Source organism: Gobius niger (genome assembly GCF_951799975.1).
Source record: "Gobius niger genome assembly, chromosome: 5".
In the NCBI taxonomy this organism is placed as follows: Eukaryota; Metazoa; Chordata; class Actinopteri; order Gobiiformes; family Gobiidae; genus Gobius; species Gobius niger.
In genome coordinates, this window is record NC_136856.1 from 38,809,376 (window position 1) to 38,953,554 (window position 144,179).

General features: G+C 42.3%; 5 protein-coding genes across 6 annotated transcripts; 4 read left to right on the forward strand and 1 right to left on the reverse strand.

Moving 5' to 3' along the window:
* Window positions 1-1,811: 1,811 nt before the first annotated feature.
* LOC306963502 (taste receptor type 1 member 1-like) lies at window positions 1,812-11,837 on the reverse strand (the record flags this gene model as incomplete). The annotated part of the gene is made up of 6 exons (XM_079557076.1): window positions 1,812-2,740; window positions 6,195-6,246; window positions 8,319-8,525; window positions 8,901-9,611; window positions 10,689-10,986; window positions 11,662-11,837. 6 exons carry the CDS (start codon window positions 11,835-11,837, stop codon window positions 1,812-1,814), a joined length of 2,373 nt encoding a protein of 790 aa, XP_079413202.1.
* A 1,526-nt stretch (window positions 11,838-13,363) lies between these two features.
* rbbp5 (retinoblastoma binding protein 5) lies at window positions 13,364-30,952 on the forward strand. Of its 2 annotated transcripts, none has more exons than XM_079556014.1 (14): window positions 13,364-13,515; window positions 13,965-13,990; window positions 14,914-15,086; window positions 17,370-17,510; window positions 17,595-17,757; window positions 18,274-18,383; window positions 18,455-18,574; window positions 19,778-19,931; window positions 20,009-20,080; window positions 22,706-22,823; window positions 22,938-23,007; window positions 25,676-25,905; window positions 26,632-26,820; window positions 30,816-30,952. In XM_079556014.1, the coding sequence occupies exons 1-14, from the start codon at window positions 13,497-13,499 to the stop codon at window positions 30,860-30,862; spliced, it is 1,632 nt and encodes a 543-aa protein (XP_079412140.1). In that variant the 5' UTR covers window positions 13,364-13,496; the 3' UTR covers window positions 30,863-30,952. The 2 variants fall into 2 exon arrangements, with proteins under 2 accessions (XP_079412140.1, XP_079412141.1); XM_079556015.1 differs by having other exon boundaries at window positions 26,632-26,709; window positions 30,816-30,946.
* Window positions 30,953-36,281: 5,329 nt separating this feature from the next.
* Window positions 36,282-46,935, forward strand: LOC306962766 (transmembrane protein 263). Its single transcript, XM_079556042.1, has 3 exons — window positions 36,282-36,464; window positions 42,409-42,502; window positions 45,333-46,935. Exons 1-3 carry the CDS (start codon window positions 36,456-36,458, stop codon window positions 45,638-45,640), a joined length of 411 nt encoding a protein of 136 aa, XP_079412168.1. The 5' UTR covers window positions 36,282-36,455; the 3' UTR covers window positions 45,641-46,935.
* Window positions 46,936-47,860: 925 nt separating this feature from the next.
* On the forward strand, window positions 47,861-60,136 carry hgh1 (HGH1 homolog). The gene is made up of 9 exons (XM_079556988.1): window positions 47,861-47,989; window positions 49,138-49,247; window positions 51,731-51,869; window positions 53,008-53,145; window positions 53,319-53,470; window positions 54,165-54,265; window positions 55,478-55,576; window positions 56,067-56,281; window positions 59,947-60,136. The coding sequence occupies exons 2-9, from the start codon at window positions 49,138-49,140 to the stop codon at window positions 60,070-60,072; spliced, it is 1,080 nt and encodes a 359-aa protein (XP_079413114.1). The 5' UTR covers window positions 47,861-47,989; the 3' UTR covers window positions 60,073-60,136.
* A 28,246-nt stretch (window positions 60,137-88,382) lies between these two features.
* On the forward strand, window positions 88,383-108,179 carry LOC306963236 (monoacylglycerol lipase ABHD6-like). The gene is made up of 9 exons (XM_079556738.1): window positions 88,383-88,579; window positions 93,696-93,817; window positions 98,710-98,866; window positions 100,909-101,022; window positions 101,210-101,336; window positions 101,568-101,743; window positions 103,489-103,543; window positions 103,693-103,793; window positions 107,993-108,179. Exons 2-9 carry the CDS (start codon window positions 93,696-93,698, stop codon window positions 108,176-108,178), a joined length of 1,038 nt encoding a protein of 345 aa, XP_079412864.1. The 5' UTR covers window positions 88,383-88,579; the 3' UTR covers window position 108,179.
* Window positions 108,180-144,179: the final 36,000 nt, after the last annotated feature.

Genomic DNA, 144,179 nt, shown 5'->3' on the forward strand with positions numbered 1-144,179 from the left:
GCCGTGCTTTCCCTAACAAAATCCTCTTCATCATGACAACGCACCATGTCCTGCTGTAAAGAAAACCTCTGCATCACTGGCTGCTATGAGCATAAAAGGAGAGAAACTCATGATGTGGACCCCCTCCTTTCCTGACCTCAACCCTGTTGAGAACCTTTGGAGCCTCAACAAAAAAAACTTCTATGAGGGTGGGAGGCAGTTTTCATCCAAGCGGCAGCTCTGGGAGGTTATTCTGACGTCCTGCAAAGAAATCCAAGCAGAAACTGTCCAAAAACTCACAAGTTTAATGGATTTAAGAATTCTGAAGCTTCTTCACACAAAGGCTCCTATGGTAAAATATAACTTGACCTGTTAATATTTTTTAGATTGAAATAGCTTTTGATTTCAGTAAGTATGACCTCCTAATGCTGCAAATTCAACAAATGACCATTTTCAGTTAATTACAAGCTTTAAAATGTATTGAAACGATGAGTTGCATAATAATTTGGACCAGTGGATTTTGAGGTTTTTACTATATTTATTTTTGAAAAAAATACTGTTATCACTTGGAGATTTTTTCAACCACATTTAAATGATCCTCTACCAGTTAAAGACTTGAAAATTATGCTGACTCTCATTTGAGTTGACAATTTAGAAAATCTTAGAAAAATGTCATTTGCATAATAATTTGGAACTCAGTGTATATTGATTAAAAAAAAAAACTTTTATCACTGAGTCATTTGAGTTGACAGTTTAGAAAACAAGAGAAAAATGTCATTTGCCTAATAAGGGGAATACAGGTTAAAAAGCACTGGACCCAAAACTGAACCCTGAGGCACACCACATGTAATTCTATGGACTATAGAGGAGCAGATACCTTGCCTGGCTAACGTCAGACTGCTGTGTGCACTCGAATCATTTGGAACTGCACAGCAGCCTGGGGACCATGGCCGAAATTTTTGCATAGATTTGGGAACCAATCACAGAACGAGGAGGGTCAGCAAGACGATGACGAGCTATTCGATATACGGAAGCTTGTAGTTTATTTATGGATAAAAAAAAAAAAAGTTTATTTACGGATTAGTTTACAGTTTATCTGAAAGTTTACAGCGGGTACGTCATACGTCATCTGATACTATGATACGATTGGCTGTGGCCTCGTGCAGACGCATGACAGACATTCGTAGCGCCCAATAAACGGCTATGGACGATCGTAAACCACACCTCTCCTACGAGAAAATGAATTGGTGTCTCCAGACTAAATATCAATTGTGATTTTAGTCTGGCGTTTGCCAGGCTAGCAGATACCCACACTTACCATGAATGTCCTGTCTGTGAGGTAAGATGTAAACCAGTTGTGGACAGCACCAGAGGCTGAAGTGTTTTAAACGAGTTAAAAAAGAAGAGACTAAAATCATCCAAACAGTTTGAAAGAGCCTCATATCATTTAAACTCACTGTATAAGGAACAAGTCCGTCCTTTGTTCATATGGAAAACAAACATGAAGCAGAGGACCCTGACTAAATGTAGACGCAGTTTTACTCAACGAAAAATGAAATTACATTTTAGTCAAAAGATTAAGACTAAAACAAAATAAAACATGTTGTCAAAATTAACACAGCTTCGCACAAAACCCTGACCTTAAAACCCTGAAAAATAGATGTCATTTTCAGATTCTGCAAATATTTTCCACATCAGTAAAAAATGTTTTAGACAAGGCACAAAAAGTGTTCCTCTGTAACCCAAGGAAATAAACTGATTCAAAACCACACATAAAAACGATATTTTACATAGTTTAACCATCGAAAACACCTCCGTCACAAACTCCCCTTCTAGTTATTTGTATCGACATATATTTTAATGAGACGCAGGAAGTACTCCTGTGTGTTTCTCTCCGGTCTAAAAAGGATGATGAAACTTTTTGGGATGAAATACCACACGAGGAAAGAGTAGAGCGAGCAGAGGACGGCCGCCGCGTTCACCGTGTGGATGTGCATCCCCTTGTACATGTTGGAGACGGTGGAGAAGGCGATCCAGGTCAGACTCAGCAGGAACAGGCAAAACGTTATGGCTTTGGCTTCGTTGTAATTCTTGGGCAGCTCCTTCCCCATGTAGGAGAACACAAAGCAAAGAAGGCCCAGGAGACAGAGCAACGCGATAGAGGCAGCGTAGACTTTCAGGTCGAGTTCGCAGCTCAGAATGATTGTGTCTCCGTACCACATTGAGCTGCTGTAAGGCTGAGGGGGCCCGGATGTGAACATGATGAAAAGCAAAGTCCCCTGTAAGATAAACACTGACAATGCCACAAGCCACTGTCCGTGATATCTGACCCACAGGCTGTGCAGCGATGGGAAACGAGTGACTGTTTCGAAAACGCTGACGATCTGAAGGGAGCGCACCACAAAGCAGGCCAAGCACACGGTGAAGAACAGCGTGAATGGGAAAAACCTCAACGTGCAGGTGGCCACGTCGGGTTCGCCGAAGAAGAAGAAGAAGACGCTGACGCTGCTGAGACTGAGGCAGCCGAGGACCAGGAAGCACATGGCTCCCCCTGCAGACTTCACCACCGGAGTGTTGAAGTTCAGAGCGAAGAGCGCGGAGGTGAGGAGGCAGAGTATCACCAAAGCCACCGTCATGACCATGATCACCGCAGCACCCGCATCGTCATAAGGCACAAACTGCACCCGGCGCTCGGAGCACGAGACACTGGCTTCAGACGACCACTCCGTCTGATTGCAGGGTCGACACGTGTGCGGGTCCTCTGGAAAAAAAACAGATCAAAAGGTCATATAGATAAAACAGCAATTATTCACAATCAGTCATGATCAGGGCTGGGTACCGTTAAACGATATTCCATCTGGACAGCATTAAAGCAAATGACTTGGTTGTTTCATTTTGTTTTTCCCCAATTGTTTTTATTTGCCCAATGTTTGCCCCATTTTTCCCAATGTATTTTTTCACCCTCATTTGTGCATTTTATTTTTAGTACAAACAATTTCCCCCCAAAATATTCCCCATTTTACACATATTTCCTGGCATTGGTGATGAAGCGGATATTGTAAAATTGCAGACATTCCTCACATTTAGGGATGTACAGATACCTACAGTGCCTCTCGTTAGTATTCATACACCTTGAACTTTTGCACATTTTGTCATGTTTACAACCCTAAACATAAAGATTTTATTTTTATTTTTTTTACGTAACGTTCACACTCAAGAAACAGACAACTGTGAAGTGAAAGCAAAATGATACATGATTCTGTTATTTTTTTTAAAATAGAAAAGTGAAAAGTGGGGCTTGCATAAGTATTCATACAGCATGAATTAATACTTTGTGGGACCCCCTTTTGCTGCAATAACAGCAGCAAGTCTCTTGGGGTTTGACTGTACAAGATTTGCACATCTAGAAACTGAAATTTTAGCCCATTCCTCTATACAAAACAACTCCAGCTCTGTCAGATTTGAAGGAGAGCGTTTGTTGAACAGCAGTTTTCAATTCTTTCCACAGATTTTCAATAGGATTTTGGTCAGGACTTTGACTGGGCCATTCTAACACATTAATATGTTTGTCTTTAAACCATTCCATTGTAGATTTATCTTTGTGCTTCGGGTCATTGTCCTGCTGAAGGTGAATCTCCGCCCCAGCCTCAGTTCTCTTGCTGACTCCAGCAGGTTTTCCTCCAAAATGTCTCTATATTTGGCTCCATCCATGTTCCCAACTATTCTCACAATCTTCCCAGTCCCCGCTGAGGAAAAGCAGCCCCACAGCATGATGCCCCCCCACCATATTTGACACTGGGGATGGTGCACTCAGGACGATGAGCAGTGTTAGGTTTGCTCCATACATAACGTTTGGATTTGGGCCAAAAAGTTCAATTTTTGTCTCATCTGACCAAAGCACCTTCTTCCACATGGAGCTGTGTCCTCCATATGACTTCTAGCAAACTTCAAACGGGATTTTTTATGGCCTCCTTTCAATAATGGCTTTCTTCTTCCAATCGTCCATGAAGGCCAGATTTGTGTAGATACGACTTATAGTTGTCCCATGTACAGATTCCCCCAGCTCAGCGGCAGGACTTCACAGCTCCTCCAGAGTTATCTTGGGGCACTTGGTTACATTTCTGACCAGTGTCTCCTTGTTCGCTCTGATATTTTAGGTGGACGATCACGCCTTGGTAAGTTGGCAGTGGTGCTATACTCTTTCCATTTCTGAATGATGGATTGAACAGTTGCTCCGGGAGATGTTTAAATCTTGGGAAATCTTTGTATAACTTAATGCTGCTTTAAACTTCTCCACAGCTTTATCCCTGACCTCTCTGGTGAGCTCCTTGACCTTCATGATGTTGTTTAGTGACCAACACACTCCGACCACAGCTCTGAGGGCCTGAAAGAACAGCTGAAATTATACTGAGAGTAGATTACACACAGGTGGCCTCTATTTAACCGTTAGGCCAAGGTGTGAACATTCTGGAGTCATTATGAATGTTTTAAAGACAATTTAATGCACTCAGAAAATGCTGTATGAATACTTATGCACGCCCCACTTTTCTATTTTTTGAAAATTAACAGAATCATGTATCATTTTGCTTTCACTTCACAGTTGTCTGTTACTTGTGTGTGAACGTTCAGTAAAAAAATAAAAATAAAATCTTTATGTTTAGGGTTGTAAACATGACAAAATGTGCAAAAGTTCAAGGTGTATGAATACTAACGAGAGGCACTGTATACCAGTATATCGGGTCGATGCCACATGCTTGTTCTCATACTCATACTCATTAATGAGGTCCTGATACCAGATACCGGTTGTGGCCGGCGCAGGTCTGTGTCTGGATTAAACCAGAGCTAAGTTGTTGTTAGTGCTTAGTCTGCAGTGTTTACAAGATACAGGCTAATTTTGCTAAACTAGCCGCTAACTCACAGCTAACAGTTCTGGTGATTCTTTCGCCGTTTTATGCCCTGGGGCTTATACATCTAAAAACGAACCCAGCCCCCCCCCGCTCCAGCCACATCTGAACTTTTACTCACTGTCCTTTGCCAAATCTTGAGCTATCGCTTCATTTCTGTGGGGCCTGCTAATTTGTAATGGGAAGAGAGAGCGGACAGGAAGGACAGCGTCTGGTTTACTGTCCAGGAAATCACGTGGGGTCAGCCCATTGTTAAATAAAAATACACACATGAATAAAGCACAGGCATTGAGGAGCTTTTGGACATGAGCTGCTCGGTCTATGATGGAAATCCGCGCAGTAATATCTTCACTTTACTGTGCGGACGCCAAACTACCCCTGGTATTATTACGCCTTACCCTACGGGGTGGTGGGGGGGTGGGATGAAGACCACTCTATTTCACATTTTTTTATATTGTTTTTGTATCAGATAAGTCATTTATCTGATTTAAGACATTTTTTCCAGTGTAGCGCTGGTGCTTCACAGTTTGAAGGTCCCAGGTTGGATTTCCATCTCTCTTTGCTGCTGCTGTCGGGAATTATCGCATCAGGAATCTGCTCATGTATGTGGTTCCTATAATTATAATTAAGTACAAACATCAATACAAGCACACATCCCATTCCCGTTTGTTCCTTGCAAAGTTTTTTTCCAGGTCCTTTGTGGCGCTGCTTGGTCTCCAGCTCCAGGTTCATCGTATAGTGATGAGTTGCAAATAAGTTAGTACAAAGAGCCGGCTCTTTTAAGACTTGGACTGCTGTCGTCAGCTGTCGTGTTGATTTGTGTAGGGAGGAGGCAAAAGACTCATTTAACAAGCCATGATTAAATCTCTGCTAAATGAGAGTAAAACTGTGTATGTAGAAGAGCTGAAAATCCCATCACTATTCCGTGCCTTTTCTGCAGTGCCACTTCTTGTAAAAAAGTAAACCACCTTTTTCTCAACGCAAACCAAATTCTACTAAAGTGACTAACCAGCCTTTTGGTTACATAACTCATTATATTGTACCTGTTGAGTTGATGTATGTATTTTTTGGGCAGATGACACATTTGAAACAGCATTTGTGGATCCCCTCCAGACTCCTCCGAAATCCAGGCCGACACTCAGGGGAGCAGAGAGACGAGGGAGCCTGCTCACAGACACAGGAACAGCATGAGAGAGAACCGGTTCATCCTGAACTAGAGCTGGGCAATGATCACATAGACATTGCTCTTTGGAAGATGTTGTTCACAAATCTGTCTGAATCTATGCGCTGAACTCTGAGGCACACACTGACTGTCCTCCCCATAAGCCAAGCTGAGTTTCCTTTTATTGTAGGCAGCCTGTACCTGTGCATGAGGTAAAGGAGAAGTTTAGACAGATTTGAGAACAGTAATTGGGAGAAATGGGTCTGTTGCTTTTATGGAACAAGTTTCATGAATCAGCACATGATAAATGTGTTGAGGTCAGTGTCAGAAGAGTAGATGGCAATCTGCACCAACCAAAAGGAATGCGTCAGGTGTTTTCTGGAGGTAATTACATCGGTACATTTCTCCCATTTCCATTCCAGCGTCAAACCACAAAGACTCACCGCCCTGTTGGTATTTTAGATCAAACTTCCTGGTGCTATTATTATCTATTCATTCATTTTCTTCAACTTGTCTGTAGCCGGGTCGTGGGGGACGCCATGGGAGCTGCCCAAATCACATTGACCAGCCCCCTCCTGCGTCCACAGACGGCTGTTCAATATTAATATTCATATATTCATTGTCGCCTCCTAGAACCGGCACCTTAACGTGGTGGAGGGGTTTGAGCACCCGAATGATCCTGGAGCTCTGTTGTCGGGGGTGTTGTGCCCTTGGTAGGGTCTCCCATGGGAAACAGGTCGTAGGTGACGGGTCAGACAAAGAGCGGTTCAGAATAACCTTATGAGAGACCAACAGGCCCGGTTTGAACCATGAGGCCGTCCTTCTGTGGACCCACCACCTGCAGGAGGAGCCATAAGGGCTGGTGTAATGTGATTTAGGCAACTCCAACACGCTGCCTCCATGACCCGGAAACGGAAAAGTGGAAGAAAATGGATGGTTGGATGGATATATTCATTGTCTTACTTTCTTTTTATTGTCTTTTTCATCTGAATGTAAAGACTACTTGGAACACTGGGAATGTTCCTTTAGAGATGAAAAAAGTCTTACAGGCTGTTACAGGCCACAAGTCCATCAGTCTACAGTCAATAAAGACTTGAATACAACACTTTTTTCAAGGAATGAACTCAAAGACATAAACGTCTTTCTATAAAATCAATAGACTTATTTCTCTCAAATGTAATTGATTTAAACTGCTTAAAATGTGAAAAAAGAAATGTGTGATACAGTCTAAGAACATACTGTATCTCCGTATGGAAAAACGGTGGCCTGTTCCTTTAAGGCCAGCTTTAGTCACGGCACATGTTCCAAACACTGCATGTTCCAGAGCCACAAATGTCACACCCTCTGGTTTTTAATTCAACCAACAGCGAAACTTGTTCCTGAGCTGCGCGAGGACGTGTTTAAATGTTTCGGGGGCTGATTGTTTCCAAAATCATCTTGAAATGTTGATCTTTCTGTTAAACGCAAACTCGCCCTGAAAACCTATGGCTCAGAGCGACGTCCGGCATCTCACCGGAAATGACTCCCACTCTCGTTTCTACATGAGTGACCCCAGGAATAAGGCGGAAAGTTAAAAAAGTGAGGTGGAGGGCACGGCGGCAACTGTAACTGCAGACATTGTTTGTATTAGTTTTATCCCTGTTATCACTAAGACCATCAACGTGAAGCGAAAACTGTTTCAAAGTCCAATGTCTCCTCTATCACCACGTATAAACTAAGGTCCCATTATTTTCTCTTCTGTCAATATACAAAAACATTGGTTAGTGGAAAGGACTTTCAGCCATAAAAATAATACAGTGGGTTTTTGAATCCAATCAGGAGCAACCTATGCAACTTTTTAGGAAATAATAGGTTGCGGAAAAAAACTAGGTTGAACAGGATAGAAATGAGAAATGAGAAATTAAGAAGAATGAAATTAGAAATAAGAAATTAGGAAATAAATGTGAAAAAATGGGGGGAAACATGGCAAAAAATGAGAAAAAAAGGGGGGGGGGGGGGGCGGAAGGTAATATATGGGAAAAATATGGGGTAAAAATGGAGGGGGGGGGGGGGGGGGGGGTGAGTGGTGGAAGTAACTGGGAAAAATTGAGAAAAAAGGAAGAAAAAATAAAGGTAGGTGTTTTTGTCGTCTGTCCAAGACAGTTATTGTATTGAGTATTTCACTCTCCCCAGGCCTAACCTGAATATGCTGTAGAGCTGCGTTCTTCCATATGATCCCTGTCCCTGTGGTCTTCTTTGCACATACTGAACAAACGGAGGAAAGACAAACCCACCTGACCCTCTGTGTGCCATTGTATTTTAGATTCATTGATGGAGAAACGTGACGAGGGCTGAAACGTGTGGACTCCCACTATCTCTGCCTCTCCACTGCGGTTCCAAAACACGATGTTAAAGTGTCCAAAGCGCGGGTCGCCGTTTCTGTCGAACTCAATGGTGTGGTTCAGGAGAGAGAACTGTGATCTCTTCAGCTCGGACAGGACCTGAGGAGGGGCACATGAGAGTCAATACGGACGAGGTGTGTTGGAAATCCCTAGTAGCTCACCATCTACTTCTCTATACGCTCTTTGCCTGTTCTGGACAAGCTGAACACAATCTGTGAACAGGTGGGTCAATATTGTAAAGTATAAGGACTAAACTCAAGTATTTTTCCGTGAAATACCATCTTGGAAAACCAATTCTCCAGGTGAACTAGGCCGAAGTCGCCTGAGCATTAGTCTCCAACATTCTTGTGTAAAACTAGCTCGTCAGGTAAAAAGGTTCTAGAAAAACCCTATAGCAATTATTGAAAAAGAAGACATAATGAATGTAATAAAAGACTCATTTGTTTGATTTAACATTTTGCACTCCGTACTCACCATATGAGGATAGACGGTGATGTTTCTGTGGCACCTTTGGGCCTCACATTGCAGTGTTCGGTGCAGAGCGTGGGCGATGGCGTAAACTGCAGCGTAGACGGGGAAGTTGAAAGAGTTCTCTGCTTTCAAAATTTCATCCAGAGTCAAGTCACTGCAGTTGCAAAATTGGTTATGAAACTCCCCCGGCTGATTGTCTATTTCTAAAGCGCTGAGAAATGTATTAAAACCAGGTATGGTTAAAACCGGCTCTGCAATCCCAAGCACAGTCCCGATGTTTCTGATGCCACTCAGTTCGTGAAGTTTTTTGTTCAACGACCAGGCGTCCACGGCGATCCACGTCTTGTTGGTGACCTTCTTTGCCACGGCGGACTTGATGAGCTTTTCAGCTGTCCATTCAGGAGCAAACACTATGATGACCTGTATGCTTTGACTCTCTATCTGCTGGAAAACGGTGGTGTAATCTGTATTTTCATCCAGTTTTTTGGTGTAGGCCAGGCAGATATCTGTGCCTTGGATCATCTCCATGAACACATTGCGGCCGTCGTTGCCGTATTCGTTGTCGATGTTGAGGAAAGCCACCCATCTCCATTTGAAGAACCGCAACATGTGGACGATGGCATCAACCACGTCCTTATTGGGATGAACCGTACGGAGAAAAGAGGGATAATGATTTTTATTTGAGAATATTGAACTGGCTGCTCCATAGCTGATCTGGAAGTAGAAAGTTTATCTTTGGTTAGAAACGCAAGGCCTAATAAAACAGCCTGTCCCATGATGAGATGAACAGGTGCAAGAAAGAACATCCGTTAGTTCACAGCAAAAGAGTTTAGTAAGACCTATAAATATCATTCAGACCACCAGGGAAAAATATGATGTCCAATCATTTTTTTATATATATATATATATATATATATATATATATATATATATATATATATATATATATATATATCCTGCAATCTTTGTATGGTAGTTATACGACTGACATCATGCGTTCACTGTAGTGGACATCGGAACGCCGTACGTGAGAAACTGAAGCTTGATGACAAAGTTAGTCCCAAAGAAAATACCAAAAGGTCACAATAAGAACATCCAGAAAACTGTCCCTCATCACTTAGTTTTGTTTGAATGATACTTCAGACGAGGGGGAGTTTATCATCTTCATCCATCTTTGTAGTTATTTCCTCCATTTTAACTACAAACTACAAATGTCCACTACAGAGGACATTTTAAACACTTATATGCAATGCTAAAATTTGCTAATAAAAGGATTTATGCACTTTATTTTCTTCTTTCCATAAAAATGTGCTGTATTTGCAGCCATTTTCCTAGATGGAAATTTACCAAAGCCCCGCCCCTTCATGTTTGGTATCATCGAAAAGCTCTAATAGAGGCCAAAAGGAATTAGTTCAGAAGGATGTAGTGGGTGGAAGTTATTCAGGTTTAGAAATGTTGGGAGGATGTATAAGTATACATTTGGTTAACACAATGTGTAAAGTGGGGTAAGTTGAATCACCCATTATATAAAAAAAAAAAAATGTTTTCATGGTATGAACTTGGCAGACATAAAAACGACAAACCCTCCACATACATGTAGGTCAAATTAATTCTGATGATGGTCACTTTGTTCGGTATTAAAGCAGATTAAGTTTAGGCAGATCTCCTCTTAAATAGATAAAATGGTTCATATGAAAAGAAATATATATATTATATAGTACTTTGTGTTTATTTGCTAATTCTCTGGTAGTTCATACATTCATTTGTAATATTAAACGTGAGTGAATATACCATCGGGATGAGACGCGTCATAAACAGTGGAGCCACAGTTCTGCTCATGGGACTGGTGAAGGCACCGACCACCGCGGTCACTTTGGGGACATTGTGGCGTTTTGTGGCCCTCGGGTCGATGGGGTCTTTTCCGGACAGAATGTTGAAAATGTCCGGGAGATTCCGTGTGTCTGAGCAGTGGTCAAAGACGTTATAGCCCAGAGTGATGCCCGGCAGGAGGCGGCTGGAGTTATTGATCTCTTCAACAGAGAATCTAAACATTTGGAATCGCCGGTAACTCGACACGTAAAAGGGCTTCCTGAAAAAAGAGAGAGCGATTGTGAGAAAAATGCCCTTTCCTTTTTGGGTTGTAATGATTTGGATCTTGTGTGGAGAGTGCTGCTTTCAATGTGAGCAACCAAAATAAAATATTTCATTTCAACTAGAACCAAAAATTGGTCTAAGGGCCGCACCTTGGGCACCACTGCACTATGGTCATGGCATGCCTCTTCTCAGTACAGTCCTGATCAAACGTTGCTTGGTTGGATCTTAGCAAGATTCAAAGTACTTCAATAGGCAACAAGAAGAAATGGAAGAGAGACGTTTTGCAGCTGATCAAAAGTCTAGGGCCACATCTAAGCTCAACATCCTTTGCATCGGGACGTCATGGCAGTGTGAAAACCTGACAGAAAATGACACTGAATCCACATTTTTGCACAGATTTTTAAGACTTTTAAAGACATGTGGTCCTAAACTTTTGCTAAGCTGGAAAAACAAACGTTTTCACTTTAATTGTTTTCAATAAAAGATTTACTCAAAACATGCTTTGTCTCTTTCCCATTTCTTCTACAACATGGGCATTTTGACCATTTTTTAATGTCTTAAACTTTTGATGGGTACTGTATAAAACACACACATGATGATGACACAAAGACGTCCATCACATTTGCAGCCTATGACACAGATATCCTTCTGTTTTCCTGCTTTCACTCACCTTGAGCATTGCAAAGCTTCTGGCATGTGATCAATCCGAGGCTCGTCGTCTTGATGGATGTTAAACAGTCCGCCAATTTCAAAGTCTCCTTCAGAGCGGAATTCAGAGGCTCCAACACGGCAGTCTCCTCCAAGCAGGAGACATCCAAGGTCAAAGAGCAAGAGCAAACGCACCATTTTTACTCTGCCCATCGATATGTAATGCTGATGTTCAGAAGGACAGACAATGGTAATGTCTCATGCAGCTACAGCACTCATACGGCCCCAGGCAGATTTACATAACGGGATGCAAAAGTCCATCACAAACATTTGGACACAAGCAAGCTTCTGTTTGTAAATATAGTTAATTCAGTCAGAAACATTTGCATCAAGGTTTTTTGGAGCTGCTTTACATATAAAAAATGATATTCACATGCAAGGGTAAATGTTTGTTCATAACCTTTGCTCTCCATTTTTTAAATTTCACTTTTTGAAAATGTAATTTCTTCACTAACTCAACAGTTGCTGGCAAGAATATATACATTCTAGAAAATAACAGCATCCTTATTGATCTTAAATACATGTGAAGGTTGGTTTAGTGTCTAGTGCTATGCATTTATTTTTAAAAATCCTTTTCCTGATGATTTAGCTTATTATTATGTCTTTATAGTATGAAAACGTTTTGTTTTTCTCTTTTGCATCGTCAACGTTTTTTTTTTTTTTTCAATTCATTTTGAAATGATTTTTTTTTTGCATTTTAATTTTTTATTTGTTTTAATAGACATAGTCAAACATTAATAGAGTAAAATATGTGAAATTCTCCATGTAACTAGCATTACATATCACTATTAAAACTCATGTTATTAGTTTTAACAATATGTCTGGATGGGCAATAAATCCTCTTCAAGATAATATCGAAATTGAAGAAGATATGCAAATTTACAATATGGACTCCAATGTCAAGAAATGCTTTTGGAAGAAAAATAGGGAAAATATTGTGGAAGAAAATAGGAAAACAGTTTCAGCCCTTTTTGCATGTTCAGGACAACTCAGCAAAGTGAGGTAAATTAACCTCTTACCTTGCTCAGCTTTACCCAAACCAAAAAGCTTAGAGCTTACAGCCTGCACCAGTGTTTTGAAAGCTTACAAAGCTTGTAAACAAGTGTTCTTGTCGTGTCTTCGTAGTTTGTGGTTGTTGTTGTGTTTTGGTCACTTTTTTTTAGATTTTTTGTTTCTTTTTTGTTGTGTTATTGTTGCTTTTCCAGCACGCTCTTGTCTCTCTTTTGGCGGCTTTAAAAAAAAATCACACTTAGGAGGTGTACTTGTAGTGTTCTCGTGTTCTTGTAGTGTTCTCGTCTTTTTATCTTTTTTATGGTAGTTTTTTCATATAATTTTTAGAGAAAATGTGCTCGGTTCATGTGGGGGTTAAGAGGTTAAGATGTTTGCAACACATTTTCGCATATGTTGAAATATCTATTTTTGTCAATATAACCATGACCTAAATATAACATGACTTTCTTCATAAATCTGATTTGTATTTGTATCTGATTTGTTTTTGAATCTGATTTGTGTGTATATATATATATATATATATATATATATATATATATATATATATATATATATATATATATATATATATATATATATATATATATATATATTTATTTTATTTTATTTTTTGTGACGCGTCGCAGTTTTCAGTCAGGCATGTTGGTGGGCGCTCTGTTTGGGTCCTGACCTACAAAACTAGCGGCGCTCATCTGCGCTAAAACAAACCTCTAAACCTGAAAAACGCGGAGTTTAGATCAAACAAATCACAGTTTGGGATAAAGTTGAACCCGCCCCGGCTTCACCATGAATCTGGAGCTGCTCGGTGAGTCCTGTGTTCTGCTTTTGTTGCTTTTATCACCAAAACCAGGGCGTCGTTGTGCAGATGTTGTGGTTAGCATCGTTAGTTAGCCCCCGATGCTAAAAGCTAACAAAACAAATCGATCTGAAATGTGAATTAAGCTTGAAATACGCGTTGTTTCTCGAAGTCAAATATAATGTAATAGATAGATAATATATTTAAATATGATTTTATGATGATTGTTCATTTATTTTTGGCATTATGTGATCTAAAAGTGCTAAACGTGAGACTATCGTTAGCTTCTTATGTTATGGTTGTGTTCACTATGAATTATTATTATTTTGTCCTGAAGGCGCATTACGTTGTACAACTCAGCTTACAAGATCTAGATGTATCGTAAACATAATCTTGTAGAGGAAGGATATTGTTCACTTTCTACATTATAATGTGACGTGTGTGATTTGTTTTTACAGAGTCGTTCGGGCAGAACTATCCAGAGGTGAGTGAAAACCTAGTGTATCATTCTCAAGAAAAACATATCTTTTATCATCGTGTATTTGTTTTCTGTGGCAGTTACTGGATGGCTATATACAGTTGTATTAACTTCATGTATTATTTCTTTTCTTTTTTTTTTTTAAAGGTTTTTGTCCAACTAAAAGTAGACTAAACCTAAATTGAGTAGGTTAATATGACTGACAAAGTAGTTAAGAGACAGACGAGAGAGAAATCTGTAGATGGTTTGGAGTACTACTACTAAAACCAAAGTAAACAATGGGACGAGCAACATCTCATTTAGATTCACTACCAAAGGAACAGGTCAAATTGTTGTTGTCTTACTCTTACTCTTATTTTTTGTCTTTATTCTGTGTTATATGTTTTACGTTGCACGTTTGCTCCGAGAAAAAAATCCTACTTTGTGAACCTGTTGTCAAAGCATGGCAATAAAACCTATTCTGATTCTGTGCTTTGTTCATGTGGAGAATAAACATAACGCACAATTTGGTTAGCACCCGGGTTCCATTCCCACCTAAACGGGGCCTTTCTGTGTGGAGTTTGCATGTTCTCTCCATGTTTGCGTAGTTTCAGAAATATTGATTGTGGTATTAAAGAGTTTTTTGTAGTTTCTCGCACATCTGCCGGTCTCTGTGGACCCAGAAGTAGAGCTGTGACGTCATCACTTAACAAACCAACAGACAGACTTCGGGGAAATCCATAGTTACCATGGAGATCCGCTCTCTTTTTAGCTGTTAGCATACATTTCCCATAGACTTTTCCCATTAGCAAAAAACAGTATAAAAAGTGAAGAAAAAAGCCATGGAACAACTCTGTTAGCGGCTGAGTCACTGAGTTGTTTTGAGTGTTCATAGACAGGAAATGACACTCCTTCTGTTGTGTTGTGTTGTGTTGTGTCTGTGTTTGCAGGAGGCGGATGGCACCCTGGACTGCATCAGCATGGCCCTCACCTGCACCTTTAACCGCTGGGGCACCCTGCTGGCCGTGGGCTGTAACGACGGCCGCATCGTCATCTGGGACTTTCTGACCCGAGGCATCGCCAAAATCATCAGCGCTCACATCCACCCGGTCTGCTCCCTGTGGTGCGTACATGTCAGATGCCCTTCCTTTCTCCTGCACTGCTTTGTGTTTAACGAAAACGGAGAGATGTGTATCATTAAGACGGCTGTCCGTACTTTAAACTTTGACCTTTATTGTCATCTCAAAATGACCGCTTTAACTATGCATGACGTCATTGGAAACACATGTTGATGCAATATCTATATCCATCCTGCTGCTAACACTTGCCTGCACATTCTTTACTTTATTTGTTTATTTGGAGAGGACAGTACAGTTACTTTGTGTAAATGCAGCAGATTTAGCCATGTGCTACTTTCCATACGTAGTCCTCTTGCATTTAACAAACAAACATGGACATATAGTATTTACACTATTTACAACCACCCCTGCACTATCAAAAGTTCCTATAACAGTTAATCAGGTCTTACAAGCTGCGATTAATTTCAATGGAACCTCACAGTCCCCTCCAGTGGCCCTCTACTGTCTTTTCGTCCCTCCAAAGGGGGAGGGGCTCAAGACAAACATGTTTAAAAGTTCTTACGTTTTCAAAACTCAAAAGATTTCTCTAAAATTTGACAATGGTGAGATGAGCAGGGTTTTTTATACAGCAGTTCTCCAGGTTTTAGTGCAGTGATGCCAGCAAATGACCACACAGTAAACAGTACTCTATGTTCGAGAAAATCATACAGTGAAGATACGATTTAGCAGCAGTGGTGGAGACAAAAGGCCTGATTTGTTTATTTTGGAGGTTAAGTTGTTTATAACCTTTTTAATATGTTTCTTAAAGGTCTTAAACATCTGCAAAGACACTCACGCTGTTGTTCCATGTCAAATTGTTGTTGTCCTCATATCATGTATTATATCATATTTTTATTTATTTTAACCCACTGTAATGTACCTCAAATCTTCCTAATTTAGCTCAATTTTAGCCCTGCTTTGGTGCTGATTTAGTGTTTTATGAGTCTTGTTTTGCCGGAACTTGTTAAAAATCAAATGACTTGAAGATTTGTGTTTCAATAGTTGGCTTTACTTTACAGTTGACGCCACAAAGCTGAGCAAACAAACCGCGCGTTTCTGTGTGCTGACTGACACTCAGGTGTATCATACACCATATTGTTGTACCATAACAGTCTTTAAGTTGGATTTTCAGGGGACCTTTTAGTCGTTGGGTTAGTTTTTCAGATGAATAAACCCGTGGGCATAAAACGGCGCAAGAATTGCCAAAACTGTTAGCTGTGAGTTAGCGGCTAGTGAGTTAGTAACATTAGCCTGTATGTTGTAAACACTGCAGACTCCACGCTGCAGCACTAACAACATTTAGCTCTGGTTAAATCCAGCACAGACTCTGATTTAGGGAGTGTCGACTGTAATAAAGTCAGCTCTATGTGGAATATTGGATTTACACAGAAGAATTCTCCAGTTTGTTGCTATTTTCTCTCCTCAGCTGGGAGGTGCCCCGTAGCGGCCGCACGGCAAGTGGTATTGGTTTCTGGTATCGGGATTAATGAGTACGAGTATGAGTACAAGCATGTGGTGTGTTTTATCGATACTGGTATCGGTATTGGCAGAAGAATAGGGATGCCCCTATTCTTCTGCCAATTTAATGGCAGACTGCTGCCAAAGTCAGGCACACGCCTCCACCTACTGTATAGTGCTCAGTTCCTTAGCATTTGAACATGTTTGGCAGCAGAAAACTTACTGAGACTGACTATCGAAGTGAGTCAGGCCATAGACGCCTGGGAAAAATGAGTGCTTGTTTGATTGGCTCTACACCTTAGCTACTGTGAAAGACGCTATTGAATGGAACAGACAGAGTTGAAAGGGTTTCAGAAAATACTGCAATAATATTGTATGGCATTATTAAAACCCGTATCATATATCGCAAGTTTTTGAACTTCTTAACTCCCGCCTTTACCAAGCACATGTTCTCCAGTAAGGCATGACTCAAATCTAAAAGTTACAGACTACAGGCCAATGTAGCGCCTCATTTGAAAGCTAAGACCTACAAATTAGATCTAAACAAATCTTTTTCCTTGCATTGTCAAGACTTTTTTTCCTCACATTGTTGTCACTTTTCTGTTGCTTGGTTGCATTTCCGCCTAATTTTTGTTGCTATTTTGACAGTTTTTGCAAGAAGCTTTTAGATTTGGTTGAAGCCAAACTGGAGAAAATGTGCTGGGTTAAGGCGGGAGTTCAGAGGTTCAATATGGTGCAGCCCTACATGCGACCTGCTGCTCTGTGGGCTGACTGTAGTCTGTGGTTGGAGGACAATACCAGCTCTAGACTCTGGCTCTGTGTGGTTGCAGTTGGAGCAGAGACGGACACAAACTGGTGAGCGCGTCCACAGACAACATCGTGTCTCAGTGGGACGTCCTGACGGGAGACTGCGACCAGAGGTTCCGCTTCCCGTCGCCCATCCTCAAACTGCAGTGCCACCCGCGGGACATGTGAGTACAAATACTTTAATCATAGGGATCCCAGCCCAGAGAATCCCCCCTTTGTCATATCACTGTGAATGCTGTGAATTCCAGGGACAAAGTTCTGGTCTGTCCGATGAAGTCCGCTCCGGTGCTGCTGACTCTGTCCGACTCCAAACACGTGGTTCTTCCTGTGGACGACGACTCGGACCTGAACGTGGTGGCGGCGTTCGACCGCAGAGGGGAGTACATCTACACAGGCAACGCCAAAGGGAAGGTGAGGCAGAGCTCAGCTTATTCTCATTTAGTCTGAGTCTTATTCAGTCAATTCATTCTTTTCAGTTTTAGTCGACTAGATGTAAAGTGTCCTGTAACTTCCTTCCATGCCTCTGATCATATATGAACATATGTAATGATAAAAGTGCTTCATGTTTGTTCTCCACATGGACAAAGCGACGTTTATTTTCTGACGTTTTGTTGCTTGTGCCTATTGATGCTGATTCATTCACAAATACTGACATGTTTGGTATCCACGTGTAGCACGAAAGGCTGTGACCGAAATGACGCTGTAATCCAGTTGTGGTCATTTCCTTTGTGGGAGACAGCAGCGGCTAAAGACAGGGAAATATACACAGATAACTCTGGTCTAAAACTCATTCAGCTGCAGTTTTCGCTGAAATTCTACAAAAAAATCTTTGCCCAAAACAATTTGTTTTTGAATATTGACATGTCCCTCTTTCCTGTTTGGTGGAATGTGGAATGTGACCTGGGATTCTCTGTCTCTTTTGTTCAGATTCTGGTTTTGAAAACGAACACTCAGGAGCTGGTGGCCTCCTTCAGAGTCACCACAGGAACCAGCAACACCACAGCCATCAAGTCCATCGAGTTTGCACGCAAAGGAAGGTCAGTACTGCTGCTACTACTCCAAATACTCCAAATACTTCACGTACTAACCCTCCGGCCTCCGTCCACAGCTGCTTCCTGATCAACACGGCCGACAGAATCATCCGCGTGTACGACGGCCGGGAGATTCTCACCTGCGGGAAAGACGGGGAACCGGAGCCCATGCAGAAACTACAGGACCTGGTCAACAGGTGGCGCTATGACACACAGCACACAGGGGACCTATGCCAAATGAGTTCTAGTCCTGGCCCTGACGTGTTACAGAAAGGGTCTCCTCACTCTGTACCAGAATTTACTTCTTTAGCTGCACAGAAGCGTCCTAATAATATGTTATTTATGAATCCCAGGAACCCCCATGAGCCAACGTCAACCTCTGAACACCCACCTTTCTTCAGATTGGCTTAAACCAAATCTAAAAGCTTCTTGAAAACAGTTTCAAAAGAGTGACAAAAACGAGACGAAAATGAGGATGAAAGTACAACAAAAAGTGACAAAAAAGAGTAACCGAAAAGTGACAAAAATGTTATAAAAGAGCGACAAAAAAGTCCAAAACACGGCAACAATGCGAGGAAAAAGCTCTGTTTAGATTCGTTTTTTTTTTATTTGGGTAAAGCTGAACTGGAGAAAATGTGCTCGGTTCATGTGGGGGTTAAGAGGTTAAATAGCATGAAAAAGCATTATATCCACATATCCTTCAAGTTTATTTACCCCTTAAAGCGAGACGCTTCAGGTGAATGGGGAAAGAAAATAAAAAAATGCCAAAATTTCAGCTCTTTTCAGCGACAAAATCTGAATAATGGACGGAGCCAGATTTGAATGTGTAGTTTTATTTTGTGACATATTAGTACGTTTTTCCAAGGTAGGTACAATACAGTAATATCCGCTGGTTTAATTTGTCCTTTGAAAATAGGCCTGTCATGATAATATCATTTTAAGTTTGATGGACGAGAATATATTGGCAACTTCTTCTTGTGATCAACGTTATAGACCATTGTATGCCATTGAAACCAACAAAAACATGGAAATCCCAGGCTCTTGTTCTAAAAGTGCCTGTCTTCAATACCACACGAGCTGCAATCAACAAGAAACACAATGAAACACGACTTACTTCAATACAAATGTTCAAGTATTACAAAAATACATGATACATGAAACTAGTTAAAACGGTAGCTAGATGTACTTTCGATAAATATTTAGGCCACAAATATGTTGTTTGTCTGTAATTGTAACTATCAAAACTTTCCTCATTCTTGATGGAATCTTTGCAAATCTTGAGAAATGAAATATGCATTTATTTATTGTTTGTGGCATTAGAAATACTGTATTTGTGGATTGAAAAGCCTGAAGTGTGACGTGCTGCCGCCTGTGTAAATGCTGTGGTGTTGCGTGTGCAGAACTCCATGGAAGCGCTGCTGTTTCTCGGGTGACGGCGAGTACATCGTGGCGGGTTCGGCGAGGCAGCACGCCCTTTACATCTGGGAGAAGAGCATCGGGAACCTGGTGAAGATCCTCCATGGCACGAGAGGCGAGCTGCTGCTGGACGTGGCGGTGAGAAAACCACGCGTTTCAAAGTGACACGTCCATCCCCCAGAGCCGCAGTGTTGACCGTTGTGCTCTGTGTTCAGTGGCATCCTGTGCGTCCGATCATCGCCTCCATCTCCAGCGGCGTGGTGTCCATCTGGGCCCAGAACCAAGTGGTCAGTAAAACAAATAATGTCTCAACTCACTCTAACATGGCTGTGGCACTCCTGGTCTTTCCCACGCTTATTCATCACAAATGCGATTGAACATTTTATGGAACATTTTGGAAAATTGTTGAAAATTTTGTAGCATGTGTCAGTGTTGAACTTTAACAGCAGGGGGCGCTGAATGCATTGGGCTTCTTAGTTCCCCTGAGGCTGAGGAAGTTGCGCACTGACTGAGCTTTTTCTAGTGTAACAAACAGGAAGTCTCTGTCACTTTAGATTCCGGAGATATTATCAGCGTTAGATCAGCTGATAGCGGACATTGTAAAATACCCATATGTCGGCGTAATTTAAACCTGGCTTAGTCCATTATTTAGCTGTTGTCGCTGAAAATGTCAGCAATTTTGGTCATTTTTAAGCAGAAAACGCCCTATTTTTATACAAAAACGTAACATTTATGTCAGTCTCCACAGAAGAACTTTCACATTGGTATCTCTACATTTAAATCTTTTCCCTTTTGTCATTGGTAAATGCTACTTTTATCCTTTACTTGCAGGAAAATTGGAGCATTTGATCAGTGACGTGTCATAAACGTGTAATAAACTTTGTTATGTGGCGATTACAGCAGAACTGGAGCGTGTGCCGTGTTCTAAACGTGTTAATAATGTTAAGTGGTAATTGCAGGAGAACTGGAGCGTTTTTCTGTGTTCAAGACATGTTATTAACATTACGTGGAAATTACAGGAGAACTGGTGCGTTTGACGTGTTATAAACGTGTTCTAAACGTTATGTGGTAATTACTGGAGAACTGGCGCGTTTGACGTGTAATAAACGTTATGTGGTAATTACTGGAGAACTGGCGCGTTTGACGTGTAATAAATGTTATGTGGTAATTACTGGAGAACTGGTGCGTTCGACGTATTATAAACGTATAATAAACGTGATGTGGTGATTACAGGAGAACTGGAGCATTTGAAGTGTTATAAACGTGTAATAAACGTAATGTGGTAATCATAGGAGAACTGGAGCATGAGTTGTTATAAACGTATAATAAACGTAATGTGGTAATCATAGGAGAACTGGCGCATGAGTTGTTATAAACGTATAATAAACGTAATGTGGTAATTACAGGAGAACTGGTGCATGAGTTGTTATAAACGTATAATAAACGTGATGTGGTAATTACAAGAGAACTGGAGCATTTGAAGTGTTATAAACGTGTAATAAACGTAATGTGGTAATCATAGGAGAACTGGCGCATGAGTTGTTATAAACGTATAATAAACGTAATGTGGTAATTACAGGAGAACTGGTGCATGAGTTGTTATAAACGTATAATAAACGTGATGTGGTAATTACAAGAGAACTGGAGCATTTGAAGTGTTATAAACGTATAATAAACATGATGTGGTAATTACAGGAGAACTGGAGCATTTGAAGTGTTATAAACGTGTAATAAACGTAATGTGGTAATCATAGGAGAACTGGAGCATGAGTTGTTATAAACGTATAATAAACGTAATGTGGTAATCATAGGAGAACTGGCGCATGAGTTGTTATAAACGTATAATAAACGTAATGTGGTAATCATAGGAGAACTGGAGCATTTGAAGTGTTATAAACGTATAATAAACGTGATGTGGTGATTACAGGAGAACTGGAGCATTTGAAGTGTTATAAACGTGTAATAAACGTAATGTGGTAATCATAGGAGAACTGGCGCATGAGTTGTTATAAACGTATAATAAACGTGATGTGGTAATTACAGGAGAACTGGTGCGTTTGACATTTTATAAACGTAATGTGGTAATTACAAGAGAACTGGAGCATTTGAAGTGTTATAAACGTATAATAAACATGATGTGGTAATTACAGGAGAACTGGAGCATTTGAAGTGTTATAAACGTGTAATAAACGTAATGTGGTAATCATAGGAGAACTGGCGCATGAGTTGTTATAAACGTATAATAAACGTAATGTGGTAATCATAGGAGAACTGGCGCATGAGTTGTTATAAACGTATAATAAACGTAATGTGGTAATCATAGGAGAACTGGAGCATTTGAAGTGTTATAAACGTATAATAAACGTGATGTGGTGATTACAGGAGAACTGGAGCATTTGAAGTGTTATAAACGTGTAATAAACGTAATGTGGTAATCATAGGAGAACTGGCGCATGAGTTGTTATAAACGTATAATAAACGTGATGTGGTGATTACAAGAGAACTGGAGCATTTGAAGTGTTATAAACGTGTAATAAACGTAATGTGGTAATCATAGGAGAACTGGCGCATTTGAAGTGTTATAAACGTATAATAAACGTAATGTGGTAATCATAGGAGAACTCGAGCATTTGAAGTGTTATAAACGTATAATAAACGTAATGTGGTAATTACAAGAGAACTGGAGCATTTGAAGTGTTATAAACGTATAATAAACATGATGTGGTAATTACAGGAGAACTGGAGCATTTGAAGTGTTATAAACGTGTAATAAACGTAATGTGGTAATCATAGGAGAACTGGCGCATGAGTTGTTATAAACGTATAATAAACGTTATGTGGTAATTACAGGAGAACTGGCGCGTTAGACGCATTATAAATGTGTATTAAATCTTCTTATGTGGTAATTGCAGGAGAACTGGAGCGCCTTCGCCCCTGATTTCAAAGAGCTGGATGAGAACGTGGAATACGAGGAGAGAGAGTCTGAGTTCGACATCGAGGACGAGGACAAGAGCGAACCAGAACAAACTGGTGCGAACGTGGGCGGCTCTCAGTCGTCCAGCCCCTTTTACCTGATCTGTGTAAAGTGAAAGGTGTTTGGTTCAGTAAAGGCTCACAGGCGTCTCACTTGTCTGTCGTTTTCAGGGGGAGACCTGGCAGAGGACGAGGAGGTGGACGTGACCTCGGTGGACCCTATCGTCGCCTTCTGCAGCAGGTATTTTATCAAACGTCTCCAACAGGGAAATCCAATGTCTTGTCATGTCAAGGGCCGTTCGCTCCAATGAGGTTTTCATTCCACTCCTTAACAACATCTCCACTCTTTACAGGCTCCCTCTCTACATTTGGAAGATTTTGCACACAAGGATTTTTACAGATCTAATTCCTGACATATTTATTGGATGTTGACCAATTCAGGTCTGATATCTCCTGAACCGAACATGATAGTTTTTTGGCCTGGAAAGGGCCCAGTCGGAGCTTTAATATGAGCCCACCCACAACTTCCTAGGCCTTATGGGGACTGGGAAACGTCGCAATGAAAAGCAGTCAGATAAAAGTCTATTAAACACAAGTTTCACCAACTAAACCTCATTCAATATGAACGTGCTGTACCTCATTTTGAAGCAGGAAACCTGAAGAATTCAATCACTGAGTTAGTTTTAACTTCCATAGTTGTAGTTTTGATTGCTGTGGCTCACAACGATATGCTAAAGCTCGTGGCAGGATACACTAAAGGCCTATTCATACTCCACAAGACGCGAGAACTTTGTTCTCGCACCCAGAGCTGCGAGAACAAAATTACGTCATTTTATTCTCGCAGCTCCTGTTCGGCAGGTCTGGCTGACGCATCAGCTCAGCAGAACTATTTCGGCAGGGCTGCGAGAACTCTGGCTGTGATTGGTTGGATTTTTAGTGGGCGGGGTTATTTTAGCGGAAGCGGGAAGCGAGAATCCAATGTTTACGTCCTAGCGTGCGGAAAACGGAGACAACATGGATAGTTTTGCGGCACCGCTCGCAGCAGTAAAATACTTCGTTGAAGGATTACAAGGACATGCACATGGCAACAAAGTCCTGGAGAGAAACACGCGGACGTTTTGGGCGAGGACGAAGAGGAAACAGAAGAGCCTGACGCTGCCTGCGTGAAAGAGGCGAGTGATAAAGAAAAAAAAAAAGTGGTTCAGGCTCGTGGACGGAGGAAAACCAAGCTTGTACATCTGAGACCCTTTCATCAAACACCGGGAAACGTCACCAACATGTTCAGTGAAGGTTCTTGGATGGACAAAACCTGTACTGAGCTACACAGACGTGAAACTATTAGATATTATAAGACTTGTTCTTCTCCTCTGCTCCGTTTCATTCAGACCGTGTTGGCTTGGCGGTTTTATTGTGATTGCACAACATCACTTTTGAATGAAATAAATAAAATGAAATGAAACAACATGGTTTTACCGAGTGTCACGGAGGTAAGCTTTTAACGTGAACGTTTTCTAACATAATAAACCAGCGGGAGATGTGGCTAAACATGAAGTCAATCTTCAAAATGTTTGCAATATCGTGACTGATACATTTTATAATAGTTTGAAGTCAAATGGCTCGTTTTATTTCGGTCATTCCTTGTTTGTTTTGGCTGCGGAAAAAGGGGGCGTGGCAGTTCGGCAGCAACACGTCTTGTGGAGTATGAAATGTCAGAGCCCAGACGAACTTTGTTCTCGTTCTTTTTGCCTCAAGAACAAGAACAAAGTTCTCGCGTCTTGTGGAGTATGCAGAGGCCTTAATGCTAATGGCAACTAATCAAGGCTAATCATGGCTCATATCGGTCGACCTCTAATATTTATTGAGCTTTAAACCAAAAAAACAAGGAGGAATTTTAATTTTTACAGAGATAGAAGATCCCTGAGCAAATCTTTGAAAATAAGTTCTTTCACATAGGGATGTTAACCGATGACCGTTTGACCGGTGGTTGGCCTTGTCAACGTTAACCGATTAAAGCTGGTGGTTGTTGATGATAAAAAAGAAAGGGATCAGTAAATTACGCTATTATAGACAGTGGACTAAATGCTACTACAGTAAGATCTTTTTGTGTGAACAAATTATCCCTCAGACCCCCCCTCAATCAATCTTTCATAACTCACCTGGTTGTACTTAATCAACCAATAAAAACATTTGGCGCGAGGTCACAGTGTTCGGGTTCACGGGTGCAGTGTGTGCTCACGAGGTTTGCATACAGCTGCGTGTCGTGGTGTTCGTGACTCTGCGTTGCGCATTACAACCGTCTAATTCACGGCTCCGAGTTGTTTAATCCATACTGAACCGGCTAATGAGGCTCGGTGGTCAGTCAAGACATTTTTTTGTTTTTGCCAACCCTACTTTCACATCAACTTGATAATCTCCAGTCGGTCCTGATCTAGCAAATTTTAGACGGTCGGAATTGTGTGCTTTAGTCGCATTTTTGTCACGTGTGCTGCACCGTTTCATCATCCGCCAAAAAACATGCAGAAATAAAAAGGCGTCTCTCGCCACATGGTGGTCGTCACAACATATTGCTAGATGTACAATAGAAATATTTCACACAGAGCAATAGCATCATGCGTGGCTGTCTGCTCGGTTTGGGGTTTGGGCTGTTTCGGTAGAAGCAGCTCAGAGCAGGTGAGACGGAGCAGACGAATAGTCACCTTGTCCCCAACAAAGTTTGGTGTGAATACAGATTTCGTCGCTAAAAATATAGGGCATTTTTGCCATTTTTACATCTCCTTATTTTTATAGGGAAAAGTAAAATGACAGAAACCCTGCAATCCATTGTTCCTTGTTTAAGTCAGTGATCTACATCAGAAGTTTACCCTGTTTCACCATAAACTGATAAATAATGCTATTTATTTGTCCCTCAGTGACGAGGAGCTGGAGGACTCCCGAGCGCTGCTGTACCTGCCCATCGCTCCGGAGGTGGAGGACCCCGAGGAGAATCCTTACGGCCCGCCTCCGGATGCTCAGACACAAGGGGGCGCCAACGAGGAGGCAGCGCCGGGTGACAAGAAGCAGAAGCAGAGCGGCACCGAGGCGCCGGTCAAGAAGAAGGCCCGCACTACCACCATCGAACTGCAGGGGGTGCCCAGCGACGGTACGCAGCACATTTTGGCACCAGCTGCCTTAGTTCTAGTCTTTTGGTTAGTTTTGTTCCAGTTTTAGTCGACAAGAACAAAGGACAAGTTGCAGGAGTATTGCTGACTTTTTTTTTAGCTTTGACAAACATATGAGAATTTAGATCGGGCCCAAAACCCCAGCCTGACCAGAATCAACCAAGCTGTACATGTGATCTGGAGTTTGATTAACAGAATCCGTTATGTGGTGATAATGTAGTACTTTGCTGGTTAGAAAATATAAAATTGAAATTAATACAGATGAAACTAAATATCCAGTAGCTCCAATTCCTGATTGTTCAAACGATCTCACTCTGGCTGCAGTGAAGCTGTGGCGAGTGTTGAAAGGATGAAGCTTATACAGAGATGGAGAGGTGAGAGAAGCTTTTTCTGGTACTTGGCAGCTCAAGAGGAGCTTTCTCTGAGCGGTTGCTGCTGCTAAGGACACTGCTGTTTCAGAGCTGAATGCAAAGGGAAAGTTCTTTCTGATTTCAACACGTCAGTCATTATTTGATCGATTTACATGAAAAAAAAAAAGTTCTGTCTTAAACAGCGGCCCAGGCTCCTGCTGCAGTTAAAGCACTGTGAGAGTTCATTATTAATAGATCTTTTTTTTCTGGTGGTCAAAAAGTACCGCGGCTTTACAGGAAACATCCCGACTCTCCCAATTAGTCCTGTCCTGACCTTTCCGTCCCCGTGTTTTGCAGAAGTGCACCCCCTGCTGGGCGTGAAGGGAGACAGTAAGTCGAAGAAGAAGACGGCGGGGCGGCCCAAAGGCTCCAAAGGTAAAGACAAAGAGTTTGTGCGCTCCAAGTCCTTCCGAGACAGAGCCTTCCCCCTGGAGGGGCCCCACATGAGCGCGGGGCCGAAGGGCAGGGCAGAGGGCCTGGCTGCAGGTAAGATCTGACCCTAGAGAGAGTGTGCTGCCCCTGGTCCTGCTCCTGGTCCTGCCCCTGGTCCTGCTCCTCCTCCTGCTGCTGCTGTCTCTCAGTCTGGACACTGAGTGACTCTGTTACAAACTTTCTACTGTCTTTTTACTATCAGGCCGGGACACTCTTGAAAAAGAGATTTTTAATCTCAATGAGTTTAATCCTGGATAAATAAAGGACAAATAAAAAAAAAATACAAAGACAACTTTATTACTTACTTTATACAATTTGCAGGAAATGTATTCTTAATTGTCTTTGGCTGTTAATACTAATGTGAAGTACTTGGAAGATTAAACAATCTCCAAAAGATAAGACATTCCCATGAATTAAAACAAAGTTCATGTTTTATTTTCATCTTTTACATTTTCAAAATTACATCGAAGGCACAAAATTTGTCATCTTAGCTGTTAAAAAGTACTTTTGATCTCTTTTTTAGGGATGCACCGACACCAATATCATACTCGTACTCATTAATGTGGTCCCGATACCAGAAACCAGAAACCAATACCACATGCGGTGCATTATGTTTGCACATTTCCTGTCTATTTTTGCACAACCTGAGTGATCTTGTTGAATGCCGATTGTAACAAGCGAATTTCTCCGTTGTGAGATCAATAAAGGATTATCTTATCTTATCTTATCATTCCGGGCGCTTTGTTGCAAACAGCAACAAACTTAATTTGTCAATGGAAATACAATGTTCCACATAGAGCTGACTTTATCACAGACTTTATCACACACTCCCAAAATCAAAGTCTGTGCTGGATTTAACCAGAGCTGAATTTTATCTTAATTTTACCTCGTTGGGTCTGCAGTGTTTAGAGACAGGCAGCTAATGTTGCTAACTAGCACACTAACTAAAGTACTAAAAAGTACTCCGAAAATGCAAAATAAAGAGATCCATATTGCGTGAAATTTAGCTGCAGCAAAAATAATAAATGCTGTAGGCTACTGGCTAAGTTGCCACAGGCAAGCACACGTACGGGAAAATCCACTCAGCATTGCAATAAAGCAGATGTAAAAAGAGGCCAATTAGCAAGACTTGTAATACTATTGCAGTGAGTAACTTTTGGGGTTGTTCTGTCTCTGATGGACATTCACAGACCAAAGAAACAAATGACAATATTAAGCCATGGGAAACAATGATAATGAAATGATATGCAATGAATACAAACAAATTATATTGAATAAACAATAAATGAAATAAAGAGTTGAAGCAAAATTCTGATATAACTTCTCTTAAAAGTGTAGCCTTCTTTACTCGAGGAAATGTAAATGAGTAAAGTAACAAATTACTAACCAATCTGCTGTACTTCAAAAATTAGCCTATGTTTGAGGAAAATGCCTTGTACTCATATCGGTATTCGGTATCAGCAAGTACTCATATCAAAGTACTCATATCAAAGTACACGTATCGGTTTTAGAAAAAGTATCGTTGCACCCCTACTCTTTTTGACTTACATTTGGTTTGAAACAGGACAAAGTGTTTCTGACTCTCGTCCTACATGAATGCACTCGTGTCCTGATTGACGGAGCGTTGTGGGTGTGGCTTGTGTCCAGACTGACAGGCGTTGTGGGTGTGGCTCGTGTCCAGACTGACAGGCGTTGTGGGTGTGGCCCGTGTCTAAGCTGACGGGCGTTGTGGGTGTGGCTCGTGTCCAGACTGACGGAGCGTTGTGGGTGTGGCTCGTGTTCAGACTGACAGAGCGTTGTGGGTGTGGCTCGTGTCCAGACTGACGGAGCGTTGTGGGTGTGGCTCGTGTCCAGACTGACGGAGCGTTGTGGGTGTGGCTCGTGTCCAGACTGACAGAGCGTTGTGGGTGTGGCTCATGTCTATACTGATGGAGCGTTGTGGGTGTGGCTCGTGTCCAGACTGATGAAGCGTTGTGGGTGTGGCTTGTGTCCAGACTGATGGAGCGTTGTGGGTGTGGCTCGTGTCCAGACTGACTGAGCGTTGTGGGTGTGGCTTGTGTTCAGACTGATGAAGCGTTGTGGGTGTGGCTCGTGTCCAGACTGATGAAGCGTTGTGTGGGTGTGGCTCGTGTCCAGACTGATGGAGCGTTGTGGGTGTGGCTTGTGTTCAGACTGACTGAGCGTTGTGGGTGTGGCTTGTGTTCAGACTGACTGAGCGTTGTGGGTGTGGCTCGTGTCCAGACTGATGAAGCGTTGTGGGTGTGGCTCGTGTCCAGACTGATGGAGCGTTGTGGGTGTGGCTTGTGTTCAGACTGACTGAGCGTTGTGGGTGTGGCTTGTGTTCAGACTGACTGAGCGTTGTGGGTGTGGCTCGTGTCCAGACTGATGAAGCGTTGTGGGTGTGGCTCGTGTCCAGACTGATGGAGCGTTGTGGGTGTGGCTTGTGTTCAGACTGACTGAGCGTTGTGGGTGTGGCTTGTGTTCAGACTGACTGAGCGTTGTGGGTGTGGCTCGTGTCCAGACTGATGAAGCGTTGTGGGTGTGGCTCGTGTCCAGACTAGGGCTGGGTAGTATTTAACAATCCCTGTCTGCTATTGAAACACTAAAAGTATTGAAAGCAAGTACCGAAAAGAAATATAAAATCAAGTTTTGATGGTGTTGGTCATAAAGAAAAATTTGGGGAAAAATTTTGGGGGTGAAATTTCGAAAACATTTTGGAGAAAAGAAGTGAAGAAAAGTGTTATTTTGGGGGGGGTAATTTTTTGAGGAAAAAAAATACATTAAAAAATGGGAAAAGAAGAAGAACAATTAGGGGGGAAAGACCTAGAAAAAATTGCGAAGTTGAAAATATTGGTGAAAAATGTGTTCTCTGCCATTTTGTTCTTTCACCTCAAACAAATTATACAAATGTAAAAGAAATGAAGTGGAAGGATAAGGAATACATTATTAAGTTGTTTTCTGGTTCTATATGACAAATATTTCAGTATAGGTATCAAAAAAAGTATTGCTAAAATATCTAATGTAACGGTACCCAGCTCTAGTCCAGACTGACGGAGCGTTGTGGGTGTGGCTTGTGTCCTGCTGCCTCCGCCCTGTGCCCCGCCCCTGCTGACCACCTGTCTTTACCTTATATGGCTCTCCTTCCTGTCACGCTTCGTGTGCTTTCAGAGACTGCTCTCAAAGTGGACCCACCAATCAGGGGCCAGCGTTAACCGCCCGCTGGCCCCTGGTTGGCTGCTTGCTGTTTTGAATAAGTGGGAGTGGATTAAAACTGGTTTTATCGTGACATATCCTGCAAAATCCATTTTGTCTGCCATTTATCGCTGTCTTTTCTTCTCATAGACGTAATTTCAAATAAACCTAAAATATCGCAGCCCATCAAAATGATTTTAAGCCTCAATTTTGCAGGAAATGTCCGCTTTAATATATAACGACTGTGAAAATGGAAATATTTCAAGGAGTTTTTAATATTATAATGAAAAAGCTGCTCTTAGATGAAGGTAATGTGATATAATCTGGTAAAGTTTAGCTGAAATGACAAGTCAGTTTCACATGTTTTTGCTCTAAAGCAGAATACTGTGCCCAACTTACTTTCATTCATTTCATTTTTCTTTAAACCTTGTGCACCATTGGGGCATTTCACGACCTTGCTTTTGGGCCTCTTTTTAAATTTAATTTTGGCCATAACATTCCTGTTTTGGAGAGAACGCAAACTTGAGGGCAGAGGAAGCATAACCTTTTTTTTTTCTTTCAGTTTCCCCAATTTTTCCCCAATTTGTTCCTTATTTCTTCAACCCCTATCCCCCCCCCCCCCCCCACTCCCCCCCATTTCTTGCCATTGCAGTTACTGAACTCAGTATGGTAAATTGTCATACCTTCCAAACAGCCATTTTGATACAGTAAAAACTAGAAGCCCTTACAAAAAATGGGGAGTGGGCAATTATCTGAGGCACTGCGAAATGAATATTAAATGAAATGAAATGCTGCTAATGGTCCACAAGGGTGCCCTCTAGTGGACAGTGTTGGACGTGAGTGTGTTCTGTCTGCAGGGAGTCTGGTGTCTCAGTACAAGCACGACTTGGGAGGATTGGACTGAAGGAGCCTAGGAAGAAGAGGAGGAGGAAGAGGCGCGTGTAAAATAACTGTTTTTGTCCGAGTGTCATAGTGTTTTTATAATAAACTTATCTGTTTCTAAATAAACTGCTTCACTTTCAATTATTTTACACACATCTACATCTAGAGGAGTCCATAATGAAGTCAATCAATCAATCAATCAATCAAACTTTATTTTAAAGCACTTTTCATACCGAAAGGTGTCACAAAGTGCTTTACAGATTACAACATTTAAAACGCCTGGGACAACCTCCCATATATATACATTTTATATATTAGGATTAAATAAATAGATTAGTCAGTTAAAAGCTAAGCTAAAAAGGTGGGTCTTGAGCTGCTCTTAAAAACATTTTTGTTCTCTGCAGCCCTGAGCTCCTCCTCAGGTGGTTCCGGAGGCGAGGGCCGTAATATTGAGTCTTTTTGTTGACTTTAGGAATAACTAGGAGACCCCTGAGGAGGAGCGAAGGGGCCGTGAAGGTTCGTAAGGTAAAAGCAGTTCTGAGAGATGAGAAGGACCAAGACCATTAAGACATTTAAAAACCATTAAAAGAACTTTAAAATCGATCCAGAAACACTCGAGGAGCCAGTGCAGCGATTCTAAAACCGGTGTAATGTGGTCCCGCCCCCTGGTCTTGGTCAGGACACGAGCTGCTGAGTTTTGTAAAAGTTGTAAACCTGAGATCCTCTTTTTGGGAAGACCAGAGAGCAGGGCATTACAGTAGTCGATACGACTGGTGATAAAAGCATGCATGAGCGTCTCCGTGTTGGCCCGAGAGAGAATGGGGCGACTCTGGCTATGTTCTTTAGATGGTAAACACCTATCTTTGTGATATTCTTAATGTGTGGAATAAACGCCAGCTCAGAGTCAAATATCACACCCAGGTTCTTCACCTGTGAGGAAGGATTCATAGACAGTGACTGTAAAAGTTTCTCTCTCTTAGGGCCGATGATTAACATTTCAGTTTTGTCCTGGTTAAGCTAGAGAAAGTTTTCTGCCATCCAGGATTTGATTCTAAAATGCAGTTAAAAAGTGCATCCATTGGCCTGGTGTCATCAGGAGACATGGAGATGTATAACTGTGTATCATCTGCATAACTGTGAAAGTTGACTCCGTGTCTCCTGATGACATCACCAAGAGGGAGCGTATACAGATTAAAAAGCACTGGGCCTAAAATTGAACCCTGGGGCACACCACATGTAATTCTATGGACCTTAGAGAAGCAGGTATCCACACTCACCATGAACGTCCTGTCTGTGAGGTAGGTAGTAGACGACCGACATGGGCACCATCTACTGGAAGGGTCATAGAAATGTGCTTTACTTTTGAACCCTATGATGTCCATGCCGTCGCGTTCTACAGCCGCCTTAAATCAATCAACAAGACAATGTAAAGTTCAGGCTAATGAAGTACCATGGCAGTCAGCAGTCCCGTCCAGTCCTTGTTGGAGCTTCAGTTCATCTTGTCCAGTCCCTGTGGGCAGGGTTCCTGTAACCAGTGTTTTACAGTGAAGTCAAGACAAAATTAAATTTAAATAAAGACATATAAACAATTAAATTGTGCACATGGTGAAACAATTTAATAAATAGGGCTTGGACAGTATCTTATCAGATTGCAATACTTTGTGCGACAATGCCAAATATCCATACGCAATACTTTCAACTTGTGGTTTTGCATTTTTATCATCACGCCTTTGTTTCCCAGTTACAGTTAGACAGCACTTTGTTACATTTTGTGTTAATGCACTTTTTAATGTCAAATAGTATTTGTTTATAAACTTTGGACACATGGCTTTTTCCACGTGAAGGTAAACATATTACTTAATAATGATTGCAGACTGTATCGCAGACGGATCAGCCCCCGACTATCATGATAAGTGTCACATTGTGACAAAAGAGGATTGTCCCAGCCCTAAGAAATAAGAAAGTTAAATAAAATGCCACCGTGCTACCAAATATTTAAAACCCTGAATAAATAGGTTTTAAGCTTGTATTGAAAAAGGCCAAATTCAGTGATTGTGTGTTTCAGGGGAAGATTATTCCAGAGTCACTGGAACCAGTGACTGAAAAGGCCCGGTCAGAGTAGAACTGGTTCTGGGGACTTCCATGATCCTCACTTCATCTGAAAATAAAACCACTTACACTTTATCATAATTGTTACTTTTAAACGGACAGATTTCCGGAGAGCCGTGACAGTCTAAAGTAGAAGAACAAACATTAGCAGCAGTGTGTTTTTATTTAATTCCTGCTCAGGTACAGTGAGTTGACCTTGCACAGTGAGTTTTTCTGTGTCAGATGAAGGAACACATCATCAGAACAGTGACCTTTGACCCTCACCGAGATGTGACTCTGAACTTTTCACTGTAAAGTTCACTCGCGTTAAACCTGCGGCCTCACAGTATTTCCGCTTTTCAAAATAAAACGCACTGAGGCGCAGGTAAAGTAAAGGTGTGAAAAGCTGTGAAAGGGGGACAGGTTTAGCGATGCTGTGGGACTCGAGCTGGGCGAGAGTGACAATACTGAATATGTCAGTATTTATGGAACTTTCTCAATAAAGATGATGAAGCGATATTTTTACATTTTTTTACAATAAAAAATAAAATCAAAAATAATTTCACAATGTTTTTTATTCACTGCAGAAGGGAGAGAGATATATATTTTGCCTCGTCAGAGCAGAAATCCAATCGACCTCATGCAGCGCTTATTCATTATTTCTTTGCACAAAAAAGAGGCGTCAAAGCGAGAGTAGTTCGGCCGCATTCACACCACCCCCACTCGGGACCACAGAGTGACTCAGGCCGCTCTCGGGCAGAAAGTCCCTTCAGGTCGACCTAACTAGAGCCTGTGTGAAAACGCCCAACAAAAGCCTGGAGTTTGTCTGGCCAGGCAAGTGAAATGGTTGAAGGACCACCCGCAGGACATGGACCACATGTTGAGAACCACTGACCTGAACCTCATTTTCTGTGATGTGTCAAAAATGAAGTTGTAGTGAATGAATGCACCTGCACATACGGTATCACGCTGTTGTTCTATGTCAAATTGTTTATCAGTTTTGTATTTATCTATGTTATATGTGTCATGTTTCATGTTGTACGAGCGACTGAAAAGAGATCATAGTTGTGAACCTATTCATGACAATGGCAATAAAAACAATAGGTTTTTATTTTTATTTTTTTATTGAAAAATATACAAAATTAAAGGAATAGGCCACCGTTTTTACATACTAAGATATGTTCTTAGCTCACTTTAGTCGAGTTAATATATCCCCGTCTGGTCTTTGTCCGTGCGCTCTGTCACGCAAACGGAGCACATACGGAGCCTCTCCCACATGTCACATAGCTCCGAAAAAGCTCACGATAGAAGCTACCAAGCTCTTCCACGTGTTCCCTATTTAAATAAAGTTACGTGAAGTGTTTTCATGCGAAGTATATTTACCCAGAAATGTAGCATGTCGATTTTATAAGCAAATAAAAAGGGGGACTATATTGTGAGGCGTAATGATACGAGGAGCACAGCGTCCGCGTAGTAACTCCTAAAGACTTCCCCCGCTCACTTCCGTCAATAACCTTTAGGAGTTACTGCGCGGACGTTTTACTCCTCGTATCATTACGCCTCACAATATAGTCCCCCTTTTTATTTGCTTATAAAATCGATATGCTACATTTCTGTGTAAATATACTTCGCATGAAAACACTTCACGTAACTTTATTTAAATAGGGAACACGTGGAAGAGCTTGGTAGCTTCTATCGTGAGCTTTTTCGGAGCTATGTGACATGTGGGAGAGGCTGCGTATGTGCTCCGTTTGCGTGACAGAGCGCACGGACAAAGACCAGACGGGGATATATTAACACGTCTAAAGTGAGGTAAGAACATATCTTAGTATGTAAAAACGGTGGCCTATTCCTTTAACATAAACAAGGCTCGAGGCTCAGGTGTGCAAGGCTTCAGTTTCCAGTGTAAACAAAAATACATAAAAGTATAAAAATAAATAGTTTTACAGTGCAAATTCGTTACATAGAACTTTAGTCTTCAGGGCTTTGGCATTTGTGCAATAATTCAAGGAGGTCACATAAGAGGACATTAGTGATTCAAATACAACAAGTTTTGGTTTTTGGTTAAGGTACTTACAGCTATGGATATGATACTTTGCCATTATTAATATTAAATTCATACTAAAAAGTTTATTTGGGGGTAGGTTTTTTGATAAATACCAAACAAAATATCTTTAAGGTTGAGTTGTAAATCTATGGTAAGTTTTCTATTCGCAAACAGATTGACGTCTTTCCAAAATACTTGTGTGTAAGAACATTCCCAGAAAAGATGGCTAATCGATTCTTCAATACTATGACAAAATGAGCAAAGAACAATAGGCGGCGTTCACGATTTAGAATGTGATGATGTCATAATGTCAGGTGGAGGGCGGGGTCAATACAACACTATGGGAGAAATGCAGTTTTTGTAAGAAATCTCCAAAACGAAAAATTGACAAATGTTTTTCCTCATCAGTGTTTGATCGTGATTAGATTCACAAACCTGTGATATTATTTTTATGTCCGAAAGTCCTTTCTATTGGACAACATCACGCTCATGTTTTTGCATATTATCCCCACTTTTTGACGTTCTTCGGAGAAAATAATTGGACATTCGTTCATATGTGCTGACGGAGGAGATAATGAGCTGTATGACAGTTTTTGTTTCATGTGGATTCCTCCAGTAATGGCATACAAAGGTTTATGCTCAGGGCTGGACTGGCAGAAAAAATCGGACTTTTGGGTCAAGACCGGCCCTCTAAAAAGAATGTGAAAATAGCAACAAAACTGAGACGAAAACAATGATGGAAATGTGACAAAAAAGGGAGAAAACGTTGACAAAAACGTGACGAAAAATTGTTGAAAAAGTGGCAAAAAATGAGAAATATGTGAGAAAATTTTGACAAAAAAATTACAAAAATGTGACAAAAAAATTACAAAAACTGATATAAAAAAAAATACGAAAAAGTGAAAAAATGTGAAAAAAAATGACAAAAATTTGATAAAAAATTGACAAAAAAATAATTTAAAAAAATGGCCAAAAAAAATGACCAAAAATGTGATTCTCTACTGGAGGAGTTGTGTAATTGCATTTATGTAAAGATATACGCCAATGGCTTTTCCTGCTAATTGTGGGCCGGTGTTAAGGTCTAACAGGCCTTATCTCGATCTGACTGGCCCAACCGGCCCAAAAGTATGTCGGCCCATCGGGAAAACTCCCGAATCTCCCGATGGCCAGTCCAGCCCTGTTTATGCTCCAACTTGATGTTCCTCATATTTGTGTACACTCTGCTTGTATTCTGAAGCCTCGCGGCGGAAGTGCGGCGCGCGTTCGGCTCCGTGCGCTGCGTAAACTTGCCACGTCGGCACAAACTGACGCAGGACGTGGCCGCGCGTGGAACCCTTCTCTGTCTCTCTCTCCCGAGCGCGAGCGTGGACCGTCTCTGCTCCTGCAACAAACTCACGGGCCCGGGAGTTCTTTTTTTTTTTTTAACGGCGACAAAAGCGACAAACGCGAGGGACAAGACGCGCCGCGCGGGAGGGAAAACATGGTGAAGGTAAGAAGAAAACCTGAGCATCTGCACGAAAACTGCGCAGAAATCAGCCCAAGCTCTGCGCCACGGAGCCAAAAAACTCTCTCGGTCTGACTCCATCTGTGACCGCTCTCACTTTGGCGTCAACAACTTTTTCTTCGCTGCGCACGAAAACTCCAACTAAAACCTGGCAGTGTCTGGGCTGAAAACGGCTTTGAATTCCGTCTCAGTCATGTCGGGAATCCTCCGAACGTCTGTCGCGGCCGAAAACACAGAAAATGCATCGAAAAACATCTTTCCATGACTTTTTTAACGCAAAAGTTCGTTAAAAAAAACTGGACAACAATGATCTAAAACCATTTCTTAAACGCGCAGCTGCAGTTTTGGGCCTGAAATTGTCTTTAGAACATCGACATTTCCCTCATTGAAGTTTAATTGAATGTTTGCAAATCTTAAAACAATGACATTTGTTCTGATTTAATGTGTAGTATAGTGCATTAAAATGACATTAACTCGCTGCCGCACGTTCAAACCCCACCAAAACATCGGGCTGCTCGATAATTGAAAAAATAATAATCACGATTATTTTTGTCATAATTGAAATCACGATTATTCGAACGATTATTTGTTGCCTTTAAAAAAGTATTTTATCTATATATTTATTAATAAAAAAACTATGCTGATATTTTCTGTTTTCTGAACAGTCATAAAAGTACAAATGATTTCAAGTTTGCCTCGGTTAAGGAGAGGTCTCTGTTTCACACCTGCCCCCTGCTGGCCAGCCCTCACACCTGCGCAAGCAGACTGAGCAGCGCGGCCTGATGACATCATCACTCGGCGCCGTTTGCTTTTTATGTCAGGAAAAAGCATGAGCCGTGGCACGTGAAATGTGAAGGGAAAATAAACCCAGCGCCGTGAAATAATGCAAGAAAAAAGTGATTTTTTTTTTTTTTTTAAATAGAAGAAAAAAAATAGTTGGAAAAAAAAAAAATGCTAGTGCTAATTTTGTAATCGTTTACTGTTGTAATCGAATTTCGATTAATTGCACAGCCCTACTAAAACATGTACAATAGGGCCCCCTCTGTGAAACCCTGCCCCCCGAAAACGATTATTGTCCAATCATGTACCTCATAGCAACCGTTGCCGTCCGTCATTCTCCGGACTCTGACTTTGAAGACGGTGTGCGTGCCGTTCCATTTTCTTCCATACCAGTGCTTTAACGATACTTGGTTTTCGATACAGACGCCTGAACGATACTTTGTTTTTCCGATACCGATTCTAAAACATTTGTCGTCTAGCGCCGGAAAACAGGAAAAGTAAGGAAGATCTGCAAATTTACAATATCGAGTTCATCTCCAGTGTCAAGAAAGGAGGGAAAAATGGGGAAATATTGAGACATTGTGGTTAAAATGAAGACAAAATGTGTTTAGAAATTGGGAGAAAATGGGGCCAAAATGGGAATAAATTGGGGGGGGGGGGGATAGGCAAAATATTGATAGTTAAAATGAGCAAACATGAGGGAAAAAATGGGAAAACAAGACAAAATTGGGGGGGGGAATCTGCTAGCGTAAGGATACTGCTCATACTCTATCCATACGATCATTCGCTGTGGTTTACTTCCCTGAGTTTCAGCGGATGTTGAGGTGAATATTTGGCAAAAGCTGGCGCCTCCAGCGGCTGGTCCGGTGGCCAGGGGGGCGACTGCAGAGAGGCAGGTATCGGTAAAAAAAACAGCGGTACCCATCCCGAGTGGAGCTGGTCATTAAGAGCATGTTTTCTACTGATGCAACATTATTGTCCAAAATGTTCCACGGTGTGCCTTTAACCTCTTTCCCCAGCGCCTTAACCGAGCGCATTTTCTGCAGTTCAGCTTTACCTGAATCTAAAAGCAACAGTGAAATGCTCATTTGAATGCCAAGACCTACAAAACTTCTTTGTCTCGTCGGTGCAGATTTTTCTCGTGTTTTCGCCACAATTTTGCCGCATGTTTTTTACGTCACATTTTTGTTGAGTTCAGTTGTGCCCTTGTTTTGATCCTGTTTTGATCCTGCAGCCGTACTCCCAAGCACAGAGTTTTTTTTTTATCCAAACGTTTGCCGTATTCCATGTGACAACGCTGGGCTGAGTCATATTTTTAACCACGCTGGTTTTTGTGTAATTAAAAAAGTTAAAGCCCAAGTCTTTATGCCCTTTTTAGGAACCCGCTCTGTGGGCGGAGCCAGGTGCACCATGTTATTTTCACAAACACACAGGACCATTGCCATAATGGTGATAATGCATCTCGAAATATTCAATCTATGGTTCAGCGTAAGAGAAGCCCCGCCCTAAAGCGCCGTCACGATAATTACTATATCGACTTATCGTTCAATAAATCATGGATAAACGGTACATTTTGGGGCTCGATATTAATCGTATGTACATTTATCAGCATCCCCCCCCTTTTATCTTTGTGAAACTTTGATTTCTAACTGAAGCAAATTGAGTTACGTTATATTTCAGTATCCAGTATCATTAGAGTCAATAATATCGTTTATCGCGATACATTTGATGCCTCTATATATCGAACTTCAAATTTATGATCGTGACAGGCCGACCGCCCTGTTTGTGAACACTGTTTTTGCTGATCATAGATTAGGATTATTGTTATGATTATTATTATTGAACTAAATCATTAACCCCTTAACTCCCACCTGAACCGAGCACATTTCCTCCAGTTTGGCTTTACCCCAGTCCAAAAGCTTCTGGAAAAAAGCTGTGAAAATAGCAACAAAACTGAGACGAAAACAATGATGGAAATGTGACAAAAAAGTGAGAAAACATTGTCAAAAAAAATGACGAAAAATTGATGAAAAAGTGGCAAAAATGTCACAAGAAATTGACAAAAAATGACAAAAAAAATGACAAAAAAATGACAAAATGTGACAAAAAAAAATGTGATAAAAATTTGACAAAAATGTGACAAAAAATGACAAAATGTGACAAAAAATTACCAAAATTTGATATAAAAATGAGAAAAAAAATGACAAAATGTGACAAAAAAAAATACAAAAATGTGATAAAAATTTGACAAAAAAATTACAAAAATGTGACAAAAAATGACAAAATGTGACAAAAAATTACAAAAATTTGATATAAAATTGACGAAAACATGACAAAAATGTGACAAAAAAATAAAAAAAATGTGATTAAAAAATAAAAAAAATATGATAAATATTTAACAAAAAATGACAAAAATGTGACAAAAAATGACTAAAAAACGTACAAAAATGAGTTGAACACCCAACAAAAAAATGATGGAAAAAAATCTGATGACGTGAGGAAAAAGATCCTCTCGGTTCAGGCGGGAGTTAAGAGATTAAACAAACACAAAAAATGAAATAATCAAAAGCAAGTATTGAAAAAATAAAAAAGGGACAGACTTAATTAAAGGAAGTATCTGGTTGTTTCAGCTCAAATAAATGACCCCCCCCCCACACTTCTCCAAATGTTTCCAATTGTTCTTTAAAGTCCACTTCTTGACGGAGCTAGCTAACATTTAGGGGGCGGGGCTTTTGTGAAAGGTCAGTTGGGTCTGATGCCGGCGCAGACACAGTGTACGGAGATAAGACCAGGACACGGTGTGAAAACAACCACACAAACCGTCACACGCCAGCGTCCATGGCAAATATAATCAGCTTAAGAGCTAGAAACGACTTCGACATATTCAACCTATAGCTGAGTAATAAATCCACAGGGAGTAAGATTTATTTCCCTTATTTCAAGTAAAGTTTACCAAAAGTTCAGGTGAAAGTTTCTTCTAAAGCGTCAGAACTAGCACAGTGTTCAGAGAGATGAGACCAGGACACGCTGTGAGAAAACCTCCACAAACACAAATGCTCTTGTAATAACCATTTGTCCTTGGTTTGAGCTGATAAGGGAAATAATCTGAATATTTTGTCACTTAATGGAGAAAGACGCCTCTCATTGCACTTGAAATGACTTCCGTTTACTTGGAATAAGATGCTTGTTCTCATATTGCAGCAAAACTCATTTATTTTTCATTTTACATTACATTTGTTTTTACAAGTCCTGATCTTCCCTGATTTCTCCATAGATCTGATGCATTATTTTCCTCGTTCACCTGCAGCGTCGTTTTAAAAACACTCTCCATAAAACGAAGTGTGACAGTTTGGATTCGTGACACGGAATTTGACCCAGAAATGTCAGAGATCTGACCCAGTTTTCTGAAGCGTGTTCTTGACGGGAGCGTTTACTGACATGTCGCGTCATGTCAGAGTTTGGTCTCGTCTGCTTTTCTGCTTTGAACATCGTCCCAGAGAAAATGTCTTTGTCTGATCAGGAAAAGGTTTGAGTCTCGTAGTGTTTTTGCTCGATACTCAACTAAATACCAATAAATCAGAGTTTGGCGGGTAGCGTCATGAATAATTGTCTGCCCCTACAAGTTTAAGTGATACTGATATGAGGGGGTGGGCTGACAGCTGAGTGACCAGTGACATCACGTTCTGAACCGCGGCGCCCACTGGACGGCAAAAGGGCCACACAGGCCTTCGTACTCTATTATGTTTAGCAGGATCTTTTGTCAAAAGTTTTCAGCTCATGGTAAATGAACACACATGGCTCTTGTGGTTGGCCGGGGGCTAGGCCTGTCACGATAACAAATTTGAAGTTCGATATATTGAGGTCAGAAAGTATCGCGATAAACGATATTATTGACTCTAACGTCTCAGCCATAAAAAATGGCAGTAAAGTTATATAAAATATAATGAAACTCAATTTGCTTCAGTTAAAAATCAAAGTTTTACAAAGGAAACAACAGGGGGGAAATGCTATTAAATGTACAGACGATAAATATCGATCTGGTGAAAGTGTACCGACTATCCTACTACAGTCTGTCAGTTCTGTCCAATGGCCGCTGGTTGCACTGCTTCATGACCGCGACCCTAGGGGACGACATTGGCCTCCATTGCTGTAGTGCCTCTATGTACAGTAAGGGCAGCAAAACAAGTTAGTTTTTCATTAGAATGCATTGCACTTTACACACGTTTTAAGCAACTGTAAAGCCTGGTTTCTCATTGTTTTTTAATTTTCTCCAGCTAGATAGTTTCAATTAAATAAACCAGGTAGGTTTTCGTAAGAAACATTTTAGAAATCTTGTATATTAATGAGGGCCGGTCTTTGATTGACAGACTGTTAAAGAGCTAATGGCCGCCCCAGTGAAGGTTCCGCCTTTTTTAGAACATGAAGTTGTTGGAAGACTCATTTTAATGCTCTGACTGAGCTCTTTCTCGTGAAAAAAGGGAAGTCTACGGTTTCGGAGATAACGGCCTTTTATCAACCAACAGCCAACAGCCGCTATTGAAAATACCCAAATATCGGCCCGATATATCAGGTGGGTCCCAGGTTGAGAACCACTGATGTAGGCTATACAGACTAGATGTACTGATTCAGGTTTTTTTGCTTCTGATACCGATACTGGGGGTTTGAGTATCTGCCGATATGAACCGATGTGGCTGTTGTGAGTGAAAAAGTGAAGGGTCACTGTGGCACGGCGCCAGCACTTTTTTTTCTTGCAAACAACATGTTACAGGTCAATTATATCTATGAGTGAGCTATAGGAAAACATTACACAAGGATCACTGGACTTTTCTACATTTAATGTCCTGGGTATAAGTCAGGCTTTAGGTTATATTAATATAAACTTACTGAACAACTGAATTCTGAGCTTCAGAATGCGGTACAGCTCATGTTCACTCAGGTTTAGTCAGTGAAAGTCAGATATTTGTAGCTAATACCCGATATCGTATTTTCTGCAGCATCGGGTCCGATATCTGACACCAGTGTGGGATCATCCTAATACAGAATATGGCCTCATAGAGATGGTCATTGGTGTCATTCTCTCCTGGTCCGTGTTAACGTCCTCCCACCTGTTTGACCTCCAGGGGGCGCTGACCTGTGTGTGTCGTTGCAGAATGTGAACAGTTTCGTGTCGGAGCCGCAGCCGTCCACCAGCGTCTGCCCGGAGGAGGAGGAGAGTTCAGCTGCACCGCAGGAGCAGACTCATGGTGAGCGGGACGTCATCTGCACACACGGTTTACTCACACCACACACCCCCGGGGTCCAGGTTTGTCCTGGAGGTTCATGTCCTGGATCCGATCCGTCTGACTTTTTTAGCGTGGAATCAAGGGTCACACCTCGGCTCTTAAATCTGAGACCTTTTACAATTCTCTCTTAAAGGTACGTCAGGCAAGACCAGCCACTTTTGGAGACTTCTTCTAAAGAGTCTGAACAGGACTGCTCTCTGCTGCTTTAGCCCTGTTTTTAGCCCCTGTTTAGCCCCGGTTTAGCCCTGGTTTAGCCCTGGTTTAGCCCTGGTTTAGCCCTGGTTTAGCCCCTGTTTAGCTCCGCTTTAGTCCCGCTTTAGTCCTGGTTCAGTGGCTGCTCCTCGGGGACTCTCTGATGAAACACTCGCTCCTTGTTTCTCCTCAGGAGAGTTTTGTTTGTCTCTAAACCTCTGCTTCAGCTGCTATTTCTGTCGCTGCTCCGGGAGGGCGGGAGGGCATCTGGAGCGTTCCTCGCTCTGTCTGTGGCTGATTACAAATTGCAGCATAAACATTTGGTGAAGGCAAGAGAGGGCGTGAGCATTTTACTGTGGATTACATAAATATGTGAAAAATATGTTGTAAGTTTTCTTCCATTTAATTGTAATATATGGTATAACTCCAATAACGCTGGTGATAAAAAAAAATAATAATAAAATAAAAAAATAAAAATATATATATTTTTTTGACCCAATATTGACCAAAGAGCTGCCCTTAAACAAACACCACTGTAGTGGTCAATGAATGAAGCTCTGCCCTGTGTCATGAGGACAGTTTAGTTGTGATGGTGTTTGAGACGGCTCAGGATTGTAGGATTTAGAACAGTGTTAGAGGAAAACATTAAATCTCTATTCATCATTTTATCACACTGGGTCAGGCTGTACAGTCGTACTAGCTGGTCTCCTGGTCTCCGGGTCCCGCACCGATGGTAAATAAACTTCTCCTGTATAAGACATCCAGACTGCTGACTGTTCTTCATCTATCCTCTTTCCATTGCTAATTCTCTAACAATTACGAGGAGTTCACTCATTTATTTACTTGTTTAGGACAGTGCATGTTAATGAACATACATGGGTCTCATGCATGTAAACGCGCCACGCCGGTTTGTAGCATAGGCTCATTTCCAACCGTCATCCCACACTTACATTTCCAAACACGCTCTCATTCATCCTGGCCTATTGTACATGTTTTAGTGGTATGCAGACACTGGAAGAACATGCTAACTCCACAGAAAGGCTTTGTCTGGGAATCGAACCCGGGACCTGCTAACTCTGATACACGAGCGCTAGCCGCTGTGCCCCCGTGCCGTCCTGGGTTACTGGGCCTGTAACAGACTTTGAAGTTCGATATATTGGGCCTGTTGGATAAACAATACTGTTGTAAACCTGCAGACGCTGCAGCGTGTGAGCTCCTGGTCCTTTAAAGCTGCTAAACCTGCCCGACCAACCCACAGTTTGACTGTGGTTTTGAAAGCTGTTGTTTTTCCTGCTTGAGCAGAGCCGCACCATCATCCAGGAGGATGTGCAGAGGGTCTGAGGGTAGGAAAGATCCTGTGCTGTTCTCTTCTTCATGAAGAGCTCTGCTCCACATGTTGGGCTTTATGGGTCGACCCGAGACCTCCCTACTTTGAAGTGCATTTACTTCAAAGTTGGTTCAGTCCGTGTTCACACGCGCTCACACACTGCACCATCAGCCACATAACAACGATAAACCTGTTCCCATGACAACGGGAGGCTTTAACAATACTTGGTTTTTGATAGCCACACCTGAACAATACTTTTTCAGGTACCTGGTAAATACGTATAAGATGAATAATGTGTGGGAAAATGGGGTTTAAAATGGGAACAGATGGTTGGAGTGGTCACTGCTCATGGACAGAGACGGTTAAATGTGATCAGTAGAACATTTGAGCGATGTTTTGTTTCAGAAATGGCCCGAGGCATCATCAACACAGCCGATGGTCCTGCTGCTCCTCTTTGCTTTCACCAAACCACAGTAACAGAGCTGCTTCCAACACTCTCAGTGACGCAGTACAAGTTTAAAAGAACCTTGTGTACGAAGAAGAGGAACTGCCTCGTTGTCTCTGCAGTGTTGGGTTTATTCATGAGTCAGAAGAGTCACACCCAAGAATTTATTTCACAGTGTGTTTGTTTTCTTGAGCAGCGTGAGAGCAGCCCTGTGCTCTTCCTGGGTACACAGGACGAGGGCGGGAGCATTCGACACGTGCAAACAGAGCTGACACATATTGACACAAATGAACATCTCAGTATTTGTGTGCACTCTCTCAAAACTGATCTGGAAGCGATAACGTCAGAAATATGTAAAGATATTCTGCAAACATCTGAATTTACATCGAGTTGTCGCTCCAAAAGATCAACGGGGCATTCCCCCTTTTCATCTCCCAATTTTTCCTAAATGGTTTTTACCCTATGTTGTAATTTGCATTTCTTCCCATTTCCCCCATATTTTGCCCATTTTTGCATTTTTGAAAGAAAAAAAAAATCCATGTTTTTCCAAAATCTTCAACCTATTATTTTCTTCAACAATGTTTTGCAACTTTTTCTGATTATTTTTATTTCTTTTTTTTTATTTCCACATTTCCCCAATTTTTCCAGCATACTATTTTTCCTATTTTTCCCATATAATTGTATATATATAATATAAACATATCTTTTGCCCACATTTCTTGCCTTGAAAGTGGTTATTGTAATCTTGTAGACGATATATTGTCCTGCTGTTGACCTCCCAGTAAAAACATGTACACTAGGGTGATGTGATGTGTTTTGCTCCTCAGACCCTGCGGCGGCGGGGAAGGACCACGCGGTGGCGGAGGCGGCGCAGACCCCCGGGATGGTGTGGCGAGTGACGGGCGGACTCTTCAGCGCCACCAAGTCCGTGATTGGTGCGGCGGCAGGGGGCGTGGCCTGGGTCGGCGGGCGTGGCCTGGAGATCACCAAGGCCACGGTCACCACGGTGCCGGCCATGGGGGCAGGGCTGGTGAAAGGGGGCGTGTCTGCTGTGGCCGGGGGCGTGGCCTCCGTGGGCTCCACGGTCGTGAGCAAAGTGCCGTTCACCGGGAAACGCAAAGACAAGTCGGAGTGAGACGACCGGACCGGGTTCAAACAGCCCGAGGCGCTGCAGGTGGAACTTCACCGTCTTCTCAAAAAAGAGACCAAACTGTACCATGGTTATTTATGACGGTTTGTCCACTCCAACATGGCGCCGCTCCCTGGTCTTTCTCTCGCTTATTCACTGAAAACTAGTTTACTCCCTCTGAACTAAGACAAAACTACACATTTAAACCTGGCTCTGTCCTGGGAGACACTGACCAGAAGGAATGGCTTGGCTTTTTCGCTAAAAAGGATAACGGTCCTGAACAGAAAGGGCAGAAAAAACCCTTTCCACATTCCCCCCCCCAATTTTCCACTTTTTTCTATTCCCCCCACATCCATTTTCTTTTCCCTCAAGTTCCCCCATGTTTTTGTGCAAAATGTTCCCAAATGTTCCAGTTTTTTCCTAGTTTTTCCATCCCAGTTTTTCCCCATTTCTTGCTAATTTCTCCTAAATCTTTCAGCTTTTTTCTATTGTTTTACCCCCAATTTGTTTTTTATTTTTCTCCCAATGTTGTCTACAATTTCCCCCTTTTTTTTCTTATTTCTTCCCATTTTTCCCATTTTTTCCCCCTAGTACCCCAATTCTTTTCTCCTTTTTTCCACCCACGCTATCCCCCTTTTTTTGCACATTTATTTTACCGTTTTTCCCCCTATTTCCCCTCATTTTTTCTAGATTTTTTCCAATGTCCCTCACCTCAATCCTGTGCATTATTTGGATTTTGTCGCTGAAATATCAATCCCTGCCATTTTTACAGATAAACTGCCTGAAAACTTGCCCTTGCATCTTCGCCTCATGTTTATGTCGGTAACGTTCAGCCGAAGTCTCTCATTGATTCCTCTACACTGATCTTTCCCCCTCATCCACCTGCAGCGTCTCGCCGTACTTTCAGACTGTTCCAAAATGTGCCTTCTCCAAACGACTCTGTGAACATTACCGGGACTCGGCTCTATCCTCTAGTCCTGAATCATCTTCTCTCCATCCGGATTTTCTTTGAGCTCGAATCACGTCTGAAGCTGGAGGTCGACGCCGGATCATCGTAAAAAAAAAAAAACTGCCACTGCCTGAACCAGAGAACTACAAACATGGCCGACGGTTCACTGAAACTACAAACTTTAATCCGCCTCAATCAGATCAGGACTGGCGTTTGGATCGTTTTAGTTATTTCTAGTTTGTTTGTCTTCGTTTTGTCTTTTCTTTTTTCCATGTTTTTTCGGCGAGTGCTGAGTTCGAGTGAATCTATGCAAACGGAGCGTCTCAATGCAACCATGTTTTATCTGTGAATGTTTTTGTCAATAAAAATAGAATGAATTGTCTTGTGTGTTTGTGTTGCGTAATGTATATTATCATTCAAAAACGTTCTTTGATCTCTTAGCCTCCACCTGAACCGAGCACATATTGTCCATTTTTGCTTTACTCAAATCTAGAAGCTTCTGTAAGAGGAGCAAAAACGAGGATGGAAACGCAACAAAGGAGTAACAAAAGAGCGACAAAAACGTACCCTGGAAAGCAAGAATAGCACAAAGAACAAATAACATGACTAAAAACCACAACAGACCAGAGGGGCAAAATAAAGTGGCAAAAATGCAGAGCTGAGATAAGCGTGACGGAAAAGTGTCTCAAAAAAGGCACAGAAAAAAAACAGAAAAAACAATTAAAATGTGACATAAACCTGGCAATAAGGAGACAAAAAAGTTACCGTCAGTTTTTTTAATTTGACCTTTTTTTCCAGGATCAAACTCATGGAGGTTAAACATCACTTTTTCAAGAATTGTGTAGGTCTTAGCTTTCAAATGAGATGTTACACTGGCTTATATAGGCTGCAAGGTCCAGTCAAGAAGCTTTTAGATTAGGGTAAAGCTGAACTGGAGAAAGCGCTGCGTTAAGGTGGGGGTTAAGGGGTCAATAACTTGCTAAATGTATTTTAGATTTGGATATTCTCGATTTACACGCAAAGCAAATTTTTAATTCAAGTTAAAAGAAAATACATAATAATGAAGGGAATAGAGTGGATTTGGCACCATCTGGCGGCCACCGAGTGTCACTTCACTCCAGTTTTACGGCAGAAGAGAAACGTAAAATTATTGTATTTTTTTTTGTGTCCAATGTTCTCTTGTTTATTGTTACAAAACATTTTTAAGCTTGATTATTCACGACAAAATAAAAAAATAGTTGAAAATACTAGAATCCCTGCGGAAAGAAACCGGAAGTGACGTACCCGGTAGAAACAGTGCCGTGTTTTGCACATGTTTTGGAGCTAAACGTGACAAAATCTGCGTTTTTTATGAGACTGAAGCTGAATTAATGAAAGGAATGAGTGCGGAGCATTAGCCACTAAAGGTAGGTTCATATTTGTCCCTGAAATAATAAACGTTGTGCAGAAAAAGAGCGACGTGGAGCTGTTGTAGCGCTGTAACGTGTCATGTTATGAGTGAAAAATGTCCACCACAAACTTTGTATCAATGTCAAATATAGTTTTATTAACGGCTTTATTAATGTTTCATTGGTGTTTGATTTAGGAGAATGTTTTTTTCTTAAAATGCATCATGAAAAAAATAAAAATAAAATAGCATACAGGGGTAGGCAACGTCAGGCCCGGGGGCCAAATCCGGCCCTCAAGGATTGAACAAGGTGAATTTGATAGATATTATAACGCAAATAAGAGCATGAATACCTGTTAAAGTCCGAGGAAGAGTGGGAGAGATGAGCCACTTTTTGCTTAAGTGGTTATTGTGTAAAAACAATATAATGTAAATACAACATTTTACTAGGAGTTTATAAAAAAAATATCGCCTGGAGAGTGTGTGTTTTAAGATGTTGATTTTACCCCCAAAAGTGTAATTTTACACCAGAAATGTGGGAGCATCTTCATATCTTAAAATCTCAATTTTATATTTTAGTGTTTCCCATTAGCACTTTTATGCAAACAATAAAAGAAAAATGTGAATTTGTCTTTTCATATGCAACATCTGTAGATTTTGGCAAGTTTAAATCATGTGAAAATCAAATCTATAATCTCACATGAAATTAAAAATGTTATATTTTCAAAGTATAATGGTGGATAAACTTACCCACTGGCTCCACTTACCAGCCTACTGTAAAAATGTGGAAAATACTGTCTTTCAAAAGGAAGATCCTGGCAGAACATCCCACTACGTCATATATAATGCACAACATTGGCATTTGCAGCTAATGGTTCTTCACTTTAAGCATCAGTGGTAAGGTTTGGTCCTTGGTGATTTGGTGAGGATGAAAATCAACCCTCCATGACACAAAGTTGCCTACCCGGGTATACATTATAGGAGAGGTACAAAAAAGAAGAAATCTCAAAATAGAAAATCCATAAATATTGGACCTGATCACTGTTTGTTTTTTGAGGGGTTTGGTCCCAATTTGTGTAGAATTTGGGGGGGATTAAAAGCCTTCGAGAGACCTATGACTTTAGGAGGACACTCTGTAGTCAACTGTATTTTCTTTATCTGTTGAAGATGTTGAGTGAGAGTGAGCTGTCGGAGCTGCTGTCGTTCCTCAGACCAGAAACCAGAGTCGATGTGAAGGCGGGAGCCGCGGAGTGTGTGCTGGGACTGTCCGCAAACAAGTACGAAACTGTCCAAAACAATACTTTACTTTACAGAACGACACGGTAATAACGGGAGAGTGAGCTGGGACTGTCCGCAAACAGGTCAAACAATATTATAGGGGAGTTGAAATAAATCGATCCGCAGATATATCACGATATTACATTGTGCGATTCTCGTCCCGACATTTTTTGGGTGAATTATGCATTGCAGCGTTTCTTTTTGGTCCTGCAGTTTTACTCTAGCTGGCTCCTCACGCAGCCAGCTAGAGTAACAATATAATGTAGTGAGAGTTAGAGAAACACGGCAAAAGTTTCACTACTTTCGCTACTTGCATATAACCCATAATGGTTTGCGCCTTGGGGGGTGGCTACGACCTGGAGGTTTTTGAGTGCGAGTGAAGCTACAGCCAAACAATGATGAAAAACAACTCCTGCTGTGCTCGTAATTACTCCAACAATCAAAACGTAATCGGGAACTACAAAGCTCTGCACACGAGGTTAACCAGAGCTTTTTTCCTGATCGACTTTTTGAAATCAATAGATAAAAAGGTGCAGATTTTATTAAGCTTTGGTTTAGTGGAATTGGATATTTTAGCTGCTGGAAAATAGCTGCTGAGCTAAATCTGGTACAAACCATCTCCTCTTGTAAAGACTAATGGTTCTGTACATTGTCCCTGTTTCAATAAATAATGATAATAATAATAATATATGTCAGTATATGTCAATATATGTCAAAATATGACCTGCAGCGAGTCTATAAAAGCAACATGGACGTGTGCGCAGATACTGAGCCGCTTCAGCACAAATGGAGCAAAGAAAAGCTATGACTTATAGCTATAACTTAAACCCAGAGCTAACTAAACCAGTTATAAACCAGGACTGAGCCAGGACTGAATAACAAACTTGAGTTTTTTGGCAAACTGAAAAGCAAAACAGCGTTGACAACAAGAAAGACGTCTTTACCTTTAGCGACAGACCCGGAGGCGGAGCTTACGTGCTGTTGTTTACAACTACAAGCAGCTGCAGCGAGGGGGATATCCAAGATTGTTTGTGGAACAGTGAGCGCTCACTCTGTATTTAGCCCAACGCACACTGAAGCGCAGCGGCGCGGCACGTCCTCTGACACGTGTCACTGTGGGATTTCAACACACACTTTTGCCTCTCATGGACTATTTGGAATTATATTCCATGTGATTATAAAGGACTTAAGAGTAAGTAATACTTTCTTAAATCAGTTGTAAATATATAATTGTATTGCAACAAAAACTTTATTAGCAAAAAATTGCAATAAAATCTAAATCGCAATATTGATAAAAAAAAATCGCAATATTGATTTTTGGCAAAATCGTTCAGCCCTAAACTAACATTTTGTTTTTCTGTCCTTCTGTTGTTCACGAGAATGATCTTTTTGAGCGACAAATCAATGTAAATGTAGAGGTTTGCAGCACATTTTTACAGATTTCTGATGTTTTGCAAAAATATGGCTTCATCATCGTTATCGAGAAAGTCCCAGAAATACTGAGATGTTCATTTTTGTGAACATCAGCTGCACAGGGCATGCAGATCACATCACTCTGCATTATTACAGTTTACACCGCTGTAACTGTGCAACATATGATTTGACCTGCCCCAAAGCCCACAACAAACATGACCTCATGTGACTGTAACCTGAGTCCTGAGACACAGGCCGGACCCTGGGTTTAGTCTTAAGGCGACCGCACACACGGACAAAGAGTGTCCTCTGTTATTTTCTCTGAGACAACGCAAACTGAGGCTTGAGTGACGCTGTAAACCTTGGAGACCGAGATGAGATCTGCTGCAGCAGACACACAGAAACCACCGTCAGGATCAGGCTTCAGTCTGAGCTGTAAACTCCTGACAAGAACATCCATTTTTCTGTTTGGATTTTTTTTAAAGATGATTTTACACTAGTCTGGATAAATATTTAATATTTGAAATAAATGATGTTCAAGCCTCAGTCTCCTCCAAACTGTGGACAGAGGCTCCGTTATAAAGACCCTTCAGCCAAAAACATAGACCTGACTGAGCAAAACCATGTGACTCTTCGATTCAGCCTCAGCTCAAATCAAAGCGCTCTCGCTTTGTTAAAAGCCTCTGACGGGCTGTGTTCAGGTGTGCTCCGGCCTTTAGCTTATCCATATCCAATCACAATCCAGGTTTGATGACCGCAATAACCGAAACTTAAGATACTGAGGCTGTGCTTCTTGTTCTGTCTCTGTATTTGAGTGACAGATGTCACTGATCAGACAAGTGGAGCCTCTGAGCTCAGCTTAAGCTGCAGCAGATCAAAGTGTATGTAAAGAGGGCGTGTCCACATAAAGTCCATTCTTGTGTTCTGGTCCAATGTGTTTGAGCAGGAATATGTGGTTTGATGAAAGTCTAAAAGTAATATGACTTCCATCCCTCATCATTTTTGCAGTTTGTGTATTTAAATGGATCAAATATCAAAATCGAATCGCAATATATTTTCTCCTCCTCAGAGACGGCAGCCTGTTCCTTGGTTCCAAACCGGATTTACTGAGGGCCCTGTGGGCGCTGACCTCTGACCCCTCCATCGCCATCGTCAAAGACGTGTATTTCACCTTCATCAACCTGTCAGCCGAGGAGTCTCTGCACCAGGTGCCTCCACACCCACCACCAGGGGGCGCTACAGACACAATCTGTCCATGGTTCTCTTTTATTTGATGCATCAAACTGAGGTCTTTTTATATGAGCTGTGCTGCCTTCAGGGACCTGTGAAACTCCCATTTCCTCTAGGGGATTTTTTTTCACTTTTTTGTTTTTACATTTTTTCCTGTTTTTTTTTCTCACTTTTTCCCCCAATTGTTTTGAACTACAGTGGGTTGGGCACCCTTGTAAATGTTCATGATTTTCCTTTATAAATCATTGGTTGTCTGGATACGAAATTTCAGTTAAATATATCATATAGGAGACAAAGAGTGATGTTTGAGAAGTGAAATAAAGATTTTTTGTTAATTTGGTCATGTATAGGGCTGGGTACAGTTCTATATCTGAACAAAGCTTTATCTTTATATCTATACCAAAATATGTGTTGTCTAGAACCAGAAAGCAGAACAATCATGTCTGCACATTTACAATATCAGGTTCATCTCCAATGACAGGAAATGTGTGAAACATGGAGTGTCATTTTGGGGGAAATGTGGCTAAAAATAAGGAAAATAAGAAGATTGGGTGAAACATTGGGCAAGAAATTGAAAAAATGGAAAGAAAATGGGAAAAACAAATCATTTGATTTGAGCTGAAACAACAAAGCATCAGATATCAGTAGAACCTAAACTTTTTTCCCGATACCAGAGTAGTATCTCATGATTGGATTCACCTGTGTATGGAGGTCAAGGGTCACTGAGGTTACCAAACCAATTTTAAGTCCTAATAATTAGTGCTAAAGGTATTGAAATCTATACAATGACAAGGGTGCCTACATTTATGCATATGCCTAATTTTGTTTAAATAATTCTTGCACACTTTCCATAAATCATATAAACCTATATGATATATTTAACTGACATTTCTTATCCAGACAACCAACGATTATAAAGGAAAATCATGAACATTTACAGGGTTGTCCAAACTTTTGCAACCACTGTATTTTCCCCAAAGTTTTTTCATATTATTTTTTCACTTTTTTTCTTTCCTTTCCACTGACACACCACTCTGATCGCTCAGGGCCTGTACTTTTCCTCGTGCTGCCTTCACGGACCTGTGTAACTGGTATTTCCGCCCATGTTGCCTTCAGGTGCTGGTGTCGGAGTTGGACGTCCTGCCGCTGCTCTGCAAAAACCTCCTGGATCCTTCGTTTCCGTTTTCAGACCAAATCTGCACCATCCTGTCCAACCTGAGCCGCAGCGACCGGACCTGCCCCGCCGTCTACAAGGTCAGATGCCCTTCCTCACCACGACACGGCTTCAAGGCGAACACGGGAAACATGACATGTCCAAATACCAATGTGACAGTTCAATATGAGGGATGCATGTGTAGCAAGAGGTGAACTTAACTCTAACGTGTGTGATGGATGTTGAACGTGTGCTTCTGTGGCGCTGCGTTCAGGTGCTGCAGGACAAAGTGGGACTGTCCAAACTGGTGGAGATCTTCTGCTGTGAGAACTTTAACCCTAAAGCCACGCTGCACTTCATCGGGCCGTTACTGTCCAACTTCAGCCAGCTGCCGGAGGCCCGAGAGGAGCTGCTGGACCCGAGCAGGTCAACCTCAACATTTCTGCAAAACATCACAAATGTGCTGTGAACGTCTGAATTTACATTAGTTTATCTTCTTTTTTCTGTCTTACTATTTTTTCCCCAACGCTCTCCCTGCCTGGCGTTGTCACTGTATTTCCATTGCCTTTTTGTTGAGTTTTCATCACATTTTTCCCCACATTCTTATCACTTTTTGTCACTATTCTGTTGCTGATTTGTGGCATTTTCATCCCCGTTTTCGTCTCATTTTTGTCGCTGTTTTGACACTTTTTTTTCAAGGAGCCTTTCGATTTGGGTGAAGCCAAACTGGAGAGAATGCGCTTGGTTCAGGCGGGGGTTAAGAGGTTAATTAAAAATAAAATAAATTGGGAGGGGGCTGGGAAAAAAATAGCATTTAAGAAAAAAAATGGCGACATTTTGGGGGAAAATCAAGGAAAATGGGGTGGTGAATAAAAAAAGAAAGGAGGGGAGAAATAAAAAAAAAAAAAAAAGGGAACATTTCAAATCTGGTTTAATGATGTCAGTTTGTTTTTTAATATTAGTTCTGCACCGACAAGCTGTGACTAAAATCTGCAGATATTTTGGTCAACTCCTAACAACTATGTGAAAAATAAAAGAAGGGACTTAAAACACGTGAACTTGAGTTTCAAAGAGCCTCATGCACTTCTGTGATTGTAATCCTGTATTTACGTTGTTGCAGGTGTGTGGTGCAGAGGCTCCTCCCCTTCACTCAGTTCGAAGGCTCCGTGGTGCGAAGGGGCGGAGTCATCGGGACGCTGAGGAACTGCTGCTTCGACCACAGTGAGCGCCTTTACTGTTCACGTCTTAGCTTTTACTCTGTCAGAGTAGAAAAGCAGACCAAGCTCTCTTTCCCACGCTTATTCATTCACAAATACTGACATGTTTGGTATCCACGTGTTGCACGAAAGGCTGCGGCCCGAGATGACGCTGTAATCCAAATATGGTCATTTCCTGCGTGGGAGACAGCAGCGGCTAGAGACGGGACAAACATACACGGGGCGCATGTGCAGACAAAGGGACTAAACTTTAGGGCCGTTTTCTCAGGTCCAGGTCGACCATCTGAGAGAAAACAGCTGCATCGTTTACAAAGCTAAAGGCTAACTTAGCATAACATGACAGGCTGAATTACACGTGCTCCAGTAAGAAGCTTTCTCAAAGTCTGTCATCTTTACCAGGCAGCAAAGTGAATTAACTCGATGCTCGTAGCGCCGCACGGCTCTACTGTGTTGTTCTTCTGAAATAATGAACCACGACCTGAGCCTTGAATCATTTTTGAATGCTCTGTGGCTCTTCTGCAGTCACAAAGGCCTCCCCATTGTTGCCATGAAAAGATCGGCTGTTTTTTCTTCTCAACTTATAGTTTACTAATACCAGGAGTAGTTCGAAATCCACGCAGTAATCTTCACTTTACTGTGCGGATGCCAAACTACTCCTGGTATTATTACGCCTTACAATGTAGTTTCCCCTTTTATCCGCTTAGAAAATCAACATTGTTTAATTGTGTGTAATTATACTTTGTAGTGCAACACTTCACGTAACCATATTTAAATCGGGAAAGCGTGGAAGAGCTTGGTAGCTTCTATCTTGACCAGTTTTGGAGCTATAGAGGAGAGAGGGAGAGGCTAAATGCTAACGCCGTCTGCGCTGTGTTTACGTAACTGAAGGCAAAGGGGCAAGACCAGACAGGTCCTAAAGAACTCGTCAAAGCTAAGGCAAGAACATATCTCAGTACTATCTATTCCTTTAGCAACATCTCCATTTTAGTCGCTCCTACAGACTCTTCGCAGGCTCCCACTCATATCAACCACATTTGGAAGATTTTTCAACACTAGAATTTTTACAGATCTAATTCCTGACAGATTTATTGAGCTTTGAACACACAAACACAAGGAGAAATTTTCACTAAGAACTTAACTACTACTAGTACTAACTACTATCCATAAACTAAAGAAGCTCCAAAGTCCCTCTGAGTAAACGTCCGATGTCCTCCAGAGCATCACGAGCGGTTACTGAGTGAAGACGTGGACGTCCTGCCGTTTCTGCTGCTGCCGCTGGCTGGACCTGAGGAGCTCAGCGAGGAGGAGAACGAGGGTAAGAACAAGTCCTGCCTCGGCTCCAGCTGGGCCTTCCATCGTCCACAAGATCATATCCAAATGGCTGTGTGGAAGATCGGCAAATTCAGAATATCGAGTTTAGCTGCAGTGTCAAGAAAGAGGGAGGAACAATTGGGGAAAAAAGGTAAAAACTAATTTGGAACAAGTGGTAAAAAAAAATGGGGAAAGAAATAGTTTAAAATTGAGGGAAAAATGAGGAAATTAGTGGGAAAAAAACATTGAAGAGAAAGGAAAAAATTAAAGAAAGAAGCATGGATGAATGACAGGAAAGAATTAGAATAAACTTTAAAAAAATATGGAAACATATTTGGGAAAACTAACTCCTTGTAGTCTGTTCAGGACAACTATCCTTTTGAGAAATTCAGATGTTTACAGCACTTTATTACATATTTCTCAAGGGCTTCATCATGGTAATCGTTCTTGTATCAGTGTCGCCCAGCCCTGGTTCTAGAAGCTTCTCTGTGCAGGTCTTCCCTTGGACCTCCAGTACCTCCCCGAGGACAAGCAGCGGGAGTCGGACCCGGACCTGAGGAAGATGCTGCTGGAGACGCTGCTGCTGCTCTGCGCCACAGCCAGGGGGCGCCGCGCTCTGAAGGACAGACAGGTTTACCCGCTCATGAGGGAGTTCCACAGCTGGGAGACGGAGAGCGAGGTGGAGAGCGCGGCTGAGAAGCTCATCCAGGTCAGAAACAGGAAAGACTCAGCTTTGTAGATCCACCACTTCAGCTTGTGAAGCTCCTGCTCCTCTGAAAAGGTCCTTTCAAAGCGCTCTGGGGTTTTGTAAAAGCATGGCTCTGAGGTGAAGCTGCTCTTTGCTGTTCAAGGAAGAAACACTTAGAAAACAGCTGTTTAATGCCATTTAAATGCTTAAACACATTGGGCCTGGTCTTCCTCTAGCACTGCTCAAGGGGCAGTTGAAGTCTTTCGTACAAACGACAGTGCACCAGAGCTTTCGCCCAAAGCCTGAGGCGTCGCTCAGAAATAGAGGAGGAGGAGCAAGGCAAAAAAAGCCCCTTGAGGTTAGGTAATTGCAGAATCTAAAACCTCAATTTTATTCAATAAAAGTTTATCATGCTGCCCTATTCTGAAGTGTGGTGTGTTACAAACGACTCAGACTACAACACTCCCTCCTCTTCACATTAACATGGCGGGGAGTTAAGTACATGTCCATGTCCTGAATATATCGATGTTTTGCTCCAGCACCAGGATTAAAGAGCACGGGGTCAAACTCTACGCCACAGAAACATGATCAAAACACCAGCCCACCGGAGCGGAAAATATTCCAGTCTGGTATGGCCTGTGTGAGGTAAAGCTTGGGGAGAGACCACTGCTCTAACATGAGAGTCACTGTGCCAGGTGTGAAAAGTTACTCAAAGATTCTTGAGTAAATGTACCGCCTGCCTCTGCTTCTTTAGTTCTGAGATTATAAGCAAATGCCTGCAAGATAAAACATATAAAGTAGGATCTGAGCCTCTGAGGTGAATAAACCTGTGACGATGTTTCTCCACTGAAGCTGAGGAAGTTCATGTGAGGCTCGTTTTAAAGAATCACTCGTGGTTCCAGAGATATTGGCCTTTTTTTAACGGCTGATAATCAATATTGTATAATAAACAAATATCGACCCGATATACAGTTCAAAACTCAAAAGTTTACACACCCTGGCAGAATCTTTGACATTTTTCAGAGAATGTGAATGATAACACAAAGGAGTAGTTCCAAATTTGCGCAGTAATATCTTCACTTTACTGTGCGGACGCCGAACTACTCCTGGTATTATTACGCCTTACATTTTAGTTCCCCTTTTTATCCGCTTAGAAAATCTTTGGTGTAATGATACTTGGTAGTGTAACACTTCACGTAACCATATTTAAATAGGGAAAACGTGGAAGAGCTTGGGAGCTTCTATCTTCACCTGGTTTGGAGCTATAGTGGAGAGAGGGAGAGGCTAAATGCTAACGCCGTCTGTGCTGTGTTTACGTGACTGAGGGCACGCGTGAAGACCAGACAGGTACAAATGAACTTGTCTAAGCTAAGGGAAGAACATATCTCAGTATGTAAAAAATGGTGGCCTGTTCCTTTAAAGGAGCTATACCTGATTGTACAAAGAAACAGGGTCACTCAAGTTTCAAATTGCTATTTTCTGGTCCAAACTTTCCTAATGCATTTACATCAGCAAAATTCGTCACAGGGACTGAGTTTAAACCAGTATCACTTTTTGTGTTAATTTTGTCAGACACAAGGGTTAGAGATCTTTTACCTTTTCATGTTTCAGCCGCCATCTGCAGGCCGGCATCAGAAGTATCACCGGCATGCGGTGACTTATAAGTGACACGTGTCTGACAAAATGAACCCAAAAAGTGATACTGTAACACAAGTAGACACAATGAACGTTGCGAAGTTTATACGGGCATGAGTTTAAATCAGGTTTCACAACTTTCAGGGAGGAAAACATTACATTTCCATGACATTTTATGACTGTTTCAAAGGCTTTAAAGCGAGTGTTTTTTGGATAAATGTCTGCTTTTACCATATACAGAAGGACAAAACAAATTTTATTCCAATAACAGAAAATTAAAAAAATCAAGGATAGCTCTTTTAATACCATATAAATGTTTTTTCCCCTTTAACATCAATGACAACTTGGATTATTTAGTGGTAGTTGTGAATGAGCCTCATTATTTCCTCGGATGGTAAAACTGGCCATTGTTTTGGGCAAAAAGCCTCCAGTTCCTGTAAATTCCTGGGAACATTATTTCCCATGTGCAGCTTCCAGGCTGATGAGACACTTTTCCTCCAGTATTCTTTAATAACATGCTGCATTTATCCTGAAATCACTTTTGACCACGTTCCCTGAAGCTCACACATCCCTAAAACATCAGTGATCCTCCTCTGTGTTTCACTGTAGGAATGTGCAGCGTTCATCACAGGCCTTGTTCATCCTCCAGTTGTAACGTTTATGGTTGTGGGTTTCATCATTCCAGATGACATTGTTTCAGAAATGTTGAGGCTTGTCTCTGTGCTGTTTGGCATATTGTAAGCGGATACTTTGTGGCATTTGTGAAGTAATGTCTTTCTTCTGGTGACTTGGCCATGCTGCCCATGTTTCCACTTCGAGGTTGAACACTGCTGATCGATTCTCTCAGTACTTTGGATGTCTTTTTAATAACCCTTCCCCATTTAGACGCTTCAACTAGCTTTTCTCACAGATCCTTTGACAATTATTTTGATTTCCTCATGACTCAGAAACCAGAAATGTCAGTGCAGCACTGGATGAAAGATGCAAGGGTCGGTCAGGAGCCTAAAAACTCACTGACCTTTAATACACACAATAAATACAAACATAGATGGTTACCTTTAGTAGCCATTCGAATCCATTGGTGTTCACTTGTGTGCATATTATCAGGCCAAGATCACCAGGGAATGTAAACTTGATCAGGGTCATTTTGGTACTTTCAGAATCAGAATAGTTTTTATTTCCATTGTTTGAGAACAGGTTCACAAACTATGATTTTTTTCTCAGTGCAAACATGCAACATAAAACATATAACACAGACTTTACCTAAAAGTAAGCTATAAAAACTTCAAACTATAAGGCTGTAGGGGCATGCATACAGAAGACTAAAAATAAATAAGCATTTTTATTTTTTATTTTTTGTTTCATTATGATGTAAAAAAGAGTAAACTCAGTTGACCATACTGGACCATACACTATTCTCTGAAAAATAGTGAAACAATAATAAAACAAACAATCTACAATTCTGCCAGGCTATGTAAACATTCGAGCACGACTGTCTCTAATCACTATTAACATTCTGTAGATTTGTAGATCCTGTTAAAAAGGATCAAATTTGACCTGATGCTGCAGAAATCCTGTTTCCGGATTTCGATTGTGAAAAGAGCCAGATGTTTTTTTCAGTCAATTTCCCCAGAACTCGCCTGAACGAACACAAGAATCAGCCCGACTCGGCCACACCAGTGAAAGCTCTAAAGTCAAAGCTACAGTTCCAGTCTCTTGATTAGATTGGATTCACAAACAGCTTTTTCAAAGCATAAATATCAGTCCCATTGTCATTTTAATTTAACGGCGTCTTAGATATTGTGAGTTTTCTGTCTGGTCTTACTAAAACTGTACATTAAAAAGAGCCAGTCTTTTGAACAGCTCTTTGAAATGAACGTTCCCCAAAGACTCGGCTCCAGTAAAGGGCCGTAAATCCATCTCTACACATTTCTACAGTTCCCATAGTTCACTGTCTGTTCCTCTGCCTTATGGACTTATTTATTCCTCATACTGACACGTGTCCTCCTCTGAACAAACGTGGTGGTTTCCTTAACTCTCTCCGTGTGCAGGTGCTGATCGGGGACGAGCCGCAGTCGGGGATGGAGAACCTGATGGAGGTGACGATCCCGGAGGAGGTGGAGAAACAGCTGCGAGACGCAGACGCTACAGAAGAACAGGAGCGGAGCCAGGAGTGAACAACCTGGGAACATTTCCCCCTAAAATATTGTACAAATCACGTCTTTAATACAGTTTAGTGGTTCAATGTTTGACCACCAGAGAGCGCCCTCCCTCTGGTCATGGTTTAACCAGAGAGAGGGCTGACAGACTTGGCTTCTTTACTCCAAATGTTTTCTCTGTTTATGGGATGCAAAAAGTCTCAAATCTAAAGAAAGTAATCGAGATTAAATCTGTCAGTGGCAAAAGCTCCTGAACAACAAGTAAATAAGTAAAACCAGTTCACCGAAATGAAGAGTGGGTCAAATGTGAAGTATCAGCAGCCTTGGGGAGAATGTTTGTAATTGTATTCAGTTACAGAATACTGAATACTTGCGATATAATGTATTTTGTAACTTGTTCCATTACTCTGAATATTTTCACGCTGCTTTGTAGCCTATCTATGAACACATGTGTTGTATACATGATGAGAAACACATGTTAATTTATGTTATTTTCAATTACAAATACAGATCATGCTTTTTAGCTGTAAATAAGTTCATAACAAGCAGAACTTATGAACTTATTTACGGCTGGATATGAAGCTAACCAACCAAGTACCGGTTTTCCTATACAGTTACCCAAAAAGAGTATTCTAAAAATACAGTATTCTATCTGAAACTGCACCGGTCAGTTCAAATGGATGTTATTGGATTGTTTCTATCACCAATTCACTCTTAAAGGCCTGCTTTTTTTTTTTTTTTTAAATGTGTGGAAAATATGATATATGATACTGTATATGACTGTAAATGACATTGTTATTTGGGTTGTGGCTTGTCTTAGGGCAGCCATTTCCAAAGTGCGGGACATCGCGGCCCCTTTTCAGTTCCAAATCCCTCAGGGGCCACAATGATGACAACTGACTCTGTTCAAAGTAAATGGTCAGTACTTTAGAGCTGAAATGACTCATAAAATGACTGGGAATAAAACTTATTTGGGTAATACTTTTACTCAGGTGTATGTAGTTAAGTCACTTTTTCAACTGTTTCTCACACAGTACTTTTTACTTGTACTTCCGTATTATCCAAAGGAAGTTTCTTGAGTAAAATAATACAGGCTTTATCCCCCAGGCCCTATGCCTCATGAACACTTTATTATAGCTCCAGAGGTGTCCCTATTCATTTCACTACATGTTCTGAACTGTTTTAACTTTGTATGTGACAAATAAATGATCTATAGAGTAACTCGTGCCACTGTGTTTTCACAATGAAGCAAAGCAGACTTTTTCACTCACTTACTCTCAGTACTCGAGTAACATTTCTTACTTTTCTTATTCTTACTTCAGTAATTATTTGGGACACTACTTTTTACCTGTGGTTGACTCAAATAATGTCACTAATGTTAGAAAATATTTTGGCTGGTAGTAGTAGTAGTAGTGGTAGTAGTAGTAGTAGTGGAAGTAGTAGTAGTAGTAGTAGTAGTAGTAGTGGTAGTAGTAGTAGTAGTGGAAGTAGTATTAGTAGTAGTGGTAGTAGTAGTAGTAGTAGTAGTAGTTGTAGTAGTAGTAGTAGTAGTAGTAGTAGTAGTAGTAGTAGTAGTAGTGGTAGTAGTAGTAGTAGTGGAAGTAGTATTAGTAGTAGTGGTAGTAGTAGTAGTAGTAGTAGTTGTAGTAGTAGTAGTGGTAGTAGTAGTAGTAGTGGAAGTAGTAGTAGTAGTGGAAGTAGTATTAGTAGTAGTGGTAGTAGTAGTAGTAGTAGTAGTTGTAGTAGTAGTAGTAGTAGTAGTAGTAGTAGTAGTAGTAGTAGTAGTGGTAGTAGTAGTAGTAGTAGTGGTAGTAGTAGTGGAAGTAGTAGTAGTGGTAGTGGTAGTAGTAGTAGTAGTAGTAGTGGAAGTAGTAGTAGTAGTAGTAGTAGTAGTAGTGGTAGTAGTAGTAGTAGTGGAAGTAGTATTAGTAGTAGTGGTAGTAGTAGTAGTAGTAGTAGTAGTAGTAGTAGTAGTAGTAGTAGTAGTAGTAGTAGTAGTAGTAGTAGTAGTAGTAGTAGTAGTAGTGGTAGTAGTAGTAGTAGTGGAAGTAGTATTAGTAGTAGTGGTAGTAGTAGTGGTAGTAGTAGTAGTAGTAGTAGTAGTAGTAGTAGTAGTAGTAGTAGTAGTAGTAGTAGTAGTAGTACTAATGTAGTAGTAAACAGAGTTTGGAGCAGTCCCTTAAAGGGGCCGGGTTTGGCTCGGGTTTCCCTGCCTGGTGACGTCAGAGCTGTGGACGTGCCAAACGTGCGTCTCTCAAGCACGCGCGCACTCGTACACAACACGTGCACGCGCAGAGAGGGGGAGGGGCGAGCTCATACAGAGATGTGTTTACTATGAGCTGCTGCGCTGATGTCAGGCTCAGTCTTCTTACATTTATCCGCTTCTCTCCGCACAAAATCACTACAGTTTCAGCTTCCAACACTTCAGGACATTCACAATGAAGCAGGAACAAGCTGCTCTGGGGCGAAAAGTAACGTTCTCCTTAACAGTGTTTACTTCGTCCACTAAAATATTTAGTCTGAATTTGAGTCAAAGTCATATTTTTCGCGACTAAAATTTACGTAAAACGAATTAAAAGTTGTTTATTAGACTAAAACTGTGACTAAAATGTCCTGATGTTTTTATTGACTAAGACAAGATAAAATAAAAATAAATAGAAATAAAAATGAAAAGAAGAGACTAAAATCATCCAAACTTGACAGTCTGAAAAAAACTCATATTATTTAAATCCTCTGCCAAAGAAACAGCTGTGAGCTTTGTTCATGTGGGAGAAGAAACATGAAGCAGGAGCTGACTAAATAGGATTATAATAAACATTATAAATGCAAAGTCGACTAAATTTACATGCAATTTTAGTCGACTAAAAGTAGACTAAAGTTGACGAGACTTATTTGAGTAAATCTGAACTGAAGACTAAATGAAAATATGTTCAAAATGAACATGCCGCTCAGTCCATAATGAACTTTGTCCAGTTTGTATCAGCCGTGAGCAGAGAGTGTTTATCTCTGTTCGAAAATGAAAACATTGTTTTTATTTTACAATCTGTATAATGAGGTCAAAGGTAGCCTCGGTGAAAACAAACAGGTTTGATTTGAGTCTCTGCATGGTCTCTGAGAGGTCTACTGGGTCTCAAGTATCTGTGGCCACGTTGCAAATACTATTTGTTGTCCTCAATCTGTGAGACGTTTCTGTGACGTCCCCGAGACCTGTCAGATACAAGGAGATCTCAAAGAGACTCTTTAAGATCTCTCTGGTATCTGACAGGTCTCGGAGACCATGCAGACGCCTCTCGAGACTACCTGGAGACTCACCTTATATGTTTACATACACTTCATAAAAAGACACATTTGTATTTTTCTCCTCACTGTTTGACATGAAACCAGAATTAACTTTTATTTATTTTTAAGTCAATTAGAATTTAAAAAATATATATTTCCATTTGTCAAATCCAGAAGAATGAGAGACATAATTTTCTACAGACACTTGAAGGTTCAAGTTCACTGGTTAAAACAATGATGTAAATGTCCAGTCATCATACAGATCAGAAAGAAGGTGGGTCCTGTGTCCCAGAGATGAACTGTGTCTGAAATGTGAAGATCAGCCCAAGAACAAATGTAAAAGACCTGGTGAAGTGGCTGAACCTGGTCAGAGTTTGTCATTATCCAGAGTGAAACAAGTCCTGTACTTGGGGGTGGCAGCATCATGCTGTGGGGTTATTTTGCTGTGGGAGGGACTGGTGCACTTCACAAAATAGATGACATCATGAAGAAAGAACTCAATGTGGAAATATTGAAGCAACATCTCAAGACATCGGCCAGGAGGTTAAAGCTTGGGCACAGATGGGTGTTCATGTCAGACAGTGAGAGAAAAATGCTAATGTGTTTTTTTATGAAGTGTAAACATCTGGTTCTCACTATCTCTAGGGGACGTCTCGGAGACATCTCTATGACCAGCGGCAACTGGAGTCTCCCACTAGTCTCCAGGCCTGTGACATAGTGCCTTACAGGCCCTATACCTGATCTTGTTTTCTAGTTGTGGATCCTTATTGTAGAAATAGTGGAAAAACACTGTCCATCTCATTCTGAAACCTTTGTATCCATTACATGAACGTGAAGGCCAGTTTTTAGCATTTCTGTGACCGTGAAAAGTGACCCTGCCAGTTGTGAAACGCGTCCATAAACTCATCAGAGACGAGGCTACAAATATGTGAGGAAAGAGGAAGACTTTTTCATTGTTTGTAATAAAAACAAAACAGGTATAGGGCTTTTAACCTCTTAACCCCCCTCCTGAACCGAGCACATTTTCTCCAGTTTGGATTGCAAAAAAAAGCATTAAAAAAGCCGAAAAACGTGACAAAAATGTGATGAAAACTTGGGGGAAAAAAGGTGACAAAAATGCAACTCAAAAGTGACAAAAAGAGACGAACACACAACAAAACGCTTCAAAAATGTGACACAAACGCGGGGACAACGTGACAGCAAAGTTCCCATCACTTTTGTAGGCCTTAGCTTTCAAATGAGGCGTCTCACTGTTGGATCTGATATCAAGTTGTTTGCCCAGGACAAATGTTACAGCCTGACTCTGACTGGAGAAAAGGCGCTCAGTTCAGGCGGGGGTTAAGAGGTTTTAAGCAGTCGTTGAGAATGGATGTAAGTATCAGTTTGTAGCCACAGCTGCCCTGAATGAGGCCGGTCCTGAGCACAGTGATTGGCCTCAGGTCGTTGTTGTGGGATGTGAAGGTCGGTCCACTGCTCTTCAATGGAACACATTGTGGTATTCGCCGATCCAGAGCATCCCAAACATGCACAATAGGGGACATGCCCGCTGAGCGCTGGGATGTTTCCAGCACAGACCCTTGGACATGGGGCTGTGCTTTATCACACTGGGACATGAGGTGAAGGTGAACCATGGGCCTCTCTGTGCATTCAACACGTCCATAACCACAAGAGTGGGTGAAGGAGACGGGCTGACCCCCAATAAAGCAGAGTGTTCTTTTATTGTAGACAGCCTCATCTGTGCGGTAATGGAGGTAAAGTGATGAATGGTCAATTGATGAATTTCTTTAATGGCCCTTGTGAAATTCAATTAATTTTGGTTAATTTTTCTCAATTAATTATTAGCCATGTTGTTCTGCTATTTCCTTATCAAAACCACCCCCAGAGTGGTTTGTGGCTTCATTCACACAGTTCTCAGTAATCCTCCTGAATCCTGCTCTGAGCAGCTGCTCCGCCCTCTGCTGGTGAACCACTGAGTTGTGACACTGACGTTTTTTACGTCATAGTGTCAAACAGGAAGAGCACAACTTCTGTAATGTAACGCCTTACGGCTTTTTCATTATTTCTGTCATAAAATAAAAGAGGTCAGCGCTGCCAAACGCACCCCTGAGCGTCTGAACAGATGTCATGTTTGCACTGGAAGCTGTGAAGAAGGAGCTCTTTCTAACCTACTCTGGACACCTGTTCTTTTTTCTTGCTGAACGATAATATCTTGGCGAAAATGTGCGTTTGGGTATGAGAGGACAGAGTTTATTCAACCTTCCTAAAGAAGAGGCCACTCGCCAGTATTCAGCGACTATCACCAAAATATTGTGTTAGCTTGTGTCTTAGCATGTGCGTTAGCTTGTGTGTTAGCGCGCGTGTCAGCGTGCGTGTTAGCATGTGTGTTAGCTTGTGTGTTAGCTTGTGTGTTAGAGTGCGTGTTAGAGTGCGTGTTAGCATGTGTGTTAGCTTGTGTGTTAGCGTGCGTGTTAGAGTGCGTGTTAGCATGTGTGTTAGCTTGTGTGTTAGAGTGCGTGTTAGAGTGCGTGTTAGCTTGTGTGTTAGCTTGTGTGTTAGCGTGTGTGTTAGAGTGCGTGTTAGCATGTGTGTTAGCTTGTGTGTTAGAGTGCGTGTTAGAGTGCGTGTTAGCATGTGTGTTAGCTTGTGTGTTAGCGTGTGTGTTAGAGTGCGTGTTAGCATGTGTGTTAGCTTGTGTGTTAGCTTGTGTGTTAGAGTGCGTGTTAGCATGTGTGTTAGCGTGTGTGTTAGAGTGCGTGTTGGAGTGCGTGTTAGCATGTGTGTTAGCTTGTGTGTTAGCGTGCGTGTTAGAGTGCGTGTTAGCATGTGTGTTAGCTTGTGTGTTAGCGTGCGTGTTAGAGTGCGTGTTAGCATGTGTGTTAGCGTGCGTGTTAGAGTGCGTGTTAGCATGTGTGTTAGCGTGTGTGTTAGAGTGCATGTTAGAGTGCGTGTTAGCATGTGTGTTAGCGTGTGTGTTAGAGTGCGTGTTGGAGTGCGTGTTAGCATGTGTGTTAGCTTGTGTGTTAGCGTGCGTGTTAGAGTGCGTGTTAGCATGTGTGTTAGCTTGTGTGTTAGCGTGCGTGTTAGAGTGCGTGTTAGCATGTGTGTTAGCTTGTGTGTTAGAGTGCGTGTTAGAGTGCGTGTTAGCTTGTGTGTTAGCTTGTGTGTTAGCGTGTGTGTTAGAGTGCGTGTTAGCATGTGTGTTAGCTTGTGTGTTAGAGTGCGTGTTAGAGTGCGTGTTAGCATGTGTGTTAGCTTGTGTGTTAGCGTGTGTGTTAGAGTGCGTGTTAGCATGTGCGTTAGCTTGTGTGTTAGCATGCGTGTTAGAGTGCGTGTTAGCATGTGTGTTAGCTTGTGTGTTAGCGTGTGTGTTAGAGTGCGTGTTAGCATGTGTGTTAGCGTGTGTGTTAGAGTGCGTGTTGGAGTGCGTGTTAGCATGTGTGTTAGCTTGTGTGTTAGAGTGCGTGTTAGAGTGCGTGTTAGCATGTGTGTTAGCGTGTGTGTTAGAGTGCGTGTTAGCATGTGTGTTAGCTTGTGTGTTAGCGTGCGTGTTAGAGTGCGTGTTAGCATGTGTGTTAGCTTGTGTGTTAGAGTGCGTGTTAGAGTGCGTGTTAGCATGTGTGTTAGCTTGTGTGTTAGCGTGCGTGTTAGAGTGCGTGTTAGCATGTGTGTTAGCTTGTGTGTTAGAGTGCGTGTTAGAGTGCGTGTTAGCATGTGTGTTAGCTTGTGTGTCAGCGTGCGTGTTAGCATGTGTGTTAGCATGTGTGTTAGCTTGTGTGTGAGCGCGCGTGTTAGCATGTGTGTTAGCTTGTGTGTTAGAGTGCGTGTTAGAGTGCGTGTTAGAGTGCGTGTTAGCATGTGTGTTAGCTTGTGTGTCAGCGTGCATGTTAGAGTGCGTGTTAGCATGTGTGTTAGCTTGTGTGTCAGCGTGCGTGTTAGAGTGCGTGTTAGCATGTGTGTTAGCGTGTGTGTTAGCTTGTGTGTTAGAGTGCGTGTTAGAGTGCGTGTTAGAGTGCGTGTTAGCATGTGTGTTAGCGTGTGTGTTAGCATGTGTGTTAGCGTGCGTGTTAGCCATTTATGAAGATGTGTTTCAAATGCCAACTCCTTATAACTACATCGTGAAGTAACTTTTTGCTGTGTATTTATATTTCTACCACTGCAAAAGTTGCATCGGCTGCATGAACTTGGGGAGAGCGGGCGGAGTTAACTGAATCGAAGCGTTGTGTCTTCCGGGGTTTGAAAAATACCTCCAGAAAATACTTATATTTGTCACAAAAATGAGTGCTCCATAGTGGTAGAGGTACAATATATCATATAAATGCCTATACTTAACTTTGGAATGGCTAAAATAGCAGGATACAGATCCTTTAAAGCATTTGCTCACATTTGATTAACCTCTTAACCCCCAACTGAACCAAGCACATTTCCTCCAGTTTGGCTTTACCCAAATCTAAAAGCTTCTTGAAAAAAGTGTCAAAATAGCAACAAAAACGGGACGGAAACACAACAAAAGACTGACAAAAACATGACAAAAACTCAACAAAAAAGCAACAAAAAGAGATGAAAACATGTTAAAAACGCTTAAAAAATGACAAAAACACGTCCGGCGACAACATGACAAAAAGTTACGATCACTTTTGTAGGTCTTAGCTTTCAAATGAGGCATCACACTGTTGATCAGTTAAGTAAGAGGTTCACCAAATATTCAGTTTAGAATTCTTATAAACTGTGGGATCTCGCTCACCCAGGGCTTTAACATTTCTCCACACGCTTCATGATCCCATTTTAGAGACATTTTCTTTAGGGCTCAAGATGTTGAACAGACTCTGCAAACCTTTACGGTCATAAAGTAGAGTATGAGGGCAAAATGAAAGTAGTTTTTTGTTGTTTTGTTTGTGTACAGGTTGGAGACCCCTGGCTTGTATCTGTAGTTCGCACCAGTGTAATGTGAGTCACAAACAGGAGTGAGTGTGAACATAAACATATGATGATGAATGCGTGTCGTTTAAATCTTTGTTTAGTAAAAGTGCAGTGTCTGTGGCAGCAGTAGAAGCAGAAGTGCGGGGGGACACTGTGGCTCGGGGACACTGTGTTCTGTTTCAGCAGGTCAGTGGAGCGCACCAGGCCACGCCCACCAGGCCACGCCCACCAGGCTAAACACACAGGACGGACTCATGAGTCACACAAACCAGAGGCCCTTTAGTGCAGTATGGCCAGCTCTGTGCATCACATTTGTATCATTCCTGTGGATTCTCCGGCATTGACATGTGATAAGAAGAGGTTTAATGTGATAGAAATGATGTGATTTCGTTTGAGGTTCAGGGGAAATGTTTGGACAGTTTGGTCATGTGACTGACATGCAGCTCCTCCTCTTTCTCTCTTTTTGAAAAATCACAACAATCCAAAAGTGTTAGGGCAAATAAGTAAGTCGTGATTCTACATAAATATTAAAGGGAATGTTATCAACTCTTTATACTAAAGTGTGCTAAGCATTAGTAATCCATGCTTTAAGTGATGTCATCATGTCTGCAGACTGGGAAACGTTCTTGTTCTGTCGGATCTCTCGTCAGTGTTTGACACTGTGAATCATCAGATCTTGTTGACAAGACTGTGTGACCGGGTCAGGATGTCAGGACCAGTCCTCGCGTGGTTCTCCTCTTATTTATCAGAGAGGAGCGTTAGTCTCTCTGTTCCTGTCTGACCTGCTGATTTTGTTTTTACTATGTCCTTCCAATAGCAAAAATCATCCAGAGTTTTGATGATGTTTCTGCTCCTTTAAGCCCTCTGAGATCCAGAAGTTAAGCTCTCTGCTGAAATGTGGCTCGGTGCAAATTCCCTACAACTAAACTCAGATAAAACAGAGGTGCTGGTGATCGCCCTGATGATGATTCCAGGGGGTCACCAGTGTGTGGGCGACCTGAGTCTGTCTGCTAGAACAAGCCTTAGAAATCTCGGCGTTAACTTTGACAAAGCCTTAATGTCCTTAGAGCATCACTCTAAACTGCTCACAAGGAACTGCTTTTACCAACTGAGAAAAACCTCTAAACTTCGATCAATTGTGTCCAGAGATGATCTTGAAATGATTATTCACGCCTTTGTGTCTTCCCGTTTAGACGACAGTAACAGTGTGTTCTCGCGTCTCGTCTTCTGCAGCGAGGTCACTGACTCGCACAAACAGAAGGCTCATATTACTCTCATTCTTCATTGGCTTTTCATTTCCATTTTAAAATCCTGGTGTTGACCTTCAGAGCTCCTCCTCCATTAGAGACTTGTGTCCGTATACCCCCTCTCAGAGGCTGAGGTCTGAGGATCTGAACCTTCTCATGGTCCCTCGTACTTGTTTCAGGACCAGAGGAGAACGCTCCTTCCAGGCGGTCACGCCGACGCTCTGGAACGATCTTGAGCTTACTTGACTGTGTTGATGTTTTTTAGAGTAAACTGAAAACTACTTGTTTCAGAAAGCGTTTTCATTCCAGTGGAATAAGGGTAAATGTTCTTTGTATTTCTGTTTGTAACTTTGTGAAGCACTTTATGACCTTTATAATAATAAAGCCTGACACTTGTATTGCGCTTTACAAGCCTGTGTTACCAAGTTTCTCAAAGCGCTACACAGTAGTCATTATTCATTCACTCCATAATCGCTGTTGTGGCCACAGCTGCCCTGGGGTAGACTGACGGAAGCGCCATCGGCCCCTCCGACCACCACCAACCACTCACTCACTACATTCACCAGGCTTCCTGGTGTTTCTCAAACGCTCCCATCCAAGTACTGACCAGGCCCTTCCTGCTGAGCTCCAGAGCTCTGATAGGATTAGAGTAAAGGTGGTGTGGCCACATATAAATAAACATCACTTACTTACTACTCTTTTAGTTACTTTTACTTTTACTTACTACTCAATAGGCCTTTCAAAATATGCTTATAAAGTCTTAACAAGTGTGTTGCCGTTGTGTTTCCGTTCCGTTCTGTTAAATACTGAACATTACAAACAGTGCTTTGTGAGTGTGGTCGTGTTAAATCTGAGGTGTAATACATTCTCTTTTGCCAATGAGGCAAATCCATATCTGAATATGATGCTGCTTAATGTATGATGATGTAGTATAACAGGTTAGTGTTAGAGTTAAATCCCTAAAGGGTGCGGTGTGTGTACGTGTGCATACTGTTCCCAGGCTCTTGTACTTGGTAATATGTTCCCTGTACTACTGTGATATTATTAAATGTTTTACTGCAATGATTTCGGGAGTGGCCGCTTTTGCTTCAGCCCACCCCTACTCAAATAAACCATTAAACTAAACTAAACTAAACTAAACAGATTTGTAACTTAGATCCGGGAAGGAGGGACTTTACAAAAATCATATATATACATATATACAGTACATATTTGTATTTTACATAAAAATACGAAGACCAGGTGGTTGATTTTGCATATTTTATAACTTTGACTTCCAGACTATCACTTTAAAGTACTGGTATCAGAAACAAAGAGCCAGACCTAGACATTTGTTGGGAAAAACACCGTGAATCTAATGGTAAAGCATTTGGATCAGTTTCATGAAGGTACAGGAGTGTTTTCTAGTAATTTGGCAAAAGTGAGCCTAAAGTTATAATAATGTGCTGATAAACTCATCCCTGAGAAGAACTGGGATGCAAAAACAAAAGTTAGGAGTTTGGACACAGTTAACATTTGAACTTAGTGGTTTCCTCTTTCATTGTTTAATATGTAAAAATAAACAGGTATAGGGCCTTTAAAGAGCACACCCTTAACACCAGTTGAGAACCACCATTTTGTGTCTGGCAAGTTCAAAACATGTAAAGCTCAAATCTATAATCTTACACTCACTCCCCGTACATCTGCACAGCGCCCCCTGCTGTTCATAGAGTGTCATTGTTATGAGGCTTTGGTCAAAAGGGCTCTGGAGCCTTTATAGAAATGCACAGTGTCATATTTATGTTTTAGGAGTGAAAGTAAGAAGTTCTCATCACAAACACGACAGATCCTCAGCCTGCTGTTGTGCCCTTGGACCACACACTTCCCCTCAGTGTTCTAACCCAGTACAGATGGTTTCTCAGTGTTTTTCCACTCCTCTGGCCCCGCCCCTCACCGCTGCACTGTTTTGGAAACAAACCCCAGCTCCGGCCTGTGATTGGCCGCCGCCGCAGCCCCTCGCGCCCCATTGGCTCACGGCCCGGGCCTCTGCGGCGCGTGATTGGCTGAAGTCGACTCTGAACAGAGCAGGAAGTGTCGGGTTTCAACAGTAAACTGGACGGGCCTCCGAGCTGCTCCTCTCCTGACAGGACCCTCTGTGCACGGTGTTCATTTGGACATGTTTGCAGCCTCAGAGCTCACATTGAACTTTCAAATGTCACCAGATCGTTTTTGTTCTGATGGTGTTTAAGAATCTGGTCTGTGGCTGCACGTTTAGGGCTGACACACTCTTTTACACCGTGAATAATGTGACGTGATAATTACTAAATACACTTATGGCTGGTTTACATTTTTTCTTATTAAACTTTATTTAACCAGGAAAGTCCCAATGAGATTTGAAACCTCTGAAAGAGTTACAGTTACAATTTCAGATATTGCCACAAAGCAGTGATTATTGGCACGGTGGCACAGCAGTTAGTGCTCGTGCGGCTGGAAGGTCCCGGGTTCGAATCCCACCTGGACGAGGTCTTTCTGTGGAGTTTACATGTTCTCCACGTGTCTGCGTAGGTTTACTACAGTTTGCTCTACCACTTTAAAAACATGTACAATAGGGGATTCCTCCAGCCAGGTGATTCTGACCACCAGCCTGGTTCCACATGGAGATGGGTCCCCAGGCTCAGCACTGCCGCTGCCCACTGCTCCTGACGGGTCGCCCATGGGACGGGTCAAATGACAGGAGACACATGTCATTGTAATAAAAATAAAAATAAAAATAAAAATAAAAATAAAATAAAATAAAATAAAATAAAATAAAATAAAATAAAATAAAATAAAATAAAATAAAATAAAATAAAATAAAATAAAATAAAATAAAAAATAAAATAAAATAAAATAAAATAAAATAAAATAAAATAAAATAAAATAAAATAAAATAAAATAAAATAAAATAAAATAAAATAAAATAAAATAAAATGTTTTATATAGCATTTTTCTGGACACTCAAAGACACTTTACATTGCAGTATTCATTCACTCCATACTTAGTGGTGGCAAGCTACTATTGTAACCACAGCTGCCCTGGGGTAGACTGACAGAAGCGAGGCAACCAGTCTGTGCCTTCGGCCCCTCCGACCACCACCAACCACTCACTCCCTACATTCACTTGGCTTCCTGATGTTCCCAACGCTCTCCCATCCAAGTACGGACCAGGCCCTTCCTGCTGAGCCTCAGAGCTCTGACGGGATCGGGCAGAGCAAAGGCGGGACGGCCCATGTACAGTTGTTTAACTGCTCAGTCTTAGATTACAGTATTATTGTTTTATTGGTTCTGTTTTAGGGTCTCAGTTCTAGCTGACCGTATACGGTTAAACCTCAGTATGAACCGATATCACTCTGTAACTCAAGTATTTTTACGTTAGAAAATGCAGCATTTGTTTGTTTCCATCAGCGACTAAAACAAGTTTAATCTGCAGCTAAACTAAACAAAGACCATCACTTTATGTGAAGAGGAGCTCATTCGTGTTATGAATGTTGTAATAAGCGTCAGTATCAGTAATCAGGGGCGGACTGGCCATATGTCCATTCTGGAAGAGCACAGAAGGGCCACTGGCTCTAGGGCCACCGGTCTGGCCCCTCACTTCACCTTACCCTTACCCCCGGGCGAAACCGAGCTTTACCCAAATCTAAAAGCTTAAAAGAAAAGCACCCAAAAACAAAAATGTGACAAAAACACAACAAAATGTGACGAAAACGTGATGACAAAGCAATGAAAAAAGCGGTGGAAAAAAAGACGAAAACACAATGAAAAAGTGACAAAAAAGTGACAAAAACACGCCAAAAAGCCACAAAAAAAGTAATAAAAAAGCAGCAAAAACAAACAACAAACAAAAATGGAGCGACAAAGTGACAAAAAGTTACCATCACTTTTCTAGATTTTTGCTTTCAAATGAGGCGTCACAGTGTTGCTCTCCAGTCAAGAAGCCTTTGGATTTGGGTAAAGCCGAACTGTAGAAAATGTTCTCGGTTAAGGCGGGCGGTAAGAGGTTAACATATGTATTTGTGGAAGTGTCGCATTTACGCTAATCTGGGCCAGGCTGGCCAGAGTCCAGGGCTGTTTTTCAGTCCCAGTCCGGCCCCGTCAGTAATAGATTGATCAAACTTGAATTAAATGTAGGTTTGGTGCAGGTTTTGTCAGTGAAGTCATGACGTAACTGGAGTCAGTGCGATAATAAAAAAAAACAATAAACCTCTGATTGAGAAAAAGGAGCAGATTCTTCATTTCCGGGTTCTGTTGTTGTTCTGGTCCTGCACGTCCTCCTCGAGCTCACAGCTGCGACTCTGCTAACCAATCACAGCGCTCCTCTCTCCCCAGGCCCCGCTGTGATTGGCCGCCCGGAGCACTCCCACGTCCCGCCCCCTCTGCCTTTGTGAAGAAACAAAACAAGCCACAAACCTGCAGAAAACACTCTTCAAAGTGCAGATGTGACTGTCTCAGCTTTCACTCGCTTTTGTGCATGTTTTTACTGACGTTAACTGACGCAAAGTGACGAGATACAACATGTTCCAGCCACACCCGAACTCTGCACCAGACAAAGCCACTCTTTACCTAAATCTGTCACATTTCAGAGGAGGAAGAAAAGTGCTGCCTATTTTCGCTTTGCTTTTGACTTTGTTTCTCTCATCGCACGTGATGTTTTTACTATTTTCATGCATATGAGTTCATTCCACCATAACACTCACTGATCTCACTGATTATAAAGAAAGTATAAAGACTCAAATCTACAAAAACATCTTTATTAAACGTTTAGAGCAGGTGCGTTTAAAATAGATGAACACGTCATCATAAACACATAGAAATCAAACATTTGAAACAGTTCCAGACGCTCTGTCCACGTCATGACGTCACCGTGTGGCAGAACTCGGCGAAGTCTCGGTCCATGAAGTTGTCGCTGAGGTTCAGATCGTCCTCAGACGGAAAATACTGCGCACTGTCCTCATTAATGTCCAAACACAGGAATGTCCCCGCGGCCTGCAGCCGGTCCCTCCAGTCCCCCCTGTCCCCCCTGTCCCCCCTGTCCCATGTCTCCCCTGTCACTGTCCCCGCGGGCCAGGACGGCTGCAGCCTCTCCCCCTTGTCCCCTCCGCCCCCCCTCTCCTGTCCCCTTCGGTCCCTCCTGTCCCCTGTCGTGTCAGGGTCCAGCAGCGCCCCGTGCGCGTCCTCCCACGCGCACAGGTACGCGTCCATGTCCGCGCGCTCCGCGTCGCTGTCCGCGTCGCTGTCCACGGAGTCGGAGCGCAGCGCGTGCAGACGGTACTTCTCCGTCATCAGGAACTGGTTGGTGTTCTCGGGGGCGCGCATGCCTTTGGCGCTGTGCCCGCGCATGTTCACGGGCCTCAAAGGGGCGTGTCTCCGCCAGACGCACGGGGGACACCTGCGCGCGCCCCTCGCTGCTCTGCCTTTACCGCTTTTGCCGCTGCAGCGGAACCAGCGCCTGCGCTCCGCGTCAGTGCGCCTCATGGCTCTGCACATCCTCTGAGGGAAATCACTCTCAGACCCTCTCTGCTGAACTCTCACCTCTCCACGGTCCGCGCGCGCTTTTTCCGCCCCTCTTTTCGACGCTGGCGCATGTCCTGCGCGTCCTGCCGCTCCAGCGTCGTGTGGTGGAGGAGGTCTGGGTCTGAGCGGGGCTGAGGCTGAGGCTGTGGCCGGGCTTCGAGCTCTGAGAGGCGGGTACTGCTCTGTCTCTGTCTGCGCGTGTGTCTGAGCTGCTGCGCGTGAGTCTGCGCGAGCGGGGAGGGCGCAAGGCTTTAAAGGCGAGGGCTGGCCCATTCTGAGGGAGGGAGGGGGGAGAGGGGGGGGGGGGGTGGGGGGGAGAGGGGGGGGTTTAACAGCCCCAGAGTTTGGACTGTTACACTTTCTACATGAACCTCATGAAGGAACTTGACTGTTGAGTTTAAATATAGGCCACTGGAACACCTCATTTGAAAGCTAAGGCCTACAAAAGACAGAGCATCTTCCTAGTTTTTGTTATTGTTTTGTTTTTGTTGCATTTTGGCCGCATTTCATGTTTTAGTGTAGGCCTAATGTTAATGTCCTGAAGCCAAAACAACAACAAAAACATGACGGACACAAAAACAGGAAAGACTTCGATCAGTTTTGTAGGCCTTAGCTTTCAAATGAGGTGTTACACTGGCCTAGGCCTATATAGTCTGTGAGCTCCAGTTGAGTTTTTAGATTTGGTTAAAGCCGAACGGGAGAAATGTGCTCGGTTAAGGCGGGGGATAAGAGTATATTTCATACTTTGTGCTGTTTTGTCAGTGAAACATTAAAGTCAGACTTTTACATTAGTGCAGCTGAATCCATGACAAGTCACGTGACTGCTTCTTGACTAAATGTTCTGCAGAGAAACCAGTCCAAGTCCAAAGCAGAAACACACAAACAAAGGTCTGAACAGCGCAGTGTGTGACGCCTCCTGCTGGATAGAAGCGCACACTGCGTCAGGCCACATCCTGCTCAGGAATAAACGACCCTAGTCAGACTAAACTTGGACTAAACCCGGACTAAAACAGGTCCAAACTATTAAAAGTCTAACCCGCTCCAGGTTAATCCAGGTCTGAGTCAGGAGTTCATCAGGACTGAGCTCAAGCGCGTCTTATATCCGCAATAACAACAACAACAGTGAAGCTGCAGAAACACAGCGCGGGGTGTGGCGCCCTCCGCTGGACACCGTCACTCACTGCACCTCAGCAGAGCGCATATCGAGTCCAACGTTTCAGAGAACTTTAACCAGTGTTGGGAAAGTTCATTTTCTACATGAACTAGTAAAAAGTTCAGTTCACAAATTTCAAAATGAACTAGTTCGTTCATAGTTCATAATTGTTTATAGTTAATAGTTCGTTCATTGTTCCAAAAATGAACTAGTTCATAGTTTTGTTTTGTTTTTTTCTGCTGCGAGCTATTCTTCAGGCATGAAAACGGGTCAGGGGTGAAATAGGTGAGAAGTATATTTCCCCTCTCAGGGAAATATTTTATATTCCATATCTTAAAGCAACAATCTGAAGTATTTTGAGATGCATTTTTGCCAACCTTGGGAGAGCTGGAGAAAGTTGACTTCTGCCATGAGTCAAACATATTATGGCCTCCTCACTTAGTGTTATGCAGCTCTTTCATGTCAGCCTGTCACTGTTTTAGGAGTGGATTTTGGATATCTTTGCTAATCATATTTTATTTCATTATTATTATTTTTTTTAAGCTTAATTGGTAAATTCTTAGTGGAAAATGAACTCATGATTCAACTCTTTCAATTGGTTTTAAATGAGTGGGCCAGGACCCAGTGCTGAGAGAATGTGACCCTTACCATTTTAAAACCCCAGTCTTGTTATGCTCCACTTCACTGCTGCGTGTAAACTGTAAACAGGTTCTTTCCTTCATCGATTAGCCTGGGACGACTATAGGGCCCCTGGACTTTTGCTTCGAACCCCAGAAAGGTGAGCTCCGGCTCTGTATGGAGGACTTTGTTGCTAAGGGGCTACGTCATAAATACTCGGATTGGCGTCTTCATCAATGATCTACAGCGACACTTCTTACTCTGAGATTAAAACATGAGAAGTTTCCCAAAGTCAAGTCATATATTGGACCTTGTACTGTAAAGAGATCTGTGATGCAGGCATATCGGATCATTTCTGCTTTGCTTTTTTACTCTCTCGTTGTCCTGCTCCACAAACAAACCGCTTCTCCCAGCGCGTAAATCACGTGCTTTAAACGCATTCACACCGTCAATGTTTTCCACTGCTTTTGATGCGGCCAATATAAGCAACAAAATCCTCTCAGCCGAAGAGGATAATGGATATTACTTTTAACTGTTGATTCCATCGATTGTTCTTCTGCAGTTCTAGTGCTTTTAGATTTGACGGCGGCCTTTGATACGGTCGATCACTGCGTTTTGTTGTCTCGCCTCGAAAATGATGCGGGCCTCAAGGGGACAGCACTTAATTGGTTTAAATCATACCTCAAGGATAGGAGCTTTTCTGTTCACCTCGGCTCTCACAAGTCTCTAAACTGTGGCGTTCCTCAAGGTTCAGTTCTGTGCCCTGCCCTCTTCTCCTTGTATCTGCTGCCACTTGGAGAAATATTTGAAAGATACAACATCGCTTTTCATTGTTTTGCTGATGATGTTCAGATATGCACTCCAGCAAAACCGAAACACTATTGAATCCCTCTTAAAGTGTCTGCAAGAAGTATAAACTTGGTTGGCCCAGAACATCCTAAGTCTTAACGAGAAAAAGACAGAAGTTATTGTTTTTAACATCAGCAAATGACCCGCATGACGCTCTTGGCTCTCTGGCTCCTCACCTTCGAGCCTCTGCCAGAAACCTTGGTGTGGTTTTAGACAACACCTTCAAATTTGACAAACAAATCAATTCTGTGATAAAAGCCAGCTTCTTCCAGCTTAGAATTCTAAGTAAAGTGAAAGCGATTTTGAGCGAGTTATTCATATGTTTATATCGTCGCGTCTTGACTATTGTAACTCGCTCTATTGTGGGCTGGACGAATCCTCACTCAACCGCCAACAACAAGTCCAGAACGCTGCTGCACGCTTACTGACAGGGACGAGGCGGCGGGAACATATCACCCCTGTGCTGGCCTCCCTCCATTGGCTGCCCGTCAGCTGTAGAATTGACTTTAAGATCTTGATGCTTGTGTTTAAATGTCTTCATGGATCTGCTCCTGAGTATCTCTCTGAGCTTTTGTCTGTTCATGCCCCAGTCAGATCAGTAAGGTCTGCGAACCAGCTGTCTCTGAACGTGCCCAGATCCCGTTTAAAGACGCGAGGAGCGTTTAGTGTGGCTGCTCCCAAACTCTGGAACAGTCTCCCCCTAAATGTCAGAGCTGCTCCAACCATAGAAACCTTTAAGACTGCCCTCAAAACACATCTGTTTGCGTTGGCGTTCAATTCAAGCTGAGCTGTATTATAACTCTATTGTGTGTGCTTCTCTTGTTGTTTTGTACTGTAATTTTATATCGTGTACCTGTATGTGAAGCACTTTGGGCACCTAGTGATGTTGTAAACGTGCTATACAAATAAAGCTGACATTGACATTGACATTGACATTGACATTGACATTACTGGACTGGTTTTCATGTTTGACACTTTGTGCACAGACATTCTTGATTCTGTTGCTCCACTTAGACCCACAAGCAGGCGTGGGAAACCTGCGGAGCTTTGGCTGAATGACACCACTCGTGCGCTTAGACGTGACTGTGGTAAAGCTGAGAGACAATACAAAAGAGACAATCTTCATGTCTCCCTTGGCATTCTGAGAGATTGCCTTTCTAAATATCAGAGTGCTGTGAAGAATGCAAAAGCTCAGCATCTGTCTTACAACAGTCACAAACCCCAGGTTCTTTTTAAAGATTTGAATGGGATTATTAATCCTTTGGAACCCACTGGTGTTGTCCCGTGTGCATCTTTGTGTGAAGATTTCTGTAAGTTTTTCACTGACAAAATTTCAAATTTACGGTCAACTTTGTCAACTCCAGCCACAGATCCTAGTGTTACACCTGCGTGCTCTGCAATCCTCTGTGATTTTGATTGTGTTCTTCTGTCTGATCTGTCTAAAATTGTTGACAGTTTAAAATCCTCAGTTTGTCCCCTAGATTGCATTCCAGCTGGACTTCTGAAAGCTACTTTTGATTCTGTTGGGACTTGCGTTGCACATTTGATAAATGTCTCTCTGATGTCAGACTGTGTGCCCACTGCCTTTAAACAAGCTGTAGTACAGGGGTCGGCAACGTCAGGCTCGAGGGCCAAATCCGGCCCTTCAGCACAGAACCTCTGGCCCTCAAGATGATTTTGAGAAACATTATCACACAAATCAGAGAGTCCTTTTAACATTATTAGAGTTAAATGGGAGAAAAAAAGGTAGAAATACTGTCAATACATCCAATTAGGTCATATAACATGTACAACACTGGCATTTGAAGGAAGTGCACTGGAAAAAGAGAAATCGTTTTAAGGAAGAAAAGATAAATCTACTTGAATTAAGAGATTAAATCTCAGGTTTGAGTTGATTTGGTCTGGTCTTAGATGAGATAAAACCTCTAGTAGTTATTCTCTTAATTCAGATAATTTTGTGTCATTTCAAGTGAAAAACAATTGTCTGATTTCAAGTGGGTTTTATTCTTGTTCCATTGGCGCTAGCATTTGTGTCTTGAATTAGTTCAAACCGACTCAAATTCAACATAGAATAACTTTTATTCAAGCAATTTTAGGTAATTTATCTCGTTTAAGTCGGTCATGTTTCCAGTGTTGTGCTTTACTTTGGGCTATTAATCAGTGGCTTCGGCCCTCGGTCTATTTACAATAAAGAAAATCGGCCCTCTGCCTAGAAAACTTGCCTACCCCTGCTGTAGTAGATTTTGATTTCCCGTCTTGAGTCTTGTGTGGGATTACGAGGTACAGTGCTCAATTGGTTTAAATCATTTTTAACAGATCGGTCTTTCATTGTCCACTCCTGGAACCGCCATCTTAACGTGGTGGAGGGGTTTGAGCGCCCGAATGACCCTGAGAGCTCTGTTGTCGGGGCTTCGTGCCCCTGGTAGGGTCTACCATGGCAAACAGGTCCTAGGTGACGGGTCAGACAAAGAGCGGTTCAGAAGCCCCTTATGAGAGACCAACAGGCCTAGTTAATCGTGAGGCCGTCCTCCCATGGACCCACCACCTGCAGGAGGAGCCATAAGGGGCTGGTGCAGTGTGATTTACGACCTGGCAACGGACAAGTGGAAGAAAATGGATGGATGGATGGACGGCTCCAGGAGGGGTGGATGGACGGTCTTTCATTGTAAATGTTGATTCTTTTAGTTCAAAAAGGGCCCCCATGTCTTGCCTCAAGGCTCAATTTTGGGACCCATTCTTTTTGCGTTGTACTTGCTGCCTTTGGGTTCCATCTTTAAAAAATATGGCATTCAATTTCATTGCTTTGCAGATGATGTACAAATGTATCTTTCCCTCAATGTCAACTCACCAAACCTTTTGCATCAATGTCTTCAGGAAGTGCAGGACTGGATGTCCCTTAATTTTCTAAATTTGAACGAGGCCAAAACAGAGATTTGTGTTGTTTTTGGCGACCTCAATCTCTGCAAAAATGCTCTTGGCCCACTTGAGTCTCGTTCTCAGTCCTGTGGCAAAGCTCTGTGTTTTTATTGATAGCTCTTTTAAGCTGGAAAAGCAGCTGAGCGCTGTGGTTAGAGCTGGCTTTTTTCATCTTAGGCTTCTTGGAAAGGTGAAGCGCTACTTGCCCCCTAACCAATTCGAAACGGTCGTCCTTGCCCTTGTAACCAGTCGCTTGGACGACTGTGATTCACTTTATTTTGGCCTGAGCCAATCCTCGATTCAGCGCCTCCAGATGGTACAAAATGCAGCTGCACGACTGCTCTCAGGAGCATCACGATATGACCACATCACTCCTGTGCTTGCACCTCTTCATTGGCTACCTGTTGGATTTAGAATAAATTTTAAAATCCTCTTGTTTATTGTAAATGTCTAAATGGATTAGCTTCACCTGAGTTGATATCTTTGCACAGTCCTGTCAGAGCTCTGAGGTCTGCTGAACAATATCTTCTAGACCATCCCAGGTCTAAGCAGAAGAAGAGAGGGGACAGAGCCTTCGCTGTAGCCGGCCCTAAGTTGTGGAATTCTCTCCCTTTACATTTTAGAGCTGCCACATCTTTGGAGAGTTTCAAGCGCTCGCTGAAGACTCACTTTTTTTGCACTGGCCTTCGGCACGAGCTGAGCCGAGCATTTTCTCGTGTTGATTTTATTTTCTATTTGTATTAAATGTTGATTGTTTTATTTTATGAATCTGTACAGCACTTTGGGGCAGTGCCTGCTGTTTGTACAATAAATAAATTTGACCTTTGACCCTAAATCTGAGACGAAAGCGGCGGAATGACCCGGGACAGTGTTGTTTATCATAAATGAGTAACATCCGTGAGCATCATGTGGCTTTTCTCCACAGTCATCTGATTATTGTGAACAGCTCCAGGCCTTTTATTGAAATACTTGTGATCTTATTTTAAGCAGAGAGTTCCCGCCCCGAGCCTGGAGGAAGAAGGGATTTGGTAAGTCATGGTTAAACAGGAGCTCATTATTAGGTCATTCTTAAAGTCATGCAGCCGGATTCAATTATGTCTGAGCTTTTGCAAGCAATGTCAGTGAAGGTCATCGTTTAAACATTGTTTTATTTTATTTAAAATGAAATGTGGGGCAGTGAAGTTTTTGCGAGTTAAGCTACATAGTACACATTTGCAAACCTAACTCAATAGGAAGTACAATGGGAATAAAATAGCAAGAAAAGCAAAAGAACCGGCCTCGTGTAAACTTTGTGAACCCTTTAGGGACTTGTGTGCTTTTGCTTTTATTTACAAAACTGCTCCCTCTTTACTTATCTGTGCTTTACATTACAAGATTAAAGGAATGTGCAGTCATAAAAAAAACTTCAGTGATTTTTGGTTATTTTCGATAGCAGCTTATTAAAAATGGACTATGAGCAAACTCTGGATAAAGCAAAAATATTGAACATAAGCACAAACACTGGAGTCATCTGTGTCTTTATTATCAGCTGATATATGTCTGTAATTCCAGTTATCATTGTGTTCATTTATGATGTGATGTTTGAGACAGTCTTCATTTTAGTGGGGAGACACTACAGCTAAAAGTCAGTGTTTTTCACTTTCAGGTTTTGGGCCAGTTTGGTCTTAAAGTGATAGTCTGTAAGTTTGCAAAGTGATAGAGTGTAGGTAAACAATCAAACCCCAGTTTAGAAAGCCCTTCTTAGGCTGTTTCTCAAGGATCCTCAGCGTCTCCTCCACTTCAGACAGAATCCACGTCATCGCACGTCGCCGAGTGTTCCCCTCGCTCCCACGCAGCTCCACTCATTCACCCAGGATATGTGGATCCTGCGCTGCCTCGGAGAGCTGATTATTACCCATAATGCGCTGCAACCTTGTTTTTTTCTGATAATTTTTGGCCCAAACTTTATGTACAAATGCACTCAATGAAATAATAAAATATATTTTGGTTTTGTGTTAAGTTAATCTTAATAGATGGGTCTATATTGAGAAAATAGGCTATGGTTATAGTACCACAAGTCTGCTATTGTTGGCTATTTGCGATAAACTGGACCTTCTAAACGGAGGCTATTTAAAGGAATAGGCCACCGTTTTTACATACTAAGATATGTTCTTACCTTAGCTTTGACGAGTTCTTTAGGACCTGTCTGATCTTCACCCGTGCCTTCAGTCACGTAAACACAGTGCAGACGGCGTTAGCATTTAGCCTCTCCCTCTCTCCACTATAGCTCCAAAACAGGTCAAGATAGAAGCTAACAAGCTAGCTAGCTCTTTCCCTATTTAAATATGGTTACGTGAAGTGTTCCGCTACAAAGTATAATTACACAAAATTAAACAATGTGGATTTTCTAAGCGGATAAAAGGGGGAACTATATTGTAAGGCGTAATAATACCAGGAGTAGTTCAAAATCCGTGCAGTAATCTTCACTTTACTGTGCGGATGCCAAATTACTTTACGTGACTGAAGGCACGGGGGAAGACCAGACAGGTCTTGTCTGTCCAGACTCGTCAATGCTAAGGAAAGAACATACAGTGCCTCTCGTTAGTATTCATACACCTTGAACATTTGCACATTTTGTCATGTTTACAACCCTAAACATAAAGATTTTATTTTTATTTTTTTGCTGAACGTTCACACACAAGTAACAGACAACTGTGAAGTGAAAGCAAAATGATACATGATTCTGTTAATTTTCAAAAAATAGAAAAGTGAAAAGTGGGGCGTGCGTAAGTATTCATACAGCATTTTCTGAGTGCATTAAATTGCCTTTAAAACATTTCTAATGACTCCAGAATGTTCACACCTTGGCCTAACGGTTAAATAGAGGCCACCTCTGTGTAATCTACTCTCAGTATAATTACAGCTGTTCTTTTAGGCCCTCAGAGCTGTGGTCGGAGTGTTGGTCACTGAACAGCATAATGAAGGTCAAGGAGCACCAGAGAGGTCAGGGATAAATCTGTGGAGAAGTTTAAAGCAGCCTTAAGTTATACAAAGATTTCCCAAGATTTGAACATTTCCCGGAGCAACTGTTCAATCCATTGTTCGGAAATGGAAAGAGTATAGTACCACTGCCAACTTACCAAGGCGTGGTCCTCCACCTAAAATATCAGAGCGAACAAGGAGGACACTGGTCAGAAAGGTAACCAAGTGCCCCATGATAACTCTGGAGGAGCTGAAGTCCTGCCGCTGAGCTGGGGGAATCTGTACATGGGACAACTATAAGTCGTATTCTTCACAAATCTGGCCTTCATGGACGAGTGGAAGAAGAAAGCCATTATTGAAAGGAGGCCATAAAAAATCCCGTTTGAAGTTTGCTAGAAGTCATATGGAGGACACAGCTCCATGTGGAAGAAGGAGCTTTGGTCAGATGAGACAAACATTGAACTTTTTGGCCCAAATGCAAAACGTTATGTATGGAGCAAACCTAACACTGCTCTTCATCCTGAGTGCACCATCCCCAGTGTCAAATATGGTGGGGGGAGCATCATGCTGTGGGGCTGCTTTTCCTCAGCGGGGACTGGGAAGATTGTGAGAATAGTTGGGAACATAGATGGAGCCAAATATAGAGACATTTTGGAGGAAAACCTGCTGGAGTCAGCAAGAGAACTGAGGCTGGGGCGGAGATTCACCAAATCTACAATGGAATGGTTTAAAGACAAACATATTAATGTGTTAGAATGGCCCAGTCAAAGTCCTGACCTAAATCCTATTGAAAATCTGTGGAAAGAATTGAAAACTGCTGTTCACAAACGCTCTCCTTCAAATCTGACAGAGCTGGAGTTGTTTTGTATAGAGGAATGGGCTAAAATTTCAGTTTCTAGATGTGCAAATCTTGTACAGTCAAACCCCAAGGGACTTGCTGCTGTTATTGCAGCAAAAGGAGGTTCCACAAAGTATTAATTCATGCTGTATGAATACTTATGCAAGTCCCACTTTTCACTTTTATATTTAAAAAAAAATAACAGAATCATGTATCATTTTGCTTTCACTTCACAGTTGTCTGTTACTTGTGTGTGAACGTTCAGTAAAAAAAATCAAAATAAAATCTTTATGTTTAGGGTTGTAAACATGACAAAATGTGCAAAGGTTCAAGGTGTATGAATACTAACGAGAGGCACTGTATCTCAGTATGTAAAAACGGTGGCCTATTCCTTTAAGCATAACTTAGTAACTTGTGCTCCTAGAGGCCATAAGCGATGTAGCTTGTTACAGTTTCTTACTCATTAATTGTCCGTGAGAGTAAATACTACACTGACAGAAAAGACAAAGGGACAGAGGGATATTGTGCATCCAATTACACAATGGAGATCATTTTTTCACTCAAACTTGGCTGTAAATACTGTTTAAGTGGTGCTCACCCGCAGTTAGGTTTGCCCGTTAGCCTGTTAGCTTCTTCTTTGTGATTCTACTGCACATCTGACATGGAGGCAGGAAAGTTGCAACTGTGGTTTTCTGGCCAGAGACACCAGGGGGAGATGAAAGACCCCCCAATCATCCCATTAACACTTGTATTACCCCCAGAGGGACTTCTGAAAGGATTAATTAAGGTAAACAAGTTACTTAGTACTGCTTTAATATTAGAATTGATTGAATTCCTCGGAAATCCTTGCAGAAATGTTGTTGTATTCGGGCCGAAATGGTAAAACAGTAAGAGATCCAGCCAAAACCAGTTTATAAACAGCTTCCTGGCCTCTTGCTTTTGTTATGCATAGATTGATATTTTATTGACATGTGAGATGTCCCATTTGCATTGCTCTATTGCCCTATATGGTCTGTCCACACTCTGCTTCGAACACATATTGCACTTGTACATCTGCGAATACACTCACACTGTTGTTCTGTGCGGGTGTCTTTATCATTACCTGGTTTTATCAGACCCTCGTACTGACTACGTTTCGTACAAGGGTCTGGAACTTCACAATTGAGCTCCGTTATCAGGTGGGAGGGTTGAACTCCTTTGAAACGATTGGATCTGATTTTCACTAGCGATTAGTCGTGACATATGTAATGTGCCCGAGTGAGTGAAGCGAGCTATCATAGCTCTATCATAACTCTATCATAGCTCTATCATAGCTCTATCATAACTCTATCATAACTCTGTCATAGCTCTGTCATAGCTCTATCATAACTCTATCATAACTCTGTCATAACTCTATCATAGCTCTATCATAACTCTGTCATAGCTCTATCATAACTCTATCATAACTCTGTCATAGCTCTATCATAACTCTATCATAACTCTGTCATAGCTCTATCATAACTCTATCATAGCTCTATCATAGCTCTATCATAACTCTATCATAACTCTATCATAACTCTATCATAACTCTATCATGACTCTATCATAACTCTATCATAACTCTATCATGACTCTATCATAACTCTATCATAACTCTATCATGACTCTATCATAACTCTATCATGACTCTATCATAACTCTATCATAACTCTATCATGACTCTATCATAACTCTATCATAACTCTATCATGACTCTATCATAACTCTATCATGACTCTATCATAACTCTATCATAACTCTATCATAGCTCTATCATAACTCTATCATAACTCTATCATAGCTCTATCATAGCTCTATCACAACTCTATCATAACTCTATCATAGCTCTATCATAGCTCTATCACAACTCTATCATAACTCTATCATAACTCTATCATAACTCTATCATGACTCTATCATAACTCTATCATAACTCTATCATGACTCTATCATAACTCTATCATAACTCTATCATAACTCTATCATAACTCTATCATAACTCTATCATAACTCTATCATAACTCTATCATAACTCTATCATGACTCTATCATAACTCTATCATAACTCTATCATAGCTCTATCATAACTTTATCATAGCTCTATCATAACTCTATCATAGCTCTATCATAACTTTATCATAGCTCTATCATAGCTCTATCATAACTTTATCATAGCTCTATCATAACTTTATCATAGCTCTATCATAGCTCTATCATAACTCTATCATAGCTCTATCATAACTTTATCATAACTCTATCATAACTCTATCATAGCTCTATCACAACTCTATCATAACTCTATCATAACTCTATCATAGCTCTATCATAACTCTATCATAACTTTATCATAGCTCTATCATAGCTCTATCATAGCTCTATCATAGCTCTATCATAACTCTATCATAACTCTATCATAACTCTATCATAGCTCTATCATAGCTCTATCACAACTCTATCATAACTCTATCATAACTCTATCATAGCTCTATCATAACTCTATCATAGCTCTATCATAACTCTATCATAGCTCTATCATAGCTCTATCACAACTCTATCATAACTCTATCATAGCTCTATCATAGCTCTATCACAACTCTATCATAACTCTATCATAACTCTATCATAGCTCTATCATAACTCTATCATAACTCTATCACAACTCTATCATAACTCTATCACAACTCTATCATAACTCTATCACAACTCTATCACAACTCTATCATAACTCTATCATAACTCTATCACAACTCTATCACAACTCTATCATAACTCTATCATAACTCTATCATAACTCTATCACAACTCTATCACAACTCTATCACAACTCTATCATAGCTCTATCATAGCTCTATCATAACTCTATCATAACTCTGTCATGGCTCTATCACAACTCTATCATAACTCTATCATAACTCTATCATAGCTCTATCATAGCTCTATCACAACTCTATCACAACTCTATCACAACTCTATCATAACTCTATCATAACTCTATCATAACTCTATCACAACTCTATCACAACTCTATCACAACTCTATCACAACTCTATCACAACTCTATCACAACTCTATCACAACTCTATCATAGCTCTATCATGGCTCTATCACAACTCTATCATAACTCTATCATAACTCTATCATAACTCTATCATGGCTCTATCATGACTCATGCAGGGAAATGATAACTGAGCGGAGTTTACGGATGGTTAAGGCCAGGTTTCTTTATCATAGTTTAAATTTAATCTTCTTGTGCATACAAGTCTTTTAAGTTTTTCTAGTTTATTATTCATCTAAATTATGTCTTATGTGTTATATGTTTCATGTTACACCATGAAACATAAACCAGATAACAGAGATAAGCAAGAGCAGGGATTAGTAGGTAGGAGTTTTAACATAGTAGGTAGGAATCTTAACACTATGTTACAATAATTTTTCAGCTTTGAATTTGATACAACATCTATAAATTTCTATTTTCACCTGCTGCCAAAAGTTACTGCTGCCGTAAGTATTTAATTTGTCAAATAAAGAGTATTTAATTTAATTTAATTTGATCTAAAAGGTTCTAGACTGGAGAGCAACAGTGTAATACCTCATTTGAAAGCTAAGACCCTTCGTCTCTTTTTTCTCGTGTTTTTTCGTTTGCTTTTTGTTGCCTTTTTTTGTCACCGTTTCGCGGGTTTTTGTAGCTTTTCCAGCACGTATTTCGTCATTTCTTTTCTGCGTTTCATCCCTTTCTTGTTGTGTCATAAGCGCAGTGTTATTTTCAGCCAATGGCGCTACTTCCGGGTCTGACTCTTCACTGCGGCTTGGAATTTGCTTAATCGGTTTTAATATCTGGCAGTAACATGGTAAAAAAGAAGTTAAAATACATCCAGTTTCTTACTATCACGCGCTATCTATCAGCTTCACTGTTGTGCAGGACGAAAAAAAAAAATACAAAAGTGTTTAAAACGGCGAAATAGGTTAGCATTCCGGTGTTTTCCCGAGTGTCCGTGAACGCAGCGCTGCACGGTACCTCTCTGAGTTCAAAGATAAAAGCGTGTTGTGTAATTTTTTTTTGGGTTAAAGTTGAAGGAGCGGGAGCCAAGACTGAACCAGGGGCTAAAGCGGGGACTGAGCGGGACACACCGGGGCCGAGAACAAGGACAAAGCCCGGGATAAAGGCGAGCTGCTGCGGAGGGGACGGTGTGTGTGACAGGTGAGTGCGGAGCATCGCGTCTTTTGGCTCAAAAGATACAAAAGAGACGGAAGATGGAACAGATGGATACATTCAACTATCTATCTATCTATCTATCTATCTATCTATCTATCTATCTATCTATCTATCTATCTATCTATCTATCTATCTATCTATCTATCTATCTATCTATCTATCTATCTATCTAAATGCGGGAAAAATTGGGAAACATTTAGGAAAAAAATTTGGGGAAAAACGAGGGGGAAAATGAGGGAAAACGTTTTAAAAATGTATGTAAACATGTAATAAAAAGTGGGCAAAATTTAGGAAAATATTTTTTGGGAAAATTTGGGATACATCGGGGGATAAAAGGGAAGGGCCTGGGAGACCGTTTAGGAAACACCAGTGTGGTGTGAGTGAGTGGTTGGTGGTGGTCTGAGGGGCCGATGGCGCAGACTGGTTGCCTCGCTTCTGTCAGTCTACCGCAGGGCAGCTGTGGCTACAATAATACCTTACCACCACCAAGTATGGAGTGAATGAATAATGCAATGTAGAGCGTCTTTAAGTGTCCAGAAAAGTGCTATATCAAACCAATGCATTATTTATTAGAATTAAAGTTTAGGAAAAAAGGTGGAGAGTGTTAATTCTGCCCTTTTGTCGTCTGTTCAGGACATTTATCTTTTTGAGCGACAAAGCCATGTAAATGTAGATGTTTGCGGCACATTTTTGCATATATTTGATGTTTTTCAAAACTCTCGCTTCATCATCGTTATCGAGAAAGTCAATATCGCAGAGCCAGAAAGGGATTGGAAATCAAAAATGCAAATGAATATAAAATTCCACTTGAAACTGGAATTTACTGGTAATTATTTCATGGTCTGGGCTTTACAGGGCTAAAGGTGAGTCATTTGGACTTGCCAAGTAAAATATTTGCAATAAAACAAGTATTTCCTCACTCTAACAGAAAAAAAAAAACATCTAATTTCTGTTACTTTACTTTACCAGACATGAATATACGAGTGACTTTTAGCAGAGCTGTGTGATCTGGTGCAAAGGTGAACAGGAAGTGACTCGGCAGAATGCAGAGCGACTTCCTGTTTGTATTTCATAATAATGACATCATAATGAGGCTGTTATTGATTATCTGCAGATTTTAGTCACGGTTTTAGTCTCAGTCACGACTTTTCCTTTAGTTTTAGTCACAAACATAAGACTTTGACTTGAGTTATATGTCAAGTTAGACTGTCTTGGATCTCTGACAGCTTCATTATAATGCCGTATGTCAAACAGCCTAAAGTTTATGACTTTATTTATGCCAGTTTATGCAGGAGCCGGATTCCCGCGCGGCATTAAACACATTAACAGTCTTTAAACATCATTTGTTTGAGATGAAAATGTTAAATGGTGTTTGGAGCCACTCGGAAACGTTCAGGAGCAGATCCTTGAATTAAAGACGACGGGTTAATAACCTCTTACCAAGCGCATTTTCTGCAGTCTTTAGGCCAGTGTAACGCCTCATTTGAAAGCTAAGACCTACAAAACTGATCTAAATGGAGCTTGCCGTGTTTTTTTATTTTCAACGCCTTTTTGTGGCTTTTTTGTCACGTTTTTGTCGCATTTTTGTGTAAGCCACATGACACAACTTCGGGGAGTTTATTTGTTGTGTTATTGCTGCTTTTCTGGCACCTTGTGGTCGCTCTTTTGTTACTTCTTTGTGGCTTTTTCATCACTTTTTTTGTTGCTTTTCTGTCCAGTTTTCGTCACGTTTTTCGTCTGTTTTTGTTGTCACATCTTTTTAGCAAAATAACATCCTTGTTATTTTGACGCTTTGTTCAAGACGCTTTGTTTACGTCTGAACCGAGCACATTTTCTCCAGTCCGCCTTTATCCAAAATCTAAAAAGCTTCTTAAGATAAGATAAGAGATAAGATAATCCTTTATTGATCTCACAAAGGAGAAATTCACTTGTTACAGTCGGCGTTCAAGAAGATCACTCAGAGTTAATAAAGTGCAGCTGATACAGAGATTATTGCACATGTTGCTTCACAGTCTTATTGCACAGTCTGACAGCAGTGGGGATGAAGGCCCTGCTCCGTCCTGCACTGAGGGTGTCTCAGTCTGCCACTGAGAGAGCTGCTCAGCTCTTCTACAGTCCCGTGCAGTGGGTGGGAGGTGTTGTCCATGATGGAGGTGAGCTTGGCTAACACCCTCCTGTCCCTCACCTCCTCCACAGAGTCCAGGGGGCCCCAGGACGGAGCTGGCCCTCCTGACCAGCTTGTTCAGTCTGTTCTTGTCCCGCTCTGTGCGGCCCGGGGCCCAGCACACGGCAGCGTAGTGGAGAGCAGAGGCCACAGAGTCATAAAGAGTCCTGAGCAGAGGCCTGCTCACTCCGAACGACTTCAGTCTAATCAGAAGGTGAACAAAACATCAAAACAGCAACGAAAACGAGGATGAAATGAAAACACAACCAAAAAAGCAACAAAAGAGCGACAAAAACATGATTAAACAGTGATGACAGAAGAGCGTCAAAAAAGCGATGAAGAGAGCAACAAAAAATGGCAATAAAGCTACATAAAGAGACAAAAACATGACAAAAATACTTGTATAATGTGACAACGTGGCGACAACGCAACAAAAAAGACACAATCAGTTCTGTAGGTCTTTGCTTTCAAATGAGGCTTTAGATTTGGGTAAAGCTGAACTGGAAAGAAAGTGCTCAGTTAAGAACATCACTGATATAAATATGAGGGAAAAATGCTTTTATATTTGTTTCATGTTTGTCAGAATCTAAATAATGGACAGAACGTGTGGCCGTCCCGAGACCGCTCTGTTTGAACTGTGTATAGAGTTCAGGATCGAATATCATAAATACACTGTTACCATGGAGATCAGAGCAAACGTTTCCCACAAACTAATCAGCTAAAAACAGGATCTAAAGTCACTGCTGGGAAATATCTCAAACTCACTGAAGTGTTTCAACCTCTTAACCCCCGCTTTAACCGAGCCCATTTTCTGCCGTTTTTTTTATTCTGCAGCTTTACCCAAATCTAAAAGCTTCTCGACTGGAGGTTACAGCCTCATTTATCCTCTCACATTTTTGTCACCTATTGCCGTACTTTTGACACTTTTTCCTGCGCTTTTTATATCTCATTTTTGTTTCCTTTTAAAAAAAAATCCTCATCCACATCTCTTTTTGTTGGTTTTTTTTGTAGTTTATTAGCTGCATTTTTGGTCGGCAACAAGCTTTTATATATGGGTAAAGCCAAACTGGAGAAAATGTGCTTGGTTAAAGGGGCTAGAAGACACAAGTTGGCCATTTTATACTCACTACTGCCACCTCAGGTCAAAGGTGTAACTGCAGCTTCTATATTAAGCTCGTGCATGACGGCACTTTCTGAGTGACAGTGCAGGGTTTTAGAGGCAGTTGTGGTGAACAGGTCTGAGCTCATTCTACACATTAGGACATGGCTGAACATGTAGGAGGAGGAAAACACCTAATTGTAGCATTTTTAAACTCCGTATAGTCCCTTTAAGGTGCAGGGTAAGAGGTTGTTAATGTGAACAATAACTTTATTTTATTTTTATTTATTTGTTTATTTGACAGGGACAGATGTTCTGTACATAAGGCGTCTAGCCATCGGCTCATTTGCAGCCTCCGTCCCTGGTTTATAAAAGAACAGATGAAAAATCTGTGAAAAGCATCAAACAATACAACAATAAAAAGAAAGAAGAGAAGACATATCTGACCACTTCCCATCCCAAGTTCAGCCTCACAGTTCAGTGCTCACATTTTTGTTTGTTCTCTTTAAAATCTCCATTAGTTTGTTGGAAAAAAAAAAAGCCGTGGCAAATTGTAAAGACGTCATTTACTTGAGAGTTAGTGCAGACGTGTTCACATCAGCCACTCGCTGGAGCACCTCCCCGATGTTACTGCGGTCACTTCTCTCTCGTGGTTAAACACAGTGATCAAGGAGAAAATCACATTAGAGGACAACGTTACTGTGCAGCTGCGAGAGGGACCTGATGATATAAAACCAGTGCTGGGGATAAAGAACAACAAAAGTTCAATCAATATATAACTTCTTTCAGTTCCTGCGGAATATAACATATTACGGTAATAAATGAGTCATTACAATTGAAGTAATAATGAATAATAATCGGGGAGAGTGAAGGAAAAGGAAGTCTTTGACTGCACTTTTGCGCGGCGGCATTATTGCTGTTTTCAGTTTATATTTTGCCAACAATAACTCAGAAGTAACTCAAAGTAGTCGGGCTGGGACGATCCACTTTCGTCACGACCCGTATTGAAATAAATGGTGAACGGTCTCAACTTATAAAGCGCTTTTCTACCTTTTAGGCCCAAAGCGCTTTACTGAAAGGAACAGTCATTATGATCAGTCACATGTTTACCGGAAAAAGTCATGTGTCCAAAGTTTATTAAACAAACTACATTTAGCATTTGTCAAAGTGCAATAACACAAACTGTAACAAAGTGCTGTGTAAAACCAAAGGAGTGATTATAAAAACGCTTCCAAACACAAGTATTAAAGTATTGTGATCTGAACTGATATTTTGTCCCGGCCCGACAAAGTAGTGTAACTATTGTAGTTTTGGTAGTATTTGTATTTTATCAAGTATCTCAATACTTCTATATCACACACTCCTTTGTTGTCCAGTAACAGTTACACAGCACTTTGTTACAGTTTGTGTTCATGCTCTTTCCATTCTTAACACTTCAATAAAGGTCAAATGGCATTTGGTTGATAAACTTTGGACACGTGACTTTTTACACATTGTAAGGTGAACATGTGACTGATCATAATCACTTGCTGTATCACAGGACGTATCCGAGTGTGACAAAAGTGAATCGTCCCAGCCCTAACTCCAAATATAGAATATATAAAATATATTACAATTTCTTGCCTAACTTGCCTAACAGTAATCTGGACGTCCTGTCATGAAGCGCATATTCATTATAAATAAATATGAGTTGTCCTAATAAACCTGCTCCGCCCCAGAGGCGATTTTACTTCTGACCCAAAGATGGGTCTTTTATTTTATGTCCGAACCAGAGACAGTGTGAAAATGTCTTTAATCTGACTTGGTTCTGTTTGTGTTGTTTCTGTTTTTGTTGACAGATGGAGGGGGGCGGGGTCAAAGCCATGATGCTGACAGGAAGTGTTCTGCTGCTGTTTCCTGTCATCACCTTCGTGGCCTCCTTCGTGTTCTGGCCCGGACTCCTCATCAAGGCGTACAACTGGTGAGAGCGTCACAACTGAACTGTGTCCAAATCCAGGCTTTATCAGTCATTCTAACACATTCAAAATGTTATCTAAAGTAAAACACCTCTTCCCTGGATCAATGAGTCAGTGTCGAATTTAATGAAACTAGCTAAAGAGCGCTTAAAAAAACAGGCCTTTTGACAGACTCACTTCTGTACAAGGAGCTCAGAAACAAAGTCACCACACTGTTATGAAGGCCTAAAGCAGATTTTTAATGAACTTAATTGGACAAGCAAAAGGAAACACTAAAAGACTTGTCTAAAGCTGGACACCGTGTTCTTGGACCTACGCAAGGCGTTTGACACGGTCAACCACTCTGTGCTACTGAGGAAGCTGAGCAACTACTGTCTCTCTCACAGAGCACTACAGATCTCAGTGACCACGTCCAGTGTGTAAGAGTCAAAAGTGAGCTATCAACATCTAAGGCTAATGACATGGGTGTCCCACATGGCTCTGTTCTTGGGCCATTGCTGTTTGTGCTAACAGCAACTAACCAATGTCATGGGAAACATCTCAAACTTTCTTCTGCCTCGCTTACACTGAATGTAAAAAAAAACGTAGTGATGTATTTTACCAGAACGCAAAAACTGAAGTCCTCCTCCCCATGCATTTATGTACGCAAGAGTCAAATAAAAATGGTTTGTCTGTTTTTAAACATATTAGGAATACACTGACTCATGATGCTGAAAAAATGTACTTGGAGGCAATGATAATGCTTCATATTAATTACTGTATTTCTTTTTTTGACAGTGAGACAACAATAAAACCTCTAAAAAAATTTTGGACAAAAAGCCACTGAGAATTTGATCATTTAATTTATTAATTTTATTAATTCGCCAATGTGGGCTTAGTTTTTAAAATTTTGAATAATACTCTAATAAAATATTTGTCTGCTCTGTTCTAAACAGACGACCAGGAGACTGTAGAGTAAGGCCTAAACGTAACTCAGCCTTTTGCGCAGACATCCTCCTCATTCAAAGCATCAAAGGATGGAACAAACTCCCACACAGTCTGAAACTTTCCTCAACTTTCCTTTAGTACCTTTTAGCATGATTCTATGTGGACTGGCTGTAACAGCTGAGTGGTTGAATGAATTAATGAATATTTGTATGAGTGAGTGGTTAAATGTATTTTGTGTTGTACATTTTGTAACTCATCTGTTCGGGGAAAGCAGATGGAAACACTCTAATACACTGTGTGATTTTGGTAGCTCTGTGATGAACAGAACGGAAATAAATGACCATCAAAACTTGTGAAAAGTCACGATCTGGACATTTTATATATATTACTGCATTTCTTTTCTTTCTTTTTTTGTCCGATAGGGCGTGGTGTTAGGTAGCGAACAGCTGTAAATGGTTAAAATTGGTTCAAGGACGACTGAGAAACATCCTGTTAAAGTCTTCAATCCGAGAACCAGGCTGTTTAAAAGCACACGCCATATAAAGTGACCGATAGCACGCGGTGTTTCAAAACATGTCAACAATGTTGTCTTTGAAAATTGACTTGAAACGGAAATTTTTAGGCATTTGCCTCTTCCCATAACCTTAGTGCCAGAGGAGAGAGGAGGAGAGTGGAGGAGAGAGGAGGAGAGTGGAGGAGAGAGGAGGAGAGTGGAGGAGAGAGGAGGAGAGTGGAGGAGAGAGGAGGAGAGTGGAGGAGAGAGGAGGAGAGTGGAGGAGAGTGGAGGAGAGAGGAGGAGAGAGGAGGAGAGTGGAGGAGAGTGGAGGAGAGTGGAGGAGAGTGGAGGAGAGTGGAGGAGAGTGGAGGAGAGAGGAGGAGAGTGGAGGAGAGAGGAGGAGAGTGGAGGAGAGAGGAGGAGAGTGGAGGAAAGAGGAGGAGAGAGGAGGAGAGTGGAGGAGAGAGGAGGAGAGAGGAGGAGAGTGGAGGAGAGTGGAGGAGAGTGGAGGAGAGAGGAGGAGAGTGGAGGAGAGAGGAGGAGAGTGGAGGAGAGTGGAGGAGAGTGGAGGAGAGTGGAGGAGAGTGGAGGAGAGAGGAGGAGAGTGGAGGAGAGTGGAGGAGAGTGGAGGAGAGTGGAGGAGAGTGGAGGAGAGAGGAGGAGAGTGGAGGAGAGTGGAGGAGAGTGGAGGAGAGAGGAGGAGAGAGGAGGAGAGTGGAGGAGAGTGGAGGAGAGTGGAGGAGAGTGGAGGAGAGTGGAGGAGAGAGGAGGAGAGTGGAGGAGAGTGGAGGAGAGTGGAGGAGAGAGGAGAGGAGAGAGGAGGAGAGAGGAGGAGAGTGGAGGAGAGAGGAGGAGAGTGGAGGAGAGAGGAGGAGAGTGGAGGAGAGAGGAGGAGAGTGGAGGAGAGAGGAGGAGAGTGGAGGAGAGAGGAGGAGAGTGGAGGAGAGAGGAGGAGAGTGGAGGAGAGTGGAGGAGAGAGGAGGAGAGTGGAGGAGAGAGGAGGAGAGTGGAGGAGAGAGGAGGAGAGTGGAGGAGAGTGGAGGAGAGAGGAGGAGAGTGGAGGAGAGAGGAGGAGAGTGGAGGAGAGTGGAGGAGAGAGGAGGAGAGTGGAGGAGAGAGGAGGAGAGTGGAGGAAAGAGGAGGAGAGAGGAGGAAAGAGGAGGAGAGAGGAGGAGAGTGGAGGAGAGAGGAGGAGAGAGGAGGAGAGAGGAGGAGAGTGGAGGAGAGAGGAGGAGAGTGGAGGAGAGAGGAGGAGAGTGGAGGAGAGTGGAGGAGAGTGGAGGAGAGAGGAGGAGAGTGGAGGAGAGTGGAGGAGAGAGGAGGAGAGTGGAGGAGAGTGGAGGAGAGTGGAGGAGAGTGGAGGAGAGAGGAGGAGAGTGGAGGAGAGTGGAGGAGAGTGGAGGAGAGAGGAGGAGAGTGGAGGAGAGTGGAGGAGAGAGGAGGAGAGTGGAGGAGAGTGGAGGAGAGTGGAGGAGAGTGGAGGAGAGTGGAGGAGAGTGGAGGAGAGAGGAGGAGAGTGGAGGAGAGTGGAGGAGAGAGGAGGAGAGTGGAGGAGAGAGGAGGAGAGTGGAGGAGAGAGGAGGAGAGAGGAGGAGAGAGGAGGAGAGTGGAGGAGAGTGGAGGAGAGTGGAGGAGAGTGGAGGAGAGAGGAGGAGAGAGGAGGAGAGTGGAGGAGAGTGGAGGAGAGTGGAGGAGAGAGGAGGAGAGAGGAGGAGAGAGGAGGAGAGTGGAGGAGAGAGGAGGAGAGTGGAGGAGAGTGGAGGAGAGTGGAGGAGAGTGGAGGAGAGTGGAGGAGAGTGGAGGAGAGTGGAGGAGAGTGGAGGAGAGTGGAGGAGAGAGGAGGAGAGAGGAGGAGAGTGGAGGAGAGTGGAGGAGAGTGGAGGAGAGTGGAGGAGAGAGGAGGAGAGAGGAGGAGAGTGGAGGAGAGTGGAGGAGAGAGGAGGAGAGTGGAGGAGAGTGGAGGAGAGTGGAGGAGAGTGGAGGAGAGAGGAGGAGAGAGGAGGAGAGTGGAGGAGAGTGGAGGAGAGTGGAGGAGAGAGGAGGAGAGAGGAGGAGAGTGGAGGAGAGAGGAGGAGAGTGGAGGAGAGTGGAGGAGAGTGGAGGAGAGTGGAGGAGAGAGGAGGAGAGAGGAGGAGAGTGGAGGAGAGTGGAGGAGAGAGGAGGAGAGAGGAGGAGAGAGGAGGAGAGAGGAGGAGAGTGGAGGAGAGAGGAGGAGAGAGGAGGAGAGAGGAGGAGAGTGGAGGAGAGAGGAGGAGAGTGGAGGAGAGAGGAGGAGAGTGGAGGAGAGTGGAGGAGAGTGGAGGAGAGAGGAGGAGAGTGGAGGAGAGAGGAGGAGAGTGGAGGAGAGAGGAGGAGAGTGGAGGAGAGTGGAGGAGAGAGGAGGAGAGAGGAGGAGAGAGGAGGGGAGTGGAGGAGAGAGGAGGAGAGAGGAGGAGAGAGGAGGAGAGTGGAGGAGAGTGGAGGAGAGTGGAGGGGAGTGGAGGAGAGTGGAGGAGAGTGGAGGAAAGAGGAGGAGAGAGGAGGAGAGAGGAGGAGAGTGGAGGAGAGAGGAGGAGAGAGGAGGAGAGTGGAGGAGAGTGGAGGAGAGAGGAGGAGAGTGGAGGAGAGAGGAGGAGAGTGGAGGAGAGAGGAGGAGAGAGGAGGAGAGTGGAGGAGAGAGGAGGAGAGTGGAGGAGAGAGGAGGAGAGAGGAGGAGAGAGGAGGAGAGAGGAGGGGAGAGAAGGAAAGAGGAGGAGAGTGGAGGAGAGTGGAGGAGAGAGGAGGAGAGAGGAGGGGAGAGAAGGAAAGAGGAGGAGAGAGGAGGAGAGAGGAGGAGAGTGGAGGAGAGAGGAGGAGAGAGGAGGGGAGAGGAGGGGAGTGGAGGAGAGAGGAGGAGAGAGGAGGAGAGAGGAGGGGAGTGGAGGAGAGAGGAGGAGAGAGGAGGAGAGAGGAGGGGAGTGGAGGAGAGAGGAGGAGAGAGGAGGAGAGAGGAGGAGAGTGGAGGAGAGAGGAGGAGAGAGGAGGGGAGAGAAGGAAAGAGGAGGAGAGAGGAGGAGAGAGGAGGAAAGAGGAGGAGAGAGGAGGAAAGAGGAGGAGAGAGGAGGAGAGAGGAGGAGAGAGGAGGAAAGAGGAGTTAATCAGAAAGGAGAGTGTTTCATAAAACCCCCGTTATCTCCGTTTCTAGAAAAAAATCTGTGATTTTGATCAAAACTAGCCTCTGTTCAGCTTAGATTTCTCAGAATAGAATTAAACTGTTTTCACCTACGGAGAGCTTAGAGTCTCAGCTTTCAAATGAGCCATAGCATGTGTCTATAGCTATAACATAGAATATGCTGTGGTGCTACAAATATCATGAAAAATGGTCTGGATTGTTGCCACTCTACGGCTAAATCGATGTGTTAAGAAATGAATTATGCTCAGATTATCTTCCCAGGGCTTTAAAATGTTCTTGAAAAGCGTTACATTTGACTTGGGCGTGATCTCTGGTGTCTGCAGGTTCTGGAGGCGAAGGCTGGGTATGACGGTGAGGTTCTCCCACGTGGGCTCCTTCCGATTCTGTTACTCCACGCGGGGGACACCAGGGGGCGCTCCGTCTCTGCTGCTGCTGCACGGCTTCTCGGCCAACAAGGACATGTGGCTCCCAGTCATGCAGGTGAGACTGGATTTAAGGCTTACTCTGCGGATTACTGCTAAATCATAGATAGAGCATATTAGTTACAAAGATGTTACGGGTCTGTTATGAAGAGAAGAAAAACGTCCTGTATTTCCTGCAAAACCAGTATCTCGGACGTCCATTCATCAGTGGCCAAAGAGTGGCTGTCCTGGGCCTCTCTCTGGTACAGACCCTCACATCCCTCTCTGAGTAAAGGCTTTAGGATTAAGTTTAGTTTAATGCTGGTTGATGAGGTCAAATCACTGCGGTGAGTCCGGGCAGAACTCAAACACGAGTCTCTGGTAGATTAAGTTGGGTTTAATAAAGTATTGAGGTTACAGTTCGTCCTTTACACTTTGATGCCAGTGTGTTTCTAAAACTGGGTCCAACAGTCCACTGAATATTTGTCCAGTAGTGCTGTGGAGCATCCAAGAGCTCTTTCACAAACCAAAGTTGAATAGTTTGTGAGGAACACACAACGTCATGTGTGAAGGACAAATGGAAAAGCACATCAGCTTCTTTACACTAGACTCACTGTGAAGTCTGGAGCAGGAACATCACGGTGTGGGGCTGCTTTGTTGCCTCAGGGCCTGGACAACGTGGTGTCTTCAGTAGAAGAATTTATTCACAAGTTTATGAAGATATTTTGCAGAAAAACCTGAGACTTTCACAACAGCGTGGTATCCCTTGTATTAAATATCTGCTGATCCTTCTTTTGCAGCAATTACTGCTTTCCTGTAGTTGCAGATTAGACGCTCACAACAAAACTGCTACAAAATTGTTGCAGTTCAGTGAGATTTCTGGGGTTCACTTACTTTTTCCACACTGTCTTGTGAATGTTTACATGTTATGGCCAATATAAATATGATCAAATGTAAGTGTTGGGAGGGTATTCGTTTAAGCAGACATTGTTTGATCATTTTTTTGATTCTGATGAAGATCAGACCACCTTTTATGACCACTTTAAGCAAAAATGTGAGATGTGGCGGCACGGTAGAATAGCGGTTAGCACTCGTGCTTCACAGCTAGAAGGTCGGGGTTCGATTCCCACCAGGGACGGGGCCCTTTCTGTGTGGAGTTTGCATGTTCTCCCCGTGTCTGCGTAGGTTTCCTCCGGGTGCTCCAGTTTCCCCTACCACTAAAAACATGTACAATAGGCCAGGATGAATGAGAGTGTGTTTGAGACGGATGGAAATTAGCCCAAGACTACAATCCGGTGTGCCTTGTTCATTAACTTGCACTGTCCCGACCAAATATACCAAATAAAACATTCCAAAGCGTTCATATACTTTTTCCTCCCACTGTATGTAGACCTTAGCTTTCAAATAAGGCATTACTCTGGCCAGTAGGCTGTAGCATTTTAGATTTGGGTAAAGCTGAACCAGAGAAAATGCACTTTTCACTCTTGTCAATGTCAAATGGCATTTGTTTTATAAACTTAGTTTGGACACTGTTTTCTTCTTACACATGTTAAGGTAAATGTGTCACTTATTAGAATGACCTGTTGTTAGCCGCTTGAGTTTACCGCTGTGTGTCCTGTCGTCCGTTTCCTCAAGTTTTGTCGTGTATGCACAGAGTGGCCATTGCCGGAGGAAACCTCAGATCATACTCTACTTGTGAATATGACTGTATGACGAGGCCTGAGCATGAGCTGGTCCTCAGAGCTGATGAACAACCCTCCAGATGTGGCTGCTCCCACCTCTGGTTCTCCTCATGGCTCACACAGAGAAAAACAGCTTCGCCCAGTGCTCCTTCATGGTGTTTATTTCTCGTCCTGAAACTGAGCAGGCCTTTGGAAAAGGATGCGATTCTGTGGCTGGCCACCAGAGTGTGCTAAAGGACCTGTGTCTTCACGCTGGCATTTGAGACAATTGAACGATATTAAGGCTTGTGTTTTAAGGTTTTGGTTTAAGTTTTTTTTTTTTTTTTTTTTCAAAGCAACCACTGCTGGTCCTCTTTGTATGAACTGCACACCATTTGGATTTGGATCCTGTTTAGGAGTGACTAAAGTGGAGATGTTGTTGAATGTTGTGTTCCTGCAGTTCCTGCCACAGCAGCTCCACGTGGTGTGTATGGATTTACCGGGACACGACGGAACGAGCCGCCACCAAACGGATGACTTCAGCATCGAGGGACAGGTCTCCAGGATCCACCAGGTACAAAAGAAGAAACACCAATAGATCAAACAGATTTGTATTTATCCAAAATAAAGAAAAGGGATATACTGTTATTTTAAGGTGTGTTCCTTTGTCACTTTTCCCTTTTTCCCTCAAAATCAACATAAATTCATTTGATTCTGGAAATAAGTCATTGATCAGATTGAAGGTTTTTCTTTGTCTGCAGTTTGTCCACAGCATTGGTCTGAAACACTTCCATCTCATCGGGACGTCAATGGGAGGAAACTTGGCTGGAGTTTATGCTGCTCGCTTCCCTGAAGATCTGTGCTCCGTCTCTCTGGTCTGTCCGGCTGGTGAGTTTCCATGGCAATACTCAGCCCCAAATGTGGAGATTTTGTAGCTACTTTTCTCCTTAACATCTTAGTTTTAACTCTGTCAGTTTTAAAAACAGCCCAAACTGTCTTTACAATGTTTATCCAGAGATTTTTCCAGGCAGGAAGTAACTCCAACATGGCTGTGTCGCTCCCTGGTCTTTCCCCTGCTTATTCATGCATGTTCATGTAAGTGTGGCCTGTGGTCTGTAGGTCTGGAGCCGCCTGAGGACACGGAGTTTGTGAAGCGTCTGAGGGAGATGGAAGTCCAGAAGCAGCAGAACCAGGACCTGAGTGTGGAGTCCATCGCCCTGATACCGACCACTGTGCCACAGCTGCAGGACATGCTGGACCTGTGCTGCCACAAGCCCCTCAAGCTGCCCAGACAGGTAAAAACATCACCAAACATCATCAAACATCACCAAACATCACCAAAACATCACCCAAACATCAGGAAACACTGGAGCTGTGCTGTCACAAGCCCCTCAAGCTGCCCAGACAGGTAAAAACATCACCAAACATCACCAAACATCACCAAACATCACCCAAACATCACCCAAACATCAGGAAACACTGGACCTCTGCTGCCACAAGCCCCCCAAGCTGCCCAGACAGGTAAAAACATCACCAAACATCATCAAACATCACCAAACATCACCAAAACATCACCCAAACATCAGGAAACACTGGAGCTGTGCTGTCACAAGCCCCTCAAGCTGCCCAGACAGGTAAAAACATCACCAAACATCATCAAACATCACCATACATCACCAAAACATCACCCAAACATCAGGAAACACTGGAGCTGTGCTGTCACAAGCCCCTCAAGCTGCCCAGACAGGTAAAAACATCACCAAACATCACCAAACATCACCCAAACATCACCAAACATCACCAAACATCACCAAACATCACCCAAACATCACCCAAACATCAGGAAACACTGGACCTCTGCTGCCACAAGCCCCCCAAGCTGCCCAGACAGGTAAAAACATCACCAAACATCAGGAAACATCAGGAAACATCAGGAAACATCAGGAAACATCAGGAAACATCAGGAAACACTGGACCTGTGCTGCCACAAGCCCCTCAGGCTGCCCAGACAGGTGAAAACATCAGGAAACATCAGGAAACATCAGGAAACACTGGACCTGTGCTGCCACAAGCCCCTCAAGCTGCCCAGACAGGTAAAAACATCACTAAACATCATCAAACATCACCATACATCACCAAAACATCACCCAAACATCAGGAAACACTGGAGCTGTGCTGCCACAAGCCCCTCAGGCTGCCCAGACAGGTGAAAACATCACCAAACATCACCAAACATCAGGAAACATCAGGAAAAATCAGGAAACATCAGGAAACATCAGGAAAGATCAGGAAACACTGGAGCTGTGCTGCCACAAGCCCCTCAGGCTGCCCAGACCGGTAAATACATCGCCAAACATCAGGCGTGTTGATATTGCAAGCATGAATATCTAAATATTTGTGGGGACTAATAAATATGTAAAAATGTTCAAACACTGGTGACACGGTGTCACAGTGGTTAGTGCTCATGCTTCACAGCAAGAAGGTCCCGGGTTCGATTTCCACCTGTTGTATGTTCTCCCTGTGTCTGCGTGGGTTTCCTCCGGTTTCCCCCACCACTAAAAACATGCATATTAGGTGAATCCTCCTGCCAGGTGATTCAGACCATCAGCCTGGCTCCACATCTGGAGATGGGTCCCCGGGCTGCTCCTGACGGGTTGCCCCAGCGGCATCAAAGGATGGGTCAAATGCAGAGGACAAATTTCCCTACGGGGACAATAAAGTATATTAGCTTTAAACGTGACGTCTTCATTTTCTGTTTTGTCGCTCAAAAAGATCATTGTCTTGAACAGACTGAACAGGGCAAAAAAACAACAGTTTACACATTACTTACACCATTTAGCCTGAAGAAAACAATAGATTATTTCCAACTGATATGAATTGGTTCACTTTATTGACTATTCACAGCATACGCAGCAAACGCAAAGCTAATTGCATTTGAAAAGGCCCCTGTTTCTGTAGAATATTGCAGTGTTTTTGGTCACGCCAGTCCCTGTTTTCTAAATGAACCAAACATATATGAGCTCCCGTCTTTGTGTTGCAGATGATGAAGGGGCTGCTCCAGAACAGGCTGCCACACAACCCCTTCTACCGACACCGTGAGTCTGACACTTTCCTCTTTAGGCCTTCAGAAATACTCCACTGTGACCGCCGGGGGACACATTTAGTCATTTTAGTCACATAAATATTAAAAGAATGATGAGAGAGGATGTCCTGTTCCTAATTAGCTGTGATGTTGTGTGTCCAGTGTTCGAGTGCATCAGCGCAGAGGGCTCCAGACACTCACTCCAGGAAAACCTCGGCCACATCACGGTCCCGGTGCAGGTGGTGTGGGGCCAGCAGGACCAGGTCTGAAACTGGACTCAAACAGAGCTAAAGCCTTATTCACACGAGACGAGAGAAACCTCAGGGGAAACTGAGTTTCCTTCAGCGGAAAATTGTCGTTGACCGCTGCAGGAATCATCCATGTTTTCTCCTGCAGCGTCTCGTGTGAATATTGTTTTAAACAGTCCCTCAGACAGAGCTAAAGCCAGAGCTAAAGCCAGAGCTAAAGACAGAGCTAAAGACAGAGCTAAAGCCAGAGCTAAAGACAGAGCTAAAGACAGCGCTAAAGCCAGAGCTAAAGCCAGAGCTAAAGACAGAGCTAAAGCCAGAGCTAAAGACAGAGCTAAAGACAGAGCTAAAGACAGAGCTAAAGCCAGAGCTAAAGCCAGAGCTAAAGACAGCGCTAAAGCCAGAGCTAAAGCCAGAGCTAAAGATAGAGCTAAAGACAGAGCTAAAGACAGAGCTAAAGACAGAGCTAAAGACAGAGCTAAAGCCAGAGCTAGAGCCAGAGCTAGAGCCAGAGCTAGAGCCAGAGCTAAAGCCACAGCTAAAGACAGAGCTAAAGACAGAGCTAAAGACAGAGCTAAAGCCAGAGCTAGAGACAGAGCTAGAGCCAGAGCTAGAGCCAGAGCTAGAGCCAGAGCTAAAGCCAGAGCTATGCCAGAGCTAGAGCCAGAGCTAAAGCCAGAGCTAGAGCCAGAGCTAAAGCCAGAGCTAAAGCCAGAGTTAAAGCCAGAGCTAAAGACAGAGCTAAAGACAGCGCTAAAGACAGAGCTAAAGACTGAGCTAAAGCCAGAGCTAAAGACAGCGCTAAAGCCAGAGCTAAAGCCAGAGCTAAAGACAGAGCTAAAGACAGCGCTAAAGACAGAGCTAAAGACAGAGCTAAAGACAGAGCTAGAGCCAGAGCTAAAGCCAGAGCTAAAGACTGAGCTAAAGCCAGAGCTAAAGACAGAGCTAAAGACAGAGCTAAAGCCAGAGCTAAAGCCAGAGCTAAAGCCAGAGCTAAAGACAGAGCTAAAGCCAGAGCTAAAGCCAGAGCTAGAGCCAGAGCTAGAGCCAGAGCTAGAGCCAGAGCTAAAGACAGAGCTAAAGACAGAGTTAAAGCCAGAGCTAAAGACAGAGCTAAAGACAGAGCCACAGACTGAGCTAAAGCCAGAGCTAAAGCCAGAGCTAAAGCCAGAGCTAAAGACAGAGTTAAAGACAGAGCTAAAGACAGCGCTAAAGACTGAGCTAAAGCCAGAGCTAAAGCCAGAGCTAAAGACAGAGCTAAAGACTGAGCTAAAGACTGAGCTAAAGCCAGAGCTAAAGCCAGAGCTAAAGCCAGAGCTAAAGACTGAGCTAAAGACAGAGCTAAAGACAGAGCTAAAGACTGAGCTAAAGACTGAGCTAAAGCCAGAGCTAAAGCCAGAGCTAAAGACTGAGCTAAAGCCAGAGCTAATGACTGAGCTAAAGCCAGAGCTAAAGCCAGAGCTAAAGACTGAGCTAAAGCCAGAGCTAAAGACTGAGCTAAAGACTGAGCTAAAGACAGAGCTAAAGACAGAGCTAAAGACTGAGCTAAAGACAGAGCTAAAGCCAGAGCTAAAGACTGAGCTAAAGCCAGAGCTAAAGCCAGAGCTAAAGCCAGAGCTAAAGCCAGAGCTAAAGACTGAGCTAAAGCCAGAGCTAAAGACTGAGCTAAAGCCAGAGCTAAAGCCAGAGCTAAAGACAGAGCTAAAGACAGAGCTAAAGACAGCGCTAAAGCCAGAGCTAAAGACAGAGCTAAAGCCAGAGCTAAAGCCTGAGCTAAAGACAGAGCTAAAGACAGAGCTAAAGACAGAGCTAAAGACAGAGCTAAAGACAGAGCTAAAGCCAGAGCTAAAGCCAGAGCTAGAGCCAGAGCTAGAGCCAGAGCTAGAGCCAGAGCTAGAGCCAGAGCTAAAGCCACAGCTAAAGACAGAGCTAAAGACAGAGCTAAAGCCAGAGCTAGAGACAGAGCTAGAGCCAGAGCTAGAGCCAGAGCTAGAGCCAGAGCTAAAGCCAGAGCTATGCCAGAGCTAGAGCCAGAGCTAGAGCCAGAGCTAGAGCCAGAGCTAGAGCCAGAGCTAGAGCCAGAGCTAAAGACAGAGCTAGAGCCAGAGCTAAAGCCAGAGCTAAAGCCAGAGTTAAAGCCAGAGCTAAAGACAGAGCTAAAGACAGAGCTAAAGACAGAGCTAAAGACAGAGCTAAAGACAGCGCTAAAGACAGAGCTAAAGACAGCGCTAAAGACAGAGCTAAAGACTGAGCTAAAGCCAGAGCTAAAGACAGAGCTAAAGACAGCGCTAAAGCCAGAGCTAAAGACAGAGCTAAAGACAGAGCTAAAGACAGAGCTAAAGACAGAGCTAAAGCCAGAGCTAAAGACTGAGCTAAAGCCAGAGCTAAAGACTGAGCTAAAGACAGAGCTAAAGACAGAGCTAAAGACTGAGCTAAAGACTGAGCTAAAGCCAGAGCTAAAGCCAGAGCTAAAGACTGAGCTAAAGCCAGAGCTAAAGCCAGAGCTAAAGCCAGAGCTAAAGCCAGAGCTAAAGACTGAGCTAAAGCCAGAGCTAAAGCCAGAGCTAAAGACTGAGCTAAAGCCAGAGCTAAAGACTGAGCTAAAGCCAGAGCTAAAGCCAGAGCTAAAGACAGAGCTAAAGACAGAGCTAAAGACAGAGCTAAAGACAGAGCTAAAGACAGAGCTAAAGACAGAGCTAAAGACAGCGCTAAAGACAGAGCTAAAGACTGAGCTAAAGCCAGAGCTAAAGACAGAGCTAAAGACAGCGCTAAAGCCAGAGCTAAAGACAGAGCTAAAGCCAGAGCTAAAGACAGAGCTAAAGCCAGAGCTAAAGACAGAGCTAAAGACTGAGCTAAAGCCAGAGCTAAAGCCAGAGCTAAAGACTGAGCTAAAGCCAGAGCTAAAGCCAGAGCTAAAGACTGAGCTAAAGCCAGAGCTAAAGACTGAGCTAAAGACAGAGCTAAAGACAGAGCTAAAGACTGAGCTAAAGACTGAGCTAAAGCCAGAGCTAAAGCCAGAGCTAAAGACTGAGCTAAAGCCAGAGCTAAAGCCAGAGCTAAAGCCAGAGCTAAAGCCAGAGCTAAAGACTGAGCTAAAGCCAGAGCTAAAGCCAGAGCTAAAGACTGAGCTAAAGCCAGAGCTAAAGACTGAGCTAAAGCCAGAGCTAAAGCCAGAGCTAAAGACAGAGCTAAAGACAGAGCTAAAGACAGAGCTAAAGACTGAGCTAAAGACAGAGCTAAAGACAGAGCTAAAGACAGAGCTAAAGCCAGAGCTAAAGACAGAGCTAAAGCCAGAGCTAAAGCCTGAGCTAAAGACTGAGCTAAAGCCAGAGCTAAAGACTGAGCTAAAGACTGAGCTAAAGCCAGAGCTAAAGCCAGAGCTAAAGACAGAGCTAAAGCCAGAGCTAAAGACAGAGCCAAAGACTGAGCTAAAGCCAGAGCTAAAGACAGAGCTAAAGACAGAGCTAAATCCAGAGCTAAAGCCAGAGCTAAAGCCAGAGCTAAAGCCAGAGCTAAAGCCAGAGCTAAAGACAGCGCTAAAGCCAGCGCTAAAGACAGAGCTAAAGACAGAGCTAAAGACAGAGCTAAAGACAGCGCTAAAGCCAGAGCTAAAGACAGAGCTAAAGACAGAGCTAAAGACAGCGCTAAAGCCAGCGCTAAAGCCAGCGCTAAAGACAGAGCTAAAGCCAGCGCTAAAGCCAGCGCTAAAGACAGAGCTAAAGACAGAGCTAAAGCCAGAGCTAAAGACAGAGCTAAAGCCAGAGCTAAAGACTGAGCTAAAGCCATGGATCTATTATAAGCCAGAGCTAAAGCCAGAGCTAAAGACAGAGCTAAAACCAGAGCTAAAGACGGCGCTAAAGCCAGAGCTAAAGCCAGAGCTAAAGACAGAGCTAAAGACAGAGCTAAAGACAGAGCTAAAGACAGCGCTAAAGACAGCGCTAAAGACAGCGCTAAAGACGGAGCTAAAGACGGAGCTAAAGACGGAGCTAAAGACGGAGCTAAAGACGGCGCTAAAGCCAGAGCTAAAGCCAGAGCTAAAGCCAGAGCTAAAGCCAGAGCTAAAGCCAGAGCTAAAGACAGAGCTAAAGACAGAGCTAAAGACAGAGCTAAAGACAGAGCTAAAGCCAGAGCTAAAGACAGAGCTAGAGCCAGAGCTAAAGACAGAGCTAAAGCCAGGCCTGTTCCTCGTCTGACCCGCTCTCTCCTCTCCTCAGGTGCTGCACGTCTCCGGAGCGACGGTCATCACAGCAGCTCTGCCTCACAGCCAGGTGGCGCTGCTGGACGACTGCGGTCACTCCATCGCTCTGGAGAGACCCAGGAAACTGGCCTCACTCATCTGCAGCTTCCTGTCTGTGCAGGAAGTGACCAACGGGGACGTGAAGAAGAAGAAGAGCTACTGAGGAGCGCGAGGCTCTTCGTAAACACACCGAGCCTGAAGGTTTTATCTGTTTATTTATGATGAAGACGCACCAGCTTAAGCCTTTAATACACCGGACTGTACTTGAACACACACGGGATGAAATGACTTCAAGTTTTTGGACTTTAGAGTTTGGACTATTTTATTGCCAATGGATCAAGAATAACTTTTCTTCTCTTCTCATTTCAAGTGTTTTTGTCTTATTTTAAGTGTTAACGCTTGTTCCATTGGCTCTTATTTCACCACCTGCTCAAAATCATCATAAAATGTCTAAATTTAAGCACTTTTTAAGCCATTTTTCTAAGATACGCTGATGGAATTTCTCCCAGTGCATTTGTGAGATTGAGCTCATTGAACTGAAAACAATCAGATGCTGTAAGAAGAGTTTAGAGCAGCAGAGCCAGATTTAAGGCTTGATCTTCCACAACGACATCATTCTTCTTAAGCTTAAGCTCTTGATCTGAGTCTTTGATCTGACCAGCCATTTCAGTGACCACTCCAGAGCGATCTCTCTGGTGACTCCAGCAATGTCCGCTCGCCCATTGGTCTTATCTTCCATAAAAGGTTTAAAAGTGTCTTGTAAGCCGGGGGAAACTGCATGGTTATCTGTGTGCGTCTCACTCACCGTGGGGAAAGTCTTTGTTTCAGAACACAGGTCGTATGTCGCACAGTGATAAAGGGATAAAGATGTTCAGTCAGTATAAAACAACGAGGAGGCCTGTATTACACAGTTTTAATGCACAGCACAGAGTCAAGAACACCACGACGTGCCTTTGGTAACGCCAATGGAACAAGCAGGAATCAGACACATTCACTTTTACATTTAAAGTGGGCATATCCTGCAAAATGGACTTTCTTGAGGTTTAAACCTTGTTCTGACGTTTTCCTCGTCACAGACAGACCTGGAGTCGTATTTCACGATATTCACGCAGTTTTAGAGTTCATCTCGAGACAAAGCTGTTAAATTCAGCTGTTTCGTCTTCTACGGTGTCAGCACCTCGTTCTGTTCTTGCTGATTACATTCGCGTCATTCAAACCCAACAACTACCGACCGTAAGGAAGTGCAATAACATAGTCATTTTAACATTCCATTGAAGAAAAACCAGCCGATCCTTCGTTTAATACTCTGTACTATGTAAACATATATTTATATCGATATTTAGTTTATTACTGTGAGCCCTGATGTGTGACTTTTGCTGCTGGACTTACTGTACATGTGATAATGTAAAAGAATTTATAAACCATCCTAAAGCGACTGCTGTGGTTCTTCTCTGCTCCTCAAGTCAAGGCTCCTGATGACGCTACTGATGGGCTAAACGAGCCGAGGCACCGACACAGGTATCATGCACTGAAACCTCATGACTCTGCCGAGCTGTGCCACCGAGCTTATCACTTTAAGAAAAGTCATGTGACCGACACAGTCACTGTGTCATTTTGTATCATGTAGCGTCATACGCAGCGAGCAGCAGGGGGTGCCAGCTGAACGAGACCAACACTTGGCTCATTTTGTCTTTTGGGATTAATGTAGGCTACCACACTGCCAATCTTGTGGGTGCTCTCTCTAACGTGTAAAGCACAAGAGCCCTCTGTTTAATTCTCTTTGATGTCCATATTGGAAGTGCAATGCAAAAGCTTAGATATAGGCAAGTACTTAATGCGATTGGTGTAGCTCTGTAAGGAGAGCGTCCGGTTTATAATCAGCGGTCGTGAGTTCAAGTCAGGCGATGGTCTTTGATAGTTTAGTCCTTTGACTTGACATCCACCAATAAACAAAAGTAGAAATATTTCTGCTGCCATATTATTGTCACAGGCACTATCCTTCATTAAATCTTGGTCACTGACTTCATTTTCAGATGGTTATCACTGATACATCTCATTAATTCTCATGCTTTTGTTTCTATTCTCATTATCCAGAGCAGTTTTCCTCTTTCTAAATTATCTCTCTCAGCTGGTTAGACAGCTCAATCTTGACGATTTGATTCACATTTTTGAACGAGAATCAATGATCTGTCAGTGTTGAGTTTGCTTTTTACAGGCTCATTGCTGCAATGCTTTTTCATCACCAGATGGCGCCTATAAGCCTACCAACACTGCGTGATGCTGTGTGACACACACACTGAGGTATCATCTACCCATCAGTCTTTGGACAAAAAAATCCCTTCATTTCAGTCAAGAAAATGTCCTATAGTTCCTTCCCATGAGTCTGATTGTATACGGACACTTAATGATAATTTAGTCACAGTTTTATTTTATTTTAAGTCTCGGACCACTACCAGCCCTTCTCTCACACACAACATTCACACAGGCTTCCTGGTGCTTCCCAAACGGTCTCCCATCCAAATACCAGCGAGGCCCTTCCCTGCTTAGCTTTCAAAATCTGACGAGATCAGGCAGAGCAAAGGCGGTTTTGTATAAAACTAGTATTATACAGTGCCTCTTGAAAGTATTCATACACCTTGAACTTTTGCACATTTTGTCATGTTTACAACCCTAAACATAAAGATTTTATTTTGATTTTTTTACTGAACGTTCACACACAAGTGACAGACAACTGTGAAGTGAAAGCAAAATGATACATGATTCTGTTATTTTTCAAAAAATAGAAAACCGAAAAGAGGGGCGTGCATAAGTATTCATACAGCGTGAATGAATACTTTGTGGAACCCCCTTTTGCTGCAATAACAGCAGCAAGTCTTGGGGTCTGACTCTACAAGATTTGCACATGTAGAGACTGACATTTTAGCCCATTCCTCTATACAAAACAACTCAAGCTCTGTCAAATTAGAAGGAGAGCGTTTGTGAACAGCAGTTTTCAGATTATTCCACAGATTTTCAATAGGATTTAGGTCAGGACTTTGACTGGGCCATTCTAACACATTAATATGTTTTTATTGAACCATTCCATTGTAGATTTATCTTTGTGTTTAGGGTCATTGTCCTGTTGGAAGGTGAATCTCCGCCCCAGCCTCAGTTCTCTTGCTGACTCCAGCAGGTTTTCCTCCAAAATGTCCCCGTATTTGGCTCCATCCATCTTCCCAACTATTCTTACAATCTCCCCAGTCCCCGCTGAGGACAAGCAGCCCCACATCATGATGCTCCCCCCCGTATATTTGACACTGGGGATGGTGCACTCAGGACGATGAGCAGTGTTAGGTTTGCTCCATACATAACGTTTTGCATTTGGGCCAAAAAGTTCAATTTTTCTCTCATCTGACCAAAGCTCCTTCTTCCACATGGAGCTGTGTCCTCCATATGACTTCTACAAACTTCAAACGGGATTTCTCGTTCATGAAGGCCATATTTGTGTAGAGCATGACTTATAGTTGTCCCATGTACAGATTCCTCCAGCTCAGCGGCAGGACTTCACAGCTCCTCCAGAGTTATCTTGGGGCACTTGGTTGCATTTCTCACCAGTGCTCTCCTTGTTCAGTTTGTTTGTTTACGTGAACAGCCGTGTCTTGGTAAGTTGGCAGTGGTGCTTTACTCTTTCCATTTCCGAATGATGGATTGAACAGTTGCCCCGGGAGATGTTTAAATCTTGGTAAATCTTTGTAGAACTTAACGCTGCTTTAAACTTCTCCACAGCTTTATCCCTCACCTCTCTGGTGCTCCTTGACCTTCATGATGTTGTTTAGTGACCGATACACTCCGACCACAGCTCTGAGGGCCTGAAATAACAGCTGAAATTATACTGAGAGTAGATTACACACAGGTGGCCTCTATTTAACCGTTAGGCCAAGGAGTGAACATTCTGGAGTCATTAGGAATGTTTTAAAGGCAATTTAATGCACTAAGAAAATGCTGTATGAATACTTTTGCACGCCCCACTTTTCACTTTTCTATTTTTTGAAAAATCATGTATCATTTTGCTTTCACTTCACAGTTGTCTGTTGCTTGTGTGTGAACGTTCAGTAAAAAAAACTAAATAAAATCTTTATGTTTAGCGTTGTAAACATGACAAAATGTGCAAAAGTTCAAGGTGTATGAATACTTTCGAGAGGCACTGTAATTGATTTTCTTTTAACACTCATAACTGATCATAACGCTATAACTATGAATATAGATATTTTTCTCTTATTGGTAAATGAATGACTCTTTTGAAACAGTGATGTAAAACAAGAAATGGGCAACTAATCCAACGTCACTGGCATAAGGCTCAGCAAGAGGTTTAGTTCAAATTAATTGGTAAGTAGCTAAGAAAGTAAAACAGTGATCTGGATTAATCTAGACAGAAATGCATTCTGAGCCATGAACGTTCAACTCCCGTCAAAACGTCATGAGTGATGTACGCTGAGATCAGCGCCTCTGTGTTGTAAACCTTCTTTGTACCTGGGGTTAGGAGCTTACAGACAACAGGCAATGCTGTGTCTCTCATGACAAATCTTAAGTGGTCTGTCGTATGGCGGCTTTTTACTCTTTTTTTTCTCAAGTAAAGTCCAATATTATGCTTTTTTTTGCTTATGTTAAAATGCACTCTGATGATTAAATGATTATACAAATGCATTTTACATGTTTTACCATTTGCGGTTTTGGTGCAATCACCACTTTTGATTTTGTAAAAGAAAGAATATTTCGGACTCAAACGTGAGTTCACAGATGTCATGTAGACAGTTATACAGGAATGGGTTGGGCTACTGTCAGAGCAGAAACTTTTCAGTGTAAACAATGAAGAATTATAAAATATATTCAAGGTTTTTTACTGTTTTATACTATTTCTATTCTCATTATTGTTTAACTTGACTTAACAAAATGTATGCGAAGTATTCTCAGTTCTTTGTTACAGAGGAAAAGTGTGTGAGCACAGAACCGCCGTGCCCCACAAGTAAGATAAACAACTGCCTTTCTCCAGAAGGATCCTGTCAGTTGCAACATTCCATTGAAGACATAAAATTGGGGGTCGCGGGGCGGAACTACGTGACCAGCACAAGCACTGGAGACAATGGAACCAATGAGATTTAGTTTTAGGTTCATGAATATTATAATGTTTAAATGTGATTCAAATATTCTGCTTCCATAGTATAAACCCAGTCTCTCCCATTGAAATGGGCAGCTGGTAAACTCGATGTTAGGGAACTAGGGAAGCAGAGCTCTGTATTAGATGACCTGTTAGGGAAATAAACCTTCGTGACTTAAATCTTCTGAATCCGGGGTCATCTTTGCTGGTATGTGTATTAGCTAGTAGTGTAGCGTTGTTTTGTCTCTAACTCTTCTTCCAGTGTTGAACACGCCTGGTGTTGTCCGCCGTTTGGGTAATTAATTAGGATACAAACTTGGAATAGTGTTTAATAACATTTATTGTTTAAAGGAAGTGGACAACACAGGAGAAGGAGTGAGAAACTCCTTGCTCTTCAACAACAAAAGACAGGATTCAAAAGTTTAACATGTTTATTGAAATTTTGATTAAAAAAAAATACAATCATGTACAAGGACCTTTTACGCTGTTCACACAGGACTCAAGGTAAAAGGATGATTCTCTTTGTTGAACAGTTCGTTAAATACTCGTCGAATGTGGGAAGATCAAATAAATCTCTTTTTAGCCAATCAGCATGAGGCTGGCTGCTGTCTCCACAACACGAGATGTAATGAAGGGCCTGAGTAGAGCATCCGTGACACTTTGGCTCCTATCACTGGATGGTTACAATCCAATACACACTTACTAAACCAACTGTACCAGCTGCAGCTCGCACTTGTTTTCTAAGAGTACAGTCAAGATCAAAACAAAAGTTTACATTTTAGAGTGAATGATCTTTACAATATTAAAAAAAAGAAATCATCCATCATCTTATAGTGTGTGTGGTGTAAGAGAGCTGGAACACTTTGACCCTGATCCTTATTCAGGCACCTGCAGTGATACAGTATGTGTGTCCTTAAAGCAGCCTCTTTACAAAAACAAGACGCTCCATTTCTATATATTTAAAGTGTACGTGCCGTAGAGCGTTCGTATATCGTTCATACAGCGTTCGTACAGCATTCGTACATTGTTCGTACAGCGTTCGTACAGCGTTCGTAGAGCGTTCGTAGAGCGTTCGTACAGCGTTCGAAAAGCATTCGTACAGCGTTCGTACAGCGTTCATTCGTTGAGTTTTCGTACAGTGTTCATACAGCGTTCGTAGAGCGTTCGTAGAGCGTTCGTAGAGTGTTTGTAGAGCGTTCGTAGCGTGTTCGTAGAGCGTGCGTAGAGCGTGCGTACAGCGTTCGTACAGCGTTCGTAGAGCGTTCGTAGAGTGTTTGTACAGCGTTCGTACAGCGTTCGTAGAGCGTTCGTAGAGTGTTCGTACAGCGTTCGTACAGCGTTCGTACAGCGTTCATAGAGCGTTCGTAGAGTGTTCGTACAGCGTGCGTACAGCGTTCGTAGAGCTTTCGTAGAGTGTTCGTACAGCGTTCGTACAGCGTTCGTACAGCATTCGTAGTTTTTGACAGAACGCGACAATTCCCAATAACCCACAACAGCCCGCAGCAGTGCACCACCGCAGCACAGCAGTGCGAGACGCATATTTGTGACTGTGCGTAATAATTTGTATCATTAATTGAAGCAAGCTGCAACAGGTCGTAACAGTTCGTGACGGCGCGTGAAACGAATCATCAAATTCCACTCACAGTCGTGATCCTCAGCCACAAAGCCACCTTTTCGGCATCCAAAGAAACTACCGCCTCTGGGACTTGAAATGGGGATGGAGAAAACGCAATGTTGAGAAGACGGCGAACATTTGTAAAAGAGTGTCGGCTCCTTATGAAACCTGTTTGGTCGTCTGAGATTATGTTGTGTATAACTGATTCTAGTCGGCAAGCGAAGATTTTTGCTAATGTTTTTACATCAACATTTAAAAGTGAAATAGGTCTATAAGATGAACAGTTGTCAGGGTCTTTGCCTTGTTTGTGTATTAGTGAAATAGTGGCCTGTCTGAGAGAAGGCGGTAGAATTCCCTGCTGAAAAGAGTCGTTATACATATGAAGCAACAAAGGGGCTAATTTTGTGGAGAATTGTTTATAAAATTCAACCAAAAAGTCGTCAGGCCCTGGTGACTTTCCGCTGTTCATTGATTTGATGGCCCTGCAAATCTCATTTAGTGTAATTGGAGAGTCTAGAGCAGTGTTTTTCAACCTTTTTTGAGCCAAGGCACACTTTTTTCATTGAAAAGATCACGAGACACACCACCAACAAAATATGTTTAAAAATGAAACTCTGCAGCCTATATTCACAATATAAAGTTGTTCTTATCAAAGTTTCTTGAATAAGAATCAAATAAACACAAAGAAAAAGTATTTTATAATCAAATTTAATATTTCTATTCACTCAGTGTGAAACCTGGGCCTGTTTGGATGAACACAGATATCCTGGCAGGAATCGAAGAAAGACACACACGAAGCTCTCCCTCAACAGCTCTCAGTCCCTCTCTGTTTTTAGTTTTTATAGCGGTCAGGCTTGAAAAGCTCACCTCACACAGATATGTTGTGGAAAATGGGAGCAATGTCAAAATAGCTTTGTTTGCCGGAATGGGGAACTCCTTAGCAGTTGCCAACCAAAAACTGTCCAAAGTCAGATCAGCAAAGCTTTGCATTAAACTGCGGTTTTGTCTCAGTTCAGTTACTTCCTCCTGCTCCTGTAAACTCATGTCCTTTCCACCAACTGATGCTGAGCTGTATGGGTCCCTAACCCAGTCAAGGTATTCAGTGGAGGCTGAAGAAAAATAAAATGACATCCTCTCCTCAAGAGTTTTTAAATGTTTAACTATTATCTCACACAGTGCTGCAGTGTTAACGGTTTGCCATTGCTTGGTGAGTGTGAACATTTCAAGATTGCCACTTTCCACATGTTCCTGCCAGAGTTGCATCTTTGAATGGAATCCATTTATTTTATCCGTACTTGTAAGTAGGTTTTCATTTCGGCCTTGCATTCGTGTGTTCAGTTCATTCAGATGATGAAAAATATCTGCCAGTATGCCAGGTATGCCAGCCTAGCACACCACTCATCACTTGCAAGTATCTTTGCGTAATCGGACCTCTCATTTAACAGAAATCCCGTAGCTCATACACACGGGCCAAGACCTTGCCGCGCGACAACCACCGGACCTCCGTATGAAAAAGCAAGGTTTTATGCTCCGCTCCCATTTCCTCACACAAAGATGCGAATATGCGACTTTTCATGGGTCGTGACTTAACAAAGTTCACCATACGCACAACATCATCCAACACAGGAACTAGGTCTGCTGGTAAAGTCTTTGCTACGAGGGCCTCACGGTGTAAAAAACAGTGCGTAACAATCACATCTGGGTTTCTTTCCTTCACTCTGCTTACAAAGCCTTTTGTGCGCCCGACCATGGCTGCAGTTCCATCAGTGCAGACACTTGTGCAGTTTTCCCACTTAAGTCCTCCTTGTTCAAGATATTCTGATGTGACCCGAAAAATTTCCTGCAAGGCATTTTTTCTGGCAATGCCTTGCAAAAAAGGAAGTTTTTTTTGATTGCGTCTCCATCCACAAAGCGCACATTGGCCAAGAGTTGAGCAATATCAGTGGACTCATCAAGCTGCAATGAAAATTTCTCACTAATACGGATCTTTTCCAAAACCACGCTTTCGATGTCAGCAGACATGTCATCAATGCGCCTGGAAATGGTGTTGTCTGAGAGAGGGACTTTGGCTATTTCTTTAGCTGCTTCAGGTCCAAGCATCTCATTTACAATGGCTTTGCAGGCGGGAAGTATTAATGTCTCTGCCACAGTGTGCGACTTTTTTGACTTAGCTTCAAGTTCAGCAACGTGATAGCTAGCTTTAAGGGCTCTCTCGTTTACCTTTGTGGTTTTTCTCATTAAAGTTGCCTGTTTCTCCGTGTTTTCACGCAGGCGAAGAAAATAGTCCAGATTCTTGTTTTGAGGCGAAGGGTGTTTCGTTTGGAGATGGCGTTTAAGCTTACTTGGGACCATAGCACTGTTGGATAGCTTTTCACCACACACCAAGCACAACGGAGACGGTTTCATTGCATCTCCGGTGAAAGTAAATCCAAATGAAAGATAGCTTTCGCTAAATTGCCTTGCGGTAACCGTCTTATTTGCTTTCTTTTGACCTCCACTCATACTTGGGCCTTCACCTGGGTCCAGATTTTGTCCAGGGTCCAGTTCGGAATTAGCATCTTTTCTTTTCAAAAACTTCTCCATCACTGTCACGTCTTGCCAGCTAGCCACAATGCCACTGTCACCGCCGCCTATCGCATTCATGCATCACCAATTCTCTTGTCTCAAATTAATTAGCTACCTGCGGCCACCTACTGATATGGAAGAGTATTACATGGTTACTCTGCCGATCACTACTAGACAGCGCGGCACATTACTTGCGGATAATAATGAATTTGTTAAGACCTTTTTTAGACCAATTAGGCGAAATTGGATAATTTCCCACGGCACGTGCCGTAGCACACTGGTTGAAAAACACTGGTCTAGAGAAGCACTCTCCTCAACAGTCATTGCGGTATTTCTATATTGTCAAAAAAGCACAACATTGATGAGTCGTTAACCAGACAGTATGATTTATATAGGCGAGAGTAAAAACGTATAATTTATTTCATGGGGATCCAATGTTATTTGGTTAGCTGCATTTCTAATTTGAACAATCATTTGAGCAGCTCCTCTGCCTTTCAGATAATTTGCCAGCAGACGACCAGCTTTTTCCCATTGTTCGTATACCTCGGGCTGCATGCAACATTTTCTCTGCCTCAGTAGTCGAGATGAAATCAAACTCTGTTTGTGATTGAAGTTTCTGAATGCTACCAAATATTAATGAAATGTATGTAAACTTTTGGTTTTGTAAAAAGTAAAAAAAAGCGTTTAAAAAAATATCTGTCATTTTTCTGGAATTTAGTAAATAGAAAATTCTAACTGTAAGTAAAGTTAATTCTGATTCATGTCAGGCAGTGAGAAAGAAATGCATATGAGTCTTTTTTATAAAGTAACATATGGTTCCTACTGTATAAAGGTAAAAATCTGTAAATAAAAAAATACAAAGTTCTCCTAGTGTCTCAAATGTCATTAATGAGGGGGTATTATGTTTTTTTCAATCACATAGCACCAGTCTATATCACACTACAATGATGATGAAACCTTCTGTTGGTCTGTAAATGCAGTAAATTAGAATAACTGCCTTGTATAAAATTGCTCTCTCAAAATGGCTGTAGTGAATGTTTTGAAATAGGCCTCTGTCTCTTTAAGAACCTCTGAGCCTTTCCGACACGCCCCCTCCACACGCTGTCTGTGGCATCAGTGGGGAGGGGGTTCTGCTGAGGAGCAGTGGTTGGTTACTCGGCTGGTGACGAAAGCTCGGAGGCGTCTCCGGGAGGTGGGGGCGTTCCTAGGAGGACTCAGGCAAAGCTATCCCTAAAATGGCTGCTATCAGAGTTTTTACAGATTAATCAAAAATATGTGAATGTGCCAAGGCAACACTTCAGGCATGTTTTTAATGAGGGAGTGACATAATAACATGATGTAAAGCTTGAAAAAGTTGATTTTGCATAATACCCCCCCCCCCCCCCTTTAATATTTGTCTTTGTCTCGTCCAATCAGAAGCCGAATTAGCGCTTAGAGCCTCCAACAAATATTCACTTTAAGTTTGCACGTCCTCAAGCGTCGCCACTTTTGCTTTTTGTGATTTCTTTGAATTAGAATTTTCATATACTATTCACATCCAAGCGATTGATCGATTCATCATACAAATAATTGGTAGATTAATCAATTACAAAAGTAATTGTAAGTTCCATCCATCCATCCATTTTCTTCCGTTTTATCCGGGGCCGGGTCGCGGGGGCAGCAGTCTCAGCAGAGATGCTCAAACTTCCCGATCCACACACACCTCCTCCAGCTGTTCTGGGGGGACCCCGAGGCCACACCAGGCCAGCTCGGAGACATAGTCCCACCACCGTGTCCTGGGTCTTCCACGAGGCCTTGTCCCACTAGGACATGCCTGGAACACCTCCCGCAGGAGGCGACCAGGAGGCATCCGGAACAGATGCCCGAGCCACCTCAGCTGGCTCCTTTCGACGTGAAGGAGCAGCGACTCTACTCCGAGCTCCTCCCGGGTAACTGAGCTCCTCACCCGATCTCGGAGGGTGCGCCCAGACACCCTGCGAAGGAAACTCATTTCGGCCGCTTGTATTCGCGATCTTGTCCTTGTCCTAATTGTAAGTTGCAGCCCCAAAGTTACAGCACGATGCTGCTACTTTACAAAATCCATGCATGATTTCAGATAAAGAACCTCTGTCGCCGCTGCTCAAGATGCTTCCTCCTCTTCCCTCTCTGTTCCTCATTTCCTCTGCAAACCGCAGAGTTTGGGTGAAAATGTGGTGGATTCTTAGCCCTGCACCCACGTCTCCAGCCCCCACCATACGGACTTCCTCTAGCACCTGCCCCACCCCCAGCAGTCCACCCCCACACCAGTCCCCCCTCACTCCCCCCTCTCCATCACACCGGACCAGGTGAGGAGGGAGCTGAGGCGACTGAAGCGGGGGAAAGCTGCAGGACCAGATGGCATCAGTCCCAGGCTGCTGAGGACCTGTGCAGACCAGCTCTCTGAGGTCCTCAGCCACATCTACAACCTGAGCCTCAGTCGGCAAGCGAAGATTTTTGCTAATGTTTTTACATCAACTCAGCGGGAGTGGATGAACATCTCACTGCATGGACCATCGACTACCTCACGGACCGACCACAGTATGTGCGGCTGCGCAGATGTGAGTCTGAGGTGGTCGTCTGCAGCACCGGGGTCCCACAGGGCACCGTCCTCTCACCGTTTCTCTTCACCATCTACACAACACAGACAGCTGTCATCTCCAGAAGTTCTCCGACGACTCCGCCATCGTGGGCTGTGTGTCTAAGGGGAACGACCTGGAGAACCGGTCAGTCATCATAGACTTTGTGGACTGGTGTGAGCGCAACCACCTGTGCTTGAACATCAGTAAGACGAAGGAGATGGTGATCGACTTCACGAGGAAGCCACTACCGCACACACCGCTGAACATCCAGGGGGAGGACATTGAGGAGGTGGACAGTTTCAAGTACCTGGGTGTTCACCTCAACAATAAACTGGACTGGTCCCACAACACCAACGCCCTGTACAAGAAGGGCCAAAGTCGCCTCCACCTTCTGAGGAGACTGAGGTCCTTCGGAGTGAGCAGGCCTCTGCTCAGGACTTTTTATGACTCTGTGGTGGCCTCTGCTCTCCACTACGCTGCCGTGTGCTGGGCCCCGGGCCGCACAGAGCGGGACAAGAACAGACTGAACAAGCTGGTCAGGAGGGCCAGCTCCGTCCTGGGCTGCCCCCTGGACTCTGTGGAGGAGGTGAGGGACAGGAGGGTGTTAGCCAAGCTCACCTCCATCATGGACAACACCTCCCACCCACTGCACGGGACTGTAGAAGAGCTGTGCAGCTCTCTCAGTGGAAGACTGAGACACCCTCAGTGCAGGACGGAGCGCTACCGCAAAGCCTTCATCCCCACTGCTGTCAGACTGTGCAATAAGACTGTGAAGTAACATGTGCCATAATCTCTGTATCAGCTGCACTTTATTAACTCTGAGTGATCTTCTTGAACGCCGACTGTAACAAGTGAATTTCTCCTTTGTGAGATCAATAAAGGATTATCTTATTTTATCTTATCTTATAACCTTAAAAAAAAAAAAATGTAATCGTAAATAAACTACAAGCTTCCGTATATCGAATAGCTCGTCATCGTCTTGCCGTCCGTCCTCGTTCTGTGATTGGTCCTAAATCCATGCGTAAATTTGGGCCATGGTCCCCAGGCTGCTGTGCAGTTCCAAATGATTCGAGCGCACACAGCAGTCTCATTGGTCAAAGAGCTGTCTTCTTATCCAAGTTGGAACTAAACCTAGTCCAGAGCAGGTTTCCATGGAGATCTACCCAAATAGTAAGTTATCCAGCTTTGTAATACTGCAAAACCATAGGTTAACAATAAACAAACAACCCCGCTAACCCTCTAATCTCCAGCTTTGTAGTTTATCCCTTTAACTTGTTAGTACAGATGCATGCTATATGTTGGACCCAATACTCTACTTTAAAAACACATTAAACTCAATGCCAAGTTAGAATCAGATTTTATATGCACACATAGCAAAACACAAGTTTACATATTAGATCAAATAAAAGCAAGTGCAGGAGAGGTGACAAAAACAGGCATGAGCAGGCATATATCAGCCATTTATATTAAACGTTTATATTAAACATTTAATCAAGTTAAAACAAAACATAAATTAACATCTTTTAATAGAGTGAAAGAGCATGACTAGTCCACAAAGCTGTGCTGGTTGCATTTAAGGAAGAGATTTTGAGGTTTCTCTGATTTTGCTTGAGACCTGTATGCTTTAATAGTTAAACCTTCGTCTGATAGTTTAATATCTCGAATATATCCCTCTCTACTTTACCCTTCATTAGATAGTTTAATATCTTGAATCCAGGTGAAACTCTGAAAATTTGAATATAGTTAAAGAGTGCACTCATTTCTGTAATTTAACTTAAACTGTGAAACTAATATATGATAGACTCATTACATGCAAAGTGAGATATGTATAGCCTTTATTCGTTATCATTTTGATTATAATGGCTCACAGTTTGTCATAAATTCATAAAAAAAAGTCTAAAATTAGAATGTTTTGAAAATGGGCTGTAAGCCATAATCATCAAAATTATAACAAATATAGGCTTGACATATGTCACTTTACATGAAATCACTCTATATCATTAGTTTCACATTTTAAGTTGAATTACAGTAATAAATGAACTTCTGAACGATAATATAATTTTCTGAGTTTCACCTGTACATCCCTCTGCACTGTCCCCTTCGTCCCTCTGCTGTATATTGCAACCCCTTTTGCCTTAATCTGGAGGACATCACGCAGGTATTGCTCCAATAAGAGTCAGCAACACGCGTCACTGACACAAGGCATCAGAAAGTTTGATGGACCTAGCAACAGTAACTAAGTGGGCGGGGCTTTTGCGAAATGTCCCATTCTTCATGATTTTAAAGAATTTTTGTAAACCGGGCCAGGAGCATTCAACTTTTAAGAGAAGACTGAAATAATGCAAGAGTCCCGTGACTTTCAGAATTATTATTTTTTGTTTGCCTTGAAATACAAAAGAATCAACACTTAATATTTTAGTTTTGAGCGAGTCAACCTCTCAGTCCTCCCATTACCCTGTGCTGATTTCGGCGTTTGGTCAGACTGCGCTGATTTCGGCCTTTGGTCAGAATGCGCTGATTTCGGCCTTTGGTCAGACTGCGCTGATTTCGGCCTTTGGTCAGACTGCGTTGATTTCGGCCTTTGGTCAGACTGCGCTGATTTCGGCCTTTGGTCAGACTGCGCTGATTTCTGCCATTGGTCAGACTGCGCTGATTTCTGCCATTGGTCAGACTGTGCTGATTTTAGCCATTGATCAGACTGCGCTGATTTCTGCCATTGGTCAGACTGCGCTGATTTCGTCCATTGGTCAGACTGCTCTGATTTCTGCCATTGGTCAGACTGCTCCGATTTCTGCCATTGATCAGACTGCGCTGATTTCGTCCATTGGTCAGACTGCTCTGATTTTTGCCATTGGTCAGACTCTGCTGATTTTAGCCATTGATCAGACTGCGCTGATTTCGTCCATTCGTCAGACTGCGCTGATTTCGGCCTTTGGTCAGACTGCGCTGATTTCTGCCATTGATCAGACTGCGCTGATTTCGTCCATTGGTCAGACTGCTCTGATTTTAGCCATTGATCAGACTGCGCTGATTTCGTCCATTGGTCAGACTGTGCTGATTTTAGCCATTGATCAGACTGCGCTGATTTCGTCCATTGGTCAGACTGCTCCGATTTCTGCCATTGATCAGACTGCGCTGATTTCGTCCATTCGTCAGACTGCTCCGATTTCTGCCATTGATCAGACTGCGCTGATTTCGTCCATTGGTCAGACTGCTCTGATTTCTGCCATTGGTCAGACTCTGCTGATTTTAGCCATTGATCAGACTGCGCTGATTTCGTCCATTGGTCAGGCTGCACTGATTTCGTCCATTGGTCAGACTGCTCTGATTTCGTCCATTGGTCAGACTCTGCTGATTTTAGCCATTGATCAGACTGCGCTGATTTCGTCCATTCGTCAGACTGCGCTGATTTCGTCCATTGGTCAGACTGCGCTGATTTCGTCCATTGGTCAGACTCTGCTGATTTTAGCCATTGATCAGACTGCGCTGATTTCGGCCTTTGGTCAGACTGCGCTGATTTCGTCCATTGGTCAGACTGCGCTGATTTCGTCCATTCGTCAGACTGCGCTGATTTCGGCCTTTGGTCAGACTGCTCTGATTTCGTCCATTGGTCAGACTGCTCTGATTTCGTCCATTCGTCAGACTGCTCTGATTTCGTCCATTCGTCAGACTGCTCTGATTTCTGCCATTGGTCAGACTGCACTGATTTCTGCCATTGGTCAGACTGCTCTGATTTCAGCCATTGATCAGACTGCACTGATTTCGGCCATTGGTCAGACTGCTCTGATTTCTGCCATTGATCAGACTGCTCTGATTTCGTCCATTGATCAGACTGCACTGATTTCGGCAATTGGTCAGGCTGCTCTGATTTCAGCCATTGATCAGACTGCACTGATTTCGTCCATTCGTCAGACTGCTCTGATTTCTGCCATTGATCAGACTGCTCTGATTTCGTCCATTGATCAGACTGCACTGATTTCGGCAATTGGTCAGGCTGCTCTGATTTCTGCCATTGATCAGACTGCTCTGATTTCTGCCATTGGTCAGACTGCTCTGATTTCTGCCATTGGTCAGACTGCTCTGATTTCTGCCATTGGTCAGACTGCTCTGATTTCAGCCATTGGTCAGACTGCTCTGATTTCTGCCATTGGTCAGACTGCGCTGATTTCGGCCATTGATCAGACCGCGCTGATTTCTGATGAGGGTCAGAGTGCTTTGATTTCTGCTGAAGGTCAGAGTGCCACGTATCCTGCCTTTGGTCAAACTGCTGATCTTCATGCCCTCTCTCATTAGGTCCATCCACGTCCATAGGCTGTTGGCCTGTTTCGTCTATATTTAGCTGAAAAGGTGACATGAACATTTCATTAAAAAATTCTGTAATGTAATTAAAAAAACAGACAAAATGGCAGCCATTACAGAAATGGGTACGAATGAAACAAAACACAACCTCAGATTGGTATAGTATAGTATATATAGTAGAATAGTTTGTCCTAAGTTAGTATTTTGCTCAATTTTGGTTTTACCCACACTTTGCAAATACATATAACAAAACAGAAATCTTTTCACAATCCAAGAGAACCCACCTGGCTTGTTCCTCTGCCTGAGCTATCTTCTCCTGAAGGGTATTTTTCGTCCGACACTTGCTTAGGGGCTGTTTTGAATAATATAATATCTCGTTATAGAATGTCTGGTTAAATGGTGTTTGACAGTATTCCAGTGCTTACCTCTGTAGATGAGCAGATATGCAGTGGACGACCTGTGAAATACAAAGCACAGTGCCACTTTTACTAATGACCTGTTGTTTGTGTAGCCTTAAGACATTCTTACTCACCTTTCGTGTGGCACATGAACCTGCAACAGGAAATATGGTGGAGTTAATGCATTGTAGTAGACATTTTCAGGGCATCTGTGCACTCCGGGAATCACTGCTATTTATATTAGATTGTGGTAACTTCTCTTGCTTGTGTATTTATTGCTGTTTTAAATATGTTTTTAACTTCTTTATTCTGTAGATCCTGCTCTGTTTGTGTGAATGTGAGCAAGAGACTAATGCACAATTTCCTTCGGGATCAATTAAGTAGGCTACCTACCTACCTACCAACCAAACCAAAAATATAATAATAATTATACCATGTTCCGGGTGATATCACTCCGCTGTGGGCATCGCCATAGCAACACATGACACAGCTGAATCAGATAAACGCCTCATTAGTGACTGACAGGAACGTATGAGATGGATTTTGTTTAATTTCAACGTTTTTGGCCAAAACAAAATGTTTGATGAATGTGAAGTAGAGGAGAGTGAGCAGCTCGGTTAGCTACTGTTAATAAAATGAGCTTTACATTTCTATTGAAAACAGTTAAGGCACTATTCATTATTTTCAGGCGTACATAAAATGATCCTGCATTTAAGCATAAAAGTTTCAGTTCGTGGGGCCCAGGTGTGAGCGACTCCACCGCAGCTGTTTCCATAAACAGTTGAGCTGGTTGAGCTAGCTAGCTAGCTTCAGGTTAAACAGCGTAAAAGTGAAAAAACTCCTGCCCACGAGTGCCGCATATCGGTGTTTACTTCCACGGAAAAGTGTTCCCGGGTTAGTCCTGTTGTGATTCTGTGCTGATGTTGTGTCGTTGAGCCTGACTGAGATCCTCGTAATAGCTGCGGAGAATGACTCGCTCTGAGACGAGCCTTCAGTGACCGGCTAATAACCTACAGAAAATAGTCCCGGTAGTCTGGCATATTTAGTGAGTTTAGTCAATGAAAAAAACATTTACTATAAATCTTACATTTGTGGGACCCTGGTATAAGCGGATTAAACAACTCGGAGTCGTGCATTAGACGGTTATAATGCACTCCGCGTCGTGCATTATAACCGTCTAATGCACGGCTCCTCATTGTTTAATCCTTATAATAAAATAATAATAATAAAAAGAACAAAATAAAAAAATAATACAAAAAAATCTAAAAATAATATCAATCAATTGACTAGCAATAGGCGATAGGAACAATTTTTATTATGCCCATTGTGACAATACACTGCGTTCCAAATTATTATGCAAATTGTATTTCAGTGTCAAAAAGTAAAAAAAAAAAAAAAAAGGTTTTCAATGAAACTCATGGATGGTATTGTGTCTCAGGGCTCTTTGAATCACTGACATCAATCTGAGAGACCTGTGATGATTAGTTTTCAGGTTAAGCCCAGTTAAGGGAAAAACTACTGAAAAAGGACGTTCACCATTATTTGGCAGACCATAATTTTCAAGCAATATGGTAAAGAAAAAGGATCTCTCTGCTGATGAAAAGCGTGAAATAGTTGAATGCCTTGGTCTAGGTATGAAAACCTTTGATATTTCATGAAAGATGAAGCGTAATCATCATACTGATAAGAGATTTGTGGATGATTCAGAGCACACTCCGGTTTGTGCAGATAATGGCACAATATGGACGGTTTCTGCCAGACAAACACATCAGATTAGGAGAACAGATGCTACAAAGCAGCATACAGGTATTTGAAGCTGTTGGTGCCTCTGGAGTCTCCCGAACATCAAGGTGTCGGACCCTCCAGAGGCTGCAGTTGTGCATAAACCTTCTATCCGGGCCTCCCCTAAACTGTTCATTGAATGCTGATGAACAGAAACGGCTGCAGTGGCTCAGAAATACATGAGGACTCATTTTCAAACAGTCTTGTTCACTGATGAGGCCGTGTAGCCCTGGATGGTCAAATCAATGGAGTAGTGGATGGTTGGTGAATGGCCACAATGTCCCAACAAGGCTGTGACGTCAGTAAGGAGGGGGCGGAGTCATGTTCTGGGCCAGAATCATGGTGAGAGAGCTGGTCGGCCCCTTTAGGCCCTTTTAGGCTCCCTGAAGGTGTGAAAATGACCTTTGAAAAATATGTGGAGTTTCTGACTGACCACTGTCTTCTATGCTTCAAAATGAAGAGCCGTGCTTTCCCGAACAAAATCCTCTTCATGCATGACAACGCACCATGTCCTGCTGTAAAGAAAACCTCTGCATCAGTGGCTGCTATGGGCATAAAAGGAGAGAAACTCATGATGTGGACCCCATCCTCCCCTGACCTCAACCCTGTTGAGAACATTTGGAGCCTCATCAAAAAACACTTCTATGAGGGTGGGAGGCAGTTTTCCTCCAAACAGCAGCTCTGGGAGGCTATTCTGACATCCTGCAAAGAAATCCAAGCAGAAACTGTCCAAAAATTCACAATTTTAATGGATTTAAGAATTTTGAAGCTGCTATCACACAAGGGCTCCTATGTTAAAAAATAACTTGACCTGTTAATATTTTTTTGATTGAAATAGCTTTTGATTTCAGTAAATATGACCTCCTAATGCTACAAATACAACAAATGACCATTTTCAGTTGATTACAAGCTTTAAAATGTATTGAAACGATGAGTTGCATAATAATTTGGAACAGTAGATTTTGAGGTTTTTACTATATTTATTTTTGAAAAAAATACTGTTATCACTAGGATTTTTTTTCCACCACATTTAAATTATCCTCTACCAGTTAAAGACTTGAAAATTATGCTGACTCTCATTTGAGTTGACAATTTAGAAAATCTTAGAAAAATGTCATTTGCATAATAATTTGGAACGCAGTGTAGACCTGAAGTAAAAGTCTAAGAAAATGGGTGACACAGTACAAAATAAAACGGCTGTGATTGGATTGTCCAAAAATTTGATGTGTAAATTAATTGCTGGGAGCAGAGTAATCCTGCATTCAAGGCAACAGTGGAAGAGCCGGTCTCATTGGTCTTTTAAAATGATTAATCATTTTCTTAAAGGAATAGGCCACCGTTTTTACATACTGAGATATGTTCTTACCTAACCTTAGCCGAGTTAATATATACCCGTCTGGTCTTTGTCCGTGCGCTCTGTCACGCAAACGGAGCACATACGCAGCCTCTCCCACATGTCATATAGCTCCAAAAAAGCTCACGATAGAAGCTACCAAGCTCTTCCACGTGTTCCCTATTTAAATAAAGTTACGTGAAGTGTTTTCATGCGAAGTATATTTACACAGAAATGTAGCATGTCGATTTTATAAGCAGATAAAAAGGGGGACTATATTGTGAGGCGTAATAACTCCTAAAGACTTCCCCCGCTCACTTCCGTCAATAGAAGCTGCGTGACTTGTAGAGAGCCTTTTACAACAAGCAGAAAATATATTTTCAGAAAGTGCTCGCGCATTCCTACCTCATCGAGCTCCTGAGTCCTGTGTCGTCGTCCGGGGTGAGTTGTAAATCTGTGAAACATTACTACACTATATACTTTCTGCTTGTTATCACAGCCCGGTACGATGCACGTAAAAGGCATTGTTCACAAGTTATCGACGCTTCTTCAACTGTTCTCTGCGAGCTCTCTACAAGTCACGCAGCTTCTATTGACGGAAGTGAGCGGGGGAAGTCTTTAGGAGTTACTGCGCGGACGTTTTGCTCCTCGTATCATTACGCCTCACAATATAGTCCCCCTTTTTATCTGCTTATAAAATCGACATGCTACATTTCTGTGTAAATATACTTTGCATGAAAACACTTCACGTAACTTTATTTAAATAGGAAACACGTGGAAGAGCTTGGTAGCTTCAATCGTGAGCTTTTTTGGAGCTATATGACATGTGGGAGAGGCTGCGTATGTGCTCCGTTTGCGTGACAGAGCGCACGGACAAAGACCAGACGGGGATATATTAACACGTCTAAGGTTAGGTAAGAACATATCTCAGTATGTAAAAACGGTGGCCTATTCTTTTAATTTAGCTATGGCTATGGGCTTCTGAATTGTCACTGAATTGCTTACTCACCCTCCTCACATATGAGTCGTTGAAGTTGTACCAGTGTCCGTCCTCAGGGGACTGGGACTGGATGGTGGCTGTGTAGTGTCCACCGTCTAGACCCCCGCTGTGATCCACCACTCCACAAAGAGTGTACGTGAAACCCTAAACATGCTAATGATGGTGAGAGCACACTAACATAATGAAGAGACTTTAAATATGACAAAGTTATACCTTTGTTGGTAAAGGTAATGTTCCTGGGATTTGTACTTCTCGGTGGGATTTGATATTATATCCCATTTTGTCATTAATGTCAAACTTCTTCAGCAGCAGAATCAGGATCTGAGGAGGCTTCATCATCTCATATATCTGAAAGAGACTGACGGTCAATGGATGCCATATTTGATATACAGTACATGTTTATCTTTGACTTACACTTGTGGCTTCTGTTGTCATTGTTCCTTTTTTCTTGCAGTCATTACAATGAATCCCTCTAAGTTTTTTTGGTTCAAAGAACCTCTCAAATCCCTCCTGCTATAAAAACACAGAAAAGATTAGTTTGAGAACACAAACAATACCACATTTATTAAGCAAAATGGGAAAGAAAAATGATCTCTCTGTTGATGAAAAATGTGAAATAGTTGAATGCCTTCGACTAAAAACCTTTGAGACAAATACATCAGATTAAGAGAACAGCTACTACAAAGCAGCCATTTTTCCTTTTAACAGCATTACACTTTCACAAGTCATAGCTAAAAAGAAAATGTATGAATTAGAAAAATTATCATTAATATCAGCCACTGGGTCCATGATCTTTCTGTACAAGACCAAAAATTTCCTCAAAAACAAAATAATTTTTCCTCTATATAATAGTATAGGCCTGTAGAATGCTGTGATGTCACCTGCAACCCAGCAATGGGCATAAAAGGAGAGAAACCCATGATGTGGACCCCATCCTCCCCTGACCTCAACCCTATTGAGAACCTTTGGAGCCTCAAGCAAAGATCTATAAGGGTTGGAGGCAGTTTTCATCAAAAATCAACTCTGGGACGCTACTCTTACATCCTGCAAAGAAATCCAAAAACTGAGTTTTTGGACAAAAAAAAACTGAGTTTTTGGAGAGCAAAGAGAGTAAATCTTCATCATAAGTTTAATGGATTTAAGAATTTTGAAGCTGCTATCACAGAAGGGCTCCTATGTTAAAATGGAATTTGACCTGTTAACATGTTTTTGTTAACCTTTTGATGACCTCCTAATGTTGCAAAATCAACAAATTACCATTTTCAGCTCTTTACAACCTATAAATTGTATTGAAACGCTGCTGTGCATAATTCTGATCAGTGCAGAGTTGTTAATTATAATTATTTTTAAAAAAAACATTTAAAAGATCCTCTAACAGTTAAATACTTGAAAATCATGCTGACTTTCATTTGAGTAGACTATTTTGAAAATCCAAGAAAAATATAATTTACATAATTACTGTGAACGCAGTGTATGTTGGCACTGCACATGTCGCGTTTTGTTCTGGTGCGTGCTCAGCGCTGGCCTTAAAAAAAGTCGGGACTTGTCGGGACCCGTGGGACTCCCTCAGGTGGCCAGGGGAGGACAGTCCCGAGAATGGCTCGGGAACGGGCGGGAACTGAAAATCTATTGTGCAGGTCTCTACAGTGAGACAACTCCTGTTGGGATTTTGGGTGTTTGGGAACTTAGGCAGTGCAACAGGCTAACGAACTAGCATCACTGATGCACACTGAATAACTGACTGATTTTGGGTAATGACAGGCCTAACACTCTACCAACCACTGAGCTGATGTGATCCATTGGCAAGGGTAGATTCCAGAACTTGGATATCGCTTTGTTGATGCAGTGTTTTTTAGTACATATAGTTGTGTCCAAGTATTCTCCGTGGAATGGCTACAGGAGACAGAGAGAGAGTGAGACTAGAGAGTTATGAATTATCTTAGACATATTTTTATACAAGTTAAACAGAAACTCACCTTAGAGACATTCTCACTCATACAATTCAACAGGATCTCCAGGTATTCAGCAGCACATCTCTGAACTAACAATAGAACAGGAAATGAGTGTAGATGATTATGTAGCATTACAAGTGGTTGTGCATGGCTAAATAAAAAAAAAAATGAATGTGTTTTAAGGCCCACAGGTTTGACCAATAGGACAGAGGCAGCATGTTCCTTTTACATATCATTTTATTTCCATGTTGTACTTATGTTTCTGTTCATATTTCATACTTTTGATAACTGTTCATAACTGTGAGCTAAACAAAAGCTAATATGAGCTAACAAAGCTAACAAAACCCGTAAATGAAAATGTCTAAATGTGACAAAAGTATGAAATACACACAGAAACATAAGTGTACAACATGAAAATAAAACGATATGTAAAAGGAACATGCTGCCTCTGTCCTATTGGTCGAACCTGTGTGCCAATACCAATAACATTATCACTCGTAATGCTACATTTAACTTTGTTTTGGCAGGATCATGATTAATGACATGGCACGTTCAAAAAATATTGCACAGCTTTTTGTTTCTGTTGTGAACCCGTAGCCTGCTAACCATTGTTCTCATGCAGCGTTCTCAACCCCAGACTTGTGCCCTAATTTGCGTGGTCATTTTGTGTTGTATGTTTATGTAGCTTATGTAGCCTGATCAAATTGAATTTAAGAACTTGAAATATGTCAAAGGGGAGAAAACAGCCTCTAAACTTTTGGGCTGTTCTCACCTCTCTCTGCTGCTCGAGTGACAATATTGCTCATTTACATCTCATTTAGATAAGCCGTACCCACTCCCCCTGTAAAGCTGTAAAGCACAGGGCAAAAAAGACAAAAAGCAAGAAAAATGTGCTATCAAAGGAAAAAGAAAATGCTTTCAAAACAGGTAATGTATACATAAATATCTCTTGTATAAATCCACTTCCCATAGAGCCTACCTCTACAGCAACTAGCAACACAATGACGACATTATCCCAACACACACACACTTGACCAGAGGGAAAGAAGAACTCACACACTCATTAGTGCCATGGACAGTGATTACGCTATATTATCCATAACCTGCACACACAGCTTATGACCAAAAACAAAACGCAAACAAATCCAATTAACTGAACACATCACGTTAGGTTACAGCACAACAATGACCTCATCAAAAAACAAACGGACACAATGGCACAGCGGCCACAACCCCAAAAAAGCAAACTTTCACTCACCCGTCTGAAGTAGCCTTTGTTTGTTTGTATACTTTATTGTCCCCGTAGGGAAATTTGTCCTCTGCATTTAACCCATCCTTCTATGCCTCTGGGGCGACCCGTAAGGAGCAGTGGTCGACGACAGTACCGCGCCCGGGGACCCACCTCCATGATGTGGAGCCAAGCTGATGGTCAGAATCACCTGGCTGGAGGATTCACCTATTGTACATGTTTTTAGGGGAAACCGGAGTACCCGGAGGAAACCCATGGGGGGAACATGCAAACTCCACACAGAAAGGCCCCGTCCTGGTGGGAATCGAACCCGGGACCTTCTAGCTGTGAAGCGGAGGTGCTAACCGCTGCGCTACCGTGCCGCGGGCCTGCTGCTCAGCGAACTCGTTCACTATTGTTGTAAAGTTTCCTCGCTCAGTTATTTTCAGAGTTTGGCAAATCCGTGCTACATCCTTTTGTCTTAAAACACACTCTGAGGCAAGGAGCTGGCTCGGGAAATGTATTGGTCAGCACCGCCCCCTGCTGATGATCTGGCTTACAGCCAGGGCATCATCAGTCTCACTTTAAAAGTTAGCCTGGAAAAGTTAACTGGTTTCACACACACACGGAGAGGCGTTGCATAATAAGCCGAATGCCCATCTTGGGTCGCACGTTGCATTATGGGTAATGGAATTTCTTTTGGGTACCAAACAGTATTTATAGTTGGCGTAAAGCAACGAAGCAAGCTATGATTTGGACCGTTGTAACCGCTGGAAAGTTGATGATTTAAAGCGTTTGGTCGTCACCGTGGCGCTTGTTACGATAATAGCATAAAGTCTATATTTACAATCAGGGCTGCGTACGGATCGACAGAAACGGAAAGAAGTGAATGACCGTTCATACATAGAGATGCTTCAAAAGTTACGTTCAGTCCTTGTTTGCATAGTTAGAATGACTATGTGAGAAAAACATTTCTGACCCTGTTGGACAAAGTCCAGGGTCTGAAACTGTGGCCTCATGTTGCCGATATTCAGGACATTTAAACTGGAATGAGAAATAAACACATAGAATCGTTGTCTTTTTTTGTCAATAATTGTGACCAGAAAGATATACATACACATATAGGCTATGCCTCTAAATGTACTTTATTTGTATTTTTTTTTACGAGTGATCTGATGGTGTACAACATAGCTAATCGATCGGTAATTTGACAGACAAATTTACCCACTATATTTAACATCAACACCGTTTTGAAACTTTTCCCTGTGATTTCAAGATGAATTTAAATGATTTAAAAAGTGGCGGTGTCTGTGTCAGGCTGATCCCAGGTCCCGTCGTCCCCCTGTCCGCTATGGTCCGCTATGGTCCACTATGGTCTGCTCCTGCCTATGGAGCCGCCGTCCTGACTTTTCCCTCGCTTTCAAGATATTGACATTAGATGGGCATTTGGCTTATAATGAACCCACACACACACAATGACACGGCCCCACGGTGCGCTATTTCTCTGACAAAACTACACTTTTTCAACCTGAAAAACGAATCGACAATAGGTGTATGTATATAACTGCCTTTTTTGCGTGCCATTTGTTCGCTGAAGCATGTGTCAACAACGCAAACCAAAGCAGCAGTGCCTCCTCTATCTAGTATGTAAATATATATAATAATATATAATACACACAGACAAAGTCATGCCCCTACTGCACGCTCCGAAATCTGTTCCTCCGAAAGTTGTTTTTATGCAGCTACAAATATTTTTAGAATGCAATTCAATTCTTGAAAAAAATCAATCTGGGTTCAGAACAAGACATAGCACAGACACCGTGCTGTTGAGAGTACACAATGATGTGACCCTGTCTGTTGATGCTAAATGCCCTGTTGTTTTAGTGCTTCTTGATCTGTGCTGCACTTCCAATCATATATCAGCGAGAGAACATTTTCTGTTATGATTGGTGATCTGTCCTCCTCTGTTGCCTCCTTGTCGTGTGGAGTGCCCCAGGGTTCGATTTTGGACCCCATGTTGTTTTCTCTTTATATGTTGCCACTGGGGTCCATTAACGGCCAACATAACTTGCCATTTCACTGCTATGCAGATGATCTGCAAATCTATCTGCCCGTTTCATCAAATAGGAGTGATGCTGTCAAATTTCTCATGGACTGCATATCTGACATAAAACTGTGATTACAGCAGAATTTCCTCCATTTAAACGAGGACAAAACAGATTTTATTTTGTTTGGTGACTGGAATTTTTCAGACTTTGGTTTGCTGTCTTCTTATTTCAAACCAATGGTCAGAAACCTTGGGGTTGTCTTTGATAACTCATTAACAGATTGACATCGTGGTCAGGTCAAGTTTTTATCAGCTGCGTGTTTTAACTAAAGTAAAGCCTTTTTTAAACCGCTCAGACCTGGAGCAGACCATCCACGCTTTTATCAGTTCAAGAATTGACTATTGTAATGCCCTTTATTTTGGAGTTTCCCAGTCCTGTTTTAATCGTCTTCAGTTGGTGCAAAGTGCTGCAGGTTGTTTTTTAACAAACACACCCACACGTCAGCACATCAGCCCAGTCCTTTTTGCATTACATTGGCTTCCAGTTTCTTTTAGAGTTGATTTTAAAATTATTTTGTTTTTAAAGTCCTCAAAGGTCTTGCCCCTTCGTACTTGTCTGAACTTTTGACTATTCGTGACTCAAGCAGATCCTTGAGGTCGTCAAATCAGCTCTTGCTAGAAGTGTCCAGGACCAAGTCCAAGCATTGGGGTGATCGGTCCTTTTCAGTCGCTGGACCCAGACTCTGCTGTTGGGTGACCTGATGGGCCACCAGACCGGCTTGTTCCTGTACCCCAGACAATAGGCCCAAATGGCCCATCTTCTAAACATCACGAAAGATCTCCTTTTGCCTCCACCGGCACCCTGATTGCATTACCATGCAAAGCGCCTTTTGGTCGCCTGCATTTACATCTCCAAATGTATCACCATGTCTATGTACTGTTGTACTGCTCTTTCATGTGTTGTGTATATAACCTGGTAAGAAACCTTGCAGATTTACTCACAGACTCTCCTGTGTTGTACATCTCCGCATGCGTAATAAACTTCACATTTTGACCAGACAACATCTCTTAAGCTTTATTATAACATTTTTTTTGATTGATTGATTACTTGTGCGCCTTGAGATCTAGACTTATTTAATCAAGTGTCATTATTCTTTAGGTGAAATTCCTATCGTGCATTATTGACAGCAAGCTAAAGTATCAAAATCTCAAATTAACCCTTGCTACAATTACAAACCATAAATTCATCTAGACTCACCATTTGGAGCCTGAAGATGCTTGGTGATGCTCATTGTTTCACACTGCCCATCCTGCAGCTTATCAAACAGACATTTTAAAGCTTGGTCTGTTGTGTTTAATGAAGGCTGCTTCAAAGCCGTCCGTATCTCTGGAGTCATGAACAGAACCTGCAGGACACTGTTCAGGTAACAGGTTGCCCCCTGGTTTCTCAGACCATGAGGACCTGAAACAGAGAAAAAGTATTGACATCAACTCTCATACAAGCAGTGCATACTGTATATATATATATAGTTTTACTTCTGTACTGGGTCTAAATTTACAATTTTTACCATAATATTTATTTCATTTGATTGTAAATAATATGCCCACAATAGTTATCAGGGGGTACTCCCTGCTGGCCTCTTGTCCTTTGTTTGTTTGTCTGACATATCAGACATTGTTGAGAATGTAAGAGTCTTGTTGTAATGTTTGTCATGTTTGGTTTGTGTTATTGAGAGTGGTGCTTTTATTGCCTGGCCTGCCAAACTACATGCTTTTTCATAGTTATTTCAAAGACATATAGTCTGGGAGCAAGCATGATCTCAACGATTTCCTGGTGGGCGTGATTGACAGACGGCATCAACCAATCAGAGCAACGCCTCGCAGTAACAAGAGGCAGGAAGCCTTTCCAAAAATGTCCTTATTTACGAGGAACGCTTCCAACGTTTTAGGGATTTAATTTTTTTCAAATGATTTAAAACAGACAAAAGAGCAGAAGAAAACATTGTATCACTCAACGGCACACGCCATCTCTATTGTTTTGGTAGAGTGTGGTGACGGCTTCCGCCTCAAGTGCTTTTACACTGCATTCCAAATTGTGATGCAAATTGGATTTTTGTGTCAAAAAGGTAAAAAAAAAACAATAATAATGAAACTCATGGATGGTATTGTGTCTTGGGGCTCTATGAATCACTGACATTAATCTCAGAGACCTGGGATAATTAGTTTTCAAGTTAAGCCCAGTTAAGGGAAAAACTGCTGAAAAGGGTGTTCCACTTTATTATGCAGATCATCATTTTCAAGCAATATGGGAAAGAAAAAGGGTCTTTCTGCTGATGAAAAGCGTGAAATAGTTGAATGCCTTGGTCTAGGTATGAAAACCTTCGATATTTCATGAAAGATTAAGTGTAATCATCGTACTGATAAGAGATTTGTGGATGATTCAGAGCACACTCCGTTTTGTGCAGATAATGGCACAATATGGACGGTTTCTGCCAGACAAACACATCAGATTAAGAGAACAGATGCCACAAAGCAGCAGGCAGGTATTTGAAGCTGCTGGTGCCTCTGGAGTCTCCCGAACATCAAGGTGTAGGACCCTCCAGAGGCTGCAGTTGTGCATAAACCTTCTATCCAGGCCTCCCCTAAACTGTTCATTGAAGCTGATGAACAGAAACGGCTGCAGTGGCTCAGAAATACATGAAGACTCATTTTCAAACAGTCTTGTTCACTGATGAGGCCGTGTAGCCCTGGATGGTCAGATCAATGGAGTAGTGGATGGTTGGTGAATGGCCACAATGTCCCAACAAGGCTGTGACATCAGTAAAGAGGTGGCGGAGTCATGTTTTGGGCCAGAGTCATGGGGAGAGAGCTGGTCGGCCCCTTTAGGCCCTTTTAGGCTCCCTGAAGGTGTGAAAATGACCTTTGAAAAATATGTGGAGTTTCTGACTGACAACTGTCTTCTATGCTTCAAAAAGAAGAGCCGTACTTTCCCGAACAAAATCATCTTCATCATGACAACGCACCATGTCCTGCTGTAAAGAAAACCTCTGCATCACTGGCTGCTATGGGCATAAAAGGAGAGAAACTCATGATGTGGACCCCCTCCTCCCCTGACCTCAGCCCTGTTGAGAACCTTTGGAGCCTCAACAAAAAACACTTCTATGAGGGTGGGAGGCAGTTTTCCTCCAAACAGCAGCTCTGGGAGGCTATTCTGACATCCTGCAAAGAAATCCAAGCAGAAACTGTCCAAAAACTCACAATTTTAATGGATTTAAGAATTTTGAAGCTGCTATCACACAAGGGCTCCTATGTTAAAATATAACTTGACCTGTTAATATTGTTTTGATTGAAATAGCTTTTGATTTCAGTAAATATGACCTCCTAATGCTACAAATACAACAAATGACCATTTTCAGTTAATTACAAGCTTTAAAATGTATTGAAAGGATGAGTTGCATAATAATTTGGAACAGTGGATTTTGAGGTTTTTACTATATTTATTTTTGAAAAAAATCCTGTTATCACAGGATTTTTTCCCCACCACATTTAAATGATCCTCTACCAGGTAAAGACTTGAAAATTATGCTGACTCTCATTTGAGTTGACAATTTAGAAAATCAGAGAAAAATGTCATTTGCATAATAATTTGGAACGCAGTGTATACATTGTACTGTGTTGTATTTTATTAGATTGTGTTTGTGTGTGTGTAATCGTAATAGGTAGCGTTCACGTGACATCACAACATTCAAAAGAGCCTATAGTTTAACAATGAGGTGGAGGGCAACTGACGGTAACTATGGTAACTGTGGTATCTGACAAAATGCATATTTTTATGTCTTTGTTTTTTGGCTCATATCTCAGTCATTACTGGAGGAATCCACATGAAACAAAAACTGTCACAAAGTTCATTTTCTCCCCTGTCTGCACATATGAACTAATGTCCAATTATTTCTCCGGAAAACGGCAAAAAATGGTGACAAAATGCGAAAACATGACCGTCATGTTGTCCAATAGAAAGGACTTTCAGACATAAAAATAATATCACAGGTTTGAGAATCCAATCACGATCAAATACTGATGAGGAAAAACATTTGTCAATCTTCGTTTTGGAGATTTCTTAGAAAAACTGCATTTCTCCCATAGAGTTGTATTGGCCCTGCCCTCCATCTGACATTATGACATCATCACATTCTAAATCGTGAACGCAACCTATTGTATTCCCTTCAGGAGGACACATAACAACTGTCCAGGAAATACCACCCCCTGGTGGCCAAGAAGAAGAAGAAGAAGAAGAAGAAGAAGAAGAAGAAGAAGAAGAAGAAGAAGAAGAAGAAGAAGAAGAAGAAGAAGAAGAAGAGGATCTTTATTTATATAGCGCCTTTCACAGACATGGTCACAAAGCGCTTTACATGAGACAATTGTACATTCACTCCATACTTGGTGGTGGTTAAGCTTCGTTTGTTCAAAATGATGAGTGGTGAGAGACGGAAACAGCAGCAACAAACAACTGCAAGCAGCATTACAAAACTACTTGCGCGAAAGGCAAAATGGACCATCACGTCGGGGCAGACGCTTCACGATTTGAGGCACGATTTTGAACAAGCTCAATGAATCATCCACTCACACTCATTTATCAACATTGCATACAAAAACGGTGTACGTGTAGGTGTATTTGCGATATACGCCAGAGTGCGCGTGGCATTTATGAACCTGTGCTTTACGCTCAGATCTTTCCATACGCAGAAGGATCTGATGGTAAATGCCACGGAGAAATCCCAGCGTCATTTGAATGAAACACGGCAAAAAAATGTCTACAACCAGGAAATGATAAATTGTCGTTTTTAACACAACAAATATGATATTTTTGTGCATGAGGAAAGTTAAAGAAGATGTCAGTAACCAATATTAACCTTATAGCCAATCCAAGATCACATTTACTAAATAAAAAAAGGGGGAAAAGAAAAAGGGTAATAATTATTATTAAAATATAGCCGCAAACGCCTATTATCAGCCCTCACCGACCGCCCTGCCCAAAGCAAGCTTTTGTCTCCCTCAATCTAAAATTACGGTATCGCTACTGCCTTTATGTTTCTTTGTTTTTTTCCCTAGGGTCTTAGGATGTGTTAGGATTTTTGGAATGCGTTTACATGTTCTCTCGGTATCTGACTAAGTTTTTGTCAGAATTATTATTTTGAGCACTTCCCACTTAATTTTGGTTGACATTATACAGAGAAAAATGTGTATGAATTTGTATCACACTACACTGCGTTCCAAATTATTATGCAAATGACATTTTTCTAAGAATTTCTAAAATGCCAACTTAAATGAGAGTCAGCATAATTTTCAAGTCTTTAACTGGTAGAGGATCATTTAAATGTGGTTGAAAAAATCTCCCAGTGATAACAGGATTTTTTTTCAAAAATAAATATAGTAAAAAACTCAAAATCCACTGTTCCAAATTATTATGCAACTCATCATTTCAATACATTTTAAAGCTTGTAATCAACTGAAAATGGTCATTTGTTGAATTTGTAGCATTAGGAGGTCATATTTACTGAAATCAAAAGCTATTTCAATCAAAAAAATCTTAACAGGTCAAGTTATATTTTATCATAAGAACCCTTCTTTGAGCAGCTTCAAAATGCTTAAATCCATTAAACTTGTGAGTTTTTGGACAGTTTCTGCTTGGATTTGTTTGCAGGATGTCAGAATAGCCTCCCAGAGCTGCTGTTTGGATGAAAACTGCCTCCCACCCTCATAGTTTTTTTTCTTGTTGATGCTCCAAAGGTTCTCCACAGGGTTGAGGTCAGGGGAGGAGGGGGTCCACATCATGAGTTTCTCTCCTTTTATGCCCATAGCAGCCAGTGATGCAGAGGTTTTCTTTACAGCAGGACATGGTGCGTTGTCATGATGAAGATGATCTTGTTCGGGAAAGCACAGCTCTTCTTCTTGTAGCATAGAAGACAGTGGTCAGTCAGAAACTCCATATATTTTTCAAAGGTCATTTTCACACCTTCAGGGAGCCTAAAAGGTCCTAAATGGGCCAACTCACCATGATTCTGGCCCAAAACATGACTCCGCCCCCTCCTTTTGGACATCACAGCCTTGATGGGACATTGTGGCCATTCACCAACCATCCACTACTCCACCGATGTGACCATAGGTGGGTTACATGGCCTCATCAGTGAACAAGCAGTGTTGGGAACGTTACTTTTAAAAAGTAATTAGTTATAGTTACTCACTACTTGTTCCAAAAAGTAACTGAGTTAGTAACTGAATTACTCTATAATAAAAGTAACTCGTTACCAGGGAAAGTAACTATTTGTGTTGCTATATGTCAAAGAATTTTGTTTTTTTGTTGTTGCTGTTTTCACAAGTCAATTGAAATGGTTAGAACAGACAGGTGTTCAAAGATGTTCAAAGATGTTCATAGTAACTGAATGAACTGAATGGGGGGTGGAGTGGGGGAGGCCCCTGTGACTGAGTGGTATTGTATTTGCGCCGCTGTTTTATTAATGTAGGAATATGGCCGTATTCAAAGAGAATGGGGAGGAACAAGAGTAACATGTGCAAACGATCAGGGCAGACTTTACGCACAAGCATGATGTCTCTCCGTGAAACAATCGACAGCAAATATAAGTTTACATGCCCCAGAAGGTTAGTGGCCTTGCACTGTTCTATGGAGCGGAGAGCGGGGAGAGAGGAAGAAGAAAGGCGCTGAGAGAGAGAGGGAGAAAGACGTGTCTCCACCGCGTCCACTGCGTCTTTGGGTTAAAAATAAGTTCCAACACTACTGATCAATGATCACCAACTTGATTCTCCCCTGCGGCTGCACCGCGCTGTGGGGATGACAAGCCGCGGGTCGGGGACACAAGTAGTTTATGGAGCAGAGAGCGCGATGCAGTACTCTGCACGGACAGTCAGATGTGCGTGTTCTGCTCCGTCAGACTCCGCCCACCCTCTCCACTGCTCTCCCCATGCTGACACCGCGGCGCTTCATTCAGCCCAATTGTAACGTGCCACTTTGTTTACCCAGTAACGATAACGGCGTTGTAACGACGAGGAGAGTAATGAATTAGATTACTCCGTTACTGAAAAAATAACGCCGTTACCTAACGCCGTTCTTTTAAACGGCGTTATTCCAAACACTGGTGAACAAGACTGTTTGAAAATGAGTCCTCATGTATTTCTGAGCCACTGCAGCCGTTTCTGCTCGTCAGCTTCAATGAACAGTTTAGGGGAGGCCCCGATAGAAGGTTTATGCACAACTGCAGCCTCTGGAGGGTCCTACACCTTGATGTTGGGAGACTCCAGAGCCACCAGCAGCTTCAAATACCTGTTGGCTGCTTTGTAGCAGCTGTTCTATTCATCTGATGTATTTATCTGGCTGAAACCGTAATTTTTGTGCCAATAGTCAAAAGTTGTGTCGGATCGGGTTTGAATTTTGGGCTAAAGTCTGGGACTTTTCGTCAATGTTCACTGGGTGAAAATTGCGATGGCGCGACAGAAAGAAAGAAAGATTAAAGCCGCAAGCGGCATCGAACGGCCTGCCTCCTTTAGCGCCTCTATTGCTGCACTATAACCCTACCGAGGCAGCGTGGGAACACTGCACTTTATTGCCCTGATGTGCCATTAATCTTTGTCAGTAAACATCAAAACTACATTTTTAGCCTCTCTGTGTGAAAAATGGCTCCAACCCGCAGAGGGTGCTAGCGCGCCCATAATCTTTTTTATTTCACAAGCAGCAATGGACAGCCCTGACGGGCTCCACTGTCCACAAGCTCTTGACAGAGGGCGCTAACATGCTGTAATTTTGTATAATGTGAGATTTACGTGTCAGCCCTATTAGAATAACATGGGGAGCCCTGGGCGTCACCATAGCAACACCGTACAAAATACGATGTGGGTCTCATTGGCTTTTTTGAACAGGATGCTATCAACTATTTTTGTGCAAATTTCATCAATTTCCGAGAAACTCATTTATTTCCCATAATGCGTTTTTTACTTCTGCACCTATCGCGCCCAATGTCACTTTTTCACATTCAATCAATCAATCAATCAATCAATCAATCAATCAATCAATCAATCAATCAATCAATCAAAACTTTATTTATAAAGCGCTTTTCATACAAGGTTGTAACACAAAGTGCTTTACAGATTAAAAGCAGTTCGTTCCCGCCCACCCAACCACCCACTCTTCCAAACAGACAACACTGCTCACCCCACCCCCCTCCCCATAGCCACACACACACACACAGCCACACACACACACACAGCCACACACACACACACAGCCACACACACACACGCAGCCACACACACACACGCAGCCACACACACGCAGCCACACACACGCAGCCACACACACACACACGATGAGGTAATGGACGTAGTGCTGAGGAGCCGTCTGCACCGGGAGCGGTACATCAGCCACAGCCACAGGGCACCACCACTGGACACCCCGCGGAGGTGCAGCAGAAGCACCACACCTCCATCCGGGCACCCAGAGGACAGTGCCCACACAGCCACAGCCGACCACCGCTCCCGGGGCAGAGGGCTCCCTCAGAGGAAACACTGGAAATTCTAAAAATGCAAAACTGCAATATATAAATAAAAACATTAGAATAATAAAAACATATATATAAAACTAACTAGAAACTAGTATAATAAGATAATTATAAACATAAATAATAATAAAAATAACTGTTGGTGAAAGGTCAATAAAATGTATATTTCCGATTTTTAATTGGAGTTTGTTTGTGCAAATGGGAGCAATTTTTAGTTTACGATGAATCGCAAAATTCTTCGTAAAGGTTGCGGCTTTGCCGCAAACAAACCGTAAAACATAGCCAAAAAATATGGATAACTTTTGATGCCCCACATCTCGAGATGAGCTGGAGCGCACTGCGTTGCGATTACAATAGTAATTGTTATTTATATTACGGTAAAGTTGTATGCGCGGAGAGAGGGGGCGGAGTTAACTGAATCGAAGCGTTGTGTGTTTTCCGGGTTCGAAAAATACCTCCAGAAAACACTTATATTTATCACAAAAATGAGTGCTCCATAGTGGTAGAGGTACAATATATCATATAAATGCCTATACTTAACTTTGGAATGGCTAAAATAGCATGATATAGGACCTTTAAAACAACTAGAGCCAAAACAAACACATTGACATTGAAGTAAAAATAAAAGATGTGTTTGAGGCTGAACGCTAACATTAGCATGGTGGACATCTCTCTGTTTGTCCAACATGTTTTACATTGAGATGGTATTTTAGACTTGAGTACTATGGTGGAAGGCGAACTCTTATTTGCACAACCTGCAAACAGCAGTACGCTTGTCTATCGTCTCATCATCGTCCCAAAACCACACAATTAAAGTGTCTGATTTCGCAATAATTTAGCAAGGTAAACTGAAATCTCAATCTGGAGGCTGACATTGAGAAATACAAAAATCCAAACTTACCTGAGTCCACTGATTTCACCCATCTTTGTTGATCTTGGGCAGTTGTGTAGGGTTCACTTCTCTCTTCGTTCTGTCTGTAGAGGATCAAAACAGCAGTGGAGGACCTGTGGAGAACCGTTTTAGCCGTGGCACATGACATTTCTTAAACAAAACTAGTGTTTTTTTTCCTGTAATTGTTTAATTATAGATGGATGTGATCATTTTAATGGAAAATAGGTCTGAGGTCTCCGTTCCCCAAGTTAAAAAGTATAGTCAAGTGTTTTCTTTTTTCTCAATACATTACTATTAAAGATATGCATGTCCAAACAAGAGTATGACCTATGGAAATACAGGGCCCGACCTTCCGCCTGGTGCAACGGCAGCATAGCTCAAGACAAAATGTGCCAGTGCTTTTGGCGGTCGCCTGAGGGCGTTACTTAGGAAAAAAGGGCTCGGCAGAGGCTAAGGCTGTGCTCAATATATTGTAAGTAATATATTGTAGTACGTGGCAATACGTGCATCGTGTCGAAGCACCTGTATCGTGACACCATAGTCAGTCTTTGTTGAGAACCTATCATAGGGGTGACGAGTAAGGGTGACTGGGGCTATTTGTCACACTTATTTTTCTAGTTTGCTGCTCATCAATAGAAAATCCCACAAGAGTCAGACCTGCATTAAATTAAAGCTTCAACCCTTGACTTGAAGTTGACCTCGCTCTCTTTTTCTATATCATATTCCAGCTAACTTATTAACCGTCAAACACAACA

Excerpts from the sequence above, each read along its gene's own strand:
- rbbp5 (XM_079556014.1), top strand. Across the intron at positions 13,991-14,913 it reads TCGGGCAGAACTATCCAGAG|GAGGCGGATGGCACCCTGGA; the intron begins GTGAGTGAAAAC and ends CTGTGTTTGCAG. Across the intron at positions 17,758-18,273 it reads CAGGCAACGCCAAAGGGAAG|ATTCTGGTTTTGAAAACGAA; the intron begins GTGAGGCAGAGC and ends TCTTTTGTTCAG.
- LOC306962766 (XM_079556042.1), top strand. Across the intron at positions 42,503-45,332 it reads ACCGCAGGAGCAGACTCATG|ACCCTGCGGCGGCGGGGAAG; the intron begins GTGAGCGGGACG and ends TTTGCTCCTCAG.
- hgh1 (XM_079556988.1), top strand. The coding sequence starts at position 49,138 with ATGTTGAGTGAGAGTGAGCTGTCGGAGCTGCTGTCGTTCCTCAGACCA. Across the intron at positions 53,146-53,318 it reads CCTGCCCCGCCGTCTACAAG|GTGCTGCAGGACAAAGTGGG; the intron begins GTCAGATGCCCT and ends CGCTGCGTTCAG. Across the intron at positions 53,471-54,164 it reads GAGCTGCTGGACCCGAGCAG|GTGTGTGGTGCAGAGGCTCC; the intron begins GTCAACCTCAAC and ends ACGTTGTTGCAG.
- LOC306963236 (XM_079556738.1), top strand. The coding sequence starts at position 93,696 with ATGGAGGGGGGCGGGGTCAAAGCCATGATGCTGACAGGAAGTGTTCTG. Across the intron at positions 93,818-98,709 it reads CTCATCAAGGCGTACAACTG|GTTCTGGAGGCGAAGGCTGG; the intron begins GTGAGAGCGTCA and ends TGGTGTCTGCAG. Across the intron at positions 98,867-100,908 it reads TGTGGCTCCCAGTCATGCAG|TTCCTGCCACAGCAGCTCCA; the intron begins GTGAGACTGGAT and ends GTGTTCCTGCAG.